This window comes from Cuculus canorus, chromosome 3 (genome assembly GCF_017976375.1).
Source record: "Cuculus canorus isolate bCucCan1 chromosome 3, bCucCan1.pri, whole genome shotgun sequence".
Classification (NCBI taxonomy): domain Eukaryota; kingdom Metazoa; phylum Chordata; class Aves; order Cuculiformes; family Cuculidae; genus Cuculus; species Cuculus canorus.
Genome location: NC_071403.1, coordinates 95628934 through 95759765, shown reverse-complemented (window position 1 = coordinate 95759765; position 130832 = coordinate 95628934). Strand labels below are relative to the sequence as shown.

The following is a 130832-nucleotide window of genomic DNA, read 5'->3' as shown; positions in this document are numbered from 1 at the left end:
ATTTAAGATCATCAAGTCCAACTGTAAACCTACCACAGCCAAGTCCACCACTAAAATATGTCCCTAAGTGCCATATTTACATGTCTTTTAAATACCTCCAGGGATGGTGACTCAACCACTTCCCTGGACAGCCAGATCCAATGCTTGGCAACCCTTTCAGTGAAGTAATATTTCATAATATCTAGCCTAAGTCTACTCTTGTGCATCTTGAGGCCATTGACTTTCATCTTCTTGCTTGTTTGGGAGAAGAGACCAACACCCACCTCACCACAATCTCCTTTCAAGCAGCTGTAGAGAGCTATAAGGTCTCTCCTCAGCTTCCCTTCTCCAGGCTAAATAACCCCAATTCCCTCAGCTGCTCCTCATAAGACTTGTGCTCTAGACCCTTCAGCAGCTTTGTCGCCATTCTATGGACACACTCCAGACCCTCAATGTCTTTCTTGTAGTGATTAGCCCAAAATGAACAGAGTGTTCAAAGTGCAGCCTCATCAGTGCCAAGTACAGGGGCACAATCACTTCCCTGTTCCTGCTGGCCACACTATTTCTGATACAGCCAGGATTTTATTGGCCATCTTGGCCACCTGGGCACACTGCTGGCTTGTATTCAGCTGGCTGTTGACCAACTGCCTCAGGTCCTTTACCATCACGCAGTTTTCCAGCCATGCTTCCCCAAGCCTGTAGCATTGCATGGGGTTGTTGTGGCTCAGGTGCAGGACCCACTACTTGATCTTGTTAAACCCCATAGATCCAGTCAGTCCAGATCCCTCTGTAGAGCCTTCCTTCCCTCAAGCAGATCCACACTGCTGCCCACCTTGGTGTCATCTACAAAATTAGTGAGGGTGCACTCGATCCCCTTGTCCAGACCATTCATAAAGACCATTGATAACAAACAGAACTGGCCCCAACACTGAGCCTTGGGGAACAGCACCTGTGACCAGTCACCAGCTGGATTTAACTCCATTCATCACAACCCTCTGTGCTTGGCCATCCAGACAGGTTTTTTACCCAGCAAAGAGTACGCCTGTCCAAGCCATGAGCAGCCAGCTTCTCCAGGAGAATACTGTCGGAACTGTGTCAAAGGCTTCACTAAAGTCTAGGTAGACAACATCCACAGCCTTTCCCTCATCTGCTAAGCAGGTCACCTCATCATAGAAGGAGATCAGGTTAGTCAGGCAGGATGTTCCTTTCCTAAATCCATGCTGACTGGGCTTCATCACATGGTTATCTTGTATGTGCTGCATGATGGCACTCAAGGTGATCTGCTCCATAACCTTCCCTGGCACCAAGGTCAGGCTGATAGGTCTGTAGTTCTGCGGATCCTCCTTCTGGCTCTTCTTGTAGATTAGCGGACATTACACGATGATTCACATGATTCAAATACTAAAAGGAAAAAAAAAACACCAAGGGGGCAGAATGAGTAGGCAAATGAGGGAGAGATGGCTGCATAAAACCATAAGCGTGGTACATGTTACAGTTGTCAGTAACCTGCAAGTTCAGTATCCTAGCAATTAAACAATGATGGAAATTGATGTGGGAAAGTCAAAAGTAAGAAGTTTCTTTAAGAAGAAGTCTTAGGATGGGCAAGAATTTGTAATTCACAGTCAAAGAGGAGGTAATTTTGGCTCAAAATTGTGTCATCTTTCACTACTCAAGTGTGAGCAGCAGCTCATAATAAAAAGTACTATTTAATATATGAAGACAAAGAGATACAGCAGTAATCCTTATGAATTATGAATTCTCAAGGGAAAAAATTGGTAAGGCAAACTAGAAGTATTAGCATGAAGTCCACAGCTGACAAGACCAATGCAACATGAAGAATTTTTTTCTAAAACAGTATCAAGACTACAATAGTCCTAACTGTTATATAGCTCCTTTGCCAGATGAAAATGATAACGTTTAATAGTGATGCGTGAGAGACAGAAATTTTTAGAAATATTTTTATCCCATGTTTGGACAGATGTTCCTATGCCACATGATGATGTCAAACTTTTTCCCAGTTCCTTAGTAACCAAGCAGGATGTTATACAACAGGCACTAGAAATAAACATTTTAAAATCAGCCAATCCATCTACCTCACACCTAAGACTGAGAAAGCCTGAGAACCAATCACATTTATTTTAATAAGTTAAGGCATCCCAGGGAAATTCCATTTGACTGGAAAACTGCTAATGTTGTGCCAATAATAACAAAGGCCAGCAGATGACTCGGAGAGCTAATGGACGGTTAGTTTGATGTTACTTCCAGGTAATAAAGCTGTTATAAAATTAATAAAGATTTTAAATATCAAAATATAATTAATATTAGCCAACCCAGTTTTGTGGCAAATAGATCTTGTAAAATAAACTTATTGTATTGTTTGATGAGACAGACATTTGGCTGAAAGTAAATGTATATCTGCAATATATTTGTGGAGAGCAGCTGAATAAATAGTCTAGGACATTCTCGTTATGAAAATTAGCGCAAAAAATATCAATCAGATGTGTAAAATGGACTGAAAACTGAAAGATCTAACAAAGCAATAGTGAATGGAGTCTTGTAACAAACTTTAGGGCTTTTGTGATTTGGAAATAAATCTAAATTATTAGTGATTTGGAAATAAATATATACAGCTATGATAATAAGACTCAAGAGATTAATAAAATTGTGAGGATGAAAGCTGAAGATAGTCACTTAGAACAATAAACTAAACAAGTTCTAATTACACGTCTTAATACAGCTAAACGCAAAAGGCTTAGAATGAAAAGCTCCATCAGCAGCCAAATTCACACCCTGGAAAACACATGGTCTGATAGGTACCAAAGATTACAGGTGACAAACAGCTGACACTGTAGCACACAGGCACAATATGACCCTTGTATGTAGAGACACAAAACCAAACCAGCTTTATAGAGCTATATGCAACACTGGTGAAATGTGCAGTGAAATGCCACACAAAGTTTCAGATTTTAGAAAGAAAGTTTTCAAAACAGAATACAAAAAAGCAGACAAAATTATTAGAAGAGGAAAATATCTTATAATGACATGTTTGAAGGGAAGGCTTAAAAGTTCACGTGTTAACATTATTAACTAGCTTGGCTTAATATATCACAGAACGTACCGGCTCCTACAGGGTTCTTCAGCATGAACACAAAGTTCAGGTAGGAAACATGCCATATAAAACAATGAGTTATTTATAACTCAATTTATGATGGGAATTCTCAATGGCATCTTTAGTTCTTGAGGTTTTCAAGTCTGGGTACCTTTTCAAGTGCTGTAGCTCAGCGTGTACTTGCATGCTCACTACTGCAGCTGAACACAAAACACTCCATACGGCGGTCTGGATAATAATGACCTGTGATACAGAGAGCAAATTAACTGCCTTAGCAGTTCCTTCTAGCTTCCACCCCAGACACAGCAAACATAATTTACCCTCTCTTCTGAAGAAATGAGCTTCACTAATTTTGTAATACTCTATGTTAAGATCTGCCAGAAATCACTAAACATTGTCAGATCCTCAGGCTTATTGTCAGTATGGGTATTCCTTGGAAACAATAAAGGAACTGTTTTGTTTAAAGAAGAAACAGGGGACAGGGAATCGAAAATCGTAACCCTGATCCTATTGATGTTAATATGTAGTTTGTCACTGATTTGCAAAGGCAAGATCTGGAGCAAAGAGTTCATAGCACTGTGGAAATAATTCTCGTTTTCTAATTTTGGAGTTCTTAATTCCACCTACAATTTTTCAGGAGCAAGTGCTTGGGTCTGTGGATGGTGTAATGACAGTCAGACCTTCCGCTTTTCCAGAAATAACCATGTCATAAGCTGCTGCTTCCTTGTTTTATGTATTTACAGACATCAACAAGTCTATATAAAGCCTCTCCATAATTTGTTCTTAATACAGTAGTTTTCCTTTTGATATATTTTTAGATGAATTGCACTTAAACAATACTTCCTCAACCTACTGAACTTTGCTCTAGGACAGATGATCAAGAGAAGTGCAAATACTGTTCTGTTTAAAGGATGACAGCCAACATTTTCCACTGTACTTGTTGAAAGGGTAGGGTACTATGAAGTACAAAGGGTTTAACATGACTCCGAAGTGATGTGGCACGCATGCTCACAAACTCTGCATCTGCCCTTTGAGTATCCTATCCAAAGCAAGATAGGTGTAAATTTATCAATGTGCAAGAAGCAGGAGGCAACTCATGATCTTTCCCTTTTCTAATAAATGGTGTCACTTTGAAAAAAACAGCTTTAAGCCTCATTGCAAATAATTTTATCAAAGTGAGAATTGTAAGGAATGGCTCACTGAGAAAAAGCTGTGTCCGTGTACTCCCTTCCTTCTTTGGTACAAGGTACAAAAGAAGCTGTGAACATTTGGAGATGGTATTTTCCTAAGGCTAGGACGTTGTGTGCCTTCAAGCACACCACCTTACAATCTCAGGAATGTCAAACCTACCCTTTTCTGATTTTTTCCAGTGTAGGGGATATAAACAGTCCCAACTTCTGGTTACCAGTTCTAGTACAGGGAACCTATTAGATTCTGCCATTGCCTACACAGAAGAAGGTGTGACTAAGTACAGCTGTGCCTTCAAGGTATTTCGTGGTCTGAAAAACTTGACCACTAAAGCAGCAGAGTGGACAAAAGTCACAAGAGACTGTGTAGACATCAAGATTTTTTTTTTTTCACATGGTTAAAGTACAAACTAAATCAGCCTCAGTTACAGTACTGGGCACTGTTGCATGAACAGATTTCCCCTCACAGAGTGTAAAGTTCATAAAGAAAAACTCATAGCGGCTTTGAAAACCAATTTTCAGCTACCTTGCGAGCTACAAAAAGTCTTGTTCTGACTCCGTTTTGATCCCATGCAGCTAACATGTCTTACTGTGCAGAGCACTTGCTCAGGGAAAGAACCCATCAGCAAGTTCCCATTGGCCATGCTAGACTCTTTATGTGCAATTTTTTTTTTTAAAAAACAACAATTAGCTACATAATTAAGAATCAGAATATTGAGGAGAAAAGCACTTGGAACAACTGCAGTTTGCAATTATTATACCCAAGCTGAGAATCCACCGTGCATATACATACCCATGTCTTGCTACATCTTAATGAGGAAGAACTGCAGCAATTTCATCAGATACCAGCTGATATCCCAGCAGGTAAATAAAAACCTTAGAGTGTTGACAAATAACATTACAATGTTATTATTTTTTTTTTTTTTGTACTTTCTAAGTGGAAATTGTTGAGATATTGTATTTAACAACTGCTTAATTTGGTTTCCAACATAGCCTTAAATTACTAAACCATCCTGAGTGGTAATTTTTAAAAGATGTTCACATACTAAATGCAGTCACAAAGGACACTTCTGAGATAGGAGACCCCTAAAGCACAAAGATATTACTTCAACTTGTATTAGTGATACAAACAGATGGCCCTTTCCCCTGTGACTCCGTACTGGCCTACATTCCCTATACTGTTTAAGAAGCACCATGTCATGTAGGACGTCACACATCGCTAGCACTTTAAAGAGGAAAATGAGTGATAGAGGCCATGGTAAGTATCAATTTGTGCAGATATGCTATCAACAAAATTCTACCAATGGAATCTTCCATTTCCCTCCGAAGACTCAACTAAAGGTGCTGTTCTTTACTCAAAGATATACAGTGTTTCCAAATCCTGATTATAGGTAGAGACCTCTCATGGCAGCTGAATACCATGCGTTCTGTAAAACTACCTGGGCAGGTTCAGGATACCTGCACGGTGAACAAAGAAAGCCAAAGAGTATACATCAGTGTGAAACAGAAGATGGACACAAATGGGCTTTGAGATGGAGAATGGCAAACAATATGAAACGAAATGGAAAACGACTGACCCAGGGACAGACAGGACAGGCACATAAGCAGTATAGGAAAAGGCATGGAAGCCTGGAAAGGGTGGAAGCATGTGGCTGTATCATGTGCAACTGAAGTCAGCAGAAGCTGACTCAAACTGGCAAAAAGTGAACAATATACATAAAGGTAAAGGAATGGGGATGCACGGGGTGTGTATTGCTGCTGCTTTCACAGGAATCTCAAGTTAAGTAGTCAAGTCTTATGGTCTGAATTTGAATGGAAGATTAAAAGCTTTTTTCAGCAGTTAAATTTATATTAGGTGAAATTCACTACATCAGAATTGAAATGCATGTCTATTGTGAATACCCCAAGCCACCACAAACTGTTTTTCAGGACCCTGCAGAGCCTCGTCATACATATGGTCTGGAACTTGCAAGAAACCATTTTAAGAGGGTCTTGTCCTTTAATGCTCCGGCAACGAACTCACTAACAAACATCTTGAAGTTTCAGCGATGCTTACTCACAATGAATAGCTCTCATCACATGGCAACCAGCTGGAACACAGTGACATGGTTTGCAGGAGTTAGGATTACAGAATCAAGACTACAGAGACTAACAGATAAGCTGTTCCTACCCAGTAAGCTAAAATTATTCACTGGCCTCCGGATTCAGTTTTTGTGTTCTCTACTGACTCATGCTACTTTTCAGCCCTGGATCCTAAAGAATCTGACTTAATCCACACCTCTGCACTGTTGATCACTACTAAGTCTTCCCTATCACCGTTGCCACTGCCATGCTTTAAGAAAAGTGGAAAATGCAGCCTTTGTGGCAGCACTGAGCAAACTGCACTTTTAAAGAAAATGTCCCAAATCTCATTAAAAAGAGATAAAGCCATCGAGATCCTAAGGCAGTCGGTTTTAAAAAACCCCATAAAACTATTTTGAAACCAATTTTCTAAGAAAAATAGAAAGGAAAACAAGTTTGCTGCCAACAAATGTTGTAGCCCTTGTCATCTATCACCACATGAACAAAGCACTCAGTGACTGACTGCAATACCATTGCCAATTATTATGACAACATACAGTATGATTGTATTATATTTTCAATATAATACATGTGGGTATTTAATAGACCCTGGCAGGACTTCAGTCATTGCCCCTTTTATGCTTTAAAAATCAATTTTTCAAACTGAGTTTGCTGTATAACTTGTTCCCTAATTACATTCTTTACTGTATAGAGAACATGAAAGGATATTGAAAGCGATTTCAGGCAAACCTCTTAACATCTACTGAGAGAAACCATTTCTATTCACACATATTACAGCACTACCAGCCGACGTAACGTCTTTACTTTATAAACATGTCCACCCCATTCCCATTGACATTAGTGGCAAGTTTTTCAGAAGTTTCAGCTGAAGTAAAATCAAGACCAAACTGTTCAGTTGGCCTAGTTTTAAAGGGGTTCTTGCCTTACCGTTTACTCTATAATTGCAAATAAATCTAAAGGTAAACAGGATTATTTAAACATTTGCTTAATTTATGAATGACATCAGATAACAAGCTCACTAAATGACTCAATTTATATTTGCCAAATTGCATGCAAAATACAAGCAAAAGGTTGCCTTGGAAAATATGAAGCAAAAACATTTGCTCAGACTTAACTACGAGAACCCACTGTCAGCCATAGCCAATAACTCAGTTAGATTTCTGGGTGGGCTACCTACTTGCAGATAAATCAGGACACAGGTGCAGATATACTTAAAATAATAATGTGCATGCTATTATAACACTTAACCTCCTCAGTAGCTTAAGTGCACTGTGCCTTAGCAACAGCACACACAAATACAACTATAATGATCCTCAAGCAAGCCTGATTTCAGAAGTAACATGGTTCACACAGCTCTTCACTTGAGTTAATGACCCTCACTAGATTCGATATATCATTATAAATTATTATAATGCACCACATTGGGTGGTGCACTCCACTGAGTATCCAGTTTCAGAGACTTCTGAGCTCAGGATTAACTAAGAATAAATTAAATCAATTTAGGTTTAAAAGTTTAGCTTTAAAAGCTGTAGTATTATCTACAGCTTTCTTTTCTCCAGACCGTCCTGGTCTCTCGCTATCATGGCTTAAATGCATTTCTACGTTAAAACATTACTTAATGTAATAACTGACCTAGCAAAAATAAAAAAAAAAAAAATGAAGCTGATCAATTGATACAATGGGTAAAATCTGGGTGGACAGCTGGTTTTAGAAGGTAGTGGTTAATGGGTTGTCCTCAGGATGGAGGCTTGTAACAAGTGGACTGCTGCACAGGTCTACACTAACCCCGTTCTATTTTACATCTACCAGTGACGTGGAGGAGGCAATGAAGTGTGCTCTCATGCTTCCAGGTGACATCAAACTGGGCAGATCAGTCAAATATGCTCAAAAGCAGGGACCTAGGTAGGCTAGAGGGCTGGGCTGATACGAAATTATTAAAATCATCATCAACAATAACCAGAAGTCTTACATTTGGGAAGGAAAACCTCTGTGCAGCAGTACAGGCTGGAGACCAACTGGCTGGGCAGCTGGGGACATCGGCAGCAGACTGTACATGAGCCAGTAGTGTACCCTGGCAGGAAGGAAGGGCAACAATGTCCTGGCTGAATTACCAGCCACATAGCCAGTAGATCATGACAAGTGATTATCCCCCTTCACGCAGCACTCTTCAGACTCCATTGAGAATACTGCATCAAGAATACTGCAGCCAGTTTTGGGCCATCCAGTAAGAAAAAGATGTTAATAAACCAGACTGAGATCACTAAAGGGTCACCAAGATGGTCAAGGGCCTAGAGCACAGGCTGAGTGAGGAAATGCTGAGGGAAGATGGCTTGTTCAGCCTGCAGAAGTAGTTCCTTTGGGAGGACATAATGGCAGCTTTATCACACTTGTGTTGAGGTTACCAAGAAGATGGTAACAGCAGAAGGATGAGACACAAAAGAACAAACTGAAACAAGAAATGTTCCAATTTAGCATAAAGATAAACTTCTTCATCAGCCAAACATTAGAGTAGTTTGTCTAAAGAGGTTGTGCAGTCTCTATGATGGCAGCATTCAAGACCTCACTGAATAAAGCCCTGAGCACATCCACATGGATGCCACAACTTGAACTCGAATTACTGACAAACACTGGCTTGTTCTGCTATTGAAGGATGCTCAAAACACACACCACCACTGGCAGCTCCAAAGCACAGCCCTGGGTACAGGCAGAGCCAGAGCAGCTAACAGTTGTAGGGATGCCTTCTTCAATGTGGTACTCAAGTTGGAATTTTTAGTTGGCACAGTGGAGCTGCTCTGCTGTAACCTGAAGCATGTCTGGAACCTCTTAGAGACTTCTCTGATAACTGTTGGGGGATCCATTGTCGCACTTTAGTATGATTTATACAATCTAAGATGCATATATAAATTTAACAGGAAAATCTGGAATATATGTCCATGTATTTCTATAGCACTGGCTAAAGAGAAAACAACTCAAAGTATCAGGCTTGAGGGAAACTGTTAGGGTAATTCTTTAAGTATCTGTCTTGGGACATACTTAATATTTTGACTTGTGACACTGGTGCAGAAATAAGGCCTATGATAAACTGTTAGTACAAAGACAGACTGTATTCTACACCAAAGGAGAATGGGTAACTCTGTGATAAAATAAACAGAATTAAATTAGATGAAATAAAGTGCATGGTCATACAGATAGGAGTAAGAATTCCTGTGACAAGTTGGAAATCACAAATGAGGAGAAAGAAGAGGGGGTATTAGTTCATCGGAGGATGACTATGAGCAATCACTGTGATGTGGCACAGATAACACTAAGATATTCTGAGTGAAATGTTGTCAGAGAGGTATTAATGTCAGAATACAAAGTGCTAATTGGAGTGAAACATACTATATGTAAGGTCTTGTCACTCAAATTAAATCACAATAGAACAACCATGGAAAAGTCTGACTTGAGCTTCCAGGCAACATTAATAAAAATAAGATGAATGCTACAGATGTAGATAACATGGCTATTAGGAAAGAAAAGACTGATCAGATTATTAACAAGCTGACAAAGTCTGCAACTTTGAATATTTCCTTTACAATATCCTTCACATTAAATAACAACCACCATTATGTACTACTTTGTTTCTCAAGACATCAGCATTAGCATAATTGTTCTCTGGATATCTCTTCTTTCCATCTTCTGTCCCAGGAATATGGATAGCAACAACTCTGAAATTTATTTCAACATGGATCTTCACAAATATAGGTGAACTTCTGTTATCCTCTAAGAGTCACAGGAAATTTTAGCAGAAATATCAATTACCAAGTAGAAATCAAAAGGACAGAGTTTGATTTCATCATGGGGAAAAAAAAAAAAAAAGGTCTGTGCTATTATGAAGCCATTTTGCTGGAATTGGGAATCTTATTATCATTCTTCAGGCAAGGTCAATGAAAAAACACAATCTCCCCGACTAACATCACTAACTTTGTATTCCAGGCTAGCAGCAATTGTATAGTATTCTTAAAGTCAGACATAATGTTAAGCATTATGTGGCACTTTGTCCATTCAATTAATCCTCATGGATTGCCTGGCAGGTAGTTTAGAGATCTGCCTAAATCTATAAACCATCTGTAAATCAACCAGGAAAAGAACACAGCGGTGTCCATCTCCCAGGTGTGTGCTGACCATTAGACCATGCTCCTCTTCTAGGAAGGGATCCTGGTAAGTTCCAGACTTTATGAGAAAGAGGTTCTATTTAAACATTTAAAACTTTAAAGCACTTACTGGAACAGAAACAACAAAATGGAAATGGAAAAGATGAGAAATCCAAGTTAATCCAGGAAATACAATAGCAATTGATCACAGTGCAGTCTGGAAGGAAAAAGCAATCGATACAGAGGGGAAGAAATCAAATACAAAAAAGATATTGCATCAGTGACTGAAGCAAAGATCCTCAAATTGCAGCTAGGGTTGATTAATTTGTTCTCACTCCTACTGCACGATGAAAACTAGAAAGCTAAACATCAAGTAACGTCATCTAATGACAATATGCATCTTTCTTACATCTGTGTAAAAGCAGCAAAATATGAGTCTGAAATTGCTATTAGAATTGCTATTCAGTGCTTTAGAAGTGGCTTACTCACCAGACAGGCTGCTGACTCACTGCAGGGGAGTGTTTTGGTGCACCTGTGCTCCTAGAACATGAACAGCATGAAAATTCTCCTGGCTTTTAATGTCTTTTCTTGATCTGGTATGGACATTTTGATGACAAGCTGATATTTTAGGTGACAATTTCAATTTGTTCCAGGTATTAGGAATGTAACATTGTTAATGGAAACAATGCTAAAATTCACAAAGTTTATGTTACCAATCTAAACAGAAAGAAAGTACCACACAGGCAAGTACCCTAAATACTAAGCAAATACTATTTTCATTTGGGAAATAAACTTTCGTGATTCTTTGAAATACTACTTTGTACCTAAGAAGTAACTGGAGTACTGGAGTACATGGTCCTATGTGCACCTAGAGGACAGCAACACTATTTCGCTACGAAAATCTGAATCTTTCATTAGAGAACTTGAACATTACTTTTTTTTTTTTTAAGAGAAAAGTGGGGATTTCCCACTCTGCAGTTTGAAAAACTGAAGACTCACAATCAAGAGCCCTGAAGTCAGGCCCTGTTATTCATATTTTATACTATCTTATTCCATGCTTAGCTACAGTAACTCACTGCCAACACTTTCACAGCACAATATCACTTAGATAGAAGCAAGAACACAAAACCCAGCTCAAATGTTTTAGTGAGAAATTCAGAAGAAAATCTTGCCTCTGTGTTTCTCATTTTTTGCCCTCTAATTCTCAGATTGTTCAGTCTCTCATAGGATCATCTCTAAAAGGAAATACTTGAATGCACACCTTCATCTGTGTCCTATCCTTGCTTTCTGGAATTAATATAGCTAGTATAAGTTAAAAAAAACAACGCGATTCATCTAAATCACACCAGAAACTTCTCTGGCCCTATATTAGTACAAGGACAGGAGAAAAATAATGATCCAGTTTCTTCCTCTCTGTACTCAGATGGGTCAATGTGACACAGGTGGGGACTTGACCCCTGCCTTTCACAGGCAAGTGAGTTGCTCCTGGGATTAAGAACACAGACATTGATGTACATCCGATCCTTAAACTCCAAGGTCAAATCAAATTCCCTTTTCTCTTCCATATAGTATTAACTCACAGAATGAGAGAGTTTTTTTTCTTTTTCCTCTTGTGTTTCATTGAGTTTTAATGAAGATTTATTTTTAATTTAAGAATTCCCTTAGTTCAGTTTTCTTGAATTTCAGGTTTTCAAAAAAATGTTTCTTAGCATTTTCCCTCAGAATTTAAACTCTTCTTTCTTCCCAAGGTTTAGATGACATTATAAAATGAATACTGTTTCTTTAAAGCTGACACAGTCAGAACGAGCGGGCTGTCTTAGATTGCAGGCCATTTCATTTCTCATAAGCATGCTATCATTAGCTACCTTTAGGAGAATGAATTATATTGATTGGTTCAAATCAAACTTGTGACCTGGTGGCAGTATTAGATGTTTGTTACAAAGAATCATCTCCTCATAAATCTTTCATGAGACAGCGTGATCCGAGAAGCCAGCAGCAGTCACACCACGCTTACTCTCTCAAGTGATGCCACCACAGAAGGCTCCCTTATTGGATCACAGCAATTACTGGCCTTAAAACGCAGATTCTGAAAGCCTTATCGAATTTCCTCCTAGATATGGCAAGCTTACAAATAGTCATGTGCTGTTTCTTGGGTGAGGACATCACAGAATTACACCAAAATGCAGTAAGCTCAAGTTATTTGCAATTAAACATGTGACCCTTGACTCTGAGATGATACATCTTCATTTACAGCGTATGAAGTATTTTACAGAAAGCCGAAATATAATAGACAAAATAAAGATGTCTTAAAAAATTCCAGTCAAAGAATAGAAAACTGCCAAAACAGATTTCTTTCTGGGAGAAATGAAGCAGAATTTCTGGTGTCTGGGTTGCTGGCATCTTAGTGCTGTGATTTAAAGGAACTGAGTAACAATGGCAAGTAAACAGCAGACGGTATGAGAAAGAAGCATCTGTTCCCAAGTACCTAAGTGCTGCTGGAACAGAGCCCAAGAGGAGGACATAGGTTCTCATTTTCAGCTCAACAGCACTTTACAAGAAGGCCTAGGGGGAAAAGTTCGGAATTGTGCAACTCTAACAATACATGATTATTTGGTAGCAAACATAAAAAAGGTTAAAACTTTAATGTCAGTGAGTGAAGAAGAGCCTTAATATACTGCAACTGACCTATACTTCCAGGGATCTTCAGGCTTACAAGTATAAGGGTTGTATCACTAAGCTATTTTCTGCAGCCATATAAAGGCAGCATTAAAATCCGAACACAAGACATTAACCTCCGCAACCACTAAATTAAAAAGGCCTAGCAAATACAAAATAACTCTCTCTTAGAAGAGAATTTTAAAAAATGCACACTGCAGAAATGTTCTTACTTATGCAGCTTAAAAATTATTCTGACTAAATCACGAAGTTTTGATCAGAGTTAAGGAAAAGTGACATGCACAGTGCACGCTGGCATAAAATAATCACCTCGCTATTGCCTCAGGCAAGGTGGTGGATGCCTTTCAGTCCTACAGCTGTTTCCTCCTAGAAACATCATCAAACTTAGAGTTGCTCACTAAGAAGGGACAAGCAGCCTGCCTACAGCATCAAAGACTGACTTTCTTTCCCACGTGAAAAAAGATCCACAAAAAGACACTTCCAAGACAGGCAGATTTAGATAAAAGACAGGACAGGTAGATGTAGCTAACGTTAGAAGTTGTGGATTCATCTCATTATGGGCAGTACAAAACGGCATTGGCACACTTACTACACAAACTCCAGTGGTTCAGAGTTTGAAATGTGCTCTTAAAAAGATAATCTGAGCTTTCGTAGACTGAACTTCCACCTTTTTTATTATGCTCTTGGCTTTGGCACTTGATTCTTTATCTCCTGTTCAACAGGAAACTTCTGTCATTGTTCTCTCAAGTCCCTCCACCAAAGCACACATACTTGGAGAGGCAAAATGATACTACTCTAATGTGCCGTACTCCATCATATCTTGCATAATGAAAATCATTCCCTAGTCTCTTACGCCTGGGTTGTGATAACAGCAAAAAGACAGACAAGATGAGCTGACCCAGATTTCTAGGACAGGCAGATTCACTGTACACTTCTAGACCTGGTATTTGTCAGAAAAATCAGCCTTCTATTTTCACACTAATCTCAAAATACTTTGTTATTACATGGTTCCTCAGTGCAGAACATGGACTTTGGAAAGATATAAACTGTAACGTGCTGTCTTAGCTCATGTGCTACTATTCTCTGGAGCTACCAGGCAAGTTTTGGGTAAGATAACAGATTTCTGAAAAAAAAAATGATGCAAGAGTGTTAAGAGTGGAAGAAAATATGTGAGCACTGTCAAGAGAAAATGAAACAGTACAAGGTATGAATATATATCATCATTCACGCATAACATGCATTCATTCTAGAAAAAAAAATTGAAAGTAAAATATTTCTAATAGAAAATCATATATCTATCATAGCCTTCCAGTGCATTTACAGTACAGAATTAAACATTTTAGCAACAATAGGTGAATACAACTCTCCAAATGCTAACAAAATAGTCATCAAGCCAATATGCCTTAGGCAAGATGGTAAGCCAACAGATAGACTTTCAGGATAACAGTCCTATGTCTTGACAAAATGCAGTAACAATAATGTTAATAAGCCTAACAACCCAATTAATATTCAAGCACAAGTGAATGAAAAAATTTAACCAGCGCAACTATCTTAAAAGTTACCCAGAGATTACTTCAGCCATAACTGAAATGTAGGCATCTGTGGGGCAGGAGGTAACAGCTGTGTTACACAATTGTTTTGGTTGGGGAACATATTCCAACTTAAACTGCAGAAATCATTTAGGCAGCCATATAAATATAATTTAAAGAAACAGTGGTTAACAACCTTGGAAAGAATCTTTACTGTCCACAAATGGCTTCTTTCCAAATGACACCTCTGTATCACAGCATTCCTTTCTCTGAAGGGTGAATACCAAATACTCATTTTTTAATACCAATTCACAGAAAACAGACATTGTCAGTTGATGTTTCTAATCTAAGCTTTTATTAAAGGTAATGGACTCTGACTCAGAAAACGTGACAAATTCAAAGCACAGTTATAAGAACTGTGTGAGCCGTATCAGTTAATCACATACACTACGCACCTATTTTAAGCATGAGGCTGATAGACTGTTATTTGTTCTTTTAATTCCTAGAAATACATAGAATCATAGAATAGTTTGGGTTGGAAGGGACCTTAAAGATCATCCGGTTCCAATCCCCCTGCCCTGGGCAGGAACATCCCACTAAATCAGGCTGCCCAAGGCCCCATCCAACCTGGCCTTGAACACCTCCAGGGGCTGCCACAACTTCCCTTGGCAACCTGTTCCAGTGCCTCATTACTCTCATGGTGAAGAAATTCTTCCTAATATACAGTCTAAATCTGCCCCTCTCCAGTTTATACCCATTCCCCCTTGTCCTAGCCCCACAAGCCTTTACTAATAGCCCTCTCCAGCTTTCCTTTAGGCCCCCTTCAGGTACTGGAAGGTCACTCTAAGATCTCCTCTGAGGCTTTTCTTCTCCAGGCTGAACAAGCCCAATTCTCTCAGCCTGTCCTCCTATGGAAGGTGCTCCAGCCCTCCAATCATCTTTGTAGCCCTCCTCTGGACGTGTTCCAACAGCTCCATGTTCTTCTTACATTGAGGATTCCAGAACTGGACACAGTATTCCAGATGAGGTCTCACAGAAGAGGAATAGAGGGGCAGAATCACTTCCCTTGACCTGCTGGCCACACTTCTTTTGATGCAGCCCAGAATACAGTTCGCCTCTTGGGCTGCGAGTGCACATTGCTGGCTCATGTTGAGCTTCTCATCAACCATCACCCCAAGTCTTTCTCTGCAGGGCTGCTCTTCATCACATCATCTCCCATTGTTTACTGAAAATGGGGATTGCCCCGACCCAGGTGTAAGACCTTCCTCTTGGCCTTGTTGAACCTCATGAGGTTCTCAGAGGCCCACTTTCCAGTCTGTCCAGGTCCATCTGGATGACATCTTGTCCTTCTGGTGTGGCAACTACACCATTCAGCTTGGTGTCATCTGCAAACTTGTTGAGGGTGCACTCAATCTCACTGTCAATATCATTGATAAAGATACTGAACAGCACTGGTCCCGGTACAGACCCCTGATGACACCACTCATCACGGATCTCCATCTGGACTTTGAGCCATTAACCACTACTCTATGAATACAACCATCCAGCCAGTTTCTTATCCACCTTACCATCCACCCATCAAATCCATATCTCTCAAATTTACAGGGAAAGATGTTGTGGGGGACCATGTCAAAGGCTTTACAGAAGTCCAGATAGATCACATCCGTCAGTTTTCCTGTGTCCACTACAGGTTACACCATCATAGAAAGCCACTAAGTTGGTCAGACAGGACTTGCCCCTGGTGAAGCCATGCTGGCTGCCATTAGTCACCTCCATGTCCTCCATGTGCTTTAGCATAGCTTCTAGAAGGATCTGTTCCATGATCTTCTCAGGCAGAAAGCTGAGGCTGACAGGTCGGTACTTTAAGAAATAGTAGTAATGTTAACTTACTGCCAGTTTTCCATCCATATTGAAATATGAAATGCTGTAATGGGAAGGAATTATATAATGCTCTAACTTTTAAACACCATATAACTAATAAACCATCCTTAAGAAGTAGTAGATGTGTGAGTGACAACCTAGTTACATTGAGAAGGACCAAGAAAGGCATCATTTAATTTTCCAACTTACCGAGCCTTAGAATTCCTTGCTTAATTGCTGGAGATTGATAAGAAACTGTAGGTGTCATGATTATGGTCATACAAGTCTATTATAATGAAGCCAGGGGCAGTTTACATTTTTCAGCAAAGCTATTCACTTCACCCAGGAAGTCAGAAGTGGATCATTTCCAGTAGTAAACAATTACGTGACAGATGAAAGATGTTTGAGGTAACTGATTTATTACTGACCCAGTCCACATAAATCCATTTGCTTTAGAGAGGAAAAGGAAAAGGGGAATGAGAAGTGGAAGGGGACTGGAATATCTGCTTCACAAGGCATACAGCTCCACTATTTCTGACTAAACTGCAAGCCGTTAGATGTATTTCTAAGCGCCTTCCCACAAACAGAGTTTGTCTAATGGCAATAGTTCTTTCCACAGTACAGTGGCAAAATGAAACCGTACATATGGAGCAATGTGTGAATTGGCTGCAAGTGCCTTACTGCAAGATATTACACGACTTTGCGTGTAGAACATTTGCCAGTTTGGGACATGTGAAGCTGTGAATGTTGGCCTTCATATCTGGAAGCTTCCTGCACAAGGAGGCCTTGAAAATAAATAAATAATTTAGCTAAATAAATAATATAAAAATAAAATAAATAATAAGTCGCATTTCAATAAATGAAATAACAGTGTACCTCTATGCTTCCCCAAGGCTCTTGCTTGCTTGGCTGGAGAACAGAGATAAAAAGGAGCAGTTCATCTGCTCTTCAACAAGATGATAAGGACTCTTCTCATTCTAAGAAATTTTTTTGCATTTCAAAAATCGTATATTCTGGCAACAAAAAACCACTATCAGAATCCTCATTTCACCAACTGTAACTTCCCTTGCATTTCATTATTCCTTCCCACAAACCACAAGCCTCTTTTTTTTTGTTCTAAGTGAGGGCTTCTGCCTTTCTTTGCTTGACCACCTAGAAAAGCTCCATGGGGCTAAGATACACAAAGTAATATCAAATAAACTTAACAGAAAAGACGTCTTTCATATATAATCACAGTTGGAATTTTCTAAACCATACTGAGGACATTCCTTGAAATTTTGGAATAAATAGTATGGCTTGATTAAAAATTGAGGCACCGGAGTCAGAGAAATGATAATGCCTTACATGTTAGGCTTTACTTTGCTCAGCCAATATTACTGATATCATTCTGTTGAATTAATAACTATAGCTGAATAAATTTCCTGATTTTTTTCAGAGGCCTGGCAGCAAGCTCATTGCAACAAGGAAATCTTTTGGAAAGCCTGTGTAATGATAACATTCCTGATGTATACTCAGGGCAGAAAACAAAAAGTGTCATAAAAACCACTGTATGTGGACTTGGAGACTAAGACCTAAATCTATGGTTATGCAAGGATGACAGATCCTTGCACGAAGGATACTGTAACTTATTTCTTATTTGATAGAGAGAATTTAATCTCACAACTGTAATACAAAACTCAAACAAATATTCCAGTAAAATTATTGCCTTTGATTCTATGCAGAACTTTAATTTACCGACTTTGATCCTGCCTTCTTCATGTACTTCAGAGAACAATCCTGGTTTTCAGCTCCTTTCAGAAAAAGCCAAACTCTCAAAGGCTCAAACCAAAAATGAAACAAGGAGAGAAAATTACCTTCTCTAAGGGGACTATCACTAACTCACAGTTCTTATCAGATTGATACAGAAATCAGGTTCGTGGCATTATGCAGCCCAGTCACGGGCTTTTTTAATCTTATATATATGATGCAAGACTTAAGTGTTGTAAAGGATTAAATCCTTAAACCCTGATACAGCAGAGCACTTAGGCAAGTAAAGCCAATGAAGTAAGAAACTAAATGGAGAAGCATTACCTATGAAGCAACTTCGATGGAGAAAGTCACACTATGAGAAGTTTAGCAAAGGTAACTTTCAAATATATAGGATTACAGGAGGAGAAGGAATAACCCAGATAAGGCAAAAACATAGCAAATAAAGAAAAACGTTAAATTAGTTCAAGTAGGTTATAAGAATCTATTTAGTACATTCACCTATGAAAACCCTAGAACATTTTGGTAAAGAGCAGTAGCAACATTAAATGCTATTGACAGAGCAAGGCTTTGTGTAAAATAATACCCATATTTAATCTTAAATAGTGAAGTACTGTTTTGAAGCCAGAGTAACTGGAGATAATGGGACCTGATTAAGTCATAGATGGATAATTTTTCCATAGACAACTCAGAGTTGAACAGAGGAAATAACTCACCAGTAACAAAGTATGATAGAACAGATGTTTGTACTGCAGACATCAATATTTATCTGGAATCTGGACTGTTTAGTGTAGAACATAGGAAACACTGTGAACAAGTTTACAAAACCTAATACATATTTCATCCCAAAAATCAGACTTTCTGCTCCATGACACAAAATCAACTTCACACATTTTAATGCCAAAATGCAACCAAAATAATTCACAACCCTGTCTCTGAATTTTTTTTTAAATTTTTGTGGGTCTTGCTGCAAAATAATGCAATTTAACTAACTCTGTACTATTTCTATATCAGAAATATGCACTCTGTATGTTTGTATACATTAGTTAACACATATTTGCTAGACATCCACACCAGTAATCACAGTCATATCTCTTAAAAAGATTTGCAGGCATGGATGAGCCTTGCTGATATACAGAGCACATAATAAAACATGAAACTAGATGTATTTTGTGGGGGTTTGGGATTTTACCAAGAGCTTCTGGCACGGCATAACTCTCCCTGTGCTGTCATTCCACATCACAGATTTGAGAAAAACAAAACACATTCTCATATACTTTTAAGTCTGTGGTATACTTACCGGGCATGGAATTTCTCTGTAAGCAAAATTCACTTAGGTAAAGCATTGTTTACTAATCAAGTGTTTGGTAATACATTAAGCAATTCAAACAACTCCTATACAATCAACAACGTACTTTCCAAGGACTGTAGAATGTATATTCTACAGAGATTAAGAATTACCTACCACAGTGAGTCACACTAAATCCCAGTACTTGGTTTCTTTCCAAACAGTCTTACTAGAACACCAGATTGGAAACTAAAGCTTTATTGTAAATGACTGTTGGTTTTGTAATGTGCTCTGTGATTCTAACAATCAATCAGCTGTAAAAAGGTTTCATTTGCATGTGACAATATGGGACAAAAGCCACTACAAGGAAATCTGAACACAGTATCTGTGCCAGGCAGGTTTTCCCTGGTTTTGGTTTGTTTTTTTTTTCTGCAGGATAGAACTCTTGATTAGAAAGTCATACAGAAAATATATTAAACTGGAGAAATAAATCTGATTTACAACTAATAAAATATTAAAATCATAAAATCCACTGAATAGCAGTAAGTTATAGGTAGATATAAATGTTACTTTCGTACGTATTAGCACGTATGCATAAAATAAACTACTTGTTACCAAATCGTATGATTGGTGCTCATCTAGAACACTAGATTAGTAAAAAGCACACATAAACACACTAGTTTGTATACCAAGGTATACTAATACAAATATACATTGAAATGTAGAGATTAGAATCTGGGATTTGTACCCAGTCTATCTTATATACAGATATTGTATCTACCATAGAGAACTGAACGTCTGATCCTATTTTAACTACAGCACTCCTACTGATAGCCTCCTGTCATATGGAGTCACATCCATATACACATTAAAAAAATGCTAGCCATATTTTATGCATTAAAAAATAAATAGAGTGCTAGGCAAAATATTGTGAATTTGGCATTACCTTGTGAAAAACTTGGCAGAAGAGGTAAGTTTACAGATTTAGTGTAGGCAGGGTGCGTTACTGGATAGTTATCCTGAACAGCTCTCTATGTATTTTGAAATGTACTCTATTAATTAAGTAACTATATTTTATAATTATGAATAATGCATATGGAATTGCATTAAGAAAAACGTTTAGATTCTAAACTGATAACATCAAACAGAACAGAATTGCCTGATTTATCAGGTAAAAGAGATTTCCATTTCAACAGTAACTGAAAAGTGAAAGGCAGAACTAGCCCTTCCATGAACATTCCTGCTGCCCTAGGAGGTAGAGATATCTATGAAGGATTAATATTTGAGCATAAAGTCTGTTCTGCATTCAGAGCAATGAAAGAACAGGCACTGCACTTGCAGTACCGGGAAAAAACACGAATCCAGGAAACTTATTTTTCCAGGTCATACTTACATCCTGCTTCTGCCAATAGGACCTCCCAGTGCGTGTAGCCGAGAGGTAAACTAGAATTCATGAAGGCAGCAGTGGATATAGATGAGCAGCTACGAAGGGAAGAGAAAGTTCACTATCACATGGGGAACTAATGGAAATTCAGCATACCACTAGTTCCCAGAGGAACATTCTTATAACACAGAACTGCTGCCCTTATTAAACAATTCTCTTGTTTGTATTTGTCTTAGATTGGCTATTCACTATCAACGCATTGTATCACAGTCAAGGGACTTCAGTATGCAGTTTTATTTAAGAAAAAACTTTTTTTAGCCACCTATAGATATATTTAGATTTTATGATACTTAGAGTAGAAAACTGTAGGTCATGTAGCAAGCCTTTTTTTGCTACTAAATAGCAATGTTCTAATTCTAATTCTCACCTATTGAGAATGACTGAATTTAAGTATTTAACTAAATCCTTTATGAATTTAAGTCAAACACTGAAGATTAATTCAATACGGCCCATTTCAGTTTTATATTATATACTGCTTGCTATGTCACTTGTCTATCACAAAACATGTACATGGAAATCTATAGTTGATCTACACATGACTGAATGTGTGAAAACAATACTGTAACATAGTGTTTGCTTCTAGAAGGTCCAGAATTACTCAAGATGTATGCACCATGAGGTCCTGTTTAAAGGTACTTTAAAACCTCTTGTGTATGCAACTGCTTAGAATTTTAAAAGTGTGAAGTGCAACTGACATACTATAATTTTTGTGTAAGATTTGTTCGCGCTTGGCATGTATTTGGCATATATTTTTTTCCATAAGAAAAAGAATGTCCGTACTGCTTTATTCCGAGCATTTTTTCTCTTACACCAACAGAAACAATATAATCAGAGAAAAAGAGAAGTGTCTCCAAGAGCTATCCTCATAAAGGAAAAAATTACGTTAGCTCGCAGTAATTAAAAATGCAGTCATAACAGTGAGTGCGGTATAATCTTGACATGCCTGCTCTAGTCTCAGAATAATTTGCTGGGATACTTGTAGCAAACTAGGTGTGGCAGCACAGAGCTCAGCAATGGCTAGCAAAATGGTCTGCTTTGAGCAGTCAGAAGCTCAGTCAAAAGGGAAGATTTTTAACAGCAATATAGTCTGTAATTCTTGTACAAGAATTACTAATCAATTTTATAGCTATGCTTTCTTGTAGTCTTTAATTCAGACTATGTGCTTGAATGGTAAGTGGCCTCACTTCCGTAGGTCTTGCCTTTATGTTTATAGGGATTAATACTTTCATTCTTCAAAAGGCCCATACATGAATGAATATTGGCATGTCAAATCAACTACTACTTTTTGATCTAAGAGCCACCCTTGCTGTGTTCTTTGAAATTTGATATTAGGTTCAATTTTGCTGCAATCTTAGCTCAAGCTGCAAGTTATTACAAATATTGACCTTAATTTAAGTCATATCTATAAATTTAAATAAAACCCCCCAACCTAACTTGATATGGTACCGGAAAATTAAAGGACAGGTAAAGGTCAATTTACACAACACATCAGGTGCTCATACCACCACTTCATAGAGTGGATACATGCTTATAATGCTTACACGCTAATAGCGCTTCATAAATGTACACATTTACTTTCATGTCTCCAGAACAAACAATCCACTAGTAATTCAGATTACTAGTAGCAAAATTCTAGCTAAATTAGAATTTTATAGTAGCAAAATTCACTGCAATAAAAAAACCAGGGAATTCACCATAGCACTCAAAAAGAATCACAGAAACATAGAATAGTTTGGGTTGGAAGGGACCTTGAAGATCATCCAGTTCCAACCCCCCCTGCTATGGGCAGGGACATCTCCCACCAGATCAGGCTGCCCAAGGCCCCATCAACCTGGCCCTGAACACCTCCAGGGATGAGGCATCCACAACTTCCCTGGGCAACCTGTGCCAGTGTCTCACGACCCTCACTGTGAAAAAAATCCTCCTTATGTCTAGTCTAAATCTGCCCCTCTCCAATTTATAGTCATTGAACCTATCACTACAAGCCTTTGCAAAAAGCCCTCTCCAGCTTTCCTGTAGCCCCTTCAGGTACTGGAAGGTTGCTAGAAAGTCTCCCTGGAGCCTTCTCTTCTCCAGGCTGAACAAGCCCAACTCTCTCAGCCTGTCCTCGTATGGGAGGTGCTCTAGCCCTCTGATCACATTTGTAGCTCTCCTCTGGAGCCATTTCAACAGCTCCATATCCTTCTTATGTTGAGGATTCCAGAACTGGACACAATATTCCAGGTGGAGTCTCACAGGAGAGGAATAGAGAGGCAGAATCACCTCCCTCAACCTGCTGGTCACACTTCTTTTGATGCAGCCCAAGATGCTCTTGGCCTTTGAGCTGCGAGCAGACATTGCTGGCTCATGTCGAGCTTCTCATCCACCAGCACCAGAAGAAGGTGATTTCTTGTATGAAAGCATTATCTCACACATTACTTTGCATTGTGGTCCCTGTTTGGGTTCCCTTGAGGATGCAAGATACACAGCAGGAAAAAAACCCAAACCCCATTGTCTGGAGACAACATAGACAACAAATTCACAGAGGCTGTTCTGCCTGTGTGTTTTCTCTCAATACCTGTAGATTGCCCACATTAACTCAGATTCATCACTGTCCTTATGTTTGCAGTGGTACAAGGATGTAAGGAAGATGGCTCACATCTTCCTCAGTGAGGGTCAGGGTCCCGTACGATCACCAGCACAACTTAGAGCAGTGTTACAGATTCTCCAGTTTGTGCTCCTAATCCAGTCCTTACAAATTATTAAAAGAAAGCCGGCTACCTGTACAAAAAAGCATTCCAACTGCTCCCTCCCCTTGAACCGACTTCTGTGCTCAGGCTGTGTACAGGGGCCGGGAAGGTGAAGGCAGGATGCTATAGTCGCTATGAGGAGAGATAGGAAACCAGTGCACTGGGAGGAAGACCAAGATCTTTTTGCTCTCTTGTTCCCTGATATCTGCACATGGGATAAAGCAGATAAAAACCAGCACCTAAATGCAGAATCACTACACGATCATGCTGACATGTTAGCAAAAAATTACTTTTTTTTTTTTCTGCTACAGTTATTACCCATTTCTTTTTTCTCAGGTGGGAAATAAGAATTTAATCAAGAAAAGCACTAATGCCTAAGAAGATTAAAGTTCCATGGGAAAATTTTCCTTCTAAGAACTTAATCTGTGGGTAGAGATAACACTACAATATTCTAAAATGTGCTTTGTTCTCCAATTGCCTCTTATAAAGAAATAAACATTACTGCACAGAATAAATAAAACATGCTATATAATGTACTTCAATACATTTATATCGCTAGACTTGACTACAACAGCAACATTAATCAAATAAGAATTGCTACTATAGAAAAAGTAGCCCACCTCCCAGACAGATGTACATTTATATTTAAAAGCAATGTAATGTTCTTTATATTGACTTTTATCTGTGTACAATTCTCAAGAACGGCAACAGACATTTCCATTGTGAGGAACTCTGTACGGCCAGGGATGCGTGCTATGTAGAAGGCTAAAATGTTTTCCATATCTTGTTCTTGGAGTAGATTACTTCCCTACCATATTGCATATGCTATTTAGAAATCATAAGGTAATTTAGCAGTCAGGTGATCTAAAAAAACTTACAACAAGCTGATACTTTAGCTCTTTAATGAGAAAATATTTGCTAGAATTATCTATGAAGAGGCAGGTAGATATTTTATCTTTTCTACACATGGAATAAACAAGATAATGCCAAAGCTTCCATTTAGAGTAACACAGAGAGTTAGGCAAACAACTGAGGCTGTAAACCTTCCCTCTCTCCCATACCTATGAAGCTTAGGAATCAAAATGGAAGATAAATAACATCAATGAAGTGAAAGTCAATACTTCCTTTCGTTAAAAAATTGGATAAGACTTCAAAGGTCTTTTTCCTTGTAGAAAGAAACAAAAAAAAATGAAAAAGGCCCTGGTACGAGTGATAAGTACCTTAGTGTGGAGTCATTAAACGTTAATGAGGTATTGCATAGTAATCAGAACACAGCCAAATAGACTTGACCTTACCTAGCACTAGGGACTAATAGCTAGCCATTGTGCCATCTTGAAGCATCTGCTACCCTTTAGCAGCTAGAGGTTGCTAACTAGATGATATTGACATCATCTGATGTAGGAAAAGACAATTTCGGGATTTCATCCTGCAATGATGAGGAAATACTACGAGCATACTACATGATGGTAAATTTTCTGAACTCTACCTTATAAGACACCTGCTTACATATAGAAGGTAACCCTGCACAAATGAGAAACAGAGCTGACTAAAATACTTGGAGATCATGGAAGAGATGATCCATATTTAAAAAAAAAATTAGTAGAGCATGACTATCTATAGAAAGGAACAGGTACAACCCAGACCAGGTCATGGCAAAGAGGACTACTGCTACAAGTTCTAGGGACCCGTCTCTGGCTCTATAGCCCATTTATTCTCTGCCATGGAAGTAAATTTAATGGACATAATCTGGACCAGAAGCCTAGATCAGCAGTTCACAAACTAGGAATCTTGCATCGGGGAGGAGAAAAAGGGGTAGTAACAATCAGTTTCCAGCAGAAACCTCTCAAAGCAGCAGCTCTTCTGCTTCTTAAGTGGCTTTGGGCTTGGCTCAGCAAGTTGATTGCAAATTGAACTTCTATGGAACAGGTAACAGCTACTGGGGAAAACTGCTGAAAGTAAGTGTTCCAGGGGTGAGAAGAGCATGAAGATTCCCTATGAAGTAGCAGTGAAAGATGCGACCTTTCTCATTGATACAGCATAAGCAGTAATGCTCAAAGCCACTATTTTGCTGTCTTTCTTTCCCTGGAGATATGGTGTGAATACAATGTCCTTTGTGGGGCTGCGGTAGCAGAACAGCAGCCCCCAACACCCACCCTTGTCCCGTACTAGGGGGAGGTACCTGTAATGGCAGTCCTGCAGAGCACAACATTGAATAATTTCTAACCTGTTATCTCATCCTGTTCTGTTCCCCTTACCTCAAGAAGATTTGTATCCAGCTGAGAAAACATGTGAGAACTACTCCTGGATCTACCTCATGCAGTGTTTCAATCAAATCTGGAATTTAGTTGTGGGCACATGCAGTTTATTGGCACAAGTGAGGTTATATCAGGAAGAATAAAAAAATAGGATAGTGTTGCCAGTCTGATGTTGCTTCTAAGATCAGTAATGCTTGCAATGCCAGTGAGGGTGTCTGCCTCACAGAAAAATGATGTTTCTAGCGTATACTTCAATCTGTACTTGAATTGGAACCAAGAGGAAAAGGAATATCCAGGTAAGAACTACCAAACATGCTAAAGTTCTCAGTATTGTGAAGAATACTTAGATAGGTAACAAGGGAGACAACAGAAATAAGGAAAAATATTCCATTCATGAAACAAATGCTGTAACAAAACTCTCTTGCAGGGGTGCCACAGAAAGGTGCTGGAAACAAACAAAAGGGGAGGTAGATGGATGAACGTGTAGAGTTTCATGCAGTTTTGTTACACCACTGTGTCTGGCTATAATGACAGAGAACAGGGCCAGTCTTGTTTGTGCAAAGTATCAAGCCTTGGGTTTTTTTTCTTATTCCCCACTGTAAAGGTCAGACACTTTTATCTGAGATATCCCTATATTTTCCTGTCTTGAAGCTTTTTAATGATCCTTCAGCTACTGTTCTGAGAATCTTACAAAAATGTGGAGACAGAACAAACCTTCTGTTTTTCAAAGAAAAGACACGTAACTTCGACCCTACAGAAGACAATTATATAGCAGTAACGCAGCACCCGTGAGAGAAACGGGCTTGCACAGGTTTAAGAAGAGAAGGTCATGAGGAGCTATTGCTGTCTTCCATGACCTAATAGAAGGGTGTAGAGAAGATAAAGTCAAACTTGTCTCAGAAACGCGCAATGGAAGGACTGCGTTAGATGAGGCAATGGACACAAGTTGCTACAAGGGAAATTCTGATTAGATATTAAGAAATTATTCACCATGAAGGCAGTCAAACCTTGGAACATGTTACTGAGAGAAGACTTAGAATTTCCATCCTTGGCAATGCTCAAAACCTGACTGGACAAGGCCTTGAGCAAACTCATCTAAGTAGGCCATGCTTTCAGCAGTGGTTTGAATTAGATAATCTCCAGACATCCCTTCCAATCTATATAATCCTGTGATTCTTGACAAGGCATTCCTCTCATCAGAAAAAGAAGACGGGACAAAGATTCCCATTAGTCTATCTCTGGCAGCTTCTGAAGCCTTTTCTTAAGCGAATGTGTGCTATGTTTACCTCCACTCTGTCATCTTGTAGCAAGCCTGGAAGAGATGTGTCGGGGCTTCTGCCACAGAGGCTTTGGGGTTCTTGTAGTGTGAGGGGTAGAGTAGAAAACATGGTCCATGGTAACATAAAGATATTAGATATAAACTTAATGGAGAAGAGTACTCCCACAAACCTTCCTGTTTAATGCTATTGTACTTACATTACAGAGAGTTGTTGAAGGGAAGAGCACCAGTTTTCATCCATATCAAAAGGTCAGAAAGTTCTGCATGAGAAGAGTGCCCATCCTGTCCTGATGCTACTAATTCTTCCATCTCTCATGTCCAAATTGCACACATACGAGGCATGAAAAAAACATGCTATGAGCAGAAAACCTCTTCTTAGGTCTTCCCAAAACAATTGTGCTACTGTTACAGTCCAATATCTTTATAGTAAAACTGTATTAAATTAGGGGATATCTTAACAGAAAGGTTTCACCTTTGTCCACTGTTTTATGGCATTTATATACAAGAAACGATAGACATGTTGCTCCTCAAATTAGAAACAGCACTGTAGCATGGGTACTTCGCACAAATTTCACAGCTAAGGCACACTGCTAGTTACTAGTTTACTTTTCTGCAGTTCACTATTTCTAGTAAGTTTTGAAAGTACTCTCTAAATGGGCAGTGTTCCTTTATTGCAGTGCTGTAAGGCATTTCTTGATAATCAGGAGGAAGTAGGAGAAACAAAATGAGTGTTACTTTCAGCAAAAGCTGAGTCACAGTTACATTTAACTATGCAACAACCTGCCCTTCATGCCCTTCTGCTTACAGGCTGCAGCAACTTTCAGCTGTCTACAAGTTGAAAGTCATGTTCAAAACCAAACAATGAAATCAGCAACTTTTGCAAGATGTCACATGGATCTGGGAGCATGACTTTGGGAAAGTTCCAAGTCCAGGAAACTACTCCTACTATTCCAGTTATGTGGCAAGGACTTTGTTTTCATGATTTATTTGTAATACTGTGTAGGATTGGGGGTTTCAGCCTAATAACAAAAATGAGATATTACTGGAAACTGACTAACAATGACAATGGCTATTAATGGTCCTCCATTATGCGCAGGTGTATATTGGGAACTGCAGAGAATTACTCAACACAGGCTTATTATGTCATACAGCAATCAACTAATCAAAGTCAATTGAAAGACTTGTGCTGTTTTCAATAGCATTTGGACCAAACAAACCATGATGTAAAAACAATCTAACCCCAAACCAGCTGATATCGAGCCCTTGGGTACATGCTAAATAAGGATGACTGAAGTTCCCCAACTGACTGTTGTGAACAGTCAGGTTCCCAGACTTCTGAGCACTCACAAATAAAGTCATCCACCAGTAAATCTGTCAGCTGTTTCAGTTTCATGTTGGTTAGACCTTATACACCCAGGCTTCACAAGCAATGCTAAAAACCCTTGTCACTGTTAGAGATCTGTTAGTGTACCTGCTAACACCTATGGCTTATTCACTCAATAAAGTGATGATATTTAAGATGTTCTTGCCCTTCTGCAAGTGGTTAACACCACAAGCAGTTAGAAAAAAAAGATGTATGAGCAAACCTGAACACAAAGTAGCCTCAACCGCTTGCTAAATGAATGTCCCCTTTGTGCAGGTGAACTATACTGACAAAGCTATACAAGCATGTAAACACCTAATTGCATTTTTTTACTATATTTTACATACCTATAGTTCTGTGTAGAGGGCTAAGTTATTATTATTTTATGGCCAGTTTACATTTTTATCAAATTTACCTTACTGGAATAGTGCAAACATATTATACAATGTGTTCTTTGCCTCCATCTTCTTCTAAACTGGAACTTCCCGGTTTCAAAAACATTAAAGCGAAATTTATAATATGCAATATGGGCTTGTATATGGTCTCAGCCACAGTTCCGACATGAACTCAATCATAACAGCACTGGGCCATATCAAACACTGAAACCAGACACTATGCTGTGTAACATGTGGCTACCAGGAACTCGGGTACCTCTGGATGTGCATAACTAAATGGTACAGACATGCACAGTGTATTTCAGAAAAGGATGCATCTGATCTCTGTAAAGTTGGTTCCAATCTGCACCCACCTGTACACAGTGAAACATCATGTACAACTCATACTCGGTATTATCAGAATGCCAATTATCAGAAAGGGAACTAATCTTCAGCACCCTAAATAGGAAGTTCTCAGAAAGCAGATACCAGTAGGAAGGACATACTGTTATTTTTTTTTAACGTTATGCAATACTTCACTATCACAATTGTCATTGTAACTCACAAAACCTCAGGTCATCTTCAGTTTCGGATGTTAAGACTTCTTCGCAAACCATTAAGCTTCAGAGAGAAGTCATTTGAAGATATCCAAAAAAGGACACATGTGGCTTTCAGCCTGTTCTCTGCATATTGTATCATACAATGAAACCAAAAGGAGACTGGGAAGGAAGAGTTTAAAATATTTCTTCCTCTGTGCAACTGCTTTCCTTTAATTTACTGCATTGTTATAAACTTACAATCCAACTCTGTGAGAAACATAAGTTCTTTTATGGTTTTAAGTATTTCGAAAACCCAAGCAAAGACCATTAGAGAGTTAACACTACAACATATCGAAGGCACCATTTATAGTAGTTAACTGTCCAAATTGTAGGTCTTATTTTTAATAAGAGTATCCTCACAATAAAATGTTTGTTATAAATTCTAGAGCACTATAATAAACCAGAAGGTGGGGGCGGGTAGTAAAAGCAGCGCCAAATAACTTCCCTTACTCCTGTTACTAGAAATGCTATAAAATAGAAATAATATATATTGAAATATGATAAATATAATATAGAAGTACTATAAATCAACACCTACTAACTAATGCACTAACGTATTCCAATACCAAGATGATCCTTCTTCAGATCTATGGCTACGGGTGCATTTAACCCACCCTTGTACGGGCAGGATTAGCTTCAAAACAGCAGTGTCTCACCTCTTCCTTGACCTATTGAAGCACATTCATGAGGGAAGAAGGACAGTAAGATTGGGACATACATTATCTCTACTATCACTCTTGGAGGGTTTACAGGAAGAGAATGAACAGTGCAGTGGAAGTTTTACAACAATAAGGTACCCCCGAATCAAGGCAACTACGGTTGGTAAATATATTTAAACAATAATGAAGTGGTTTTCAGTTCTGGATTCTTGGTTAGACATCATCAGCTACTTGCTGATAGCCTCTCACTTGCTTAGTGGGAACAGAAATAGAAATCAAGATTTAACCTAGTCTTTAAAATGATTGCTGAAAAATGATTTTAAAATAATACTTATTTGGTTTATGTCAATATGATTTATTTTCTTTTGTACAGATAGATGGTCATTCTATTTTGTATCTAGATTTTCATCGCAGCACTTGATACTGTGCAAGATTGCTATTTGTAACTGGACAAGAATCTGCAAAGCGACACTTAGAATATCGTACCTTAGAATACACATTTCCTCAATGCAAAATCAGAAATACCGTTTTAAAAAATGTGCCTCCTTGTTTAACGGTTCAAATGTACTACAAAAAAATGTTCCCAATGAACATCTGGTTTGTATTCACAACAGTATGGTTTAAATACATGTCAACAGATAATCCTCATATTCTGAGTGAAACCAGACCTTTTCAGCAAATTCAGCCTCACTCTAATTTCCGCTGAAAGAAGCGATAATTTCTACTTTACTGGGCACAGAATATTATCCAATAGTGATAAAACTCTCAAAGAACATCAAAAACTTAGCTTTGATAATCAATTCATACTTCAACCCATTATCACTGATCTCAGTGACACAGGAACATGTTCTAAGGGTTCATTAAATAAATAAGCATATGCCTTTTCAGATTTGAAATTATATTTTTCAAAGAATTGACAACAAGCGTAAAAATGAATCATAATAACCTTTATGACAGATGTACTCTTATTTTCAACAGATGAAGACTTTCTTTTCAGTGCTAAATAACAGCATTTAAAAACAACAGCCAGTAGTTACGAAGTAGCAAAAGAATAACTGCCCAGGAGGCGGGCAGGATACTACATTGGAATCACAGCCATTAAAAGCTCAAGATTACAGAAGTTAAAGCAAAACCAGTCTTATTTTTAAGAACTGTGTTTAGTTTAGCACAAAGATTAAAAATCATTATTTTTCCAGATTACAGAGGGCTTTTAGGACAAAAGCAACCATAATGAATTACTTTAATTAATTTTTCTGAAATGTAAATAAAATGATACATTATATGAAAATTAAATAAGTTTTCAGTAGAGTCCAATAATATTCCAACAGTATGCAACTCAAACCTTAAAAAAAATTGTATTATTTATAACACAAATAAAATTTAAAAGCTAGAAAAAAAATCAACTTATAATTGGGCATGTTGTATCACTGAAATGCATTTTCAAAAATAAGTCAGTGATTTGACTTGGAGGAGGCAGAAACCAATCTTTTGCGGGAAACCTCAGTTCCAGAAAGTATGCAAAATTAGACAAAAGCTAATTAGAAAGCCTTAGAAGACCTTGCTTACAACAAAATAGATATAAGAAGTTTTCTGAGTTCAAACACAAAACAATGTCCAGAAATACAATCTACACACCTAGTACTAGGGGGGAAAGCAGTAGATTACAAACAAAATCAGTACTTTGAGATGATCTTGAAAGTAGTCACTGAAACCACAATAAAATAATTTTCAAAACTATCTTCCTTCTTAACACTCTGTAAGTTGTGCAGTTTAGCAGGAAACCTGTGGCTTCTCATTACACCTCAATCCATATGAAGTAAGGAAACTAAGAATGAGCAAAGTCTCCCACCTATGAACCTACACACCCAGTCCTGCACCACTTCAGTTACTGAGAACTGCCACTGAGCTCAACAGGGCAAGGTTCACACCCCACTTGGAAAACAGCTTTATCTTATTTGCATTACTTTTAAATGCAGGGCAGAAAGAGGATATCATCTCAGAATCATCCCATGAAAAAATATTTTGAGACGTAAACATGCAGAAAAGTCAAAGAAATCAAAGATTAAATTCTCACAAAGCAAGAATTCACTCCTCCAATGTCAGTTGTATGATGCATTTCTGCAGATAACGTTTAAATATATTGCCTTGACACATGTTCATGCATGATTTTGCTTCTCCTGTGTATTCAACTTAACGAGTAATAACGGATTTCTTCTAAGCATTGTCCTCACCTAAGATAAATGTTCCACAGTACACATTGCCCTGTTGTTTATGGAAGTTTCAAAATGGTACTCACGATCTATGGAGTCTATTTTCAACTTCTCACCTTTAGCAAGGCATTCCGAAGCAAAAGACAAGTTTCAAAGAATATATGAAACTAAAGAGTTATAAAAACAGGAGCCCTTGGGGAAAACAATTTTTTTTAACCGGTTTTAAACTTCTTTACACAACTGTTCCTGCTTTGTGAAATATATTTCCTATTGTCATTTATGGTATACTACAGTTCTTTCTTTGTAAAGTTTACTAAGTTATCCAATTTTTTAAAATAAAAGTTGAAAAACAGAGTTCCAGACCACTGGAGGTCCTAGATAAAAGCAAATGTCATGCCACAGCAAACAAAAGAAAAGAACCCGCGCATATGGAGTGACAGGAAGTTTTGGGAGAAACAAACAGAACAGAACAAAAGTTTCAAAGAGCCTGAGCTGCATCAAGAAGATTGACGTGAAATATTTTGACTTTGCAGGCTTGGAAACTTTGATTTGGGGGCCGAGAGGGAGGCAAGGGCAGGAAGGATTAGAATGCAGAATGCAGCAACAGGGCTTAGTCTATTTCTGAACTTTGTGAGTCATATTTAATGTAAACTTTCAAGTTATACTGTTGGTAAACAGCAGCAGAAACCACAAAAGGTTCAAAAATTCTGTAATTAAAGAAGAAAAGAATTAAAGTTTATTTTTAATTCACAGGTTACTATCACAAAATTTGCTAGAGCTGAATGCTGTGAAATATCACCAGGAGGTGAGGACTGAAATAAAGGGACTTGTTAATACAAGTTATTCAGATTTTCAGTAACGTAACAAAGGTCACAAATGGAATACATTGATTTGTGAGACTACTAGACTACAGCAGATTTAATGAATAATAGTAGTGTTTCAGTTCATACAGACACTGCAGTATCTGTTCTGCAGAAAGCAGTAAAAGGTCAAAAGAAACAGGTAAGGCCTTTAATGTGTAATTTCTACTTATCTTAGGTATTTACAGGGTAAACAGCCTTAATGTTATGCTCACCACATTGCTATGAGGTATCAAACATATTAACTTTATTTGTCAGAAAGCATTAAACAACTTACCTAAAACACCCTGAGGTAGACTGTACATTTCTTAAGTTTCTTGCTCACATTTTAATTACTCTTTTCTACCTGTAAAGAAAAATGCTCAGGATGACAGACAATTCTGCTTACACTCACTTGGAGAAAGGGAGTTATCATCTAAAGATTAAAATAAAATAATTCCATTACTTAAAAAGCCATTAATTCTTGACTTTGGTGCTGCTAGAAAAACAAGAGACTCCCATGAAGAAGAAAACTACAGGATACTGACTTACTGCCTGTGCTTGGTCAAGGGCTGTTCGTGAGTGATACACCTGTACACACTGAGGGATTTGTAAAGTTTTTATAAACATTAATTTTCTCCTATACCTTCATCATCCAGACTATACCCACTTCTATAAAAACTTCTATCATGTCCCTTCTTGAATCCCATCTTCCCTCATTAGATTCCCAACCACAGTATAGTAAATAGCTTTAAGGGTAACTGCCATCCTCCACCTTGCATAACCTAACGTTCTAATGAGAAAATGATATTTCAAATACATTTCAAATGTATCATGTTTTCTCTAGAATGAAAAAGCCAGACTGCAAGAACTGACTTGACGTGCAGCTCTAGTTCATAACAAAAGGAAATTGTCATGATTGTGAACGAGAGCAAGCAGCACATTTAAGTGACGGATATAACTCCCATTTACCTTTTCGGAGAGCTCCCACAGAAAAAGGAAGACAAGCACAAATCAGAAGTGTAACATCGCCAAATCTCTTCTATTGCCACAGGAAAGGTACAATTATAATTCAGCAACAAAACAGCAGCTCCTCCAGGCAGAACTAAATCACAAACATTGTATTGAGAAACAAAAATCACTCCTCCTTTCCCTCTACCCTCAGGCTTATAATTAAAGGAAACTCAAAAGAGATCCTCTTTATTACTATTGCTTGAAAATGAAGAGCCCTGTTGAGTCAGAGAATACAACTCTCTTTCTTAACTTCCACCAGAAACTCCTTTTAGTATGCCCTGAAAATGGATTCCAGACAGAGAAGGCAAGGACACAAAATGCAATAGAAAAAAAAAATACATATTTTTTTAATTGGATCAATAGGTCTAAGTTGTTCAAAGTACGTGGACCTTCATAAATTTCATAACAATAAAAGTACCCTGATTAAATTAAAAAGCTAGATGTTTTTACAGAAAAGGGTAATTAGCACTTAGAGGTGAGGAAAGGGCCTCCACCATCAAATAACCTCAAAAAAAGGCTGTTAATTATTGCCTGAGGGAAAGCACAGAGCTGACAGGAAGAATAATGGCAAAATTAAGTACCAAATTTATGTTTCTGTTGAAACCACAGTTTTTAAGTGTTCATATGAGTTAAAAAATGTTAAGCTCTCAACTTGTGTTTTGGAGTTACTCTATCAGTCCCCTTGGATTGCTTTCTCAAAGTACTCTCCAGCTGCTGACTGGTCATTTCTGTCCTTCAGCTTGCGAGAGCTGCTGTAATGCTTGATCACTGTTTGGCTTCATCCCAGTAACTTCCATGAGGACATTCACTATATTGAACAAGTATGTCACATTCTGGGATGGGAATGAGTAGGATCGTGCTAGATCTGCTATACAGGGCAATTATTATGCAAGATACACACTTAGTCTGATTCTGCCCAGTACTCACTGACTTCCAGGAAGGTTGTTTCTGACGGGCACCACCTGAAACCTAAGGAGGACAAATGGAAAATTCTGGGAAACCTTCATTTCAAAGCATAAGATGGTTTCCAGGATAACGAGGTTATTTAATTATTTTCCAGAGAGGTTCTAGCATAGGATAGTGCATCACAGTCAAGAGATGTGCAATCAGTAGAGATTTCCTTTTGGAGTTACAGTAAGCTTTGCAATGGTATGCTGGTAGCTCATCCAACAGACAGTTTCCTTGTTGGCATACAGCCAGCCCTTACAACAGTGAGGTAAGCCCCCTTCAGAGGAGATGCAATGTTATCTCCATCACTGACAATATATCCTGAGGCTGTTTTTGTTGCACTTAGTGCAATTAATTGTGCAACTACATGTCTACTGTTCCAATTAATTGTGCAACTACATTGGTCCAAACACCATTCTGTTTGACAGGTGCGTTCATAGTAGCATGTAACCAGAAATGGCTTAATGGAAAAATAGCAGCTATTAAATTTCTAGAAATTGATGAAGTAAATGAGGCTTTTAATGGAGAACAGTTCTATCATCCTGATTTTAGGAACAGCACAGATTTGTTTGTACAGTTTTCTAGAATTTCTTTTTTAAAATAGCTGAAGGAGAAAAGCTTATACTCCTGAAAGCTGGTCCACTTTTCTCCTCTCTAAGATTTGATCTAATAAAAGGCACAGCCACCCTTTGCAAATCATTCCACCTTTCCTTAGAATCCCCTGTGACAGCAGCATTCAGTTTAAGTTTGCACTGCACTGTGTTATCATTACACTGTACAACAAAGCACTTCAAATTGGTCACGCAACCTCTGTGAATGTATGTTGCTTTATTACAATGAAAGACTGAAAAAGGATTGCCAACAACTATCCAACTACCTTTTCTAGCGCACTGCCACACATGAAGGGCTGAATCTCTAATGTCTTCACTTTTTTGGCCAAGACTTTGGCTAAGCCTATCCAAAAAGACTTGAAAATCATCTCAGATGAACTACTTGGTTAAAATGTGGAATGAAAATACTCCCGCATTCTGGTCTAGATTTAGTTCAATTCTTTCTTTCAAATAGAAAAAATATGAGTTTAAGAGCTTGTGCATGCTGATGCGGAGACATTAGCCATATGGGGACTGAAGTTGGCACACTCATTTTGCCTCCAGGCAGTCTTAACCTAGTTTCCAGCTCTTTTATAGAGAACTTTATTTGGTGCTGATTGCATAACACTTGGGAGAATTTTTCTAAGTCTTTCACCTGCTCACAGTCACTGGTGGACCAGGAGCCACTTGCTGGTGATACGATTCAAGTTCTTTGTTTCACATGGCCCAGGACATTTTCCTTGAGCTCAAACAATCTGAGAAGATGCCACCCCAAGCTCAAGATTCGTTTGATGCCTGGTCCATCTACAGAAAGCAATAGCTTTGGAAGACAGGCATACAGTTTCTGACTTTTATGCACAATTCCTCAAAAACAGCCACAATGAGGACCCAGCAGCTTTATAATACCCATTTTTGAAATACAAAGATTTAGAAAAACAAGTAGGCGAGCCTGTTTATCAAACATTAATATTAAAAGTTTGTGCACGCAGTCCGGTATCCTTTCAAACATACAATCATTATGATTTTTTTTTTTTAAGTAGGATGATCTGATTCTTAGGAAAAAAGACAAAAGAGGTAAGGCCAGCTGCTGTGGAGGAGTTTATACGCTCCTAGGCTTTGGTCTTTCATAGAAAGAGTACACGGCCACAAAGGCTACAGAACATCCTCAGGCTGTTCTTGACAGAGATTGACTTGGCAACTGGAATACAAATGAAACAGCATACTGAGAAGATTCTAGATGTAAGCTACTGCTCTTATTGCTGTAGTTAAGAGAAAGACTAACATAAATGGCATCCTCAACATGGTATTTACGTAATAATTAATTGCAGAGAATGTCATGCTCCAGTGGGAATAGAAACTATCCCCCCCAGGGTAATACACTGCTTGTCTTTACTGGGAGATAGAAGCACTGCAACAAGAGCACCATGCTTAGGATCACTGAGTTGTCGGATTGGAAAAGACCTTTGAGATAGAGTCCTGACCACTACTAACCCATATCCCTGAGCACTTCATCCTTTAAATACCTTCAGGGATGGTGACTCAATCACCTCCCAGAACAGCCTGTTCCAGTACCCCATAACCTTTTTGGTGACGAACTTTTTCCTGATGTCTAATCTGAACCTCTCCTGGTGCAACTTGAGGCTACTTTCTGTCTTCCTAACAATTGTTACTTTGGAGAAGAGACCAACTCCCACCTCACTACGATGTCCCTTCAGGCAGCTGTAGGGAGCAACAAGGTCTCCCTTCAGCCTCCTTTCAATCTCGTAATGTGTATTTCTTACCTACCAGCACAGAGCTCCATTCAAAGTAGTTTTTTAAAAAAAAATCATCTACTTTTCTGAAAATTAAATTATTCTTGTATGCAAGTAGATTCTCCTACAACCATTTGTCACCTCTGTGTCCCTTCATTTTACAAAAGTAGAATAACAGTAGGCCAAGACTCAATTCAATCCTACCACAGGAAATCCCTTCTACACGCTTACAAAACTCTGAGCAAACCCCCTGCATTTAGCGGCTCGTCACTTGCATTGTCAAGCCTTTCACTTTGGAAAAGGAAATACACGGGGAAACAATGTCATATTAGAAACAAAAATACTAGAGCTACCTTTTTATTTCCATATTGCTCACACATTGTTTAGACAGAGAGGAAGAGGCAGAGCCTCCTTTTCTCCGGGCTAAAGAACCCCTGTTCCCTCCGCCGCTCCTCGCAGTACCTCGCAAAGGGAAAGCAGGCAACGCCGCGGGCTCCCTTGCCCATGCCAAATAAAGGAAAACCGATAGCATCGCACAAAGAATCCTCTCTCTCTTTCCAGAACTACAAATCCGGCCAGAGCCGCTGCCCCCTGTGACTCAGAGGGATGACAGCCCGCACACATCAGCGCGGGCCGGGGGGGGGGGCTGAGCCCTGCGGCCGCGGATGGAGAGGGGACAGGAGGGACAGAAGGACTCGGCCGGCGCGATGGAGAGGGGACAGGAGGGACAACGGGAGCGCGGAGAGCGAGGGGACAGAGTGACCCGACTGGGGGATGGAAAGGGGACAGGAGGGACAAAGGGAGCGGGGAGGGCGAGGGGACAGAATGATCCCGCTGAGGGGTGGAGAGGGGACAGGAGGGACAAAGGGAGCGGGGAGGGCCAGGGGACAGAATGATCCGGCTGAGGGATGGAGAGGGCACAGGAGGAACAAAGGAACTGGGTAGGGCGTAGGGACAAAGAGACTCGGCCGGAGGATGGAGAGGGGTCAGGAATGACCCGGCCGGAGGATAGAGAGCGAACAGAGGGACCGAGGAGGCAGCCCTGGTTGCCAGGCAACCGCGGCTGTAAATATCGCCGCGCACGTGACTGGCCGCGAGCGAACGCACAGCGCGACCCCCGCGTTGCACCGCATTACGTCACTCCCCCCCCGACGCCAGGAGCGCCTATAAATAACGCGAGGTGCCGCGCATGCGCACAGCGGCGGCGGCGGGAGGGGATGGGGGCGTGGCCGCCGAGCTCGAAGCCGCGCGACGCCGCTGATGTCACCGCCGTACACGCGAGTCTGGCCGCGCCCCCTTCTATTTTTACTCCTTTGTTTCAAAGCGCTCGGCCCCCTCCGCCGCGGGAGGACGGGATGACGCCATCCGCTTCCCGGAACGATGACGCGCCAGTGGCTGCGCGGGGGGGGGAGTTGTGAAGGAGGCTTGGAATGTCCGCGGGGCTTCGCTGCCTTAAAGGGGCAGAGCCGGCGGGCGGAGGTTGGGGGTGTCCTCCCGCCCCGCGCCAGCCCTCCTGGGCACGTGGCTCTCGGCGGGGGGGAGGGGGCCGGCGTGAGGGGGAAGCGACACGAAATGATGGAGTGGGGGGAATGCGGTCCTTCCCGTGGTCCCTTTCCCGTCCCGCGGCAGCCACCGGCACACAGCGCTGATATAAGGGCGGTCATGGACAAATCAGTGGGGCTTTGGTGTATCTGATCGATTTGATGGTGTACCTGGGCCATGGCAGGGGGGTTGGAATTGGGTGATCTTTAAGGTCCCTTCTAACCCAAACCATTCTATGATTATACTCCTTGTGTCTTTCTAACCGAAGCACAGAAGCACTAAACGCTACCGTAAAGGTTTTCTACCCAGACATGAAAGGCGAATGCGTTTCACGGGATGGACACAAATTCTAACTTGGCTGAGAGCTGGGGGCTTCCAGTGGTGTCTATCGTAGGCTGTCCCTGAGTGGAGAATATGCTCTGAAATAGAATCACAGAATCATAGAATAGTTTGGGTTGGAAGGGACCTTAAAGATCATCTAGTTCCAACTGCCCTGCGATGGGCAGGGACATCCCACTAGACCAGGCTGCCCAATGCCTCATTCAGCCTGGCCTTGAACACCTCCAGGGATGGGGTATCCATAGCTTCTCTGGGCAACCTGTGCCAGCGTCTCACGACCCTCATAGTGAAGAAATTCCTCCTTATGTCTATTCTAAATAAAGCCTCTCGCTCAGTATAAGCTTGGGTTGTCCATAGTAGGTTATCTCTGGATGGGGGATATGTTCTGAAATAAAGCCCCTAACTCATACTAGTATAAGGTCGAGATGATGCTGTGGCGTCATATTTAGATCATGGCTCGCAGGGAAATCTAGGGTGTACTTAGTCACCTATGGCATGACCTTATATTCCCACTCAATTTAGTAACAACAGTTGTTTTCTTATGGGGCATGTGAGATTTAATTTATTAACTGAGTTTCTAGGGTAAGTGGGGAGAAAGTCAGAAAAGGCGTGAGATGAGAAGTCAGCAGATGAAGGGAAAGTGCTCAGAGGGATGGAGCTCCCAGACAAATGTAAGTCTTGTCTCCTAAGCTTCTCTAATAGGATATAAATGGGGTTACTTATCAACAAATATTTTTTATACAATGCCATGAGTGATTTTTTTTTCCTGATTGAATTTTAAATTACCTGCTTATGGTTTTCATTTCAGCTTTTGCCTTTTGTTTAGTTTTGAGCCTTTTTGTTGAATAACAGTGGTGTCTCTTAGACTACCAGAATTCTTGTGTTCCCAGAATGATGTTTCAGACATTTGGGGGGAAAAAAAGCGCCTCCATTTACGTTCAGATGTTACAGCTTATTCATCAGACTGGTATGAGGGAATATTGATATATGTTTGAGCATGTATAATCCTGGTAGGCAAATACCAGAGTAACTTGCCTCTTAGTATTATAGGAAAAAATTGCCACAGCTTAGCCCTGCGATGGCCGGTGAGCCGCAGGTGTCTGTCCCCGTATCTGTTAACTATGGAACGAATTCTGGTCTTGCTGTCCCTTCGGCTACTTTAATTAGGACCAGATATGTTACAAGAAATTTTAGCTTGTGGACGAGCTTCTGGCTATTTGCATTATGCTCCAAAAGTGAGCTAAAAGGGTGGTTGTTCTTTTTTCCTAAATAATCACTCGAATTAACTAAACCAAGAAAGAAAAAACATTGGAGTTGATTGATTCTGAAATGTAATCTAATTAAGATGTCAATTTAAATAAATCATTTACTGCCATTGGAACTAAATAATGAATGTCAAAAGCTTTTTATGTGCAAAAGAGATCTGTGAAGTTTTCCTGGGAAAGTCATTCTTTAAAAATGAAATATTTTTCATTCTCACTCTTATAAATAATCAGGCAGGCTATTCTCTCACCGATTGTATGTTTCGGTGAATCTGAATTTGATTGTCACGCAAGCTTCCTTATGAGTCATTATCATAATTTCACATCACTCGTTAAATGAAAGTTGTTTTACCCCCTAAATCCCCTAACCTACTTCTGTCATGCCAACAGGAGCATTCAGAAACTGGCACTAAGGTGTAGCGCTAATACAAGTTCTCTGCTTCCCTGTGACTCATTTGACATTAACATAATTATGTTACAGGAGTCAAAGTGATTTTCCAACTATGAGTAATGCACAATACTAGAGCGAATGTTTATAAGACACCAAGGCATATCAGGTAGCTGAAGTAACCAGCTGCTGATAACAGCTGAAGTAAGTTGGGGAATTAAAACGTCTTATAACACAATTATCCTTCTTTGGCACTCAGTGTTTTGTACAGCCGTGAGGTAGGTCACATGCTCTGCAAGGAAGGATCCAGAAGCAGCACTGTGCCATAATGGGGAGAAAACTAAGCCCGTGGGCAGTTCGCACAAGAAGTCTTCATAGTTTTCTTCCCACTGGCGTATTTATGGCAAAGTCATGCTCAAATGAAGGCAGTGATCTTTTCAAGAAGCGGCTGTATTTACTAGAGTTCATTGCAAAACACAAGTGACGCATCCTCAGAAGGGAAAACAAGATCAAAATGAAACAAAACCAAAATATGAGGTCACCTCACAAATACTTTGAACCATCTGTATGTTAATAACATGAAAGAATAAAAATTGACAAGCATAAGGCAAAACTGAGTGTTATTACCATGATGAGATATGTTTTCTCTGTAATAAAAATATCTATCTGCAGGCTAGTGCTAATAGTACAGAGAATTACAATGCATATGCTCTGAATACATAGCAGAAAAAGTAACTACAAAATGTATAAGCCATAGGAAAAAAAAAAATCTTAGTGGTGATTACTTGCTTTATGTTGCATGCCGTTTTTAGAAATGACTGACTTCTCAGGATTTTTGTAAGTAGTTTGAGGAATAGGTCCATTTTTTTTTCCTGACTTTTTTAGTTCACAAGTAGCTTTTGAATGGAACCAGGATGATAGAAGTTTGTCAACTTCATCTGGATATCCTTCCAATGAGGCCTTATTTCAGTGACGTGCTGAGCACCTAGAACATCACTGATTTCATAAGAGTTGAAGACACTTCGCTTCTCCCAGGATTAGCTTGTGAGGGTAGGAGCCTAATTTGAAAATACCAGCTCAAACGAACTACAATTTCCTAGAGTACTAGAAATTGAAATAACCAGTTAACAACTTTCATGTAAGATACCACAATAGTGCAAGTGGAAGAGAGGGAAATGCAGAAGATACATGCTGATAGCACAGCTGTTAGTAGAAAAGATGTTTTCCAGGAGGCATATTCAATGGATTCAGAAAAAAATTCCACGTCACCCCCCCCCCCCCATTTTTTTTAATACATGAGAAAATCTGCGGAGGCCAGACTCTTGGCGTGCTTGAATTATCATCACTGGCTGTCAAAGCTGGATGAGGACCAGAACTGGTAAAAAAGTTGTTTGTGGCTGAGGAAGGCTGGAGGAGGAAAGGTTTGCCACAGCATTCTGCATTGACAACACTCCTCATTTCCCAGAAAAGTCAAGACTGGGAGGTTTCCTGTTTTCTGTGCTATGGTTTTTATGCAACACAACTGTCGGCAAACTCTAGGTCTGTTCTGTTTCCTTCCATTTACCCACTTCTCACTCACTAGGAGATGTAGTGTACCTGCTATGTGGAGATGACTTTGGATGGCAACTGCTACTACAACAGCCAGCATGAAAGTATTTATCACATGTTGATCAAATCACTCAGCAGAACCCAAACCAAACATAAACAGAGCAGTCTAAGCCTCACGAACAGAAACAAATTCCCACAGCACAACTTAGCAGTCTTAAATTTAATCTGATTTGCTGTAAGCTCATCCAGGACTGTAGTTTTATAACTACAAATATCCACCTCCGTAGCATGCTGTGCCACTGTGTTTACATCTATTTTCACTGTGTTTAATTACCAGTATACCAAAGCTCAAGTCTCTGCTCAGGTTGCTAAAATGTATTCCAGTATTACCAGAGTGGGTTCCTGTACTATAGGTGTATATTGTGTTATTCCTTATAGAAATACATAACAGGAGATTTTTGTAAAATAGTTCTGCTCATCTTCATAGCTACCTGCAGTCCCATAATGAAGTGGTCTTGAAAGCAGCACCTCTGCAATGCTCTACAATTCCACCTCCTGCTTTCCCACTTGGCTCCAGAAGAATTTTCTTCTAATGATTTTCAGGGCATCTGCACCCCATGCCCCCCATTTTTCTTCATGGAGGAACAGCCATTTATTTGTAATGTTTATTTAGCGTTTTGTAGTGACATGCAACCTGTGCAACTATCAAGTATTTAACATTTGTTTCTTGCTGAAGCTTTGCGAATTAACTTAAAATAGCAGAGTAGAACAGGCACTGAGGGTTTTTTGCTGGAATTAACTGATAAAATCTTTTGAGTACTGCTTGCCGTTACTGGTTGGTTGGGTTCTGTTGTTGTTAGCTTGTTTTCAAGCTGAGCTCTCAAACAAAACTTTCACAGACGATTATTCAGTATAGAACATCTGTATGTTTTTAGAAAGAAAATAAAAATAAATAGATACATCAACATTTGGCTTAGTTTCTGAATTACAGAAAAACTAGCTGATGTTCATTTTTTGAGTTTCCAGAGTATATATAATTTGTAACAAAGCCCAGTGTTTCTATAATAAAAATAGTGATAACTGATAACATGTTACTCTAAATTAGCAGCAGAAAACAGAATTGGGAGTGCATACCCGTGCCAACAGCAATGAAAATAATCTCATTCCTTACCTGGATGAGGCCCCAGTGGTCTTATCTTCCCTCGGTCTGGATGGAGCAGTATGAGCTGCTTCCATACCCCACTGCCCAGCAGTGAGGAGACCGGAAGCAACCTCCTCCACAGCTGCCAAGGGACCTGGGAACATGGATGTTCCTATCAGACCACCACCACAGCAGAGGCGAGCAGACCTACCAGGAACATGAGCTTTGTTGAGAAATACTTGGGGAAACCTTTGGATGAACAGCAAATGTTGTTTGAGAAGCCGATGGCTTCCCCGTGTGTGATTATGGGCTGAGACGAGCTGAGTCAGTGTGAAGACGGGCAGCTTCAGTGTGGGGTGACCTGGCCTTTTCATGTCTGCAGGCTGGAAAGAGAAGAGGTAGTCATGGCTCCCAGTTTTTCCCCATGGGGCAGCGCAGGAAGGTTAAATGTCTCCACTGAGAGATTTGCTCTGCAGAAAAATCACTGAGGTCAATTAATACTGAAGCTGAGACTTTCTTCTGCTATGTGAGGGGAAGGTCCTGCACTAGGGGAGGTGCCAGAAAACAGTTTCCCAAATTTTTCCCCCCTCAGGAGCCTTCTCTCCAAGGGTTTCTTCCATGAGGTTGTGTGTCAGGTCCCCTGTATGACTGGCTACTTTTTAGGATTATATATTGTTATATATGTATTTTGGAATGTTCTATATTGTAATATATGTATCTCAGTTAAAAGTTAGATACAAATTAATTTTTATAATTTGTTTCACATAATGACTTCGAAAAATAGCAGCATATTAATTTTAACACTGAGAAAATAGACATTAGATTTTGTGCTGTATTAAAGCCCAGTCCTGCTAACGTTAACCTATGTGTATGCTTAAATTTAAACATACAAGTAGTACTGGCCTCACTGGGATTGTGTGCACGATTAAAATTACGCATGTGTGAAAGTGTTTCAGGGTCAGGAATTCCAAATTCTTTTACTTGTTTACAGAAAAAAGAAAACAAACTGGTAGCCGCTCATTCACATAACAAAATTGCAGTGGTGATTACGTTAAGGGACTGTCATGGTTTAACCCTAGCCAAAACCAGCACAAGGATGTAATGTCATTTGCAAAATATCTTATAAAACAAGTTGATATCAAACTTGACAAAATGAAACCCTCCAATGCTGTGATTACCTGCCTGAGTGGCTATTATTTTCTACCAGGAAAAAGAAATCCTTACTTTAATATCTTGCTCATCAGCTGGGATTGATATGGCTATTTTAGAATAAAGTGGTATGTTTCAAGGAAGAAACTTTTTTTTTCATGTCTTCCTTTTATTTTCCTATCAATATGAGTTTGATATTTCCAGAAAAAATCAAAACTAAATAGTATTTTACTTTGGGACAGTAATATGCTTTTTGTTTTCAAGGTGTACTGAATTTTGCTAACTCATTCATAAAAATGTTCACATCATAGTTCTGTAACATTGCAATTTCAAATTAGATGGTTATGGAGGTGTTGAGACTTTCTCCTGTCAGAACATTTTCCTACTGCTTTCTCAAAGAGAGTTGTCACTGGCGATGGTGCACTTGGATCATCACAGGAGAAAGCAAAACTTGGTTTCTCATGCCTTGTTAATAACTGCTGTCCTTAGTATAAAATGTAAATTCATTGAAGAGGCTTAGGAGCCAAGAGAGTTACCATAAAAGCTCAGCTACCCAAAATCTAGATGCAGCAATTCCTGACTTCTAGGTCCTCTGTCTTATACGTCTCTGTCCTCAGCTGGCAGACTTCAGCCCCTTGAAGTGGTTTCGAAATCAGCCACCAGTGTGTGCGGGGAGCAGCTCAGCTTCCCCAGCAGTAGGTGGGAGGCTGTAGGGGGGCACCTCTGTCCTCTTGAGAGCCACAAACCTGAGCTGTCTGCCTGTGCTTTGGCTTCTTAATTTCAGTTTGGCAGGGCATCACTCCTTCCTTACAAATGCTGGTGGAAGGATGAGGTAGTGCTTCTTACTTTAAGCATTATATAGGGATAGGTAATAGCCAGGTTCTGTTCCACTGGTTGTCTAACAAGGTTTAATCTTGTATTTCTTTGGATCTGGGGCATTGCCTGAACTATCAGGCTATAGATGGATAGAGAATCTCCCTCCACGCTCCTTGTTGAGGCCATACAGAAAATAGAGAGAGCTGGCTCAGGAGGAACTCTGTTTCTGGTACTTGCTCCCAGGACTGCTTGAAGATTTTATGCAAGCATTTTTTTAGCACAGAAATGGAGCTGTCACTTCTTTGAAGCAAATGCCCTAAAACGCACATAGCGTTTGAAAGAAAGGCACGACTACCCTGTGCAGGTGCTCACTCCCACCACATGATCAGAAAACACACACCTTGGAGGAGTGAGAGTAATGTTTAGTATTAGGAACCCGCTGGATGTAGTCCCGAGGAAGGTCCCTAGCTGAGTAGCAGTTGTATTTGAGCACTTGTGCAGAAATGAAACTTTGAGGTGCATAGGAACAGGAAGGTTGCCAGATGTGGCACCTATGGGATAGGGATGCCAGGGTGAGGGTTTTCTGTAAAGAAGGTTGGGATTTGCTTGCTTTGGGTTACTACAGGTTGTCCACTTTAATGTTGCCATCCTAATCCATCGCAGGAGGATTAGAAAAGAAGGAGGATCCAGATTTTCCTGCAGCTGATGACTGTTGGCTGCAGCTGAGGTTCTGCACACTGTCTTCATCCCAAACATCTCTCAGGAGAAACTCACAGAAAAGATATTTCAAGTTTTAAACAAACAAACCATAAATATTCCAGTAAAAGCAAAGGTGCATACTTGGTGAACTTGGAGTTGTGCTCCAAAAATATGTTGCTGACCTCTCACTCGACATGATCTGTTTCCCTATTAAACTGTAATATAATTAGGGCCTGCTCTAACCCTGGTTTAATGCTTACATCAATGGAAATGTGGCCTCACAGACTGCAGTGAGAATAAGGTATACATGCGAAGTCTAAAATAATCTATGCTGTAGTAGAAGGAAAGATAGCCAAGAGAGAACATTTACCCCTCCTATCTTTCAAGATATTTAGGTGTCTTATCGTGTGAGTATGAAGTTAGGCCAAAGGTCTTTCAGAACTTGGACTCAAAACTCCACTCTCTTTTCATCAATGCAAGTGGAGTGCAGATGGAGTCTGTGAAGTTACATGTGGAAGGGAAAGGAAAGGAGAATTGAGACCAAAATGAACCGAGATCAAGAGTTAAGGGCAAAGACACTTGTATCAGCTGAAGAGGGGATTTGGAAAATAGGAGATGACTATGCTGATAGGCGATCGTAGTGCTAACAGTCACCATGATGATAATAGTTGATGACTGGTAGCTCATTTCATCGCATCTCCTGTGCTAAATTTCACCCAATAACCCTTCTGCTGAGTTCTGTGAGATACGCAGGAGGTGTCATGAGAGCCGAGGACAGGGCTTGGACTAGGGTAATAGAAGAAAGGTCATTATAACCCACTCAAGTTTTGTAAGCAGTCCATCTGGGGCAAGTACATTCGCAAATAAGTACAATTCAATGAATACATTATGTCAGGAAGCCAGAGGATGCTGAAGTTGCCCTGTTACATAGTTTACAGGAGCCAGTTTTGATAGGAGTCCCGTGCCTCTGTCCTACTGATACCCTGTGCTAGGAATACCCATGATGGGGTGAAGCCGCATGAGTGTGCTGGTGACCTCCTGAGGAGCTGGGCTTTTACAACACTTCTTGTAAAAAATTGTACAATGGGCATTTGGAAGAGAGAAACGTCTGTAAATATGTATTCAAGTTGGTGATGAAACCTGCAAATGCCTAGAGCTCTGCATGGATACAGAACATTCATGGAAAAAAATAATTATTTTTTAATGTTAAATTATTTATTTTTTTAACAAATATTATAGTGGCCCGTAATAACTGTAAACCAAAACCCAGCAACCTGACTGCATGTTTAACTCCCACTCTGCAAAGAAAACAGTGTGCGTGTCACACATGCTGTGAGAGCCTTTCTTCATTGCAAGCACAGTCAGTCTAGCATATGGCTGATTTACAGCCTGAGTTCAAGAGATTGTACAGGCCAGTAAGGAAATTGTTGAGAAAACTCTGGAGCCTGAACAACCCCTTTTACACAAATCATCTGTAAAAAAGACCTACCAGATTTAAATGTTGCCTGCTAGGTTAGGTGTTCTCTCTTCTTCATACAGATGCTTTGAACACAAAATAAATAATTAACAAAAACTATCAAACTTAACCATCTCAAGCCAAATCCTTGGGTGAGGAAATGAAAGCAATTATGCCAATTTATATCTGAGAGGAGTTCATGGCTTGTTTTGGGAACTCTCTCATATCTTTAGTGTCTGCTGCAGCCATGAAGCTGATGATTTATCTAACTGTTTAAAGTAAAGTAGTGTATAAACGATACTAACAGATGCAACTTCACCAAAGCTAGGATGCTTAACCTGGAGCCCAATTTATGGTTTCCAAACAAATCATAGGACTGATCCTGCAATGCCAACTCAAGTAAAACTCCTCCGAGAGTTTTATAGCTGGGAACAGCTATGAATTCATAATGGAGTGCCAGACTGGGCTGGAGGCTGCTCGATACCTACCTACCATGCCACAACACAGATGTCATCAAGAAATGTACTTAACTAAACATTTCACAATTTCTTCTGATAGAAGGGATATAAAGCAGAACATCTTGGCTCACGTAAGGGCAAGAAATACTTCTACATTAGTAAGGAAACTCTCACGTAAGGGCAAGAAATACTTCTGCATTAGTAAGGGAACTGTCTTCCCTTCTAGAAGAACAAGCATCTATCTCTTTAAAATAGGATGATAAAATATGTTTTGCTTTGATCAGCTTTCATTTATGGGAAAAAATATAATTTTAAATAGACTTGAACCACACTTTCCTTTATGGGAAACTGAGCCCTTAAAAATGGTAAATCTCTCCCTTAATGTGGAGCAAACCAGTATTGAATTCCTGCATAGAACACCATGAAGTCAGGGTGAAATCTGCTGAATACTCCTAATAGCCTTTACAGGAGTATTTTATTTTTATATCTTTACTTTCTCATGCTGACTGATGGCTGATTGCATAGCACAGTCTCCTTTCTATATAGCACAGTCTCTTTTCTGAGGGGAAAAGGAATATGAGGAGAGCATAGTGTCTGATTACCTAGGTCCTTACAGTTTTAGACTGTGTATGTTCTTGTGTGAAGTATCACTAAAAAGCCTTCATTATTTATCTGCAAGACCAAGCAGACTCTTGAAATGATAATCAGCAATTCTGGAGACGCAGTCCTTTCTCATTATTTGTACAGCCTTGCAAAATTAATTGGGGCTGACCTTGCACTGAACTTCACGGGAGTGGTATCTGAGAACAGACTCCCCCATCGGTTCTTAAGTGTCTTGATAAGTCCTGACAATAAGAAAGTGCCTACTCTGACTAGCTCCATCTGTACATGTTAGAGAATTACTTTCCCAGGACAGCTTTCTGTCTCCAGAAACAACTACCAAAGTGCTGTCTTATGCACTAAATATTCTGCTTCACCTTGCTGATACCCTGTCTTCGGCAGGTTTTTTTCTTTTCTTCTTGAAGCTATAGCATAAGCAAGATCTTCTCACATGTGCTTGTACAAATTATGATCTGAATAGTCCCAGGAAGCAGTGACAGAAAATATAGGGAAGTATTTACTAGTTCAAAAGGATACACAACCTAGAAAATCATCCACATAATCTTGTTTCTTTAGAACAGTTTAATAACTCCATCATATTTCTTGAGTCTCCCTTGCTCTTACATTTGCTCGTATGCTGTGAAGAGCCTGAGATGGTTCTGGGACAAAATAACCCGTTAAAAACAAATAGCGATTCATGTAAAACTGATCAGATCCAAATCTCTCTATATGCAGTGGCTCTCTCACCTCTTCATTCTGGTCCCTGCAGTCCACAGTGCCTTGGGTCCAGTTCTATTTCTACTTTTACCACTATTTATTATTCACTGCATCTGGAGTTTAACTTTTACAAGTGAAGTAGAGATTATTCTGCTTTCTTCTTTATATTTTACTTTTTCACGAAGTATAATGGTAAAAATGCCTAATAGGAAAGGCATCTCCTCTCAGTAAATGACAATCTGAGCACGAATATGGGGATGAAAACTCTCCATCTGATCGTTAAACTCCCAGAAAATGCTTTTCTTGCCAGTCTTCATTGCTTATACATGACACACATTAGCTATTCCTGCTGCTGCAGGGAGGTTCACTTCAGAATGGAAGGCTTCCAAGAATGCTTTAGCCGGCAAAGCCTATGGCCTCAAATGCACGGGAGTTCATCTGGGCATGTGGGATGGTGCGTGCGAATGGCCAGATATTAATCCTTTGCATTCCTAGTTCAGTGCAGGAAATATTTACCTCTAAATAACTTACTGAAAACGTAGACTTAATTGATTTGAGGAATCCCAAACATTAGAATTAGAGTGAAAAACAATAATTAAAAGGAAATTTACCTTAGAGATGGTTAGAAGATACAATGCACCTTAATTTTTACTAACTAGGCGCTCTTCTGACATCCACTTTTAAGGAAAACTTTAATGCTAAGAGGTGGACAGAGCATTCTGCTTTCTCTATGTCAAACTTTGCTTTTGCTGCTAGGTCTCTTTAATGTTCTTAGATTTTTGTTTGTGTTAATAATTCAGCATCAACTAAAATTCTAAATCTTTTTTGTTTTAGAAAAACAACAGTAATTTCTGTATTCAGAAGTCTGTAATGAATTAGTTGATCAACCCATACATATAAGAAAACCATCAAAATAAGGACCTTGACAAAAGACCACAATATTATACCTTGTCAGGTGTTCTCATCCCAAGTGTGTTAGAAGAAATATAATTCCACTGGGATAAGTTATAATATTTATAGAGGCTATTTTCGATCTTCATTAACAGCAAGTCTTCAGTTAGGCAAGACTTTTGGACAGGGCCTATTCAGTTGTGTATTTAATTGCTGTGCTGAATCTGGGTTTCTGTTTGACAACTGAAAGATCATCATCTTTTTTAAAGCTCAATATGAAACTCTAACATGTAAGAAAATAACACCCAGAATCCTTGCTGGGGCTGCTAAAGACTACTGTCACACATATTGAATGGCAAGAACAAATAATAATGCACCTGGAGAGCATCCAGCAACAAAAGCCTCAGGTCTGATGGCCAATTAAAGTGCTAATTAAAATTAGACATAAAAATAAAATACACCAGCCTTATCCATGATTTCCATTTGGGAATCTCAGCTACTTCTTCCTAGCTTATCCATGATTTCCATTTGGGAATCTCAGCTACTTCTTCCTAGAATGTAAAATACCATTATCCATTTCAGCAGGTTGGGAAACAGAACCAAGGAAGACCATCAGGTTATCTGAAATCATAAAGACAGTGAATAAGGAGCCCTCTCGTTTTCTGATTCCCAGTCCAGTGAGCAGCAGTGTCCTCCTCTGCGTTGTTAATAATTATGTCTGGTGTAGGAGGACTGGAGCCCAGCTGCACAGAAGGAGGTGGGCATGATGAAAATTTATGTCCCCATCTCTCCTGCTTACCATCTAAGCTGTAGTGCAGAGTGAAGCATCACAGTGGTTGGGGCATTCATGGCCCTAAATTTCCCTTCTAAACTTGCACTAGGGATTGTGCTGGCCTTTTAATAAAACTCCATCAGTGAGAGCACTTGGTCTGGAGGGAGAGACCTGAGTTGGGTTCTCACCTCTGGCTAAGAAGTATGAAACTCATGCTCCTTCTTTCTGCAGAGAAATGATCTAACCACAAACCGATCAACTGTGCTGTTGGGGAAACTTACTCTTGACTTCCCCTGCACAAACTGTGCTACCATGAAGCTACTAGCCAGTTAGACAATAAACCAGATGGTACCTGACTTTATAGCCTTGTGTTGAGGACATGCCTCTGGACAAGGGGCATCCTAGGGTCCAGTTTTCTCTCTCCGTAACCATTTTGCTTCAAAGATTGACTGGACAAAAGATGGACCCTGCTTCAAAGTGGATGGTGTTCCACACCGGACTGAGAGGTACACGGAGACCCCAGGTGGGTGCAGTGACGTCCTGCATCTTCCCTCATTGCTGAGGTGGCCTTGTGAGCAGCCTCCTGTGCCCACAGAGTGATCAGAATTTAGGGTCAGGGAACGCCTCTGCGATTACAATTAAAGCAGTCTACTTTAAAAACTGCATGCAGCTCTGTTGCTTTCTTTTTACTTACACTTTGTTCTTGTTATCTGAGCAAGTTACTGTACAGTTAAAGCCAAAAAAATAAACCAGGAAAGATAAGAGGCTGCAAGTTAAGATCATTCATGCGTTCCTTTCATGGCAGGGCTCGTGTGAAGTAGGTGAGAGGACAAACGATAAGCAGAGTGAATGCTGCAAAGGCAGCCTTGGTTTTGAATCTTCTTTAGACAGCAAATTTGCATCATGCATTCTTTTTATTTGAAATGTTATTTGTGTAGAAATCAATGTTTTGTTTAATAATTAGAAATATGCATTTTTAATTGTAATTTACATATTTACCAGGCAGATCAGAAAAGCTGTTTAAAGTATCACTAATAATATTAAGTCTCAGAGTATTCTTATATATGCACAATTCCAAGGGTAATCAATGGGAACAGGTAGTTTTTATAGGGGGTATTTGTTTGTGTGTGTGAATTTGTGTCTAGCAACATGATGATTCCATAATGTATCTGAAATATTTGTAACTTAGCACAGTAAAAACAGGCATATTCTCTCACTCGCTTCTTCTCATACTCTGCATTTACCTGGAAAACTACAAGAATAAAAACTGTAATTACATTAGTCCACCTAAGGGAAATACACACTGTCAGAAAATAATTTCTATGTACTTATTTTAAGCCATTTCAAGCCATTTTTGTATACTGATAACTAGTGTGACTAACTGCTGATTTTTCATAGACCCAGGAGGCTAAATTTATCACTTATTGAAGTCAATGGGAATCTTTGCTTTGACTTGAGTAACAGCTGGACCAGGTCTTAGTACTGCAATCAGTGATCTTTTTTTTTTACACGTAAAGTCGCTGATGAAGTTCCGAATGGATCTTTAGCTGCTCTCAGACATAATCTGGCATGATTTTACAAGGTGGAAAGGATGGAGAAGGGGAGATGAAGGGGAGAATCTGTGAAGACAGAGCTTTTCTTGCTATTAAATGGGTGGGATTATGAATGCACCATAAGGGAGATATAATTTACACTTGCCTGGAAAGCAGTTAATGTATATGGCTTACTGAGGATAAACTTGACTGGGCCAGCATCAGGACTGTTTATCAGCTAGAGAGATGGGATGTTTATATAACTTGTCCCCCAACTCCAAACTCCGAAAGCACTGCATAGAAAAATGACTGACAAATTTGGGGAACATTTAGTTTAGTAAAGCTTCATTAAAGTTCGTGATAATTTTGGGCACCAGAATATGGTCCTGCAACATAGGTCTTGTTGTACTCAACAGTAACATTATTATCAGTGCCTCCGTCTCATTAGTGGAGAAACAAAAAGTAAAATGACAGAAAGTGAAAGAGAAAATTAAAGTTACTCATTTTAACTGAGGAAGCTGCTGCTGGGGCAGGAGCAGAAGGACCAATGGGAGAAAAATTGCTGGAAAAAAGAGAACAGAAAGGGGGATGACAGAATTCAGGAATGCAGGGAGGGAAAAGAGAGAAGTGAGAGGAGGAGAAACAGGGAAGTGGCGAAAGAAAAGGAGAAGCTGCTGATTAAAGAAGATGGGAAAGGTGGCTATTGCTGAAACAAAGCAAAAGAGAGGAGGAAATGAAATGTCCAAAAGGAGGTAATAAGTGGAGAATAAATGGATTTAGAGGGGTAGTGATGGAATAGACAGTAAGGAAAGAAAGGTAAGCAGAAAAGCAAGAAGCAAATGAACTTCATCTTCAGTGTTAAAGAATAAAAGAAGTTAAAATAGTGCTGTTATTTCCTTCCACAAGACATAGACTCATCTTCTTCAGTGGCACTAGGTGTAAGACAGTAGCAGGGTTTGCCTTACAGCCTCTGTGAGAGTCTGTTCTCTAACTCCATGGTTTTTAACTCCCTTCAGTTTTTGTACCTCTTACCCCCACAGAGATCCAAACCTTCCAGAGTGACTTTGATCCTCAGTATCGTAGGCTTGTGGGGTTTTTTTTCCAATCACTTTTTGGAGAAACTCTTGGAAGTAGTCCATAAATCCCAGGGGGTCCTCAGGCTGCAGCTAAACAGCCCTGGGCTGGGTGTTGACGGACTATGCTGCTACAACTGCACGTTACTCCCCTTGTTGGAGCAGTAGCAATTTAAACCTCGGAGAAAACAGTCCCAAGTTTCAGCTCTGGTGTTAGCTCAGAAAGATGGGGAAATTGTCTCAAAATTAGGGCATGTTTTGAGGAACAGGAGAGTCTTATCACATAGATTCAGACCTGAGTGTAGTGCATAGCAAAAATCCCAGTGGAGCTTAATTCCTATCACAGAAATAGTGAACACCTTTTTGGGGCAGAGTCAAAATACCTGATTCTGTGCTGATTTTACAACATGATAAATCTGAATTCTGGAAACCTCTTTCTCATATATGAGCTACGCAGAGAAAAGTTGGACTCATCAGTGTTACAGTCATTTCAAAACTTGATAACATTAAAACGGCAAAGCATAGGGACAAGTTTTACTCAAAATATCATTACATGTTTTATTTATTTACATGTCATGATATTTTCAGCAGACCGAATAGGTTTAATAGAACTGTGTGACCATAAACCAACATGATCTGGGTGGGACATGGGGGTTGTAATTGTGTTACTCTGACAGACATCCTACATTTGCATAAATGTAAAGACATGAGACGGCAGAGAGCTTTTGCTGTAGGGATGTGAGTCTGTTGCTCTGTATAATGATGTCTATAGCTCTGTTTAACAACAAGGCAGATGTATTTTACTTTTAATCAAAATATCCGCAGTGTATGAAGTAGTGTCAAGGGATATAGAGGCAGGGTATGGTCAGGAAAAAGTAAAAGAAATAATTATTCACACTGGAGACTTATGGAAAGTTGCAGGTACCACGCAGCAGGCTGGTGTTCAGCCTAATGTCTCTGCAGAGAGAGAAAGACCCAGTACGTACATTGATCTTCTGGTGGTGAGCTGCTGTACTTGGCTTAAGTGAAAGCAGAAACAGTGAACATGAATGTCACCTCTGTGAAATGACTGCTGTTTTGGGGAGACTGTCCCCTGAAGGCTGTGACAAAAGAAGGAAATGAAATGGAAACAGACCGGTCAATGTTCAGATAAAGGCAAATGAAAGATATTTTATGAGGTGGAAAATGAAACTGGCAAAAAAAATTAGAGCATCTGGTGGCTGCACTGGGTTTTACTTTAACTTCCTGATAGTCTTAATTATTAATTTTGTTGGGGTTTTTTGGTTGCTTTTTTTTTTTTTTTTTTAACTGGAGCATGATCCTACATCTTGGCTGTGATCAGGTTAGCTTTGGTTTTAAAGGGGAACAGGATAAAACCTATGCGACGCAGTGGAACTGGGTTTATGTTTCACTGTGGTTTCATTTTCTTTTTTCACTGAAGAATTTCAAGCCAGGACATGTTTCAGTGGCCTAATCGTAAATGCACACAGGAAACACCTCTCTGTTTGCTTTGCAGGGAGGAGCTGTCTCAGGAGTAGTTCAAGAACGAACACAACTGCTTTGCCATCCGTTTTTAGTACTGTCTGTAGCTCATGGGCAATAAGTATACCAGCAGTGTTGAAGCAGTATAGTATAGCAAACAGATCTCTTGCCTTTAGTTTTGCATAATATAGTACAGTTTCAAAACAAAATAATCAAGTAGATGTCAGTGACCCTTAAACAACATGATAATGACACTTGGATTTCCAAGGTACTTCTGCCCACGTTGAATGAAGGAGCTGCGTTTCCCCCCCTTCGTTATTCTGTGACATTGCTCTGCATAGCTGAAAATTCTCTAAATAAATTGTGGCTTCTGGTCCTGCTAGATAAATAAGAACCAATAGCTGCTAAATCTCTGTCAGAATTACAGCAGTCACCTGGACACGGACACTAAATCTGATGTTGCTAACATGTTTCCACAATAACTTCATGCTCCAAACTTTCCAACCAATTGTCTTTTGGGAAAAAATTTTCCACATTTGGCCTCTGCTTGAGAGGGATTTTTTTTTTTTTCTTCTAGGCTTGAGAAAAACGATGCCAGCTGTTCTTGAACACGGCATGAATTATAGAATTATGTCTCTGAAGTAAAAAGAACTTCACAAACTGCACTCAGCTGAATTGTAAAGATTGCTGTAAAACCTTCTGAAGAGCAAAGGTTTTGCCTGGCATTATGCTCAACATTGATTTACCTAGATTAATAAAGATAAGGCAACGAATATGTTTTGAAAGAGCTGAGAATGATTTGTCTATAGGTGGGTGAAAAATTAAAGCCCGCAGCTTGCCGTTAACGGAGGGCTGCCAGGTAGGTCAGAGGGACTTACTCCTGCCTTCTACAAAGTGCACTTCATTGTTTGAGGAGAAAAGGGAGTGACTGCACCTTCCACAGGAGGAAAGCAAGCGTCACTACTCCTTCTCTTCCCCACTAGATTGTTGTTTTTCATTCAAAACCAGATAATTAAATGTATACAGAGAGTGTTAAGTTTGCAAAGTTGAGCGTACTAGCACTGAAACATTTGAAAAGCTAAGATTTCTACTCCTGTCTGTGTGGTTAATGTGTACATTTATGTATATACGCACTTACATACGTACACACACACATAAACACACACAAGCAGCTGCATGCATATAGGGGGAGATACAGAGGGACTTTAAAACTAGTATTAGAAACAGGTATCCTTGATAAAATACTCCAAACAATTAATATATCCCAGCATATACCACTTGAGACATATTACCTGTTATCAAAATACAGCCACACTGAACACTATTAATTAACTGGCTGGAGTGCTTAATCAGGGTATACATTTTATATGTGAAGGTATACATTTTATACTGGTTTAGTTAGAATATCCTCCTGATATTTCCATGCCTAGTACAGAGGCTGGAAGACAGTTTTAATGACAAGTTTATGTGTATTGTATATGGAATATTATTGTACTGCGTGTGTCTCTTTGTAAGCCTCCCATGTCTCTCCGGGGTAAAAGCTTTGTTGACAAATCTGATTTTCTAGCACTTTGGGGGCTGTTAGAAGGCAATTTCTGTCATTTAACAAAACAGAATGTATGGAAACAAACAAACAAAAAGAACGTAACAAAACAAAACAAAAACCCCATCACTACAGCTGCAACCCTATTTCCCTCTCTCACATAGAGACTCGCTGATTTTCCCTGAAATTATAAGAAAATTGTATGCTGTTGTGTTTTAGGAGTTTCTTAAGAAAACCCAAGCAACTGCATTATTTTTAGCTTTCTACTATTTCATTAAACGGGTCTTTCCTCTTCAGAGAAAAGAAGCGAAGTCTTCCTCTTCATGTCAAGCGAACATTTAGCTGTCATCTAAATGAGGGAGGGGGAAGGGTGACAAGGCGGGGGGTGAAGGGGGGGGTGTGTGGGTTAAGACTGTTTTTCCTATGGAATAAGATTCTTTTCCATGCTTTTGAAAACTACACGGTCTCGTATTAATGTTTTTTTTTTGTTGTTGTGAAAGGGGGTTTGGATTGATTCTCAGCGGCAAAACGGCCCGGGGAAAGAGACGGTCAGAGAGACGAGGCTTAGCTTTGAAAAATGAAGGGGAAGGGAAAGAGGGGAAGGGAAGAGGGAGAGAGGATGGGTCTGTTTGGGCTGCTGCTGCGTGGAAGACTTGAAATACAGCCTGGCACGGCTCGGCACGGCTCGGCGGGGCTCGGCACGGCGCGATCAGCGCCGTGCCGAGCCCCGCCGAGCCGTGCCGAGCCGTGGAAGCCTTGCATCACCAGCACGGGCTCCGCTTCCCTCCTCCCTTCTCTTTCGGGGAGGCTATTAATAGCATGACATCAGCCCGGGACTCGCCGCCAGAGTAAATACCAGCGCTCCCCGCTCGGCTATATAAGGGGGGTGATGCAACCCGAGCGAGAGGCAGAGGAGCGGGGAGCGGCCGGAGCGGCTCTCCCGGAGCAGAGGGAGCGGGCACCGGGACGGCAGCGCTGCCGGGAAGGGTGAGGAGCCCTTTCCATCCCGCCGGGAAAACCAGCCGGAGCAGCGAGAGGAAGGTAAGAGGGGGGGAAAAGCGCGGAGAAGTTTGAGGTCCCGTGGAGGAGAGATGCCCGTGAGAAACGAGGAGGGAAAAAGAAGTTTCGCCGCCGGAGAGGGGTGGGATGAGACTTTATCGCCGCTTCCCGGGAGGGACCCGCCGGCCCGGGCTCGGCGGAGCCCCTGTCGCCAGATGTGAGCGCCGGGAGGGACCCGCCGAGCCCCGGCAGCGCCGCTCCGCACCGCGCGGTGGCGGCCACGGCACCGGGAACGGGGGGATGCCCGAGCGCGGCGGGGCGGATCGGGAGGACCCGCACCGAGACAGGCACCGGGACGGGACCGGTGGGGAGGGCTCGGTGGGGACACGGCACCGGCACCCGGACACGCTCCGGGACCGCGACTGTTACTGTCCCTGGCACCGGCACCGGGACTGGGAGTGGGACAGGGGCCGGGACCGGCAGTGGCTCCGGGACGGGGGCAGGCGGGGATGCCCGAGCGTGGCGGGGCGTATCGGTGGGGCACGGCACCGGCACCGGCACCGGCACTGGCACCGGGACCGGGACAGGCGGGGATGCCCGAGCGCGTCGTGGTGGGCTCGGTGGGGACGGCACTGGCACCGGGACCGGCCGGAATGCCCGAGTGCAGCCAAGCGGGCACTGGCACCGGGACCAGTACCGGCACTGGCACCGGGACAGGCGCTGGCACCGGGACTGGGACCGGTGAGGATGCCAGAGTGCAGCCGGGCGGGCACTGGCACCGGGACCAGTACCGGCACTGGCACCGGGACCAGCAGGGATGCCTGAACGCGGCGGGGCGGGCTCGGTGGGGGCACGACATTGGCACCGGGACCGGCGGGGATGCCGGAGGGCAGCCGGGAGGGCACTGGCACCGGCACTGGGTCCGGTACTGGCACAGACACCGGGATGGCCGAACGCGGCCGGGTGGGCTCGGTGGGGGCACGGTAGCACCGGGACCGGCAGGGATGCCGGAGGGCAGCTGGGTGGGCACTGGCACCAGGACCGGTACCGACTGGGATGCTGGAGCGCAGCCAGGTGGGCACCGGTACCGGTACCGTCACTAGCATCAGGACCGGTACTGGCACGGACACTGTCCAGAATGCCTGAACGCAGCCAGGTGGGCTCGGTGGGGGCACGGCACTGGCACCGGGACCGGTACCAGCACTTGCTCTGGGACCGGCCGGGATGCCGGCAGGCAGCCGTGTGGGCACTGGCGCTGAGCACTGGGATCGACACCGGTGTCGGTACTGGCCGGGATGCCTGGGCAGGAGGCACCGGCTGCGGCACATTAGGGTGCACAGAGCAGGGACCACAGAGCTGTGCGGGGCTGCGGCGATGGGTAACCCCGCGCTGCTGCCATTGTGCGCTGTATCGTACATTATCTGTACAAAATGAGTGGGCATCTCAGTGTGAGACGGGCACATTCGCTTTTCTTTCTGTCCCAGCGCCTTGACAAGAAGAATATCAGTTGCTGAACTGTTGCCTAATCAAGTCAGGCGTGACACAACGGCAAACTTGTTCCAGAGAACGGGTTTCCTGTTAGAAATCAATTTTCCTCCTACTAACAGCATTTGAGAAAGCTGGAAGGCAGCAGAAAATGGTTCAGGAATGATGTGGGATGTCAGAAAGCTTAAGGTCAACCAGCGTGCACAGAGGTTGTGAACTGTAATTGCTCTTAATGCTGTTTAAGATTAACCTCAATGGTTATCGGGGTTTATTGCATCAGCACCAGAGGAAAAGGAATTTGTATGAAGAAATAAAACCAAGAGGCACAGTCAGCCATCTGCAGCTAAGTAAAAAAGGAAAGGCTGAAAGTAGTCCTTTTTAGTATTAATATTAAACAGGAATACCCTTAAATAATGGAAATGCACAGCTAGGAAGTATGCCCTGAAATTAAAATATTGTCAATAAGATGTAAAACTTCACTGTAGATGGAAAGAACCACCCGGTGGAAGAGGTGGAACAAAACCAAAACATCAGAAGTGTGTGCCTTTCCCTCCAAAAAGTAGGGAGAGAACAAATAAAGTTGTTTGAATCTACCTGAATTGGGAGTGTACTGTTGATAGAAAAGCTGTTCTCTTTGGAGAATTACAAGATTAAGGATAAAGTGATGAAGTATTAACTCACACTGGGAACAAGCTGTGATTTTCCAGTGCAGGTCTGTGAAATGTTCAGCACCTTCAGTATCAGTAACTTCAGAGGGACCCAAAAATCCACGTGCGTGATCTTACACAGTGAACAGAGATTGTATCAGAAAGGCCCAGATGGAATCACCCTTTAAGGCTTGACATTCATACTGTTTCCCCAGCTTTTACAAACCCAGAGAAAGTGAGGCAGTGCTCTTGATGGCTTGTAGACAAAGGTACAGGTACAATTTGTAGAAAAATTGCGGAAAGAGGAAGGGAAACCTGTTGCATTTTTTTCAATGGCAAAATCTAATTTTCATTCCTGTAAAACATTTCTAAAAGCAGATTTATTCCTCAGGAATCGTAAAAAAAACTACCCCTACTGTGTTATGAAAAGAGAATCTTCAGCTTACTGAGTACCTTTGACATAAGGCTGATTATTTTTGTTATTTGTTCCACGGTGGCTTCTAATGACCTCTGTGGTAGACTGGAACTCTACCCTGCTAGGCACTGTCCAGAAGCCCTGCCCCAGGGAAGCACCCCAGGAAAGCAAACCAATGGTAAACAGCCCTGCAACATGGGACTCTGCTCATGGCAGAAATCTTTACACAAGCCTCAGCCCTCCTGGCAGGCCCTCCCTTCCCTAAAGTCTGAATAAATAGAGATGCCTTTCAGGATGTCTGGAAAGTCAGTGAGCTGTTCAGGCAGGAGAGGAGCAAGTTTCTGTAGTCAAGGACACTTCCCACTCTGTGCTTTCCCTCCCTGCAGGCACCTTCCCATTCCCTTTTTTAACACTAATGACAGATGGATGAAAGTACCTGAGGACATTATAGTAGGTTTTTGTTGGTGTTTGTGCTACCCTTAGCATTAACTAGTAGAAATTCACAATTAACACAATTTCTCAGGCACAAACATTCTTGATTTCCTCTGGTGCTGCTGCTGACCTTAATTAAAAGTTCACATAAACAGAAAAAAATTTGACTATACCACCAGAACTCAAAAATGATTAGTCCAATTAATTTTTTTGTAGGCTAGAGAAATAGTTTTACTGTTAATTTAAGACTCCTGATTTGACTGAATTATACAGAATTAACTTTACTGAATGAAGCCGTCACTGGCAGCCAAGGAGATGGATTCAGTGAAAAATAACTGAAATTTCTGCTAGCAATGAGAGGTTTGGTGTCATCTGAAAGTAGCCCGCTTAAATGAGTTGAATGATTGAGTGTTGCTAAATGGTAAATAATGCTGGGAGGACTTCAGCTGGAAATTATAAGGCTGTTTCTGACTTGTTGGAAAAAGGTACCTGCTAGCTTTCTGAGATTATGGGATTAAACCGTATCAGTACTTTAAATGTGACTCATGAGCAGGGGCTTTCTGAAGAGAATTACATAAATTTCCCAAGGTCTTTCTGAATAACAAATTGTTCCAAATAATTTCCTCATCTTTAAGAACCATGGGTGAAATCCTAGCCCTACTGAGGTCAACAGAAAAAGTCCTCTTGATTTCAGAGGGTTCAGGATTTCACACCCAGACTCTGGGAAACCTTCAGCTCTTCTGTGGTCACTGGTTGAGGGAGAAGTGAGGAAGTCTCTGCAGCTGGACGTGGCATTTTCTACCAACTGGCAATTCATTGCCCTCACGTTTTTGTATTTACCTCACTTAACGATGGACCAGATTCTACTCTAATATGCACCAGTGTGCATTTACAGTGTATTTTTAGATATCTCTCAGCAAAATCTATCTTCTTGTCAAGGCACGTGACCTCAAACATTTCTTACTGGGTTACGGAAGTAGTGTACAGTGACCACGTGGAAATTTAACTTATCCACACTGCTGCCCTGAGGCAACTACTTACCTGCACTAAGTTAATTACAACTGACTTTGCTGTAATTATTAAAATTCCAATCAAGAGTAGATAACACATACCTGCACAATTATTAACCCCCACTAAAACCTACACACCAAAGAAAGCTGGAAAACAAACATGGTAAAATCCAATTTAACAGAAGTTGCTTTTATGAATAAGGAAAGCAATACAATCTGTTTTCCTGTGTATTTACACCTTTTGTGCTTTGGACCACCCACAAAAAGTGCTCAGCTTTCTTCCAGGTTTCTTATCTCACCTCTTCTGGCTGAGAGATGGTTTGTCACGCCGAGCTGTGTGCATAAGCTGGCTAGGTTGCCCAAAATGTTTGGATGGCTGACTGCTGAGTTTTGCCTCCTTGTCTCTTAGTGGGGCCACTGATTTTCGCAAAAGCACACAAGGGCCATCTCTCCCTCCAAAACTAGATAAAAGCTTAATAAGAATGACTAAAAATAGGAAAGTAGAGAGCACTGTCGGATAGTTTCATTTTCCTAGGAAAACCACTAGAAATTAGGTTCCTCCATGGGTGTTCATTTGCATAATTCTCCTGAAGTCTCTTCAGTCACAGTGTTTTAAATCAGCAGGAGATTTGACCATAAATATTTAAGAATTTCAAACTCTTGTTGAGGGCACGTGAGGACAGTTTCAGATCTTACAAGAGCAAAGATATGAAAAAAATGGCTTCATGTTTTTCATGACTCAATCCCTCCAACTCAGCCTGTGTTTCGAAGCCCCAGAGTACGTATAGACTTTTACCTTTGTGCCGGCTCTTAATGTTTTTCAGCAATTTATAGCCAGATCTACAACTCTGTGTAAAACTGAGCATGATAGTTTGGTGACAGAGTCTATCTTGGTCAGCAGACTTCAGCTCCTAGCAGAAGTCTTTGAGCTGTGTCTAAATGTAGTTGAGATAAAGGCATGCTCTGTCTGTCTGAGGCTGGAATTTTGTGATGGTACAGCTCTCAGTATGGAGATAATCTTAAACTCATTCTGTGGTTTAAATAATAGTAATAGTAGTAGTAGTAGTAACTACTACTAATAATAATAATTCTTTGCTTTCTGATTTTTGTTTCTGTTTTCTTTCTATTCTTTTTCACTTGATTCTCATTTGCCACACATTCCCAGTTTAAAACTTCAAAGTATACATACATATACACTATTTAAATGTGGGTAGATGAGGTGCTTGGGGACATGGTTTAGTAATAGACAGGTACTGTTTGAGTTGATGATCGCTAAGGTCTTTCCCAACCTAACAATTCTATGAATCTATGATTTTTTTAGATTAAGATTCAGAAAGACCTAGATGTTGTCTGAAATGCTATTACTATCATTATTTTTAAATATCAGCTTGAAGTTAACCTAGAGTAGAAGTTTTTACTAGTGACCAAATTCTTAACTGCTTGACTCTAGTGGGAGATTGTGGTATACGGGGAATGGTGACTGGCAAAAAAAACCCAGTATGATTTCACATTATAAAATGTACCTCTACGAGATATTATTTGCCTTTGTCAAGTTGTTGAAAGACTACTATTATTATCTCTTTTTACCTTTCAGCAAAATGATGGTCCAACACTCAGGCCAGGTATCTGCACTAGAAGTCAGCGCCTCCGCAATTGTTCCCACTTTGTCCCCTGCAGGGTCACTGGGGTTTGATGATTTCACTAATTTAACCCCACTGGTGAAAGAGGAACTGAGGTTCACCATTCAGAATAAGCGTCAGGCTCACAGGATGTCTTCTACATTGGACACGGTGACGGTTTCTGAAAGGCCAGTTGAAACATCAATCACGAAAACAGAGGTATGACTCTTTAAATAGCATTTCAGTGTGAATGATTAATTCTCTAATAAAAGTTTCACCATAAGATCAGTAATTATATCAAGTACAGACAATCCTCTTTATCATATTTGATCCTTTTAAGCCTGTTGCTTGGCTTTCTGTTAAGTGCTTCTCAGAAAACCTCTGATATTTCTCCTTTTCATTGAGACCTATAGTTGGATATTTTATCTTTGATTATGGTCTAAAGACAATGCTTGACGGTGATTCATCTGGTTTCCCTGCCTACTTGTGGCTGGACTTGGAATACATTACTGCTGAAGTTCTGTTTCACTGAGGACAATCCAGTAGGACCCTATGGGCTAGACTAAGATAGACAGTGCTGTTCTACATCCACACTGGAGTTTTACTTCAAGATATTAGTGTCTATGAAAAACATTTCTCTTATAAAGTGGAGAAATAGCTTACGTTAGGGAAATAGCTATACCTTGGTCTGAGCCTCCACAGGAAACAAAACAATGTTTGAAGGAGTGTGTTAATATCCCCTTTTTGGCACTGCCTTTAGTCTGCTGCACTTCTAATGCCTTGTTCATACCACATCCTCTGCTTTGCTTCCCATGCCTTTCTCTTCTTTTCCTTGGGGAATGGTGGAGTGATGGAGGTCTGGGAGTCAGCCTGTGGAGACTTGGGAAATTTTTTGAGTAGCATTGATTTAAAATGAGCCATCACATGGATTACAACCATCTAAACTCCAGCGAGTTTTTATTGACAATTCTAATGGAGTTACTACCATTTTACTGTACGGCAAGCAAGGTCAGAATTGCCTCCTTATGTAACTCGTGATATGAGCACCAACAACACTATCCATGTTGCTTTAAAAAATTCAGATGTTATCAAAATACAGGTCATTTATTTATGACATCTGATGGATTGTGTGTATCTCTTTTTATGAGATAGTTTTCTCCTGAAGAGGATGAAAGGAAAAAGCGAAGAAGGGAAAGGAACAAAATTGCTGCTGCAAAGTGCCGAAACAAAAAGAAGGAAAAAACAGAATGTTTGCAGAAAGTAAGTGACTGGCTTAATTGTTCGTAATCTGTCACTCTGCCAGGATCCAAACAGACAGCATGGGGTATTGCCATAGTAAGAAATACTGAAGGATGTTACACAAAACTCTGTAAACCCTTCAAAACATTAGTTATAAAAATATAAGCATGCTATAGATTAAAACCAAACCTGGTTAAAACTGGGATAAAGTGAAAGTGTGGCAGGAATGAAGAGAGGTTAGTGTTTCAGTGACCGGTCTTGTCACGGGTATAATACCAATTTGAATGTGCATGTTGAAAGAAGTAAAATCTCATTTCATATAATATTCAGTGTGGAGACCAAGAGCCTACAAACACCGACAAGTAATTTCTGTTGTAGAATCGCAGAACCATTGAATCGTAGAAGAGTTTGTGTTGGAAGAGACTCTAAAGATTATCTAGTTCCAAACCCCTGCCATGGGCAGGGACACGTCCCACCAGATCAGGCTGCCCAAGGCTCCATCCAACCTGGCCTTGAACACCTCCAGGGATGGGGCATCCACAACTTCCCTGGGCAACCTGTGCCAGTGCCTCACCACTCTCATGGTGAAGAAATTCTTCCTTATGTCTAGTCTAAATCTGTCTCTCTCCAGTTTATACCCATTATGAAATAGCTATAAACCATTCTTCTTTATGAAACGGGTGGCATAGTAGCTTACTCCTGAATTCTCTGTCCTAAGACCCTAGCTGTGTCTTCACCTGCTCTGCCATGATATACATGGTATACATTAGAGAGAGATATATATACACACACACACACACATAACAGCAGCATCAGGCCTGTCTTTACTCCCATATCCTGGCATAGGGAAAAAAAATAGTATGTCCTTGCTTTTTTAGCTTAACATGGGTTATGATATGTTATGATATGTGACATGATGTGCCGAGGAGTTAATAAGAAGCATAGATAATTTTGGGTCACTTTTGGACCCAAAATGTTCAGAGTAATTTTGAAGAAGATAGAAATAATGCTTTGGACACCTGTTAGTGTAAGCAGATACAAGTCTGAATTTGGCTTTTCAGCTTCCATTACACTTCTCTAAAGGCCAAAGAAGATAACCGTCAGTCTGTTTTTTAGACTATAATCAACTGGGGGCTGTATAGTTTCATCAGTACAGGACTCTGAGAACATGTGATTTCCTTCTTTGCTAGCCATATGCTTTCCTATCAATAAAATACTGCAACTATTAGATAAACATTATAATTAACTATTCGAACTACTCATTCTAATAGTTGTGTGTGTTCTTTGTGACTAGGAATCAGAAAAGCTGGAAACTATCAATGCAGAATTAAAAGCCCAGATTGAAGAGCTAAAGAATGAGAAGCAGCATTTGATATACATGCTAAATCTTCACAGGCCCACTTGTATAGTTCGGGCACAAAATGGAAGGACACCTGAAGATGAAAGGAATCTTTTTATTCAACAGATCAAAGAAGGCACATTGCAAGGTTAAATTATATGGCAAACATGGAAACGTTTATAGTGTTTTTAACAACTACCAGAATCTGCGGAGGATCTGACGTAATGTGTAGGATTCTATTAGTCAAGAGCCTTTAGGGAGGGCAGGTTGCTTTCTTAAGTGGAAAGAATCATTTTGGCTTGACAGCAATTCTTCCCCTTGGAAGATCTGGTTGCAATCAAATCGAAGAGTCTTCTGCCTCAAATATAGGTTTTGCACCTGTCATAATTGCTGTTCCTAGGAGCTACGGACAACGGCTTCAGAAGTTTTAGCTCTCTGCTAGTATACAGTATCTGCACTCACGATGTTCGTGCTAGAACACTATGACTTCCAACAATGCACATGGTACAGACAGCTGTGCTGGATGGACACTACTCTTCCTTGTTGCTGGTAGGGAAAGCAGACTGAGAGTATTTTTTTAAGTTTTGGAGTTTCCAGGAGGATGGTTCCTGGCAGAATGTACTGATACGTAATGTTGCATTCTAACCTAACACACGTATACACAAACACACAAAAAGCCTTCAGTTCCAACTAAGCTTTGTCATTTTTTTCACAACACCTGTGTGAGTTTTATTCAATGACTCATCTCAGAGACTGAATTTGAAAAGCCTAGTAGGTGTGACAAAGAAATGTTTCTTGCAAAATGTCCATGTAGCTAAGTTTGTATTTTATGAGCTGGAACCCCACCTACAATCCTTTGGAGACTACAGTTTTTCCTTGAATTGCTGAAGAGCAGCTTGTACCACCACTTGGCAACTTGGTGAATTGGACCTACTGGAAAGAGGAAGCTAACTGTAGAGGGATAATGATACAGGCTTTGCCCAAGTAAAGAACTTCTGAATCTCAGGCTCATTAATTACGAAAAGTTTTTTGGTTTTTTTTTTTTTTGAAAAAAAAAAGGAAATTCATCTAGGATCTAATCCTAAAAGCCTTAACTCGTGATATTAACCCTTACTGACAGAAGAGGTTACGTTGACAAAGCATTTTCCATCCTGGTCAGAATTATGTCCTTTTGCCAGGTGATTCAGAAGGAAAAATTATGATTGCAGCTACTTTTGTTTTACACTTGGGTGGCAACAACAGTAAATCAAAAGTGTTATTTAGAAACTAAAGAAGGCAAGAATTTTGATATAGTGAATAACTGGTTTTATTTTTTATTAAATACTAACTGTAGATGGTTTTGAACTGATAGAAGAGCTGCTGGACAAAACAGTTGGAGCTATGAGTGTTTAAATTCTGATGTTTCTGTGAAATTCTCAGATTGTTTAATCCTATAAAATATATCCTTACAATTTTTTGTAAAAGAAAATATTATCCTTATTTATCACTAATACCGTAATGAGTAAAGTTAATAAATACTGCAAACAAGATAAAACTGAAAACACAAGTGTTGCGCTGTCTTTTTACTTTTATCTTTTGGTGTTTAATATTATATATTTCTGAACTTCATCAGTTGTATTTGAGACACCACTACTGAAAACACTTATCCTTCATCTTTTCCACAGGTGAGGAACTGAGTGTTTTGAATGACCAGGTGCAGAGATTATACCTTCCAAAATTCTGTACCTCCATCAGTGGTGTCTGGATGCTCCATGTCACCATTTACGTGAAAAAGACAATAAGGATGGAGCTTACAGTACATAATATTTTACACCAGTTATGCAGTGTTGAAATTGTGTTTTTATTCTAAAGGCTAAAGTGAAAGATACCTCAGCCATAATCTTCTTGCCCTACAAGTCCCAGATAAGTTTATCAGATATCATACCTGATCCTTATATGATAGTTATATTCTGCAACAGAACTTCTTAGTACATTTTCCTAAGATCTGGATATATTGTAATGTCCTATATCACATTTTAAAGATATGTACTTCATGTATCTGAAAACTGAATGTATTACAAAGATGACATACAAGGTTCAATTCTGTCCTGAGAATCCTTTGTCTTTCTGTATGTTGGAAGGAACTTCCATTGACTTCAATGACGGTTTTATACGTGCCCTGTAGGCCAAAAAAAAAGCACGTTCAGAGCCTCAGCTGTGACTTCCCTGGCTTAGAGGGCAAGTTCCATGGGCAACTGGGCCAGCTGTTTATCAGCGAATGGCTATACATGAAGTGTGTTACAATAAACTTGTCAAACAATGTTCATTGGTATTTGACTGAGGCATCATTCCGGTATAGTATGCCTTGGGTTTGTGTTTTGTGCATCAAATACCAGCAGACAAAACTCATTTCCTCCTATACCGTTACAAAGTATTAACACAGAGACTAGACTATAATGACAGAATTCACATATATCCCTTAGGGAATTTGTATGGTTGCTTTTAACCATATCACTGGTGACGCAGGCGTCGTATTTTTGTTGCTTGATGTTATTTACTTAGCATGCCAAATGTTAATATGGTACCACTACTATTGTCAGAAGATAATCTATTTTTTATTTCTTTATACGTGCAGGCATAGCTGCTTTCTACTGCTTGTATGTGTGTGTGTGTGCATGCGTGCTCCTGCACGCTACTCTAGATACGATGGTACTCGAGTTCATGTCACTGTGCCCAGGAAACAGATGTTTAAACAGCTAGACAGGAGCAGAATGTTGCATGAGTTTTCTAACAGTATATTTTATTCAGGAGAACCTTAAAGATGCATTAAAAGAAGTTTGTTTTCTATTTTCAAGTTTGTTTTGATACTTTAATAAAAAAGAATTAATATATATTTATCCATGTGTCATTTAATTCATTCTAAGTTTCAAGGTCCAGGAGCAACTTCACTTTCTTAAAACAACACTGAGATATTAACAAGCAAACCTGTTTTATAGGTTTACAACTGTAAGCACCATAAAGTACCGTCCACTGCTTGTCAAGGCATAAACAAAGTTTTGTTATTTCCAGGTTGCTTGTGAATTCAGGCTAATTTCTTGTTTGTGGCATAGGGCTTAGATTAAAGGACTGGAAATTAGAACTGAATTTTTCCTAACTTCGCAACAGACCAGCTGATAGTTATTTCAGCTTTCTAATGGGTTTAATGCTTTTGCTGCTGTGAAGCTTTAATATTTATAGGCTGCTTTCTGTGGTTACGTGGAAGATACTAAAGCAGTATAACGTGATTAGGGTGTTGGTTTGTTTCTGTTTGTTTGTGTGTGTGCGTGTGTGTGTGTGTGTGTGCATGGTTAAGCATGAGGAAAGATGAACAAAATGTTCTATCCTGCCTTTCCGAAACTAAATATCTACACCCAGACAGAAGTCCCTGTATTTTGACTGCCAGTGATGTGGACAAAAACTTCTGGCTTCAATCCTTCATGAACAGTCATAACTTGTAAGACAGAGGTCAGATAGAAGGCCAGGAGCTCCAGGGACCAGGAAATCCATTGCACTATTGCAAAATCTAGTTAAAAATATCATCTGAAAGGAAGATCTAGGCTACTATGAGCTGAACAATGTTGAATGTTTACTTTCCTTATCAGTACATCCATTTACAGCTCTGCAGTCCCAATATGTATATTCACCCTTTTGTGTACTCTTCTATAGATGTTACTAAATTTTACTTTTGAATACCGGATCCACTTCTAATTTGATAATTTAATAAATTATCTGCCTGGCCTGTTTTAAAAAACCTTATCAACAAAATTAACTCTATGAAGTCCTGAACTGATGTTTTATAATATTTTCTTTAAATCATGTGAGCTGAAACCATGAAACCATTGGTCTCTATGAGATATTCCTAATAGCATAATTGATATTCCTTGAAGAATTATGTCATATGTTCTACTTAGGTCTTGTTTTAGATGCCAAATCTGTGTGTACAGGTCCATGCAGACATTTAAAGTATGTTGGTGTCACACTGAACACTAATAAGGAGCAACTTCTACTTTTTGCTAGCCCTTCCCTTGATGTAAATGAATAAATATTGAAGCAATATTGAAGGTGGGTAGAGCCAATGTTTTATGCTAGGCTGGAAACATTCAATGAAAATGCATTTAAACAAATTTAAATTACAATAACTTTTATACCTGGGGCTATTAGAATTTGAAGTTATTGATTAAGGGGATGGTTTTAAAAACACTGATGCTTAGTTTTGAAAAATAAACTGGATGATTTATGGGTAATGAAAATAAAACAGTACAATTGTTTGTTAGTAGCAAAGAATTTTGAAAACAGAATCTTTCTCTTAAAAAAAATCCCAAATCCAGGATCACATATGTACCTCACATCCATTTTTCTTTTTGTTCTTTTTGTTTGGCGGTCATTTTTTTTTTGTTTAGTTTTTCTGCCTTTAGCAGAAGGACTTACTGGACTAGGTAAAAGTTTCATTAAAACTGGCCATTGGCATGTTTCTACGTTTGCCCAGTGCCCCCAACTGGAGATCCTGAGAATCACATGATTAAAGTATGCAGTATTAATTTACATAAGTACTTACTAACATTCTTCATTAGTCTGTGATGACACCAATATAACAGTTTCATTTCCCTAATAAACATCATTATCTTAACTACACTTTAAAAAGGAAAGAGTGACAATATTTTTTTAAAAATCGTATTATTTAAAGTTCACTGATGGACACTGAGTCAGAACTGCTGACTTTAATGATAAAAATAGTTATTTACTAATTTGCAGTGCTATTAGATCTTCAAAGCCATCACAGTTAAAAAGGAATGCACTGGATTCTATTCTTGATACACCATCAGTTCTGGCTTCAGATCTTTACTGCTGCTGACAGTGAGGCATGAACCAAAAAAAAAAATCCCTAATGATTTTCAGACCCTAAGCTAAGTGTGCTAGAGCTGACACTCAGAAATATTATTAGACTTGTGAAATGAATAAACAGAAAATGGAAGCGAACAGAGCTGAAGCTGGAATCCTTTTTCTTCTGCTTTCGAGAATGCAGCAACTTCATAGTTGCAGACTCTGCCAAAATAACTGGTGCACCACCACGCCTACTCTAGACAGGGGGTATGTGCGCACAGCGAAGAGTAGTGTGGCATAGCAATATTTTCATACAAACTAGCTTAGCGCTGCGAACACCCCCGCGATGACAGCAAGAAACTCAGCACAGGCTAATTGATGCCACTGAGGGGATGAGTTCTCCGTGCAGCCAGGGAACAGCCTGCTACTGGCAGCTGAGGTAGGTCATTTAAAGCCAGCTCGGGTATCATTCGGCGCCTCAGGTTAGCATATGTCACGTAGCTGCCTGTTGAGTAGCTGCCTGCCTTCTCAACTAAACAGCTCCACCAGTTCAGACCAAAGTTTCACCCAGCCCCATTTTCTTTCTGCAGCAGTGATCAAAAGCAGCTGTCCAAGGAAGAATAAGAGCAGGGCAAGCATCTTCCTCTGTGTGCTTTCCCACACTCCAGCTATTTTCAGCCAGGGAGTCACGCAAGCTTGACATGATTCCTTTAGGTAGTGGCCTTCTGTAGATCTTTCTCTCAAACATTTGATCACTTTCTCATTCACAGTACCAGCATCTGCAATACCTTTTGGTGGCAAGTTCCACAGGGCTATCATCACTTAGGAGACCTAGAAAACATTTCTTTTTCTGTTGACCTTGTTCCCTGTAGCTCTACCTGATAGCCCATCATTCTTAAATTTGAAGAATGAACAGTTATCTGTCCTCTCCATGCTACAAGATCTCACACTTTGTGGTGTTGTTTCTTCCTCAGGATAAAGAGTCCCAGCCTATACGTTCACTTTCAGTTTTGGTAGCCACTTTACATCCTTGATCGTTCCTATTACTGAGTTTTTCCGGGAACGATGTGGCTTTTCCAGATACACACAGTATTCAAGCTGTGGTCAAGCCATGGGCAAATACAGTGGAATCTTGATGTTCACTGTCCCTTTCCTAACAATTCCAGAAATTTGGTGAGCATTTTTGATGACTGCCAAGCCCCAAATCTCCCTCCTGATTAGTAATGTTAAACTCAAGCCCAACATTTTATATATGATGCCAGGATTGATTTTCCCTATATGCATTACCTTGTGTTTACTTGCATTGAATTATCTGCCATTTTAATTTCAAACTGTAAATATAAAGTCTTCCTGCAAATCTTCATAAATTCCCCTTCTCCTTACTATCTGGAGTAATTTTGTACCATCAGAAACTTTCTCACTCCTCTACTCACTCTCTTACCATAACATTTCTGAAAATGTTGAGCTGTGTGGGTTCCAGCACAGGGTCCTGTGGAGCTCCACTGGATGACCTGCCCCAGCTAAGAGTTCAACATTCACTTCTACTCTCTTTTCTACCTTTTAATCAAGTCTTTGTGCATACATATGCATTTTCTCTATTCATAGCTATTCAGTTTCTTGAAAAATATTTGGTGAGGGAATTTACTGACATCTCTTTAGAAGATGAACTACATCTACTGTACCTCTCCGACCAACATGTCTATCAACCCTTTCAAAGAATTCCAGATGCATCCATAAGCCTGAATTTCATTTTAGGAAAGCCATGCTGACTCTCTTCAAGTAGACTGTATTTATCTAAGTACCTACAGATTCGCAGTTCCTTTATCTTAATTCCCATTTAGGTCTGCAATCTGACAGGCAAGTTTAGTTACTTGGATCCTCCTGGAACCTTTTGTAAAGGTTGATGACCCATTCGGATGATTTAGCATTTATTTCAATTCCTTTAGCCACTCTACTCCCTCAGCTTGCTTCTGTCAGGTTTCTTCTGCCCTAAGGGCCATGTCTGAATCTCTCCTACAACAGGGTCATCACCATCCTCAACCACATTTGGAACTTCTAGAGTCTCTGTTGGCCACTCCAGACTTTCGTGTGGCAGTAAGGAGTCATAGCATGGGTACACATCTAATTGCCAGATTTTAATCCCTGCCATGTTGTGTGACTTAAACACACAAACCACACAGAAAGCACCTCAATTTCTTCATCTGGAAGAAAGGATAAACAACTGATACTTTTTTTTCAAAGCATTCTGACATCAAAGGAAAAGCAGAGTGATTTTTTCCTCAATTATAAAGTAGTACTCTATTAACAATTGTTAACAATAGCTTTCTTTTGAGAGTCTATCTCAAATAAAAAGATATAGTAGTGCCATTCTTTCATCTCAAGAAGAATAAAATATCTTTTGAAGACTATATCTTTGTGGATCTTTGCAAGACTTGTTAAAAATAACTGTGCTGAGTCACTAGAAAGCTACGAACAGGAAGGTAAATTTTATTGCCATGTGATTACTACTTGCATTCAAGTAAATTCATCCAAAACACCTGAAATGAATGGCACTCCACTGAAACCCAAGAATACCTTCAATTGGTTTTGAGAGGGTTTTTTTGCAGGTTGTGTTTGTTTGTTTGTTTGTTTGTTTTTGTTGTGATTTTGGGGTTGTGTTTTTTGTTTAGTTCTTTTGGGATTGTTTTGGGGGGGTATTGTTTTTCTATTTTTCACACTTCTTGCTTTTGACGGAACTAGTGACACTATGGGTATAAACACTCATAGAATAGTTTGGGTTGGAAGGGACCTTAAAGATCATTTAGTTCCAATCCCCCTGCCATGGGCAGGGACACCTCCCACCAGACCAGGCTGCCCAAGGCCCCATCCAACCTGGCCTTGAACACCTCCCTGGGCAACCTGTTCCAGCGCCTCACCACTCTCATAGTGAAGAAATTCTTCCTAATTTCTAGCCTATATCTGCCCCTCTCCAGTTTATACCCATTCCCCCTCATCCTATCCCCACAATCCTTTATGAATAGCCCCTCTCCAGCTTTCCTGTAGCTCCTTCGGGTACTGGAAGGTCGCTATAAGATGCCCTCTGAGGCTTCTTCCTCCAGGCTGAACAAGCCCAACTCTCTCAGCCTGTTGTCGTAGGGAAGGTTCTCCAGCCCTCTGAACATCTTTGTAGCCCTTCTCTGGACCTGTTCCAACAGCTCCATATCCTTCTTATGTTGAGGATTCCAGAACTGGACACAGTATTCCAGATGAGGTCTCACAAGAGAGGAATAGAGGGGCAGAATCCCCTCCCTCATCCTGCTGGCCACACTTCTTTTGATGCAGCCCAGGACACGGTTGGCCTTCTGGGCTGCGAGCGCACATTGCTGGCTCATGTAGAGCCTCTCATCAACCAGCACCCCCAAGCCCTTCTCTGCAGGGCTGCTCTCAAGCACGTCATCCCCCATCCTGTACTGAAAACAGGGATTGCCCCGACCCAGGTGTAAGACCTTCCTCTTGGCTTTATTGAACCTCATGAGGTTCCCAGAGGCCCATGTCTCCAGTCTATCCAGGTCCCTCTGGATGACATCCCATCCTTCCAGTTTGGCAACTACACCACTCAGCTTGGTGTCATCCACAAACTTGCTGAGGGTGCACTCAATCTCACTGTCAATACCCTCAATAAAGATATTGAACAGCACTGGTCCCAATATGGACCACTGAGGGACACCACTTGTCATGGATCTCCATCTGGACTTTGAGTCATTGATCACTACTCTTTGAATACAATCCATGAGCCAAATATATATATATGTGTGTGTGTGTGTATACACATATATGTGTATATATATACACATACATATATGTGTATATATATGTGTATATATATACGTGTGTATATATGTCTATATACATATATGTCTATATACATATATGTATATACATATATATATACACACACACACATATATATATAAAAAAAGAAAAATTCCTCTAAAGAAAACAAATACAATTTAAGTTACCTGGGTTACAGTAGAGTTACAGGCTAGTTTGGGATGAAAGTGGAAAACAGCATTTGACAAATTTACTTGACTCCAAAGGATTTATTTTGTATATGGGATTACCCACATGTAGAACTAGAATAGCTCACTCAAAACTTTCCTGGATACGCAGAAGACACATTTTTCTGTGATGTAAGAACAAATGTTCCTTGCATACCTTTATCCAAACAACTACGGCAGTCAAAATTCTCAATCCATTGATAATTCCTTGTTTAAGAGTTAAGATCAGAACAAGAGAAATCAGTTGGGGAAAACTGTCTCTATAAAATTACGTTCACTGAATGGAGTGCAGCTAAAACAGGGATCATTTCTCACTTGGCTTGGATAAGCACAGCCCTCTGATGCTGGCACGATGAGAACTTCTCTCCTGTTTTAAACTACTATAACCATCAAAACTGAATCACACTGGTCTTGTAAATCCCACATTTGTAATTAAGCCATGTGGTTCTATCACATGTTTTTGAAGCCTCAGATCTGTAACATATGTGATGGAGTGAGAACCTCGTTCCTTATGACTGTAGGGAAAGTCTTAGAAAAATCATACAATGGATTAGGTTGGAAGGGGCCTTAAAGATAATCCAGTTCCAACCCCCCTGCCATGGGCAGGGACACGTCCCACCAGGCTGCTCAAAGCCCCATCCAGCCTGGCCTTGAACATCCCCAGGGATGGGGCATCCACAACTTCCCTGGGCAATCTGTGCCAGTGCCTCACCACCCTTACAGGAAAAAAATCTTTCTAATACCTAATCTAAATCCCCCCCTCTTTCAGTTTAAATCCTTTACCTCTCGATTCTGTCACTGCGCTCTCTGATAAGCAGCCTCTCCCCACCTTTCCAGTAGCCCCCTTCAGGTACTGGAAGGCTGCTGTAAGGTTCCCCCGGTGCCTTCTCTTCTCCAGGCTGAACAACCCCAACTCTTTCAGCCTATCCTCATGTGGGAGGTGCTCCAGCCCTCTGATCATCTTCGCGGCCTTCCCCTGGACTTGCTCAACAGGTCCACGTCCTTCCTGCACTGAGGACTCCAGAACTGAGTCCAGTACTTAGGCGGGAGTCTCACAGGAACAGAGTAGAGGGGAAGAATCCCCTCCCTCACCCTGATGGTCACACTTCTTTTGATGCAGCTCAAGATGTGGTTGGATTTCTGGGCTGCAAACACACATTGTCGAATCACGTTGAGCTTCTTATAAACTAACATCTCCAAATCCTTCTCCCAAGGGCTGCTCTCAATCTATTCTGTGTCCAGTCTTGCCCTGGGATTGCCCTAACCCAGGTGCAGGACCTTGCACCTGGCCTTGTTAAACTTCATGACGTTTACACAGGTCCAGTTCTCAAGCCTGTCAAGATCCCTCTGAATGGCATTCCTTCTTTCCAGCATGTCGACTGTGCCACACAGTGTCATCAGCAAACTTGTTGACTCAGCAAAATTGTCAATCCTGCCGTTCATGTTGCCAACAAAGATGTTGAACAGCACCAGTCCCACTACAGACCCCTAAGCAATACCACTCATCACCGGTCTCCACTTGGGCATTGAGCTGTTGACCACCACTCTTTGAGTGTGACCATACAGCCAATTCCTTATCCACTGAGACATCCATCTGTCAAATCCATGTCTCTCCAATTTAGAGACAAGAATGTTGTGTGGAACAGTGTCAAATGCTTTGCACAAGTCCAGGTAGGTGACGCCAGATGCTTTTCCCTTATCCACCCATGCTGTAACCCAGTCGTAGAAGACCACCAAATTTGTTCAGGTACGATTTGCCCTTAGTGAAGCTGAGCCAATCACCTCCTTACTTTCCATGTGTCTTAGTATACTCAGTACTACTTGTGTAAGAAGTTCATATACGGAGAGAAAATAAATGAAATCTAATGCATTAGACTGTAAACATTTCATGTTTAGAAACAAATGTGCCAGTTTGTTTGTTTGTGCATGGTCAGTCTTTTTCAAATAGGATTTTTTAATGCCTGGGTTTGGCCATATTACATTCTTCTGCTGACAGCAAAACCATCTGTGGACAGAGGGAAGGGTGACTAGAGAAACCAGTTATCAGTGCTGATTCTGAAGTGTTATCAACATTAGGTCCAAAGAAAAAGTCCTTAAAATTAATAGCAAGAAAAAGGAGAGATTATTAAAAAAAAAAAAATCTGCCTTTCAAGTAATACCATGCCCCTTTGAATCTAGTGAAAAGCAGTGAGAAGCACTTGTTTTACATTTATCTGTTGTTGCTTTTATCTGAATTTCTTCAAAACTTATGACCCTTCTACCCCTCTGTGCACTGACCTTTCCCTTCCTGTCTTTCTAGAAGCTGTTACTCAAATGAACAGAATGTTCCGAAGCTGGTTTATAGCATACAGCATAATAGTTCCCTTAAAGAGAAGGGAAACTATTCTACAGGAAGCTAAAGCAAATATTAAATTGCACAAATATGTATTCAAAAGCAGGAAATACCATTGTTGAGAGTGCAAGCAGAAGTTCAGCTTTGCTATCTTACACATGAATGATGAAATATCTTCTAATTGTGTGACTAAGTATTTTGAAATAAGATGAAATATCACATTTGTCCTCTGCATGTGCAGTAACTTGCGCTGTTCTGGGTGTAATGCAAACAGAATCTTTTATGAAAATGCCTACGCACAATGCACCACAAATAGACTTGGGATCATGGAATCATAGAACCATAGAACAGTTTAGATTGGAAGGGACCATGAAGGTCATCTAGTCCAACCCTACGCACATAAGTTCAAAGATGGTCTCATTTAGGAACTATTTACTGAAGAAAACTACAGTTCCGAACTCAGATGAACAGGTATCCCCATATCTAGGGTTCCAAAAGATTTGTAAGGGACTACAATAAACCCAGAAGTCCGTGCAGCTCAAACGCACCACACATTGATAATTATATGGTAAACAAGTGCCTAAATTACAAAAGGTGTCATGGATGCCTTTAGAGAAACGAATGCTTTCACTGGTAATGATTTCAATCCGTGAGAGCTTATGTGGTTTTTCGCAAGACATGTCCAAGTCCTCTTCAGCACAGGAAAGAATTCTATAGAAACATTTGAGAGAGAATACAGTAATCTTGCTTAGGCCAGAATAGGTCACTACTGCAGAAACCATAGAAGAGAAGAAGGTAACAATATACTGAAAGAACTGCAACTTCTTTCCAATAAGCATTTCTAGCTCATCAAGTCCTCCTGGACACTGTACCCACAGCGGCAAAAGCAGCTAGCACAAGTTAAGACGATGACTGCTTCTAGCCCTCTAGCTCTGAAATGAGATAGAAAACTACTACTGAGCAGTATCAGCTCTTAACTTCAAGTACCTCTGTAGAGGAGACCTTCACATGTACTCAGTCAGCCCTTAACCATTCCAGACTGAGGCAGGAACAGCAGATTTCTTTTGCTGTGTCACTGAATCCCAGGCTCTACAAACTGCAGGCACCCATTCCCAGGGTGTGTCTGGAAACCAAAGGTATCATAGGTGTCAGGTGTCATTTCAGACAGATGATTATCAAGCCTCACAAAGCCTACTTGGAGGAAGAACAAACTCAACAAACAAATGTTTTCTGGGACAGAGGGACACAGTAGGGAGTAGGTACAATCCTACACTTGCTTAAGGTATCAGTGTACCCAAGGCCATGTTTGAGGGGCAAAAGCACCCGTGAAATGAAAAAAACCCAAACATATAAGAGATTTGCATGGTTGCAAAGGATCTAGGGTCTAGGCAGGGGGATAGATTTGAATCAACTGCTTGTTTAGGTTCTCATCTTTCTCTCACCTAGAAACTTCAGACTAGTGACTATGGCGCATGTGACACATACTTAAATTCCAGAGTAACAATAATACTTTCCATGGTCAGCAATAAGTGTATCAGTGAATAAGGTCATAGGACATGGTCAGAAAGCCATTTTCTATCTCTTCCCAAAAATATAATACCACTTTTTAAAGACATTTCAAGTATTCTTTTTTTTTTTTCCAGGCACTTTAAGATGCACTTAATTGTCTTATGATCCAAATTACTCACACAGTGCCCTACCAGCATTCATGATTGTTGAAACAGTTGTTTAGTGACAATTTTCTAAAGCACAGAGAAGCTCATTCTGGACACTGAAGCTCAGAAACAGCAATGCAATTATTATATCCTGAAAACTGGATTCCCTCTAAAAGCTGACCTGTCACAAGTGAAAGCCGAAAAAAATAATTCTTCCATAACCAACTCCTTCACTCTGAATGTTCATAGACACCAAATACACTCTAGGATCCTATTCTCCTTGTCAAGCCTCTAGTTCTACTGCTCACAGACATATCAGTGTCCGAGCTGCTGAGAGGCTATTCAGTTATGTCTGGCATTTCAGACTGCTCCTTAAGAAGGAAAGCATTAGTGTACTACCCCTCTGCATGTGAATGAAAGGATATGGATGTTGCAAGGACTGGACAGGGCATAGTACCGAAAAAAACCTGCTAGAGTTGATAAAGAAACCTGTGGTTTTAAAGAGGAATTTCAAAGTTCACAGCCCAGGCTCTCACGCACACCATCTGCACAGTCATCATGGAAAAACCATTTGAGTATGAATTTCTTAAGCAAGCTTTCTAAATACACACATAGCTCCCAAATGTGTGTGCACTTAGAAGGAATGCCACATGAGATCCTGACAGCCAGACAGGCAAATCCCCACACAGAGCATATTGCTAGAGCTACATGTCTGTGCAACCACACAGAGTGAAGATACAGTTGATGAGTCCTGATGTTTGTGCATGCCCAGAAGAATAGAAATTTAGGGTTAAGCAGCACAGAGATGGAATTATAGTGACTTTAATGGCGCTTAAATCCTTTTGGGGATTTAAGCGCCATTAAGGTGCTTTAGTTCTTGAACAGAAATTCAAGCCCTAAAGAGTATTTCTAAGTATGGATAAGCATATGCATTAGTAAGGGAACAGAAGGTAATGTCCAGTTTCCTTTAAAAAGAATTCTGTATAAAACACTCAGTTAATGTTTTTAGGTCACCCTGGTAACATGACCAACATTACCATAGCAGCATCTTATATGGAAAGAGAGATCACTCCAACCTCATGAAAAGGTAATTCTACTTCTCTGACTCATGGTAATAAATCCACACTTGTGGATTGAAATGGACAGTCACCAACCATCCTCAGCTTCCTATGATGTCAGGTTAGTCGACTATTCAATATGTCTAAATTTGAAAAGAACACACAGTAAATGTCATACTTAAATTTATAATCCCCTAAAGTTCAGCCTGTTCTGAGCAATTAGCACAAAATTACTGTCAGGGCTGTGATATATTAGAATAAATAGCACTTTAAAAAGATACAGATGTTAAATGTGTATGTGCCTTTCAAGAGGCATGCTAAATGTTTAAAAATAACCTCGATGCTTATTGGTTTGTTAGGTTTTATAAGACCTAGGACTGGCAGAGGTCTCTGTGGTTCTTGTTCTGTACCATACCACATGCATGATCTGGATTAAATTTCAGAGGGAGGTCCCTTTTTGTCCCTTCCAGACTTTTACTTACTAAGAGTGCAGTGAGCTATATTCAGAAACAGAGTAGGCATATGCATCTCTAAAAACTTTATGGGTCAAATTTAACAGTGACTAAGTAGTGGTACAAACTATAATCCTGGTGTCTAAAAGAAGCAAATAATTGGTTTCAGTGGTTATTCTTCAGAGCTTGTAAGATGAGAATCAATGTACAGGTAATATAAACTGTTCACAGATGGGTGCTGAGCAAAGTGACCTGCAAAACGTAACATGTACTGCCTTGTAAAATGAATGTAGTATTTACTATCTGCCTTAAGGCAGAAAGCAGCAGTGTTGATGGCAGGAGAAGTCTCAGTTACAAGCATTGAGATAACGGGTTATAAGTTCTTCCCACCGAGCCCTCAGGTATACGTCTACCCTTCTCAGCAGGTAAGCTACAGTTTTAAACCAAAAAAACAAATACTTTCTCATCCCAAAAGTGTCACAAAAACTATTCTGGCAGGGAAAACTGAAGGCTAAGAGGGAAAGAAATAATTTTGCTTGCATTCTGTCTTTCTGGATGTACAGAACTTGAAGATGTTACAGTAGAGGGTAAAAGAAGTTAGAAAACTACAGTTTTCCCTCTCTGGCTCTTTTTCAGTTCTAGCTTCATTCTAGCCTCCCCTCTGGGCTGCCATCACCCTGCTCAATACACAAGCCATCAGCACATCTATCAACAGATTCTCTTTCCTGCAGCTCCTGAGATTCCCTGCTCAACCCAGCACATTACCAGTTCCTTCAAATTCAGCCATACTTCCCATTCCTGCTGCACTCAGCATATGCCTCAGAGATCCTGCAGAATGACTGAGTGCTTCATTAATGGCAATTATTCCAATGGCATCTACTGCCCAGCCTGTGTTGACTTGAATAACTGAAAGGAGAGTTTAAGATTGAACAGTTCTCACCAAATATATAGGTTATCTTCCCATACATATTCAACACCTCTGTTATGCTTGTTTTGCATGCTTGCTGAGTGCTGAATTAGCTCTAGTTACTGCCTTTTACCACATACTCCTCTTTTAGAAATAATCTACATACAATAAGGAACTTACACCATTATTTAAGTGGGTGTTAATCTTGTCTCAGCGTACATTGTAATAAGCAGTGCTTGGAGACCACACATGTATTTGTGGCTTTCTTGAGCCACCAAACATCAGACAAATACGAAATACTGGACAATTCTTCAAAGTGCTAAAATCCAACCTAGGAAAAGACAGGCAGGGCAGAAAGTTGTTTCAATTACTGATTTATGAGTGGGGATGAGGGAGGCTTGATCACAACATGGATTTCTTATTTTAAATGGGTGGGAAGCCCTGGTCATAAAACCTGTTGGGAGAGTTATACTATTCCATGTATTCTCATTTAGTGGACCATTTCATTACTAAGAATGAAAACTGATTTGTTTTTTAATAGAAAAATAAAATCCTTTATAAAAAGGTCATGAGAAAAAAAAAGCATTTCAAACTCTTGGCACTAAAAACCCACCACCTACTGCTATTATTTTACAATGCCAGTTTTAATTTTCAGTAAATTTTGACCACTACATGAATGTTCCCACCAGACATGGGCAAACAAACCCCTGTAATGTAAGGCTTTGCAAGAAGTCAGCAGCACACTGAGCCTGAGGTCAGTTTCTTAAGCCTTGGAACAAATAGAAAGCTCCTTATTACCTCATCTTGCATCAATCTGCTAAGAAACACACCAAGGCGAAGTTATGCCCTTCAGCCTTTCAAACAATTTCTGTCCAGATTAAAGTCCAGATGGGTGAGTCCATGTTTTAGTTCATCTCCCAGAGGTAAGTGTAATTTTCTTGCTAATAAATATCAGAAACTTTCTCCTGCCTGTAAGCGTTTAGATGGTTACACAGACAGCCAGTGAGCCAAAACCATAGACTGAAAGTGAAAAGTCAGTTCAGAAAATCTGGATTCATTTTCCACAAAAAGCTCAGGGGTAGAGATTTCTTGCTAAAGGGAGGTAAGAGGATTCTCTGGCTCTGCTGCCATGAATCTCTATTTACTTAATAGAGCAAAACACAGAACATAATTTTACCAGAGTAAAAACCAAGGCAAATGATTGCAAACATCCTTTGCAGGAATGTGCCAGCAATACTTAAAGAGTGGAATGATATAAGAAACTGAAGTTTGGCTCTGGGGTTTATATCCCACAAGCCTGAGTTGGTAAAGATGGAACAGTGTGCCAAAAAGCTATGAGACTATTAAAGGCAGGGTAAAATATATTAATCTCCTTTGTAAATAGGAAGAGAGATAATCAGCAACAGACTCCGCAGACAAAATCCAAGAGAAAAATGTAAGAAAAGAGAAAAATTATTTCAGGGCTTCCTCATAAATTAACATTCCCAGAAGATGATTCTGAGAGAGGATTTCCCTGAAATACCCCCATTTCTGATAAATCATAGATCAGCATACACGGCCTGTGGAAGACAGTTTCTTGCATCGTTCTTGACTTCCCTAAGGAAAATAGTCACCATCCACAGAAATGAAGATAGTGAAAGGAAATATCAGGGACCCTGGACAAGTACGAGGGGAAGAACTGGTTCTTTTAATAGGTTTTTCATGTTTCTGCCCTAATAGTAGGGACTTCAGCATAAATTAAACTGATGGCTGTTTCCAATAGACAGAACAAAAGGTATAATTCAGTTCTTGCAATCTCCTCTTTTACTAGCCCTCTAATGAACGGCTCAGTTCTTGTAGACGATTTGATCGCTTAAACCCAGAAACCTCTATCTCACACCTTTTAATTCACACACATGCACGGCACTTCCACTGCTTCACCATGAACTGTGAGCATGCTACAAGTAGCACAACGCTGTATCGCAAAGCCGCGCCGTATTTCATTTCTAGCATGGATAGTGAGAACCAAGATAGAGCCTACGCACAGGGTTTCTATTCACCATCTCCTTCTATGAAATGTGGTATTTCCAGTATGAGTTTCTCAATCAAACCATCCCCAGATCAGCTCCTGTGAACCACTTAAGGGCAGTAACCAGCCACTTGCTGGCTGGAAAGTAGGCAATGCCAAGCAGAAGTGAAACACACTTTCAAATGCACTTTACTCACAGCAGCTCCATTCCTTCTCCCCACACCGATTAAAGATAAAACAGCGCATTAACACTTAGCATCCAAGTGCAACTCGCCTTCCCGTTTCCTCTCCCATCCTCCAAACAACCAGAACAATTCTTTGAAACACGATTTGTTTCACTTCTTGGATTAACTCAGCACTGTGTCAGCAGTGAGAACGGGTGCCAAAAAGATGCAGCTAACCATGCAGGGCTTGTGCAAGACCTTTACATATTTCTTGCATGAAACTACGAGCCTATCTTGCATCATCTCCATGCAATTCTTGTTAATTTCTTAGTTAATTTGAAGCAGCGCTGCTGTAGTAAAGCCTTGTGGAGACTGGCTGTTTGATAGTAAACCAACAATGAGCAGATGCGCAGGACTAGTCACACCAAGGCTTGGGATTTCTATCGGAATTATGGTTATTCCCCTTTAACACTGCTGAGTTTGGCTGGGCGGCACTGTCAGAAGCAGATCACTAAAGCTCCATGCGTTCCCAAAAGCCATAAACCAAGCCAGGCAGGATCAAAAGCAGTTTGTATGTTTTCTATTCTTATCTGAAAAAATGTAAAGGTAAAAAAAAAAAGTTTAAAAAAAGTAAAAAAAAAGATTTAAAAACTTTAAAAAGTTAAAAAAGTAAAAAAGTACAAAAGTTAAGAAAAATGTAAAAAAAAAGTAAAAAAGTTTAAAAAAGTAAAAAAGTTTAAAAAAGTAAAAAAGCTTAAAAAAGAAGCTAAAAAGTTGAACAGAAAAAAGTTTTAAAAGTAAAAAAGTTTAAAAAAGCAAAAAAAGTAAAAAAGAGTAAAAAAGTTAAATAAAGTAAAAAAGTTTTAAAAATTTTTAAAAAGAAAAACGTAAAAATGTAAAAAAAAGGAAAAAGGTTTTAAAAAGTAAAAAAGTTCAAAAAGTTCAAAAAGTAAAAATGTTAAAAAAGTAAAAAAAATTTAAAAAGTAAAAAAGGTTTTAAAAAAGAAAAATGTAAAAAGTTTTAATAAGTTAAAAAATTAAAAGTTTTAAAAAGTAAAAAAGTAAAAAAGTTAAAAAAGAAAGTTTTAAAAAGTTTTTTAAAAGTTAAAAAAGTAAAAAAGTTTAAAAATTAAAATAGTTATAATAATTTTAAAAGTATAAGAAAGTTTAAAAACATTTAAAAAGTTTTTAAAAAGTTTAAGAAAAGTTTTTAAAAAGTTTTAAAAGAAGTTTTAATAAAGTAAAGCCTGCAGTCGCTTCAGCCCAGCTCCGCGCCCCGGCTCGCAGGGGACCCTCTGCTGGCCGGGCAGTGGCTCCGCCTGTGCTTCCCCAAGAAGAGGCGCCCGCGCAGCTCTGGGGTTCGGCACCGCAGTCCCCAAACTGCGACACCTTCCCCCAAAGGCATTCCCTTTGCGGCGCCGCCCGCCGTCGCCCCCTGGCGGCGGGGCGGGGCTGCAGCAGTAATGCTGCTTCGAAATGCAGAGTCCTGTTCGAGCTGCCGTTCCTCTGGTTTTGAAGCCTGAAGAAATCGCTTTCAGACACAAAAAAGCCCGTGCAGACTTGGGAAGAGTGGCTGGAAAGCTGCCCAGCAGAGAAAGACCTGGGGATCTTGGTTGACAGTGGCTGAACGTGAGCCAGCAGTGTGCCCAGGTGGCCAAGAAGGTCAATGGTATCTTGAGCTGTATCAGAAACGGCATGACCAGCAGGTCCAGGGAGGTGATTCTCCCTCTGTACTCGGCACTGGCGAGACCGCACCTTGAGTACTGTGTTCAGTTCTGGGCCCCTCACCACAAGAAGGATGTTGAGGCTCTGGAGCATGTCTAGAAAAGAGCAACGAAGCTGGTGAGGGGGCTGGAGAACAAGTCTTACGAGGAGCAGCTGAGGGAACTGGGGTTGTTTATCCTGGAGAAGAGGAGGCTGAGGGGAGACCTTATTGCTCTCTACAACTACCTGAAAGGAGGTTGTGGAGAGGAGGGAGCTGGCCTCTTCTCCCAAGTGACAGGGGTCAGGACAAGGGGGAATGGCCTCAGGCTGCGCCAGGGGAAGTTTAGGTTAGATATTAGGAAAAAAATTTTCACAGAAAGGGTTATAAAACACTGGCACAGGCTGCCTGGGGAGGTGGTTGAATCACCATCCCTGGAGGTATTTAAAAGATAGGTAGATAAGGTGCTTGCAGGCCTGATTTAGTAGTGGACAGGTAAGGTTGGAGTTGAGAATCTCAAAGGTCTTTTTCAACCTTCCAATTCTATGATTAACACAAAAAACAAATCCCTAGTCTTCATTTCCTTAATGCAGCTGAGCTGCTGGATTGTGGCAGCTGCAACTGGAAAATGTTATTCATGGAACCATAGACTCATGGAATGGTTTGGGTTGGAAGAGACATCAAAGCCCGTCCAGTTCCATGCCCTTGGTCAGGGTGCACCTTCCACCAGGTCAAGTCGCTCAAAGCTCATCCAACCTGGCCTTGAACACCTCCAGGGATGGGGCATCCACAGCTTCTCTGGGCAGCCTGGGCTCCACGGCAGTGGCCTGAGGGGAAGGGAAGAGGATGCCCAAAGGGAAGGGGCAACAGCCCCGGGCTCTGGAAGCAGGGCTCTGCCTGCCTGGGAAGCTCCTAAGGGCAAAGGCATCTCTGGGAGGCAGTGGTTCCTGCCCCTGGAGCTCGGGACAGCACTTTGCTGTGCCTTCCTGAGCCCTGGGGGCTTGAGGCTTGCATCCACATCCTGCCTGGAGAAGTCTCGTGTGAGTGGGTTGGTGTCGGGGTTAATGCAGGCTGCACGTCTGGGTGTGTAACTTCCAGGCAGGTTGAGCCCAGTACGCGCAGGGGATTCCCCTCATTTCAGCAAGCCTATATCCTGTAAATGAAAATTCTGACCCTGCCGGTTATCTGGATGGAGAGTCCCTGAAGGCAATTTATAGACTGTATTTCACGACTAACGAAATGTATTCATTGGGATTTTCTGTTGGCTTTCAGGCGTAGCCCAGCAAACTGCTTTCATGAGAGCGGACTGTAAAGATCTATGACAGCAGTAACAGGCAGGGATAAAGTTGATGTCCATTGACCCTGTTCCACAGCATGGATGAGGTAAATACTAAAGCCATTTGTGTCATATGGAGCACTTCAAATCAGCTGCACAGCTACAGCTGTCTGCAAACACTGAACAAAAGCAGTGGACCACAGAGCGACAGAAAACTGTCAAAGAACCTGAGCCAACACCTTTAATACATGCCCTCACAGCACATGCAGAAGCGCTAACTCAAACCCCCAGAATGGGATGGCTGTTTCAGCAAGCACCGACTTGTGCAGCACGAGAGGATTGTGGCACATTGATCTTGCTGAAGTCATGGAATGGTGAAAATGCTGCACAGTCGTGCAGTTTCCCTCTTAGAACTTTTCCAATGTAGCCCTAAGAAACAAACCCTCAACGATCAGCTCTGCTGCTCAGCAAGGCTCAGCATCCTGCAAATTCATTTGCATTACTGCCCATATCAAGTAATTTAGTTTATTGCACACTGCTTTCCAGTGATTTGATATGATATGTGGAATATTTTGATTTAAGGTAGAGTACAGTTAAGTTTTGTCTAAGCAGTTGTGGGTTTTTTCAACAGTTAGACAGAATCCTCTGCTAGCATGTTTTCTTTAAAATTGTGTTTCCCAGACATTGTTCTTTGAAGATGATAATGCTTTGCGTGAAGTATGATCTGTGCTGAACAGACGTTTCTTCTTCTGGAATCACCTCTGTGTGCAGTGTTTTCAATCTTAAAGCCAAGGTCAAGCAGAGAGCTGGAGCCAGCTCCAAATTAGCAAGAGTTTTGACTATTGTGAAGTTTCATAACATTAAAATTAAACCTTGGAAAGTAATAGAATGTGCGTAAGATTTCTGGGAAAATTTATACATATGCATGTAAGTGGGAAATACATCCTGTCCCAGCTCTTGTCTTGTTGCACACCATTGATGATCACTCCCTCGTATTGCCCAGGCCTGATAAAGGATGCTTGCTTTCTAAAACTCCAAAACAAGTCTTAGAGAGTTTTATTTGCTGGCATTTTCTGTATCAGATAAAAATATTTTAATTTTGTTGCAAGCAAAGAATCTCAGCAAGTTATAATTAAGAAGCTGCTGCCAACATCTTCTCAGTTTTATTTACATAGTCCACCGCAGCCTGGTAGAATAATCCCTGTTCTCTACCACTTCTCTGCAGAGTTGCTTATCATTATCCTCTCCATACAGAGACTTTTACCTTACCAGAGGCCAAAGAACCCTACTTCGTATCTGTCTGGAGTCTTACTTCTTGTTCAGTGGCAGGGAAGGCTGTGGTGTTTACGGCTACTTGCTATGCCATTGTAATCTCAGAGGAAATTATTATAACCTCATCCTGAGAACCCACATCTATCTCCCAAAGTTGCTACAAGGCAATTAATGCTGAAAAAAGCAGTAGATACAGCTTTTCAATCAAGAAACTTAAAAGCAATGCAAATATCATGGTATGAAGACAGCAGTGTTCCTCATTCTGACCTGCAGAATAAAGAATTCATCTGCCTTGCTTCCCATATGTAGTTATTTCACTTATTGCACACATAGCTGCATACATATGCTCTTGGGTTTACTCATGAACTCAGAGAGCAAGCATGTAGAGCAATTTAAAACCAAAGCAACCCAAAAGACAGTATGTATAACAAACCATTAAAGTTCTCTGCAGCCACTTTAGTACAAAGACTGAGAGGCAGTTCGAGGAATAGCTTGATCGTTGCTTATAGATGAGAATAACCTGCTCTGCTGATTCTGCTGTAGAGCTTGGAAGTTCTGGTGAGAAGGTGGCAACAAACATCTCCAAGGTCATCTTGACAGGAATGGCCTCAACAGCTTAAGCCACATGGTGTTTGAAATGCTGAGCATCTAACATCACCGTGTAACGTCTTTTAAAAAGCAGGCATGTAAGCTCACTAACACAATGGATAAGTGCTGTTGAAAAAAAAGTTATCCGAATCGTTCGCTCTCAACTGGTAGCAGAAAATATTTCATATCGGGTGCAATTTTTCTTTTAAACAACTCTATCTTAAGGCTTTTAAAATATTTTACATCTACTGTCAAGTCTGTAGCCAACACTTCATTCACTGCTCTTTCAGTCAATGTTTAGTGTTTTCTTAGAGACATGCATAAATCCTGGACTGTACTGATCATGCCTACTCAGCAAGATTAAGATGCTTTCAGGGACTGACTGCCTTGCCCCCAAGACAGCGAGTTTGGTGTAAACATGGGAAGAATTCCATGAGCATTACTTTTCATGTGATTGTTCCAAACCCTTAACCAGTACTGTGCAGGGTAAGCCTTAAAGGAATGGATACTACCCAATGGGTTTAATTTTTTTTCATGACTATCACTGGAAAAATCAGGAAAAACTGAAATAAGGAGTGTGTAGGGGAAAAGTACACATGATTCAGTGAGAATACTTTGTATTCCAATTGATCTTTTTGGGACCTAATCCTCATGTGAGAAAATTGTTAATGTTTTGCAGCTCACAGAGGAGTCCTGCAAAGCACATTCCTGCATGTCATAGGATCATGGGAATGAATCCCAGATTCATCACCTGGGAATCCTGCCTCATTACCTGGAAACCACTGTTCTGTACATCAGATGCTGTGTAAGTCATTTTTTTTTCCATTTATTTACATTATGCAACTCCTTCTGTAATAAAAACAGTACAAGGAAACTACAAGAAACACTCAGTTTCAGATGAGCTTATTCTGTTTTATTGGTGATGGCAAACGTTAATGGTAACGTATCGATGGACTGCCGATCCTGCCTCATTCATGGGATTCAAATGCATATTGTGCTTAGACTACTGTAAAGGCTAAATGCTAAAAACAATTATGAAGAGTAATCTCTTACTCAGTATCAACCGGTACTGCTTTATCAAATATCAAGATAGAGGTGAACGGGAGTTATCACTTGATGCCTTCTCTTGAAGGCGTGAATTTCTTTAAAAATAAAAAGATAGGTGTGACACCCAAAGGTTCACAAGATACCTAAGAAAGTACTACCAGAAAGAATATCTTCTTGTATAAGAACAAAAAGTGATCATTCTGCTCTCAGGAAAACTTCAGTCATGAATTCTTCCAGTGATAACTCTTTCTTGTTTATTCCCAAAGGAAAGTGGATAAGGAGGTGAATCTTTTCAGGTTATTAAATCTGAATCAATAAAGTTCCAGAGAAATTATGACCACTGAGAACATAGTTCTGAGTAACCAGCTTGTCTTCTTCATCTGCAGGAAAGTGTTGAATTCAGGAAACAAGTGATAACATTGCAACCGCCTATTAATGTCCAAGAGTTCAGCTATTACTCAAGCACGTTATAAGCCAGCTGAGATATGTATGCAGCTATCAAGTAACAGATGATCTGTCCTGTTTATGTATACCAATGTTGGATGCCAAATGAGGGTGAAGGGGTTAATGACAAAGTGTTCAGTAGCAAGCATGACATACCCATTCAAGGCATTCCCTTGCCTTTACTTCTGTCTCACTGTCATGACAAGCTCCTGTCTTTCAGCTGTGCCATTCCCACTGTTTGCCAAGCTATTCTGTGAATGGGATCACACAAGTGACACTCAAAAAAAGGCTCTTTTTTTCACACAGGATTACTTTTCAACTAGCTGCATTTCACTGACAGGGTTTGTTACGCGGCTCATACGCATCGTGACGGCACCAGGGGGAGGGCAGCAGTGTGGGCGAAGGGTGAGGCGACAGGTAATACCTACTTTAGACGGTGTTGCCACCCAGAAAATTCTTTATGCAGCTACTCTCTCAAACAAAGGATTGCTGTTAGTATGTTTACACATTACATTCATACACCATGAAAATATATACTAATAGTGTGAAATTGTAGCCTTGGTGGAATTTAGAGGCAACCAAAGCTCCTTTTTTTCCTCTGGACATCTGAAGTCTCTGCCCTTTCAGTTGCTCTAACCTGATGCTAAGTAGGAGCTGAACACCTTGGTTGAAACCCTGGCAGAAAGGCAGTCCCTGATGACACATCACACTGACCTGGAGGGGTGAGGAGGAGCAGGTTTCACGTCAGCAATTCTCATAAGTTTAAACCAAAAACTCTTTGACTTCACCAGTACTAAAACACAAATAAGCATACTGCAACGTCTTACCTTAAAGCGTGTCCTTTCAGAAGAACTAAGGCATCTGAGTGAGAAGTGAAGTAGGTTAAGCAGAGGTACATCCCCTTCTGCCTGTTCTGGTAATCAATGGCAGAGGAGCAGAATGGCAGCCATGCAGTAAAAACCGTGGCTGCTAAATTTACCACAGCTGATTTATCAATGCTCTTACTCATCTGGAATGTACCCACATGAACAGCCCTACTGAAATCAGCTTGTAAATTAGATAAATGTCACCCACACCCATTTTAAGATTCCTTTTTTGCCAAGATGGCATAAAGGGGGAGGCGGGGGTTGTGTATAGGGAAGGAAACAGGTGTTGGGACTAGGATTTTGAAATCAGTAGGGCAAGTCATCCAAGTGCCTGGCAACATATGCAGCTGTTTACAATTTCACATAAGTTTGTGAGAAAATCTAGACTGCAACTTCAGAACGCGAATACGGATCCATGCATGCAAAGCTCTTGTGCTCTCACAGGGGGTATCAGCACACAATTAAACAAAACTATTTATATTTACTAACCACGTTGTTGAAACAACAGTGCAAGTCTTGCTTTGCAATCTAAGAATATCCATTTTCATGCCAAATATACGTGAATTAAATTCACCTTATACAATTCCCTGAGAGAACTGAAGATTAAAGAGAAATCTGCTCCTTTAAACTCTGGAGAATAACCTCAGTGAACTAACCCTTGGTTGCTAATTGAATGACATCAGAAAGCAGCCATCAGCAGTGCTCTGCCAATTTCCTAGACACTGGAGAGTTTTGCTAAGAGTTGCATTAAATGATCTGTCATCAACTCAATATTAATCTCCCAGTATTTTATTACTCAGTCTTAAATAGGGCCTTCTGGAGGGTATGATTTATTGGCAATGGGAGGCAGTAATTACAAAGTGAGGTATAGTAAAAAACCCACGGCAAGTAAGTTAAAACAGTGTCTGGGGACCATTTGATATTGTGCTGGCAAACAGAACATGTTATAAAACCGTTTTAGAGAGAACAGATATAATACAGGCATCTAGCTGCTAAAGTACAAAAAGGAACCCTGAAGCAGAAAATTATGTTTTTTATTTCTCATGTTAAGGCGTAACCTTTCAGGCTACGCTCCTTTAACAGTGGATTCTGCCTAAACAGGCTACCATGGGGATGCACCGAGTTTCTCAAATGTGCTGCAGGACTGGACACATTTTTTAAACGTGTAGTAATCACTGTACGTGAGATGCCATGTTCCATGGTCTGCTTTTTGGGTGCCATATGGCTGTTGACAGTCTCACTGAACTCAGTGGTGAAACGGCTCCAAGTAAGAGTAGAGTTAAGCTGAGGAAATATGCACTATACATGTGCATAACACTGACATAATTCTGTTTTAGTTAAGGGAATATTTCAGGAAAGTGAAAACAAAATCCCACTGAACTATTACAGTTTAGATATCCCAACCTGAGCCAACATGAACAGATAACAGGTATTGTGAAGAGTCGGTAAGAAAAACTAAAATCAAAGCGTACAAATCACCAGCTGTCACAGGGCAGGGCGTAAGTCTGCTAAAAAAGATAAATGGCTTTGGAAAGCATCACTGAGTTATAAGGAAGCCTTAACCCATGAAACACCAAGCCGACCTTACAGCCTGATGTTCCTACAGCCATCATCGTTGTGCAACAAAGCATGAGTAATAGCAGAGGAGTTTAGTTCAACCGTATCAGTGCATGGAAAGACCAGAAAAGTACTGGAGCATTTCCCTGAATTGGCTACTCATTGCAACAAACCCTCTGCCTTGAAGAACTTGTATTCCTTGTAGGTAAAATGGGCAGGTGGCGCTGGAAAGAGGTACATTTTACATGATAAATGACCAGCAGCAATGTACCTTGCAAAGCATAATAGACCTCAATGAAGAGCATTTCTTCATTAAACAACATTTTGAAGATGTATAGCATAATGGAAAAAAATAAAAATCATTACTAGTATTATTGCATTATAATTAGGGAATTTGGACTATTTCTAAGCAAAACAGAGACAGCATACTGATTTGGGATAGATTATTGGTTTCTCACTCACCGTTGTCATTAATATGCATTCAGTAACTGAATTACTGCTCTTGAAATACTAACTGTTTAGGTATAAAACAAGTATGCAGATTGTGTAATGGGAATTTTATTAAGAAATCATGCAATAGCTTAATATCCTTGTGTTATTATTTGTAATAGTATATTCTTTGAGTTTGCGAGAGCAAACCAAGAAAATGACAGCTAAGAGTCTCTCCATATGTACCTGATGTCACTTACTGCAATAAAAGTGAAACTGAAACTATATCACTCTTTTTTTCTTTTGAATGTATATAGCTGGTACTTAAAAAGTAAAGTAATTTCATTTTCCCAGCCATTATAAAAGCTATAACTTGAATTCAATGTAATAACCCACAACTACACCTTGTTTCTTGAATTTGTAGATGGAAATGTAAAGAAAATAAGTGTAAACAAATAACACTGGAAAACCAATTAGTGAAAACTTTAGGAATTGGTTCTCATATAAATTAAGTAGAATATTTTGAATTTTGTAAAATAGCAATCAAATTGATATAAAAAGCTGATAATCTAAGAATTTATGGGGAAAATGTTCTGATCACATAGCTTCTTAACACGATGGCAAAAATACAGATATAGTCACAAGTATGTGTCATTTATGGTTGCTCTCGATGATCCAGTGGGTCCTTTCCAACCTGGTGATTTTATGATTTAGAATAGCTCATAAGAAGCCTGTGTAGTCATGTTACTTCGTATTACAGCTCTCAATTGCCCATATTGCCGTTTACATTCTTCTACTAGAATTGTATTCATAATTAGATCATGCCCTGCCTTGCGTGGGCTGACCTCGCGGACTGTTCAAGACTCCTTCAGTTATCTGGAACTCCATACAGGAGAAGTGTGGAACTACCAGCAGGGCAAAGGCTCGAGCTGAGGCAGGTTCCTTCAGCATTTTATTCATCTGGAAGAAGGGACTTCTGTTCATATATAAACAATACATAAGTTGTTATTGATTTCCTTACCTATATGATTTTCAAATTTGATGGCTCCTGGCCATTAATCAAGTCCTTACACACAGCCGATGGATTGCTTACCCCCAAAAAGGCAAGGGTGCATAACCTCTCAGTGCACTGACAGAATAGGTCCTGAGTCCATACTGGAACTTAGCAAACAAATAGGATGACCAGAATTTACAAGGGAAATTTCTAGCCTATGTACTATTGTCATTTACAGTAAAAAAGAAAGAAAAAATATTCATCTCTAGAGATTATATACCTCGCAACCCAATAGTGCACTTGGAAATTACTGTACCCTAAAACAGCTCTGATAAGCAAAGATGAAACTCAAATAGCTAAAAGGGAACTAGCAGATTTCTCGCTTAGTATCAAATCCTGTTTTAAAACGTTCTGCTCTTAAAGACATCCTGTTTATATATTTAATCAATGAACTGGATGTAACAGAGAAAAAAATGCCTGCAATGCTCTGTAAAATGCATATTTGCAAAGTTGGAGTAACTCAGCTTTAAAGTAAACAACTAAACAGTTTGGGAATGTCCCCAAATCCCTGTTAGATTTTGTGTTTGTTTCTCTGGGAACAGTTTTCTCATTTTTCTGGGAAGGTACCATGGTTCAATGGTAGGCACATAGGAAAAAAAAAATCCTTTGTTTCCCTTTTTTTCTTTCCTTACCTGAATATTATCAAAGATTTCAATTTGATAAGAGGATCTGCCTCTGGCAAAACGTTACACCTGTGTTAAGCTCTCGGGTGAAACTGAGCTTCTGGATGATGATGTGAGATTCAGGGATTTCAGAGGGTTGCTTTTATTTGTTTTGGTTTGTTTGTTTTAAGATCTTCTTACTTTTCAAGATCAATTGCAAGCCTTCTCCAAAGAAAATAAAGACATGGGACAGAAGGAAATATTTTGGATTACCAGTATAGTCAATTGGTCTCTTATCAAATAAACAAGCTTCACCCTAAATCTAAGCACATTGTGTGCATACATGTCTACCTACAAAATTGCTCACGTACACCATTTCTGTTGGAAGGCTATACCTGAACATCTTTCTTCGGACAGGTAGAAACTTCTTCACACATATAGCTTGAGAATATGTAGAAATTATGCCTATTTATTCTTCTACTAACATTGCTACTTATCTACATTAGCTCTTGTCCTTACATGGTCTTCAGCATGCTGTAATTACATAGACAGTGATCCTACCTCTTCTCACACTTTATTTGTCTAGAAGAAAGTCTCAAAAAAAATATAGATTCCTTACTCCTTTAATCTTCCTAGTAGCTCTTCCATGTACCCGTACTAGTTTGGGTTCACCTTTCTTATCATGATTGAGCAGAAATGTATGCAGAATTCCAGGTGAGATTTTGCCTGGTTCTTGCATAATTACATTGATATTTCTCTCTTTAGGAACACAAAAACACAAATACACAAATGCACAAATAAACAAATAAATAAGCCCATTGCCATACGTCTGCGTTCCTATTAAACTTTCTTTTTGCCTCTCTGCACTAGTGCCTCAGCATCCATTACTGACTAATATCCTTTTGTTGGTTCATTCCATCGTAACTTCCAATTGATGAGTCTCCACCTTGTAACTGAAATTCTTGTTAGGAGTTCTTCAAGTCTGCCACTGTGTACTTTGCACCATGACATGGTGATAGTTGACCTCACCTACATTCCCTTTCCCAGAAAAGATTGGACCAGATGAGCTTCTGAGGTCTTTTCCAACCTGGGCTGTTCTATGATTCATTGATTCTATGATTAATTATCACGGCATTTCTATTCTCCTCTGCAAGGTCATGCAGTTTCTCTTGCATGGTATTTCAGTCTTCTTCTGTACTAATTGTCTCTTTGTATCTGAAGTCCTTACCAAAGATGCTAACCAAGAGTGATCTGCGATCAGTCCTTGAGAACCTCCACTTATAAACGTTTCCTTAGCCTGACAGCTCTCTTTTCCAAACGAACTTGTGCCTTTTTCCTTCAGCTAGTTCTCTGGTTATTTTTCAGTACTATTTCACATGATACTCAGCTGAAGTAATTGTATCTTATATAGCATTGCATCAAATATTTAAGCAGAGTCATGTTGCTTTTTCCTTATCCTCAATTATTTTACCTAAGACAGATAACAAGCCATTGCTCTCAAAAATTACTTTACTATGGGAAGACAAACCTTAATAATTTGCTTATACCAAGAAAGGTTATTTGTGACCCTTGCTTAGAATCTCAAGAGTTTTGACATTTTAATAATTTAGAATAATGAAAACAGGACAAGTTCATTATGAGAAAGTTAAAGGAGAAAGTTCTTCCAGATAATTGGAGATATCTATCCAGACCTGAGTTCTGAGGGGAACAGTCTGTGATAGACTTAATTGAACAGTACCTGGATGAGTGCAGCGTGCTATACTGGCAGTCTATAGAACTTATTAAACGCATACAATAAAAACTCTCTTAACGCAGATTTAAAACAAGTGTACCTATTAGAGATATCATTTTCTATTTGGCTACATGAAGAAGTTGCTTCAGGATGAGACAAAGCTGTGAAAATGATGCACAATGACGATGAAATTGATTCAATACCAAATCCTCAAATTAATGTTTTCATTCCACACCAGGACAGTGCTTTGTGGTTTAGTTTATCCACTTCTGCAGAGGACTGAAGATTCCCTTAGAGCAGACCATACACATAACTACTAAAGAACAGATTATTTGCAAAAGCTGTGCCAGCTCTTTCCAGAATAGTCAACCCCTTACATTTGACGTCATGGTCTAAAAATTCTGCAGTGGGAGAGAAAAATCCTACTATATTCTTATGGATTGTTTTCCATAGGAATGATCTAGGAAAAAGTCTGAATGAGTACCAGAAAAGGAGCATGCAGTCCCAAGGATTATTGTTACTATGGTTCCCTTATTTAGAATTACTTCAAGTTAGCCTGTAGCTGTCCTTGAGTTAAATATTACCCAGGTTAGCAAGCATAGTGCCACATGTTCTCTGAGGCAGCTGTGGGACTGTTTCTACATCCAGTGAAATTAACATAAACCCCTCATTTCCGCAAAGAATTAATCCAAGTTCTTTCACTCCCCTGTGGACATGTGCCCACACCGCATGCTCTATGTACACGTGAAATGTGTCTCCAGTGACCTCTCGACAATAACCCAGGGGGTTACAAACAGAAAACCCCTACCCCCCCTATAAAAAGAATAACAGTAGTCTTCGTAACAGTAAATAGACCCACCACTTCTCCTGCTTATCAGACGTGCTTCCTTCCTGTGACAGGAATTATATCAGCACACTGATGGGGAGAAAAGGGATTTTTTTTGTTTTAAATGGTTGTTTTATCTATCACTTTCACCGAGGCAGAAGTTCTAGACTGATTCACAGATGGAAACCCCAAAAGCCATGCAGCAAAGTGTTCGTCTATGGACAGGAAACAGTAAGGGTTTTATAGGCTAAAGTAAAGGGCATGACACTTTTAAGTACATTTTAAAATACTGCACAGACACCTTCTTTAATATTGAACTGATCAAAATGACCACACCTTAAAGCCTTTAATCATATATAGGGTGTACCAGTGGAGTTCAATTTCTGTATGTTCTTAGAGACAAGCCTTGTTCTTCTGATACTGATAACATTAAGTGATGTTGTCACCAAGCTCCATAGGAACAGAAGGAAACAGGAAGAAGGAAAAAAAGCGACATTTGAAATAAAATTAAGAGAGAACATAAAGTCTACTGCAAATACCAAACGCAGGTGAGATCAGCAGAGAAAGGTTCCAGGGAAAAGAACAGAAGGTCTGTACAATAGGCTGTTTTAAATATGTTTTCGAAAAGGTGTCTTTAGCAAAATTCTGGGTGAGTACATGAAGACACAAATGTTCACAAATGTGAATGCAAAATATCAGTGGGAAGGAGCACGACTTTCTGATCCTCTCTATTGAGGCATATTAGTTGATCTCTGTTGTACTCACACTAGCAGTTTTGGGAAGCTTTAATTTGTCTTTCTGTTGATTTTTTTTTTACCTTTGAAGGCTAAAATTATCTTTTCAAAATCTGATCAATTTAGATCTGACCAAAAAAAACCTGAAATAAATGAATAGACAAATAGCTGAATTGGACCCCGTCTGCTCCCGGAATTAATACTTTTATCTGTGAATAAGTTTGCACTGAGCTTTTTGTTTCTTCATTACAGTATCAGAAAATACAAACCCCAAATCTAGACTGTAACCTTCATTGTGAACCTAAAAGGCAAAATCCAGCTTTCTTGGCAACCCTCATCTACATTACACATCCACAAATAAGACTGCAATTCACAGCAGTCCCCACATAAGCCACCATCTGAACATAAAAAAAGATCTTCCCTAAATACCTGCGTCTGACAATCCTGTGAATGTAAAACAGACCACATCTGCAGGGAAGAAGTCAAACTAATTGGAAGCTTTCTGAAGGTAGAATACATCAAGTGGAACAAACAATTTTTTGACAGTGCAATACCCTGCTGCAAAAGCAGAGGTTTGGATTTCAAAAAGAACTTTCTGTTGCTTCCTTAACAAATGGGCCTTTTCCTTTCTGTTCTCCTTTCTGGTTCCCTATTCATGTAACAATTATCCCAAGCTCCAGAACATACTTTCAGTTTTGAAACTCTCTGTAAATCAATATCCCTACGAACAGTTCCTGCAAAGAGTGTGATCAGCCTGTATGTGTATCATTTGCTTAGGGATATATAAGCCTGTGCTTTAACAGTTTGTTGCCCCTTTCTACCCATGATTCAGCTACATTAATTCTATAAATACATCAGAATGTTGGGTTTATTTGGCTCGGGACACTCATTTGGCTCATTTCTTTTGCTTGGGGTTCCCTTTGAACATTAGTCACACATTATACTGCTTGTGAGAGATGTCTTGGTTAATCTATTAAACAGAAGAATGACACATAAGGCTCTTTGGAAATAGTGCTGGGAAAAAAAATGATGCAATAGCTGCAGAAGGAAAAAGCAGCGCAGGCCCCGGAGGGTTCCAAGTCTTTACTAGAGGACATGATGCACACGCTGGAGCTACACTCTGTGGTTGTGGGAAGGAACTGGTGGTAGCGAGGTCCCTGCGGGGCTCCCAGCCCTTCCAAGGAATAGAAGCACAATCTTGAACCTAGGTTGCTTTTACAAGCACGTAACATTGGTGTGAATTCATCTATCTTCTCTTTTACAATCTGCACAGACATTATACAGTAAATAATACAATAAACTCCAACACAGAAACTAAAGCTTTGCAGAACAAGAATAATGCTTATGGATGAAGAGTGTACAATACATCTCAGATTACTGAATGATAAACTGGAATCCATATCTAGGTAGACGTTTAGAAGAATAACCCTGTAAGGAGGATTCTACACAGGGAACTAGATCTCTTCTTTTAGAAGAAAGCATGTGTGGGACAAAATCCTTAGGAAGATTCTGCTGAGATGGACTGCTATTGATCTTTCATCCCATCTTTGAGGGTGTGCAGGCCTCCATAGGAGAGACCATGCTTTTGTACCAGCCCTGACCTCAACTAGCTACTTTCCATTCCCAGCCCAGCTGCACATACCTAGTTAAGAGATGTGAGACATCCTCTTTCCCTCTATCCTAAGCTATACTGAGTTTTCCCAGGGTGAATATTGTTCACTTCCACCATGCTCCTCCTTCTATTACATCTCTAATCTGCCCAGATTACACAGTGGCATCCAGGGACTAAAGGAATGCAGTTGGCTGGATCAAGATGCTTAAAATAGCTTCTTTTCTCGAGGGTGACACATAGATAATATCAAGGACAGTATCTAAAATGCATATTTTCAAGTGTCCTGAAACTTTCAATTTCCTTGGCAGGGACTGCACCAGAATTGCTTTGCAAGATGACTCAGTTCTTACAGGACCTTAAGAAACTTTGAAGACTGCATTCAGAGTGCAGATAGCTTCACAAAAAAATTCTCTTGGGGACAACCTAGTGAAAACTTTTAAAGAAACCAACAGCTTATGCCTGTTACATTGAGTTTCCCGCCTAAGACAATAGCACGAGAGGGCCCTTTAGAAGGCTGAGTTGACCACAAGGTTTCTCCAATTCTATCTCAGCAGCTATCAGCAGTGCATTGATCTACTAAATAAGTTAAAAAAAGAAAAACCTCTTCCAGACATTTCAGATCATATTCTGCTTATAAAAACTATGATCCTGGTGAAGGAAGAAATCAATCCCATGAGTTGAACTGAAAAAAAAATCCAAATGCTGAAGTGAGAGAGTTGGCAAAGGGGTGGAGGTTTTATTACCCAGAAGTGCTCTTTGACTGGGAAATACTGTCAGAAAAACTCTTTGCTGGATCCCAGGCTATAGAATGTATATTTCTAGATCCTGACACTAAGAATCTTCAGAGAAAGTAAAAACATTTTTCTGTGTATTTCTCACTAACATTGTCATAATTCTTCCTTTTTGAAAACATGGTTTGGAGACTGTTCTTCTTGCAAACAGTTATCAAACATCTTCCGTGTAGACATAGAACAACATTCTTAGCTGAACTCAATTTGTTCTGTCCATGGACGACATTTACAAGAAAAAATATCCAAGATGAAGGAGAAAGATATTTGTTCATTTCCAGTGGGTGCAATAAACCAGTAAATTTTAAAATATGCTCTTTAAAACAATGTGTAGAATGAGCAAACTCAGTTTTGCTTTTCTTCCACACCGAGCAGACAATCCTCATTAGAAATTAGCCAGGATGTATTTCAGGATATAAAACAGTCCAAGAACTAATGTCAGCAGGGCTGACAGCTAGGGATATTAAGGAAATAAAGACTAGGAAAACTTGTTTGTTACACACACTTCAAAAGGGGAATCAATGAAGAGATGATAAGCAAATACTAAAACAACTGACGGGAAGATTAGCATTAGACTTTGGATTTGACCAGTAAAGAAAAAGCAGAGACGTTATGAAGGCATTGATTACTAAAGAAGGTGGAGAATACTGAAGAAGGTGGAGAATATCATAAAGATGGGACATTGCTTTTATTAACCAAACCTGTTTGGAGGAAAAAAAACAGCAGCCATAACAGGATATACATGGATGACAAGTGACAAATGGTTACTGGCAGTGGACATACGGGAGAAAGGCATCCCAGCTCAGGGGTGGCACTTCTCCCCATCTACGTTCTGTCACGCAGTGGTGGGCCTTGCACTTTGACAATTCTGAATGCAAAATCATGGATCGAAGGTTCTACCAAATAAGAAGTCACAGTTTGAGTTGTCTTTTTTTCATACTGATGTTTTCCTGAGATTCAGAAGGCTGTAGCGCTTCATTGTGGAGAAGAGCTGTGTGATGAAGTCCAGCCCTTTTCAGTGGAAGACCTGCACCATAAGCAGGCAGTTCTTCTGATCTCCCATTAATAGCACTTTCACACATCACATTTAAAGGTGATTGAGGACTGCTCTCATCTCGGTAGGCAGCTGGCAAGTGCATCGGGCCTTGGTACAGCCACAAAGTTCATGGTGCAGTGCAATAGTGGACAGATCTTTTCATGATCCTTCAACACTTCACTCAAGTGTTTCATTTCATCTGTTAGCTTTCCAATTTCTCTTTTCAGAGAGGTATTTTCTTGCTCGAGAGACTCATATTCCTGGAAGGAGAGGAAAAAAAATCCTTACTCATAGTCAAAACATTCCTTTCAGTGCTTCCACCTTGAGTATACTCATGTAACTGTAGAAAACCTGTATGGATTCTTATCACAGTGTGTGACACGTTAAGGAAAGAGAGATACAGCCAGAGTGTTGGACAGGGCAAGGGCTTCATGACCTGCACCCTAACCACACTGCGATTCCTTTTGTGGCCCTGGAGACCAGGAGGTGCCGCTGCCCCTCGGGGGTCCCTAGCAGCCCAGGTCTGCAGGCACGGGCAGCTGTGTCCCAGTGGTGGGAAAGCCTCTGCTGGGAAGAGCCAACCCTGCTCTGTACTGTCAGAGCAGAGAAAATGAAAGCACCAAGTGCAGGTAGGTGCTGGGAAAAGCCAGTGACTGCTGGAGAGAAAAGGGCAGCCCCTGCTGCAGGGAAAGGCTGTTTACCCAAATGCCTGCTGAGATGCACACCTAGCACAACACAGCCCGTGCCAGGCACTTTCCTGCAGTCTGGGCTAAGCTTGTAGCCACCTGATCAAACACTCAGGAACTCAAGAGCAGGAGGAGGAAAGCATCATGCCAGCTTGTTCCCGGTACCACTTTGTCACCAGGCCTGACCATTGCCTTGGTTATCCCTGAGCCAGACCGCTTTTGTACTAAGGCTTCTCTGGCAATGAATAACCTGCTATTAACTGCAAGGGAGTTTTGAAATGCTCTGTAGTGTATGTCTGTAATGGATGTGAGACTCACACTCTTTTGATAACTGCATGTCTCAAGAGCCTCTGCTACCAATACTTCTCATCCCAAAGAGAAGAGAGCTAGAAGTTCAGAGCTAGCTCACGGAAAATCTGCAGGTGTCTGCACCTCGCTGCCGGCTCAACACTTACCCACTCAATCTCACCTCCCTGGGAAAGCTTCAGAGCAAACATCAAAGCCTACACACGCCTTAAAAGGCAGAAGGGAGAGCCCTTCATGCACTTCTCCTCTGGACTGCCTCTGCTGCCCTTTGCTGCAGGAGTGTGGATCCCCTTGCCCTTCCTCACATCCTTCAACTACCCACCACCTCTCGCGGAGTAAAATAGGCACGGTCTGCCTAACACATTACTCTTGCCAACTTCAGCCAAGTTGTCCATCCCTGACTCTGGCTCTGCTCACCTCTTATTGCCCCAAACCCCGTGCAGTAGAGTTGCGGAGTAATTGTTACTCCCCTGTTGCTCTGTCCCGTTTTCAGGGATGAGACTATAAAATTGTTCTTGCTGAGAATGAATTCCTATTCAACCAGATCTGCCTGCACCTAGGAAAACCTCCATTCCTGAGAATGAAGATTCCCAGTGTAAGGAAGATCTTTGAGTTTAGGAGGAACATCAGAGAGGCCTCAGGAAGGCACAGGGCCCAGAAATTATCCCACAAAATCCAGGGGCTAACCCTTTCCAGAAGTACCCTGCACCTGCCTTTCTCAGGCACTGACTCAGAGTCAATCTGGGAAAAACCAAATCCAAAACTCCCCACACTGCCCCTCTTGGCCTCTGCAGATTGTCAGCACATCTTTCCACCCTGAGAACAAGAGAAGCCTGTGCTGAATCTCCAGAGCTGGAGAACTGACTCAGTGACAATCGCAGCAGCAGAACTAACATTTACCCCAAGAGCACTGGCTACAACAAAAGCACTGTTGTGTGAGGTAACATCCAAAACCAGATAAAGGGGATTCCTGTCCTCCAGTGTTTCCTCTGAGGACCAGAGAAAACTGCACCACGTTGTGATATTGAGAAGAAGTACTAAGAGTTTCTGGAAAATCAGTTACTTTCATGGTTTTTGGTAAACACCCACTGTTCATCATCAAAGCATACGAGTAAATAGCTAACCAAAGCGAGCTCTCACGCCTGGAGGTTTTGAAGTTCCTAAGAAGCCTTTTCAGATGGGTATTTCTGCTTCACAACGTAGTTTTAGAACTGCCTTACGCCAGCACCGCCACTAAGCAGCACGGTCCCCTCATAAAGCCTTCTCCCTCATAAGGCAGCAAGCATTCATCCACTGCCGGAGCGAACACGACGAGCTTAACACTAATCCAGAAGAAAACGGGTTTGTTTTAGCCCAGAGGAGCCCTCTGATCCAGTTCACTGGGTGGTCACGGGAATAGCAAAAGAGGGAGGGTGAGATGAGGGCAGGATCACTCTCTTGCTGCAGTGTCACTGATGGCAGAGCTGCATGGACCAACGTGAGCATCAGTGTCCAGGGCTTCCCAGACAGGCACCTTGCAGCACACCCACAGCTCACTGAGCTGGATTAGCGCGAAGACAGGCTCACACCTGCTCGAAAAGTCCCATTTATTGTGAAGTCCCGTGCTCCACACCCAAGCCATGCCTGCGAAAACATCGAGTAACCATTCACCTCGTGAAGTTTATCTGCTTTCTGAGTTTGCTTCTTCCTGCTCCTCTGTGCGGCAACTCGGTTCTTCTCTCTCCTCCTCACCTTCCTGTCATCTTCTTCGTGACTCTGGAAGACAGAAGCGTTTTCAAGGCGCACGGGAGCCTCTCCGAGCCGGGTGCACGAGGGCCGCCGAGCAGGAGCGCACAGCACCGAACCCGCAAACCCCGCGGTGCCCGCAAAAGGCAGCGGGCAGAGATGCTCGGGGGATGCTGCCGCACAACCTCCGCCGGCTGCATCCCTCCACCTGCTCCCCGCATCCTCCCAGCGCCAGCCAGGAGGTGCGAGCAGCGGAAGGAACGGCCCCGCTCCCCTCCCGGGAAAAGCCGCTGGAAGCGCCGCGTGCCGGCAGCGGGGACCTGTTCCCGCGAGGGGAACGCGGATCCCACCATCACCCCCCGTCCTGCCCCTACCTGCTGGCTGCCCTCGCCCCGCGCGGCGCTCGACATCCCCGCGGCCGCCGAGCCGCCCGCTGCCCCGGCCCGCGGCGGGAGGGACGGAGGGCAGCGAGGGGCAGGGCTGGGGACGCACCGCCCCGGGGCTCCCGGAGCGGCACGGGGGAGGGCAGGGGCCAGGCTGGGGCAGGGCGGGGGATGCGGTGGGTGGGAGGGAAGGGAAGGGTCTGGGGCAGGGCAGGGGTTGCGGTGGGTGGGAGGGAAGGGGATGCCGTGAGTAGTAGGGTAGGGGCAGGGCTGGGGAAGGAAAGGGGGTGCTGTGGATAGAAGGGCAGGGGATGCTGGTGGATAGGAGGGCAGGGGATGCTGGTGGGTGGGAGGGCAGGGGTAGGTGATGCGGTGGGTGGGAGGGCAGGGCAGGGGCCGCGCCGCCCCGGCACCGGGCACCGCCGGGGCAGTGCCGGAGCCCCCGCCCACACGGCTGTCCCATGTGTCCCGGCGGGGCAGGGAGCCCCGGGGCTGCCCGGACCCCCCGTCTCGCCCCGCACCCCCCGCCTCGAGTGTCGCAGGGTCTGCCCAGCGCCGAGGACCGCCCGCACCCCCGGGCAGCATCTGCCCCAAATTCCCCCGGAGCGGCGCTCTCTGTGCGGGGAAAAAAACACCCCACGGCTTCTCCTCCCCCCCAGCTCCGGTCTCCGCGCTGCCCCCGGCCCCGAGCTCACCCCCGGCCGCTCCTGCCCGCCCCGCCGCTGCGACATCGGCTCCGGGGCGGCGGGGACGGCCGCGGCGCGGCGTGGGACGCGGCCGGGATGCAGCGATTTTCACTTTCGCTACTCCCCCTGTTCCTTTAAATAATAAGGAAATACCACGAGCTTCTTGTAAAGGCGAAAGACTGCTGGAAACACCACCGGCGCAAACCTCTCTGTCCGACTGTTCCGTCGTTATTGAACAAATGACCTCAGGGGAGGTTCTGATGGGACATTAGGAAAAAAGTTTCTTCACCGAAAGGGTTATCGAGCACTGGCAGAGGCTGCCCTGGGAGGGGGTTGAGTCCGCATCCCTGGAGATGTTTAAAAGGCGGGTATATGAAGTATTTAAGGATATGGCTTAGTAGTGGGCAGGTCTGGTTGGAGTTGATGATCTCAAAGGTCTTTTCCAACCTAGGGATCTTATGGTTCTTTGAAACACTGGCAGAGGCTGCCCAGGGAGATGGTTGAGTCCCCATCCCTGCCGATATTTAAAAGACAAGGTGCTTAGGTATATTGTTCAGGAACATGGTTAAGTGGTAGATAGGAATGGTTGGACTCGATGATCCAAGAGGTCTTTTTCAACCTGGTGATTCTATGATTCTAAATGAGCGGTTTCTTTTTTTTTTCCTCTTTAAACACTTTCCCTACATTTTAATTGAATCATCATCTTTGCCCTCTGCTGTGATGGAAGGGAAGGTGCTAGCACCAACAAGTATCATTCTTCAACAACATTCATAGATGAATCTGGACGTGGTACCTCTTGGCTGTGCTCATCTCACAGGGGCAAAAGTATGTGCCGTGTGAGAGGGCAAGCGCCCCCAACCCACAAGGCAGTCCATCATAAAGCCCCAGGTATCTTAATAAGGCAGATACTTCATTTTTGTCCTGGTTTCCTCAGAACTTTGAGTCATCCGGCTTAGATGAAGATGTGGTTACAAAGTTTGCAAACTGTAAATATGGACTACCCTTCCAGGAAGATCACTGTTTATGCTGAAGGTGTGAGGTCTCTGCTCTGCCACAGGTTTCCTGGTAGACTCCAGGACTGTCAACATTACTGAAAAAAATGAGCAGGACTTCCCTGAAGAGGACTCTCCTCTTCAGCCCTTCCATCTCACAGCAGCTTGTGTCTTCCAGGCTACCACTCCTTTGCTTCTGCACTTTCTCAGAGCTCCTCTGACCCTGGAAGACTGAGTAACTGTGAGCTTTCCCCCGCCATGAAGGCCATGGGGACCCACAAGCTAGGTGGATCCCCTTGCAAACGTGCTGCATCCTCAGGCTGCACTGAGTCTCCCAAGCACCTTACAACCCCTTGGTTTCTTTAAAAGCAGTCTTGCTTCTCCCTTGCTTCTCTCCTGCCATCACCAGGATGCCCAACAAGAGGGTGCTCATAGAGGTAGCAGAAAGTGTGGGTTCAGTGCCGTTCTCCAGCTGAGGGCATCCAAAACAACATCGCCTGAAAGGCAGCCCTAATTTCCAAGTGGTGAGTGGTTAGAGGAAGAACTGCTTTCAGCCGCTCCTTCAAAAAAGCCCAATATTGCATGAACTACACACCATGCAGTTAAAGAAAGAGAGTAAAACTATGGGCACAAGTGGAAACTTAAGTTGGGAGATTCATTTAAAAAGAGCATTGGGCTCCTTGCTGCCTTTGCAACTTAAGGACAGTTGAAATACACAGGGTTAGAAACCGCTCTTTTCATCAGAGAACAGGTATATTTTCTTCTAATGCTATCTATGAACCATGCATATAAAATACCTCAACAGCCCTTCAGAGCGATCTGTAGGGAAAAAAAGCCCCCTTCCTACACAGGGACTTCAACCTGACCCCACACAAAGCCCTTGTGCTTTTCCAGAAGCAATGATAACTGCACAAGCAGGCAATCTAACAACATCAAGTCCTGAGCACCTTATAAAGAATTTATTAGTACTGCATAAATACCTACTTCCTTAAGTAACTCCCAGCAGCTGTAGAATAAGGTTTCCAGGATCCCACACGTATGGGACAAGTCACAGGACAGTCCCTTTGAGCCTGAGTACAGTCTGTTCTTGTTCAAAGTGGCAAAGGAAATGAAAAGCTAAAATTTGCTTGTGGAAACAAGTTTCTGTTTAGGATTAAAGCTATCTATGGTACATCTGTAGAAATGCCTACACAGTAATTCCAGGTAACGCAGCTGTCGAGGCAGAGCTTTTCTGTGCAGGAGAGAAAACAGGCCCAGAAAGCAGTCTAGTCAGCTGAATTTACATTTTGTAAGGTCAGTTTATCAGTGATTTTTGTCTACACTGAAGCAACCTACACACATACAGACTGGAGTCACTGAACACAGCTTATCACAGCACAGCTCTTCTGAAGAACAGCTTGTACCACAACTGAGTTTCAGAGCATCCATGCTTTCAAACAGACGTTAAGTGTCTGTATGAAGATTTCTGGAAAGGGAGCTTCCTTGCATGCTGTAATCCCCTTTGTTCAGAAACTACACACAGCAAAAGTCTGTGCGGGTACTGCTCCACTTGGCAAGTTTTTCTTGGGTAGGGATGGCCCACGTTCACAAACAGTAAAGAACATCGCTGACAGCAAGCGAGATGTTCTGTCTCACCCCCAAAAGCCAAGAAATTCAAACCCAGTTGAATTGAGCCGTCTTACAAAATTCAACAGCTATATAAAGAAAAACTACCAGACATTTCTTGATGCAATACCAATTCGCCTAGAGTTAAAAATAAGAAGTTTGGATGTTGTGACATTTCAGTAGAAGTCTGATTAGACACTGGTCTTGCACAATACTGCTGATTTCTATGAAAAGTTAACTGAGGGACAAAAGGCTACTGGAATGGGTAAAAATTAATTCCTTCATGCATTTGTGCCAGTGGGAAGAACCGATCCCAGACATGGCGAGTTGCAGGTACCGCTTGCTGTAGAAATGTTTAAAAATTATTTGAGAAACAGCATTGAACATTAGCATCGAGCATAGCTCATCAGAGAACTTACATTTACACCTTCCATTGCTGCTTGGAATCTTTGTTGTTTTCCTTCTTTACACCCTTTATCGAGCCAGTGTTCCCTGACACATCCTTCCTTTTCCACCCAGCTGCAACTAAAACAAGGCCTGCCTGCCCTGGCTGAGGGCATCCTTTCCTACATCCTTTGAATCCCACACAGATCACCCGTCATGCAATCTCTAAACACTAAAATGTACTGCAGGGTGAATTAATTAATTAATTCACTTAAGTCTTAGTCCACAGTGCCCTCTCTGTTTCTTAAGGCATTTTCATTATATTCGGCTACTTCCCATGGGACCTTCTAGAGAGACACGACTCTCCCCATTTTCTGTACTGGCCTATCATTACTTGCAGAGAAAAGCAGGCTCATTAGCATAGAAAGTGTTCTAATACTATCATCGTAGACCTGAAAAATCTTGCAAGGCTCAGCTTAGTCTAAGAGCACTTGGATTAAAGTGTATCTGTGGATCTTGGTGAAGAAAGCCGTAGTGGGGATTTTCAACCCAGCACAGAGCACGCGTACTCAAAGCTGCTAGAATAGCAAGTTGCTGTGTGAAAAATTGTCCCAGTCACACATCCCACAGCTTCGCAGCTCTAGCCCCTCTAACATCCTGTCCTCGTTTACATTACATGCTTTGTAGCCCCGATATTAATAACAGTTGTGAGTTCAAAGGCAGTAAATGGAACTACTTCAGTTACTGGAGCCAAAATTTAACACAGATGTCTTCTGAAGTACTCACTGTGAAGTCACCATCTATTCCAGGATTAGAACTGACAATATTATATGAAACTTTGATTTTTCTTGACTGATTTAATTTACTTTACATAAAAACAAATTTGTATATACAGGAGTGAAGGGAAACAAATATTTACATACAACTAAATATACAAAGTCTCAATACAGATGCTCACCTTTACAAACTAAATGATGCTAAAAACCTGTCACACGTTTTCTTGAAGTTCCAGTCTTGGACATTATCTTCTTACCAAAGTATATTTCATTAATAAAGGTTCTAAAAACCCCCTCCACCTACTGTGTGAGAAATACTTTACCTATTAGACATGAGTATTTCCTGCAAGCACATGCAATCATAAACCAGAGGTTATGAACAGTTAAGGCACAATGCTCAACTTACTACTACTGTGCAATTGTCTAGGCACTATGTGTAAAGAAAAAACAAAGAAAGTCAGCTCAACTTCATACCATTTACTGGTAGCCTATACTGATCTTTAAAGTTTAGTCAAAGAACACAAATGCATACACAACCTGAGTCAAGATCCTGTAATGTGTAGAAATATTGTCCAGGAAACCCCCAGACAGCATAACTGGATTAGATGAAATGAAATATCAGGTGGCAAGTTGTGGATGGTTGACTTCTTGTTCAGAAGAGCACACAGCAAGTAAATATGTACAATTACTAAAAATCAAAGTTTAGACACACGTGACAACAAATAAGCCCAGTTGACCTAAATTCAGGAAAGGTGGGATAGCAGAGACCAATACTGGGTTTGTGTGGATTTTTTAAAAAGTGTAACACCATATCAACTCTGGTGTTTTCAGTATGCTCCAGTGTTAATTTCTTTTTAATTTATTTATTAAAAAATAGCCACCTGACTCAGTAATAAATGAAGGTGCATTAGGAGAACTAGACATTCTCCAACCTCTTTAGAGACATGCTTAATGTAAATGAGCAGTTAGTAGCTTACTAAGAAACTGCTCACATACATAAAGCATGTGCACAGACTCTGAGAAGTGTGAGGACTCAAGCTGAATGCTGTAATAAAAGAAAAAAAATGAATGTTAATCAGCAAATATACTTGCTGTATATCAGATGCTACTTGTATGCGCAGGCTTTCATATATCATCAGCGAGACAGTAAAAATAGAAATATTTAAAAGAATGAAAGACTAAATAATTAAGAAAGCTATGTATTGCACTGAATTAGAGGAGAGACAAAGTTTTTGGAAAAAACTGAGCACATTGAACAGGAGTACAACTGAGATTCCTATCTGAAAATACTAAATCAGGAATTCATGTGCTAAGATTAATCTTCCTCCGTCGAAGTGGATAGCGCCTTCTTTCTGGTGAACGTGTAGGTTTTCTTCTTTTTAGCAAAACGTAAGTAGTTTTCCTGGTATCAGCGTCTGTTGGTGTGACTTCTCCTGGTGATACTACCTTTTGGACATTATTTTCCTCTTTTGCCTTGCAACCAGCAAAGACTTCTTGCCGCAGCTTGCAGAGTTCCAAGACTGGTTGCCAAGTTAATGCTTGGGAAAAACCTTCTGCTTTTTCTATTAGCACTGGGAGAGACTGCAAAAACAAACCCAAGTATCTCAAGTTACATGGGAAAAGTAATGGTTACAAAGAATGAAATATGTTAATTAGATTCTGACAGGCACAGAAGCATCAGTGTCTACAGAGATGTTTCGTAAGATGGCAGATGAAGGTTGGGAACTCAGAGCTACCAGTCTAACAGTGACCACAACCTGCACTCAGAGGCCACGCTAAGAATACTCCAAGCTTAAATGTTGCTCCATTACATCCCTAATCTGCTAAGCATCACAGGAACACCATAGTTCATGTCTAAGCTAGTCCTGAAGCAATAAACATCACGTGCTATATAAAGTTGTACAGATATTCAAAAGACATTTTATTTTTCAAACGCTACAGGTCCTAAAATATCTCTAAAAAAAAAAATCTTTCCTATAGCCACAGGTAATGTTCCTCACCACAGTGTGAAGGCGAATGCTTTACAACTTCAGCTGTCGGAATGTGAAGATATACTTGCTTCAGAAGTAAACATGCAGGCTTTTTTTGTAAACAAGCAGGCTTTTTTTGTACAAAACTATCACCAAGGTGAGTTAGAACTCCTGTTTCAGGACATATTATCAGAGAAAGAAAACAAAAATTACCCCCTCGAAGCACACAGAGATCTCACCTTCATTGCCCCACTGATCTGTTTGGATGCCATTTCTGTCACCTGCTTCAGATCCGCCATGTAAGCAACTACAGAAAAACATAAAGCCCAAATAAACTTCTGAAATATAACTCCCTTCCCCCAGTATTTGCTAGATACTTCTTAGAAATGAGACAGAAAAGTGGCAGAGCCCTTGTATAAAACAAACCTACAACACATCCCCGGCACTATAGCATTGAGGAAGACAGCTTGTATGTTTTACCTTACTACTATTACTCCGTCACTCAAAATATGGTAGTGTCTAGCAGTCTCAATGACAGCAAGCCACAAAGTTCTTCACGGCTTATACAAAACATGAAATACAAAGACAGTATTTGATATAAAGGAAGAAAGCAGTTAAAGGAAAAAAACGACACTGTTTTCAAATCTTTCAAGCTCATATTACATTCCATAACAAAATGCACAAAAGAAGGAGAATAAACAGAACCGTGGAGAAAATAAGATAAAGGAAACCTGTTTTAAGGACAGCAAAAATAATCTTGCAGCTCCAACAAGCCAGCTTTTATATTAACGGTTACAGTTTTCTTCTGGCTTAACTTACCAAGCATTAACACCAAGAATAAAGAAAGATCCAAGTGTAAACAACACGAACAGCATTAATTCTGCTAGGTTAACAGGAAAAGATAGAAAGGGCTGCTTTCAAAACACTGAAGCAGGCAGCAGTTGTAGAATACTGGGGGGAAATAGGATATATTTGACTGCAGCTACAATATGATATTTAAAAGACGGGTAGACGAGGTACTCAAGGACATGGTTTAGTGACAGATAGGAATGGTTGGACTTGATGATCTAAGAGGTCTTTTCCAACCTAGTGATTCTATGATTTGCTTTTGTTGACCGATTTAAAAGCAATAATAATTCTTTACTCAAAGGTTAAACTCTTAAGTTATTATAAAACTGTCTTACATGTTCTCTGCCTTTATTCCGTCTGCAGTGCTATGCCACCAACAAAAACTTAAAATCTGCAGATAAGCAGGCGTGCTCCTAGGAACTAAGCAGCCTCAACACCACTATCATTGCTCTCCTGTAGGGTTTCCCCAGTTCCTGCAGGAGTGTGCATTGTTAGACTCCCTGAACCCTTTCAGGGCTAAACACGGCATTGGGGAGGGACTGTTTACAAAGGCTTGTAGTGTTAGGCCTAGGAGCAATGGCTATATACTGGAGAGGGGCAGATTTAGATTAGACATAAGGAGGAATTTCTTTATGATTAGGTTGGTGAGGCGCTGGCACAGGTTGCCTAGGAAAGTTGTGGCTGCCCCATCCCTGGAGGTGTTCAAGGCCAGGTTAGATGGGGCTTTGGGCAGCTGATCTACTGGGACGGGTCCCTGCCCATGGCAGGACAGTTGGAACTAGATGATCTTTGAGGTCCCTTCCAACCCAAGCTATTCTACGATTCTGCTTTGAAGTCAGTCAATCTCATTAGTGCTACTGAAGATAATTAAAGTCAATCGCTGCATGCTAGTGCAGGGTGACAATGAACCCCTGCTGAATGGTAGTAACCAGCAAGAGACACTGTTTTCTTGAATCATCTGTCCGCATGCCCAATGTGATGATCACACCTGGTTTAGGAATGTATAATCTGTGTACGAACATGGATGCTGAAGTGGACCACCAGTCAGGATTTGGAAGGAAAACCAGTCCAACAGAAGCCTCTTTAAACACACCACAGAGGCCTATGAATGGTTATTCTCTAAAAGAAGGATATGTCCATAATGAAGCATTCTTACAGTAGGATATTTGAATTGGAAGACTGGTGACCCTACAAAATGGCAAGGAAGGAGTTAAGTAAAAATAATTACTTCGATTATTCCAGCTATACAGAAAGACTGAGACACAGTTAAATGAAATGTCTGGGGGAGTTCGGCTTTACATGGACAACATTACATTCCTCAGTGTTCAAGGCTTTCCAAAAGATAGGGAAATGAAAAAAGGAAATGAAAGGTATTGTGTAATCTAAACATTTTAGTTTCTGGCCACTGTACTTGCTAAACTGGGATACATAAACTTCCCAAACACTACATAATACTAAAATTCAGCACAAACTCTATACTATTTTAGCTAGGCCTTAGCTGTTACCTAACCTAAAAAGGCAATACCTTGTCGCAAGCTGTAACAAACTTCCAAGCAGTAGGTAATTGGATCAGAGAAGCATAGATCTGGACACTAGAAACCAAAAGAAACCCAGACATGAAGTGACACCCTCTACTGCTGCTGTTAGTTACTTTGCTGCACAGGCTGGCATTTCTGGAAGCAGTATCGTCTGTTTACAAAGATGAAATGATGCCTAAAGGGGAGGCAGATCAGCAGGCTGAGAACTGGAAGATGAAACTTAACTTCTCAAACTTTAACACGACTGCTCCTTATACCAACTTCATGCTATGTGCAGTAATCCATAGTGAGGGTTCTATAACCACACTTTTCAACGCAAAACGGCATTGGTAAATTCTGTGATTCATACTTAAGAACAGGCAAGACAGAACTTTCCGTTTCTTAAGGCCAGCCTCAAGAAGGCACATCCCAATCATAAATTACAAAACATAGCACCTTTTTCGAAGTAGTTTGTATACGGAATAGCCTTTCAAAAGCACATAGCAAACTTATGACAGTGTTTGCAGGTTGGTTTGTTGTTTTCTTTTTCCTTCACCAACCCTTACAAATGACATAGGAAAAAAAACCTGATGCTTGCTTTGCAGCTTCAGAGGGTCAACACTGCCATCACCAAGTACTACACAAATGTTTTCAATTCCCTGAAGAAACTGACTGATTAGGAAGAGAGATTGAAGCATTTCTAGTATTCATGTAAAAGGAACACAAGATGGGTCAGAGTATAATGTCAGCTATCCACCTAGTTCCTCATCTGACCTCCACCAGCGGTAAAGGAAAGAAGTAAGAAAACCTACTGAGGGTAGCTCTGTGACAATTTCTACACAATACACACACAGTGGCCAGCTTTTGCCTTTAAGAAGAGTGCCTAACAGCAGGCCACACTTAGAACAAGAGAAATGGACATGATAAACTGATATAGCAATACTTTATGAAAACCTTCTAGCTATTTCTGTTAATTATTTTAATAGCCGATAATTTTAACCACGTTTAAAGAATGAAAACTTCTTTAACATTCATAGCTATCCAGTAAGGCAGGCATTGTTTCCTCAGTACAGTCACCCTCCTCACAAAATCTTTACCTTGAGAAGGCTGTGATCTTATCTCTTCTGGTGTTACAACAGGCTGGTAGAGCTTCTGTATATTGGAAAAAAGAAAAATTTGAAATACCTTCTTGGTTCAATAGATATCTAATATACACATAGCAGTCAGAACTACGGAGAAAGGCTAATACGAGGAGATGGTGGTGGAACCTAGATAAAGAATGCACTGGAGTTACAGTTTACAGATATTCTGTTACTGGAAATAATATTCTCGTTAACAGAATTAAGTTCCCTGCAGAAATGTCCCCAAAATCTGCTTTAGGCTGCAGAATTCTGATTATTAAAGCATGAGAACTAAACTGAAATCCAGGCATTCTGGAGAAGCAATGGCACCTGCTTCATGACTGAAGAAAAAGAGCTGCTCTGGCTTCTGAGAAGCCATTCATAAAAAACAGTAGACTTTTGAGAGAAGCAAACTCGAATAAAAGGGTACATTAAGACAAAAAACTAAGAAAAAGAAAACTAATTAAATAACTACATTCTAGCCCACACTAACTTATACAGAAGTAAGAACACTCTCCTTCACAAACTTGGCTCTCTGGCTTTTTGGTCCTACTCTAAGTCTTGTGTCTTGGCATCAGTTAATTGTGAGATGAAGTTAATTTCAACTAATAATAAATACAACCAATATTAAGTTACATTAAAGGTTATATTTAAAAGTAACTACCAGGGAAGATGGAAACAAACCAAAGATGTGGGAACTAAGTTATATCATCTACAAGTCAGTATTTTTCTCCACACCAGCAGCTGTCTCCTGAACTTTCTTCAACCAGAAGCAAGCAGGAGGGAAGTTAATTATTCCTCCATGTAGTTGAGCAGAGCTCCAGAGCAATTTTTTTTCCCCACAGTTCACACATCATCTTAGCAAGTTTACAGTAACAGCTCCAAGCAGAAGAACAAACATTCCTTGCTTTACCTTCAAACACAACAGAATGTATTGGCTGAAAACCTACAGGATGATCTCTTGCTTTGGCAGTTAGAGCGAAATCACCAGACTGAACAAGCGATTCTCTCCAGATAAAATGCAGTTAAATACTTTAAGGGTTTCCATATTCTTTTTGACACTAGCTATTTCTGTGATGCATGTCTTCATAGCTGTTCTCTATGCCTCAGAAAACATGGATCACAGGAATAGCTACGATCAAAAAGGAATATAAAAATCCCTCAGTCAAAAGCAGAGAAACCACTAGCACCTTTATAGAAGTCGCTGAGAGGAAAAAGAAAAAAAACCACTTTAAAGGAGACAACTAAAAACTTTCTATATTTCACTGACACCTTTAATCAAAATAATCATCTAGTTGTGATAGTATAAAGCTTGAAGAGGTCAGATACATAAAAAAGTTAGAGTGAGAAAGATTCTGGATAACTAATCCACTTTGGTACTTGTCTAGAACACAGCTTTCCTTTTGCAGAAAGATTAAAAGGTCTTGTTAAATCTTGGTGTTATGCAATGGCATATTTTATCTTAGTTGGTTGTTTGTTTTATATATTTGATACATTGACAAAACAGAGATTTCACAAAAGGCAACACATGTTAGAAAACATCTTTGATTTAAGACAAATATATACCCATGCGCTTTTACTTACTGTGAATGATCTATGCCTGGCTAACTGAGAGAGTTACTTTCGTCATTTTTAGTCCTCAGAAATGCAATGCAAGCCCTTAAACAACTTCCTAAAAAAAAAAAAATCCCTGTCTTCTTTAGTACCGAGTCATAGAATAGCTGAGGTTTGAAAGGGCCCCTAAAGAAGGTACAGTCCAAGCCTCTGCTTGGTTAAATGGAATTTCTTGTATTTCCACTTATGCCCACTCTCTTGTCCTTTTTTCTCCCCAAAAGAAGCTGACTCCCAATTAATCAGCAGGTAAGCAAAAGGCATGCCTAATGTAACTGCAGGAAAGAAATCTAGCAACCAAAGACATGACTGCATTGTTTAATGCCAGTAATTACTTTACAGTCAGTGTCAAAAAACCAGACATTACTGCACTTAATCATTAGTCCACATTACTCTTTTGTTTTCTTTCTTTACTGAAAGTGCTTACTCAATGTAGTTATGAGCTCAACGTAAGTGCCCAGGAAAACACACACATCTTTTTAGACGTCATATACTGCACACAATAATTTCTGTCTGAATGTGTCATCACGTTTAGTACTTCAACCAGCCTTCATCCAAGGATTCCAGAAACCTGGATTTGACAAGATAAACAGGTCTATACTGTCTTGTACAAGTCATCATGTTAAAGCAATCTGCTGATGTAACTTGCTGATCTGTGCCACAGACCCAATTCACCCAGTCACAACACTTTGCAGTAACCTCTATTTTTCTTAAGAGCCAATTAATGCAAAAAAACTATTTAATTATATGACAAAGAATCAAAAGCAACTATGGGAAGGAGTGTAAAGGTCAACACTGCATGACTTATTTCTTCAAGTTACACCTCACCAGCAGCTTCTATATACACAGGTTTTCTCAAAAAAAATTTCGGAAAAGATGCTACTCACCAACATGTCTTGCTCTGCTTTCATGGTTTGGATAGCATGCGTCAGTATCTTTCTAGGCCACTGTTTACGCTTCGCTGTTGTCTCCACTATTAGTTCATCAAATTGATCTTCAAGAATTTTAATGCTGGAACCTATAAATAACAAACACACAAAGTTATTGTAGGAATTCTACAACTGTTTTGTTTGTTTGTTTGTTTTTTAATTTGAGACAAAGTTGTAAGGAAAATAAAAGTTTTAGATCTGAAATCATGCATGATTATCAATGAAAAAATAAATACATGTCTTAAACCTCCTTGTTAAGGTGAAATAAAAATTGGAGCACTGCTTGCAGCTGGCCAGTTACTTTTGAAGTAAATCAGCTGCAAGAAAGGGCAGGGAAGGCAGAGAAACAACAGGAGAAAAAGATAAAAAAAAAAAAAAAAATCAAACTTATTTCTCTCTGAACTCCGAGTCTATGAAGAAAGTTTCACAGAGAAATGGCTATCTTTTGAGATAACTTGTTTTTCAACTGAAAAAAAGCAATGCAAGATACATAAAATTGATTTATCTGTGTAGTTCACATGCATTAAACAGCAACTGTCTGAACAATTTGAAGCCTAACCGATTTTTATATCATACAGAGCATAAACATGCAGTTGAACCTCACAATATACAACGCCACCTTAATGAAACACTGTTCCTGGAAATACCCTGCATCCTGATGACATTTACTACTTATAAGGAGTTTGCAAAAAGACCAACCAGGTCTGCTTTCAACATCCGAGGCTGTATGTGGCAGCAGTCAGCTTTCGTAGCTTGCTTTCCCAATAAGATTAGACTAGATACCTACAAGATTTTCAGTTGTCAACCGGTGTTTTCACTACCGATACCCCACTAAAGGTACTTAGTTTTTCTGCAACTGGAACTGATTGTAAGTATTTTAAAGGCTTAAGATACTATTTTAAAACTCGTTTCAAAATTCAGGCAAGTAAATTCCTGCACTTTGCTGACATCACATTATCATTACAACTACAAAAATTAAGAGCTATAAAAGAAAACAGAATTAACCACACAATCTCATATTCTTATTGCGTGTAACTAAAAGGTAGTACATATTTCTATATTCTTCCATCTGCACAATCCTATAATTTTTGTTCCCCAGCGGAGAATAGAACATTGACAATGGTCTTGCTTTTGAATTTTTAAAATTAATTTTTTAAACTCCTTAGCATTTAAAATCACTGTTCGCAGTAACATGTTGAGCATAACTTGCTAGGCAAGCAATAGTTTAAGTCAAGTGGTAAAGAATGGATTTTGAGCACCCTCTCTTGGTCAATCTGCGCAGAATCAGCTGATTGTAAGCCTCAGAAAGGCAAAATCAAGGTTTTAACAGTCTGTGGGTTTGTTTTGTTTGTTTTAGGTTCACTATGAAATCATCTAAGTATAGAGAGGAAAGGCCCGAGCCACTGGTCAGCCTAAACACCAAAGGCACAAAATGCCAGATGACATGGTGATTCAAACTGGAGCAGAGATAAGTAGATTTATGTCAAATTAGAAAGCACAATACAGTCCTCACACCTACTTCATGCCAGTTGCAGGAAGATGACAGCATCTCATCTAGCATAAAGTTAGACTTGTAAAGACAAGTGATAAGTTACTCAAAATAACATCTATCCGGACAAAGTCTTCCTGTTAAGAAAATCCCATTAAGAATTTTTGAATAAATTTCTATTAGGGAGCCAGAATCAGGTCAGCATTTTGCATTGTGAGATCAGTGCAGTTTTGACATTGTAGTCAAAGGAGTTGGGAAATTTATCATTCCAAAACTACAGAAGCTTCCTGACCGAAAACCAGTTCAAGGGGCTTTCTCCATAGCCAGTTCAAAACACTTTTATTTTCAGCTCTGCTCAAGTGTAAAAATTATCAAGTTGCAAGCAAAGAACATCCTAACGCAAACACAGGTGAGCAAATGAATCACAGCAAAGTTTTCTTTGAACGTCAGACTACCAAGGATCTCCACTACTATTATTCAAAAGAGAATAATTATAAACATATTGTGCATATAGATGGTTATTTAGCAATAATTTTAAACAATTATTTAATTTGTATATTAAAGCACAGCAAAAAACGTACTACTAGGGTCTCGGTCAATGTCTCCAGCACAAGCTCACTTGGGTTGGAAGGGCCATTGGGAGGGCTCTCCTGACTCACAGCAGGGTCAACATCCAGTTCAGACCAGGTTGCTCAGGACACTTCTGTCCAGTGGGTTCTCAGAAGACTCCAGTGCTGGAGACTACACAAGCTCTCTAGGAAACCTTTTCTAATGCTTAGCTATCCTAATAGTGGATTTTTACTTCCTTACATCACATCAGAACCTCCCCTTTCAATTTGACCCTTACTTCTAGTTCTCCCACTGCAGATCTCAATAAACAGCCTAGACTCCACACTTTGAGTAACCACCCTGTGGGTACTGGAAAGCTGGCTTGTTTTCTCTACAAGCCAGTTCCCTCAGTCTCAACTCCCAGGGCAAGTGCTCCAGTCCTCCCGCTGTCCTGGCAGCCTCTGATGAACTCACTCCAGTTTATCAGCAACTTTCCTACAATGGGGGGTCCAAAACTGGGTGCACTACTCCAGACGTGCTCTAGCATGTGCACAGCTAAAGCAAATAATCACTTCCCTGGACCTACAGACTACACTCCTGTTGACACAATACACAAGGCTGGCTCACAGTTAGCCCACTAGGACCCTCAGGTCCTTTTCATCCAACGTCACTGCAGGGGGTTATCCCTTCTCAGGTTTAGGGCTTTCATTTTTGTCCTTGCTGAGTTTCATGAAATTCCCAGATGTGTTCTTCAGCCTGCTTACATTCTGCTGAATGGGCCTGCCACTACATCCCATCCTGGCCGATATCAGCTGAAAACTGGGTGAAGGCACCTTCCATATTCTCCTCCACGTCATGGATAAAGACATTAACAACAAGAGGGCCCAGAACAGACACCTGAGAAACTCTCATCAGCCCTGAGGTAGAAGTATGAGCCACTAAACACTACTCTCTGAGCAAAATGATCCAGCCATGCTTCTCACCTACCTAGACCATGACATCCTAACTTGGATGCTCTGGAAGACTGTGTCATTCAGCACTAGCGCAATTCCAAAGGAATAGCACCAAGGGGGCTGGCATCTGGAGCACATGATGCAGGGGCCACAGCTGAAGGAGCTTTGTTCAGCCTGGAGAACAGAAAGCTAAGGGGTAATTTAACTGCTACTCTCAGCTGCCTACAGGGTGGCTCTACAGAGATAGACTCTTTTTGGGAGAAGTGCAGCAAAAGGATGAGAGGCAACAGATACATCACAGTAAAGGAAATTCTAACAGGCCACGGGAAAGGAATTTTTCACTATCGGGGCAGTCAAACACAGAAATTGACTGCCCAGAGCAGATGTGAAGCCTCCAGACTTGGACCCTATTGCTGTGTTCCAGCTTTAAAAATAGATTACCTTACACTACTCCATTAAATTTTGTACGCATGCTTTATTCTGATAGGAGAAGCAAATGAAATAGAACACACACTTTCCTAATCTCCTAAATGAAAAATCTTGCCTTGAAATATCAACTTTCTAAAAGGTTGATACCTGCCATTAAGCTTAGTTAACCCTTTATTTTCCCATGTTAACATCAGATATTTTGGGAGTCTCTAAGCTACTTTTCTCTGGTATTCAAGAACAGAATTCTTTTTACTGAGCATGGTAAGGCACTGGCACAGGTTGCCCAAAGAAGTTGCGAATGTCCCTTCCCTGCAGGTGTTCAAGGCCCGGCTGAATGAGGCTTTGAGCAGCCTGGTCTGGTGGGAGGTGTCCCTGCCCATGGAAGGAGTGTTGGAACTGGATGATATTTAAGGTCCCTTCCAGCCCAAACCGTTCTTATTCTAGGAAGTTACGTAGGCACCATACCAGTGATAACTGGAACTTGTGTCTCAAGATCTGCAAGAATCTTGACAGAAGTAGCAGAGAGGGCTGTTTCTTTTCTCTTGGACTGGGTCCCAACATGCCTCAGTTATCCTTCTTTTCACTAATAAACACCACTTTGCAAGAATCTTGCTCCTGCAGCATGGCGCTTCATATCCTTACAGAGGCATATCTGAGCTAGAGTTTGACCTTATGCGTTCTGTGAGCATCCTTATCCCCAGACAGCTGGGGGAAAGTCTCCCTAGTTAAAAATACCACATGCAAATACCAAAACAAAACCACGCAGCCAGAAGTCACTCTCCGCAACTACCTGAAAGGAGGTTGTAGCAGGGTGGGTGCTGGTCTCTCCTCCCGAGTAACAAGTGATAGGACAAGAGAAAACGGGCTCAAGTTGTGCCAGGGGAAGTTTAGGTTGAATGACAGAAAAAAATGGTTTACCAGAAGAGCAGTGAAGCATTAGAACAGGCTTCTCAGTGAAGCGAAGGAGTCACTATCCCTGGAGGTATTCAAAAAATGTGCAGACATGGTACTCTGGGACAAGGTTTATCAGGCACAGCAGTGTGTAGGTGACAGTTGAACTGGATGATCTTAGAGGTCTTTTCCAACCTTAATGTTTCTATGTCCATGAAGTGAATGGAAACCAACACTTACCACCCTGCAGCTGGGAGTCCTCTGAAGTTTCCTCCCAGGGCTGCCCATTGATGGTAACATTCTCCCGCACAGCTGTTTCAAAATTCTGCAAGACATAGCATGCCTTGAGACTCCATCCTTCAGGCACCAGTACTCAGCATCAAAACCAGGAAGGCCCCCATCCTGCTTCCCCTCCCTGCCCTGCCTGATTTGGCCACCCTGGCGGGAGAAGCAGCTACACAAACCCACGCGGTGACTGGGGACGGCACCATCCACGGTGCACTCTTGGCTGGAGTGGGCACGGGCACACCCCACCCTCCCTGTTCCCCCTCCTGCACAGGCACAGCTGCTTCCCCCACCCCTACACAAGCACAGCCACACACACCCCAGCACAGGCGCCCCCTGCATGAACACAGCCACCACCCAGTGCCCCAGCACGGGCACAGCCCCCTCCCCATCCTTCCCCCCAATCCCGGGCACGGCCCCCCCCCAGCTCCGCCCCCCCATCACGGGCACGGCCTCCCCCCAGCTCCCCCCCCCCATCACGGGCACGGCTCACACCCAACCCCCCCATCACGGGCACGGCCCCCCCGCCGCCTCACCCAGAGCGCGTCTCCCGCGGCAGCCTCGGCCGCGCCCGGCTGGCCCCGCGCCAGGGATCGCACGAAAGGGGCGCAGAGCGCCAGGGCCTCGCGCAGAGCTCTCCGTGAGCAGCATCGCACCCGCGCATCGCGCTCCGCGGGCCCTGGCGGCGGCGGCAGCTTCGAGGGCGGCGCCACGGAGGCCGCCATTTCCCGCCACTGGCGCGGGCGAAAATGCCGTCCCGGAAGCGGAAGTGGCGGTCGCCCCGCTCGCCGGCGGTCAATGGCGGTGGTGCGCGCCGTGGACTGCCACTGCCACCTCGCCGCGCCGAGCTTCCACGCGGTGAGGGCGCCGGGACGGGAGAGACGGGAGAGACGGGGGGACGGAGGGACGGAGGGAGGCAGGGAGGGAGGCGGCCCTGGCGCTAAGGCGGTGCGTGTATCTTGCAGGACGTGGCGGCCGTGTTGCGGGCGGCGGAGCAGGTGAGGGGCTGGGGGGTGACAGCAGGGGGAAGGGGTGGCAGTGTGGAGGTAGGGGTGACTGAGGGGAGGGGGGTGACAGTGAGGGGAGGGGTGACAGCAGTGAGGTGAAGAGTGGCAGGTGACAGCGAGAAGTAGAGATGAGTGTAACAGTGAAGGAAAGGGGTGACAGGGTAGGGTGACGAGTAGGAGTGAGAGTGAAGGTAATGGGTGACAGTGAGGGGTGACAGTGAGGGGAAAGAGTGACAGTAAAGGGTGAGGGGTGACAGGGTGGGGTGACGGGTAGGGATGGGGGGTGATAGTGACAGGTGGTAGCAGGGGGGTGAGCAGTAAGAAGACAGTGAGGGGTAAGGGTGGGGTGACAGGGGAAAGGGCGAGGATGAAAGCAAGGAGTACAGGTGAGGGGTGGCTGTGAGGTGAGGGGTGATAGTGAGGGGTAGAGGTGAGATGACAGGTGAGGGATGAGGTGATAGTGCAGGGTGGCAGGGGAAGGGGTGAAGGGTGACAGTGGGGTGAGGGGTGATGGTGAGGTGAGGGATGACAGGGAGGGGTAGGGCTGAGGAGTTACAGGGGTGACAGTGAGGGGTGGGGGTGACAGTGACAGTAGGGGTGAAGGTATGAAAGGTGAGGCTGCGGGGGGGCGTGAGGGGGAGATGTGAGTGTGGAGAAGAGGTGGGGAGGTGGGGTGAGGGTGATGGTGGCAGTAGGGTGAGGTGCAGGTGAGATGAGGGTGAGCTGAGAGTGAGGGAGGTGAGATGCTGCCGGACACCTCACCTCCCTGTCCCAGCCTCACCAGGGCGGGGGTTCCTCTCTGCTGCAGGCAGGGGTGTCGGCGCTGGTGGTGGTGTCAGAGCGGGCAGCGGAGTTCCAGAGCGTCGTGGAGCTGTCAGAGAGGTGCGAGGGTTGAGGGTCAGCCCAGCCCCACTTGTATCCTGGCTCTGGGGTCTGTGCTTCAGCAGGAGCAACTGGTGGCATGGCAGCTGTTGGGGGGTGTTTAGCCTTCTCCCTCTGTCAGGCCAGCCTTTCTTTTTGACTCTGAACTTGGTTTTCCTGTCATCTCTCACACTACTGATATCTGTTCCGTGTCTAGATTCCCAGGGGTTGTGTTCCCATGCCTGGGGGTTCACCCGGTGCAAGAGATTTCACTGGAGGAGCAGCGCAGTGTTACTTTGAAGGTAAAATGCTGGCAAGTTAGGTCAGTGCAGCTGTGAGATGGTGCAGGAACAGTGCAGGGCAGGCGATGGGATGCTCTGGTCTGCCTGATGTAACATCAGATCTGGCCCGTGATTTTTATGCACTTCTGGAATACAGAAGACGTGGTGGACTAAATCCCAGAGTCTCTTAGCACAGCCATTTGTCCACTGATGTTCCCTTTGTTAGTGTGGGAAGTGGGAGGCAACCATTTATGCCCTCAGCCTGAAAAACTTAGACTCATAGAACGTCCTGACTTGGAAGGGACCCACAAGGATCATTGAGTCCAACTTCTGTTCCTGCGTAGGACAGTCCCAAAATTCACACTGTGTCTGAGAGTGTTGTCCAAATGCTTCTTGAATATTGTCAGGCTTGGCGCCATGACTGCTTCTCTGAGGACCCTGTTTCGGTGCTCCACCACCCTCTGAGTGAAGAACTTTTTCCTAATATCCAACCTAAACCTTCCCTGGCACATCTTCCTGCCATTCTCTCAGGTCATATCATTGATCACCACAGAAAAAAGATCGGCACCTGCTCCACCTCCCATTTTGAGGAAGCAGTAGACCACCATGAGGTCTCCTTTTCTCCAGGCTGAATAGACCAAGCGTCTTTAGCCACTCCTCATACGACTTCACTTCTCAACCCTTCACTAACTTTGTGATGAGCTTGGAGAGCTGTCTGCAGCCATTTGATGTTACCAGGCTTTTATGGGCCTCATTTTAATTACCTCCTATGCTCCTATACCAACTTGGGATGCAGGGTCATTAAGTAAAGAAGGCAAGTCTTGCATGTTTCTAAAATCTGTCTGACCACACAGCTCACAGTAGTGGCAAAGTTTTAAGGTACAGAATTTAATGACACTGAAGGAAACTCCAGTTTAATCATAATGCTGAGTTCATACCCTTTCCATCTTGTAAGAGCAGTGAGGGTTGCATCTTTATTTTGTTTTTGAAGGATCTGGATGCTGCATTGCCGCTTATAGAACTCTTCAAAGATAAACTGGTGGGCATTGGAGAAGTAAGTAGAATTCCATAAGTTGTTTAAATGTCTATGGCTTCAGCAGCATCTGTCATCAGAACCATAAGCATGTGGTGGATACTTGCTTTTGTGTATGCAATAAGTATTGCTATCGATCTGAACAAGCACTGTCTGATTTGTAACTATTCTAATGGGCACTCTCTCATAGATTTGCCTGATTCTCTCTTTTCTTTCATTATCATTCTTAGAAAACTGATGACATTTATGCTGGTGGATATAGTAAGAAGAATGCATAATAATGCTGTATCATCTTATACCCGAGTGTCTTTTGACCTATTCTCTGGCACAGTGAATTGTTGAGTCACATTGTTAACCTCATTCAGATCTTTCCTGCCTTCTTCCCTGAAGAAGTTAGGCTAAGCTGTCATTTCAGCACACCTCACCGGCTTGTACAGTCTTTTTTCCTTGTGATCCCTCATCTGTCTCTATATATGTGTTGTCTCCTGTCTTACGTTGGTTTATAAACTAATTGAGACTACTCTGCGTTAGGGTTCAGTTGGCCTCTTTCGTATGTTGGTACCAGAGGGGCTTATGGCTGCTGGAAAAACAGTTATTGGCAGAGCTTTGTAGCTAAACTTGCCGTGTTGTACTTGGACTGCATATCAAGGACTTTGGTTGGTGTAACTGTGAATGGGGCTGCTTTGACAAACTTTAAATTTTGCCTAACATACTTGAGTCAAAAAAGTATTGAATTAATGGGTAATTTTTGCTAGAGATAGAACTGAAGTGTACAGGTTCAGAAATTTTACTTGTATTAGAGATCCAGATTTGAGATTTAATCTGTAATAATAGTCCATAGAATGTAACCCCCCCCCAGAAAAGCAGTTATAGATTAAAATGTTAAATACACTTGTTAGTAACTATCTGCCCACAAATGCTTTCATAGTTGAAAAGATTATGGGTGAGAATGGATTCCTTTCTGAATTAAGCTACAGTTGAGCTCATTTTAATTGCAGCCTCCTGTATAGATATTTTTCAGTGCTTTGTAGGTTTGAAGCATTTTTTCGTTTATGAATGGTTTTGTGGTTTACTCAAGTGTTACGTCTGTAAAATGTTTTCACTTCTCTTCTTGTGCTGTAGGTTGGGCTAGATTTCACTCCCAGATTTGCCAGCACCGATGAACAGAAGGAAGGACAAAGACAAGTTTTGATTAAGCAGATTGAGTTAGCAAGACGACTGGATTTGCCTTTGTAGGTTTTGCTTATACTAGTGGGAGAATTTGCCAGATCTCAGTAACATGTGGAAATATTTCTCAGGATTTATAGTCACTAAGAGCTCATAGAAATTACATGGATTAAACTGGCTTTAGCATCCTGTCATTCTACAGTTTGAGATTTAATTATAGAATTTTCCCTGTCTTTGCACTTGAATACAGTGGTCTTCTTTGTACCATCCTTGTTATCTTGTTGCTATATCTTCACTGTAGCTAAAATGATTCATATATGCATCTCTAGATTTTTTTTTCCTGATGAAAGGTGTGATACAGGTTAATTATTTTCGAAGCTGCTGTTAGTTTGTTTTTGTTTACAAAACAAAAAGTATTTTGGTTAATTTCCTAATGCAGTGCCTCTCCTTGGTGTGCAGAAATGTTCATTCCCGCTCAGCTGGAAGACCAACCATTAATCTCTTAAAGGAACAAGGTATTTTTACTGTGTTCAAGGTATTTTTACTGTGTTCTGTCTGTGGGTTTTGGCAACACAATTTCTTCACTTGTGCTGTTTGCTCACACCAGTTTGTGTGTGTGTGAAACCTGGGGAGAGTAGTGCAGAGTCTATATTTATTCTTTATGGGACTGAGGTCCCATTGGAAGCTGACATCACAGACCTTGCTGTAAACACTGCTAATGATTTGGTTTGTTTCTTTTCTGTGAGGTGCTACGAAGGTGTTGCTCCATGCATTTGATGGAAAGCCATCTGTAGCGATGGAAGGGGTAAAAGCTGGATACTACTTCTCCATTCCTCCTTCTATTATAAGGAGTGAACAGGTAACGTGTAAGGTTTAAAGAGGTTTGCTCATTCTTGATGCTTGGGGATTGCAGTTAACACCTGACAGCTTATCACCATGGCTGTTTTCACTGTGCAGCTCAAGAATATGCTTGTTTAAGTCTGTACAGCTTGAAGTGGGACTAGCAGTACTCACATACAGTTATTGTCACCCGATGCTTCTCCAGAGAAGTTTCAGTTCCTTATAGCATTACACGTTTTTACTTTTTCTTAGTGGGGATTTTGCCTTAGCTAGACTTTTGGGGGTAAACGGTGGTGAAAACAGGTCAGCTATTCCTGAGAGTCAAGGATTAGGAAAATGGGCATTTTTTTTCCTTCACATGGTTTCTGGTGAGCTCTTATGTGGAAGCTTCTGTCACTGTACTGTTTTAGAGTAGGGATGTGACACATGGAAAAGGAGTAGTTTCTTTCTCAATGCTATGGGGTTTTTTGTTCAAAAGAAAATCTGCTCACAATTGGCTAAGTTACAGACCTTTGAAAAATTGACATTATCACAAGGTGCACCCAGTAAAGAAGCAGCTAAATTGGTTAAAGACGGTATTGGTCAGATTCAGCCTTGATTTGCTGAGACTGCTCTTTTAATTTCTACTCTAGGCTGCCACAAGCTATTCTGACTTCTTATTTTGGGGTAGCAGTCGGTTTCTATCCTGCACCATCATCACTTTCTGTGATAAACTCAGGAAATGTAAGAAAGGAAAGACATAATTCAAGTAGAAGGGTGGAGGGGTTGTGAGGGATGTGAATACAGATGAAGATGAGGTTAGGAACTTGGAGAAAGAAAAGCAAACTGGGATTCAGGGGTAAAAGAGATGGGGAAAAAAGTACACCAATATAGTATACACAGAAAAGTAGCAAGTTAAAATTGCGTTGGAATCTCTAAATATGGGGTATCTTTTGTGATATATCTACATAATTTAATAAATAAGAATGGATGCACTGTTTAGATAATAGTTCTTCAGATGTTTAGAAAATGAGATAATCCTAATTTGAAGGGTCTTCTTGAGCTTCTCCTGGTATTCTTGCTTCCCTTCTGAAATTGTTGATAAAATGGAGGCCATGGCAATGAAGTCTTTTGACATTGCTTTTAAATGCAGAGAATCTCCTCCCTTCATACTCTTTTTTTCCCCCAGGTCTAAGTGCGTAAAGTGTTTAATAGCTGTCTCATTTTCTTCAAGAAGCAGAAGCTCGTGAAAGTGTTACCTCTGGAAAATATGTGCTTAGAAACTGACTCTCCTGCTCTGGGGCCTGAAAAACAGGTAAATGATGTGGGGAGGGACTTCTGTATTTGTATATCCAAACTCATGCCTTATGGAGCTCAGTTAGTTAATGGCATAGGAGAGTGAGTTAGTGTAAGCAGGGACAAAGGATGAAAGAGGTTGCGAAGTAAAAATGTTGACATTAAAGAGCCTGTGTTCTTGAGGCTGGGAAAGGAGGAGAAATTTTAGGAATGGATAAAGGGAAAAATAATCCAAGAAGAACAAATGCATGCGATTTCTCTGTCTTGGATGCCATAATGTGACTGAAATTGTGTCAGGAAGTACTGAATCTGAGACACCTATCACTTGTAGGGATCTGTAATTTGGGCTGGTGTGTTTTTTTTTTCAGGTGAGAAACGAACCAAAAAATATTTACATTGCAGCAGAATATATTGCCAAAATTAAAGGAATTCCGGTTGAAGAAGTTGTAGAAATGACTACACAGAATGCACTGAAAGTATTTCCCAAACTTCGGAACTTTCTTCGGATATAGACTTAGAAACTGAAACATATGATATTGCAGAAACTATTATTTATGGTGTAATGAATAAAAGTAACACGTATTTTGTCTTTCTGAGTCTCCTTGCTCAGCTGCTCCAAGCCTGGGAGGTAGCTAATGTGTGGCACTTGGTACGCTGGGTAGACATTCTCTGACCACCTCAGATACAAACTCACGTGTCATAACAGCACATGGTGAGAGCATTTGGCTTTAAGAATTGGGCACGTGTCTTCTCTGTCCCAGGTATCTGTATGATTTTTCAGATTAGAGTCCTTCCTGTCTTCATCGTTGGAGCATCTTATAAGTTGCTCCTTTGCAAAATGGTCTGAATTCATCTGGTGTCTGCCTTCTGGGGTGTAGGACTGCAAGGCAAGAGTTTGGGTTTTTTTCCTGTTTTGAGAAGGATGCAGATGTAAAATGTATCAGCTCCCACATAGGAAAAAATGGTAGCAAAAGCTTGTAATCTGATACCTTTCTTACACTTTTGGTCTCCTCTAAGTTCTTCAATTTCTTAGAACCGCACCATTAGAAAGGTTTTTTTGCAGTCTTTAGAAGAACAGTTGTGTTCTGCTTTTTGCCTAGAGTAGCTTATTAAGTTTAAACAAGTGTTCCTAAGCAGGTTTTGGCCTGCAACAAACAACCAAACTTGAATAATTTGTCTGTATTGCAATGTGTATTCAGATCAGCAACCACACAAATGTTTTGACCCAGAGTACTTGGAGCCATTTGTTATCCCTGGTCTACAAGCACCATTTCCACTAAATTAGGTGAAAGACAGAGTTTGCCTGCAGGTGGTGCTAGGGAACAGGTGTGCAATAATCTTAGACTATTACTGTGATCAGCTTCAATGCTTAATAATCACATCGCTATTGGAGATCGTAAGCAGGTGATACCAGGTAGCCTTACATGCGCTTCCTGTTGCCTGGGGGACTGGAAGGCTCCCAGTATTGCCTGGGAACGCAGTCACGTATAGGGATGCTCCAAATAAAAAGTTAGGCAGTGCCCAAAATGTTTGTGGAGTTTTTGCTTTATTATTCTACGCTAAATTCTTAGCCTTGGACAAAAAATGATGGGTTTGCAAAAAGGGGAATATCCAGTATTTAGTCTGCTCAAAATCCCTCTTTCTGCAAGGGGGTAAAATTGCTCTGGTTCAGGCTTAACCTCACAGTCAGGTGACACGTGGCCTGAGCTCCTGAATCCTTTTTGCTGCAGCGTACTGGAAAAACACGTAGACACGCTCAAGTCCCGCAGCTCGCAGCTGAGCAAGGCACTATTAAGGGCAGCCAGCCCTGCGTGGGCCATGGGGTCTCTGTGGGAAACTGTGCCCCTGTCCCTGCAGCAGCAGGGCCCAGAGGAGTTTGCAGTGGTGTGAGCGGGTGGTTAGGACTAGGGAAGGAGGGACAAGAGCTGCTTCCCCCCATGCAAGGGAAACCTGGCATCGCAGCAGCCATGGGTAGGGTGAGTCTGGCAGGGTGCCTGTTGCAAAACAGAACTACTTTGTCCTCTCCATAGACCTGCGGCGCCTGAGCTAAGTCATGGTGTAGGTTGCTTGGCACTCTAGAAAAGGAAAATACAGTGTCATTCCCACCCTGTCTCCACATCCCTAACAGCATGCAAGGGTCAGAAGTAGCGCCGTTTTCCCAGTGATGTTGGTTTTGCTGTGTGCATTGTGCCCTAGCTGGCTGCAGCTGGCACTGGGGAAAGGCAGGCACTGGAAATAAAGTTGTTTTGTGCAGGAAACGCAGCTTTTTAAGGCATTCATTTGGGATTAGTGGTATCTAATGTGCAGAAGGAGGAAATGTGCTTTCTGAGATGGAAACTATTGTTGATCCTCAGCAGTCATCCTGTGTCTTTACCTTGAAAGGGGAATTTAGCAGAGAGCTTGCATTTCTTCCTACAGTCCCTAGCCGACGCCTCGTCTGGAGGGGCTCGGGAAGGCAGGACAGCTTGCAGGGGAGCTGTGTGGCTGCACATCATGAAACCCTCCATTCCTAATGAGCCTAGCATTATTTATCAATGCGTGTACTGAACCCTGATGCAGCCTTTCAGGTTGTCTGGACAAGCCATGTCCCCTCCTATGTAGCACAGGACACTGGAGTGGCCAAGGATGCACTGGGGGGAAGGATCCAGTGCAAATTTAGTTGGATAGTGTTTATCTTTCGGGAAGACTGAAGGGAAATGAGAAAGAAAGCACAGATTACGGAAGACCCTGGTTTTCTCTTCAGTCCTGCCATTAACTTTGAGGAATGCCAATAGCCCCTGTGACCTCTGTGTCACAGTGATATGGAAAGCGGTAGGTTCTAAGCTCCATCTGATACCTTTAGCCATCACATTTCCCTAGGATTGTGATTTCCCAGCAGTTGTGATTGCACTTTGTATGATGCCTCATGTTTCTTTATCTTGCAGGAGGTACATGATGTGATACAAAACCCGACAGATTTGTCATTTCTTTGGCGTAATT

At 41.2% G+C, this 130832-nt stretch overlaps 4 protein-coding genes and 1 long non-coding RNA gene across 9 annotated transcripts; 3 read left to right on the top strand and 2 right to left on the bottom strand.

Annotated features, from left to right (window-relative positions):
• The first annotated feature begins 57934 nt into the window (after positions 1-57934).
• Positions 57935-67280, top strand: ATF3 (activating transcription factor 3). Of its 2 annotated transcripts, none has more exons than XM_009559481.2 (4): positions 57935-58092; positions 63634-63877; positions 64811-64918; positions 66192-67280. In XM_009559481.2, the coding sequence occupies exons 2-4, from the start codon at positions 63638-63640 to the stop codon at positions 66387-66389; spliced, it is 546 nt and encodes a 181-aa protein (XP_009557776.1). In that variant the 5' UTR covers positions 57935-58092; positions 63634-63637; the 3' UTR covers positions 66390-67280. The 2 variants fall into 2 exon arrangements, with proteins under 2 accessions (XP_009557776.1, XP_053918947.1); XM_054062972.1 differs by having other exon boundaries at positions 57948-58092; positions 63717-63877.
• A 4106-nt stretch (positions 67281-71386) lies between these two features.
• On the top strand, positions 71387-93123 carry LOC128851755 (uncharacterized). Of its 2 annotated transcripts, XR_008449181.1 has the most exons (4): positions 71405-71514; positions 86663-86773; positions 89206-89331; positions 89960-93123. It is a non-coding gene; the product is annotated as an uncharacterized LOC128851755 (long non-coding RNA). The 2 variants fall into 2 exon arrangements; XR_008449182.1 differs by lacking the exon at positions 86663-86773 and having other exon boundaries at positions 71387-71514.
• A 4277-nt stretch (positions 93124-97400) lies between these two features.
• Positions 97401-105183, bottom strand: BATF3 (basic leucine zipper ATF-like transcription factor 3). Of its 3 annotated transcripts, none has more exons than XM_054064178.1 (3): positions 105008-105120; positions 103896-104001; positions 97401-101513 (listed from the first exon to the last, which is right to left on the bottom strand). In XM_054064178.1, the coding sequence occupies exons 1-3, from the start codon at positions 105082-105084 to the stop codon at positions 101328-101330; spliced, it is 369 nt and encodes a 122-aa protein (XP_053920153.1). In that variant the 5' UTR covers positions 105085-105120; the 3' UTR covers positions 97401-101327. The 3 variants fall into 3 exon arrangements, with proteins under 3 accessions (XP_053920153.1, XP_053920155.1, XP_053920154.1); XM_054064180.1 differs by having other exon boundaries at positions 97402-101513; positions 103896-104000; positions 105049-105183; XM_054064179.1 differs by lacking the exon at positions 105008-105120 and adding an exon at positions 104345-104522 and having other exon boundaries at positions 97402-101513; positions 103896-104000.
• A 1860-nt stretch (positions 105184-107043) lies between these two features.
• NSL1 (NSL1 component of MIS12 kinetochore complex) lies at positions 107044-122184 on the bottom strand. Its single transcript, XM_054062862.1, has 6 exons — positions 121926-122184; positions 121345-121429; positions 116752-116882; positions 114230-114284; positions 111006-111073; positions 107044-110377 (listed from the first exon to the last, which is right to left on the bottom strand). Exons 1-6 carry the CDS (start codon positions 122112-122114, stop codon positions 110099-110101), a joined length of 807 nt encoding a protein of 268 aa, XP_053918837.1. The 5' UTR covers positions 122115-122184; the 3' UTR covers positions 107044-110098.
• TATDN3 (TatD DNase domain containing 3) lies at positions 122155-128457 on the top strand. Its single transcript, XM_054062861.1, has 10 exons — positions 122155-122247; positions 122355-122387; positions 123205-123278; positions 123475-123559; positions 124530-124592; positions 125694-125803; positions 126198-126253; positions 126485-126597; positions 127792-127872; positions 128222-128457. Exons 1-10 carry the CDS (start codon positions 122188-122190, stop codon positions 128363-128365), a joined length of 819 nt encoding a protein of 272 aa, XP_053918836.1. The 5' UTR covers positions 122155-122187; the 3' UTR covers positions 128366-128457.
• Positions 128458-130832: the final 2375 nt, after the last annotated feature.

Coding starts and splice junctions, on each gene's coding strand:
- NSL1 (XM_054062862.1), bottom strand. CDS start 122,114: ATGGCGGCCTCCGTGGCGCCGCCCTCGAAGCTGCCGCCGCCGCCAGGG. Junction 111,074..114,229: donor AAGATCACAGCCTTCTCAAG/GTAAAGATTTTG, acceptor GTTTTTCTGTAG/TTGCTTACATGGCGGATCTG. Junction 110,378..111,005: donor AGATCAGTGGGGCAATGAAG/GTGAGATCTCTG, acceptor TTGTTTTTGCAG/TCTCTCCCAGTGCTAATAGA.
- BATF3 (XM_054064178.1), bottom strand. CDS start 105,084: ATGTCGCAGCGGCGGGGCGGGCAGGAGCGGCCGGGGGTGAGCTCGGGG. Junction 104,002..105,007: donor GCGCGGAGACCGGAGCTGGG/GGGGAGGAGAAG, acceptor TTCTGTCTTCCA/GAGTCACGAAGAAGATGACA. Junction 101,514..103,895: donor AAGCAGATAAACTTCACGAG/GTGAATGGTTAC, acceptor CTCTCCTTCCAG/GAATATGAGTCTCTCGAGCA.
- ATF3 (XM_009559481.2), top strand. CDS start 63,638: ATGATGGTCCAACACTCAGGCCAGGTATCTGCACTAGAAGTCAGCGCC. Junction 63,878..64,810: donor CATCAATCACGAAAACAGAG/GTATGACTCTTT, acceptor TTTATGAGATAG/TTTTCTCCTGAAGAGGATGA. Junction 64,919..66,191: donor AAACAGAATGTTTGCAGAAA/GTAAGTGACTGG, acceptor CTTTGTGACTAG/GAATCAGAAAAGCTGGAAAC.
- TATDN3 (XM_054062861.1), top strand. CDS start 122,188: ATGGCGGTGGTGCGCGCCGTGGACTGCCACTGCCACCTCGCCGCGCCG. Junction 122,388..123,204: donor TGTTGCGGGCGGCGGAGCAG/GTGAGGGGCTGG, acceptor TCTCTGCTGCAG/GCAGGGGTGTCGGCGCTGGT. Junction 127,873..128,221: donor CTCTGGGGCCTGAAAAACAG/GTAAATGATGTG, acceptor TTTTTTTTTCAG/GTGAGAAACGAACCAAAAAA.